Source organism: Buteo buteo, chromosome 9 (genome assembly GCF_964188355.1).
Source record: "Buteo buteo chromosome 9, bButBut1.hap1.1, whole genome shotgun sequence".
In the NCBI taxonomy this organism is placed as follows: Eukaryota; Metazoa; Chordata; class Aves; order Accipitriformes; family Accipitridae; genus Buteo; species Buteo buteo.
This window is the reverse complement of record NC_134179.1, coordinates 39747401-39869296: the sequence shown is the minus strand read 5'-3', so window position 1 is coordinate 39869296 and position 121896 is coordinate 39747401. Positions and strand designations below refer to the sequence as shown.

The 121896-nt window shown below is 44.7% G+C and overlaps 8 protein-coding genes and 1 pseudogene across 9 annotated transcripts in view; 5 read left to right on the top strand and 4 right to left on the bottom strand.

Annotated features, from left to right (window-relative positions):
- Nucleotides 1–202: 202 nt before the first annotated feature.
- On the top strand, nt 203–12686 carry LOC142034879 (von Willebrand factor A domain-containing protein 5A-like). Its single transcript, XM_075036702.1, is given in 17 exon segments — nt 203–262; nt 1659–1906; nt 2019–2241; nt 2641–2783; nt 3027–3141; nt 3307–3434; nt 3579–3667; nt 3925–4069; nt 4488–4570; nt 5049–5163; nt 5359–5523; nt 5814–5917; nt 6185–6366; nt 6531–6737; nt 11901–12124; nt 12430–12621; nt 12624–12686. Coding segments are annotated over 17 exon segments (2469 nt in total). The 5' UTR covers nt 203–219.
- Nucleotides 12687–13881: 1195 nt separating this feature from the next.
- On the bottom strand, nt 13882–39496 carry PLA2G4C (phospholipase A2 group IVC). Its single transcript, XM_075036126.1, is given in 15 exon segments — nt 13882–14235; nt 18381–18535; nt 19516–19611; nt 21192–21254; nt 21419–21544; nt 21668–21790; nt 22377–22442; nt 26134–26187; nt 27239–27379; nt 28873–28990; nt 29263–29461; nt 31155–31297; nt 32482–32598; nt 33611–33651; nt 39321–39496. Coding segments are annotated over 14 exon segments (1767 nt in total). The 5' UTR covers nt 33623–33651; nt 39321–39496.
- Nucleotides 39497–41936: 2440 nt separating this feature from the next.
- Nucleotides 41937–45106, top strand: LOC142034878 (olfactory receptor 10A7-like; annotated as a pseudogene).
- An 11181-nt stretch (nt 45107–56287) lies between these two features.
- LOC142034992 (von Willebrand factor A domain-containing protein 5A-like) lies at nt 56288–63600 on the top strand. The gene is made up of 17 exons (XM_075036832.1): nt 56288–56336; nt 56707–56954; nt 57060–57282; nt 57640–57782; nt 57937–58051; nt 58493–58620; nt 58893–58981; nt 59435–59579; nt 59896–59975; nt 60486–60597; nt 60945–61109; nt 61252–61355; nt 61719–61900; nt 62080–62286; nt 62759–62982; nt 63191–63317; nt 63521–63600. The coding sequence occupies exons 1-17, from the start codon at nt 56288–56290 to the stop codon at nt 63598–63600; spliced, it is 2421 nt and encodes an 806-aa protein (XP_074892933.1).
- Nucleotides 63601–64496: 896 nt separating this feature from the next.
- Nucleotides 64497–81951, bottom strand: SDR39U1 (short chain dehydrogenase/reductase family 39U member 1). 2 transcript variants are annotated; one of them, XM_075036125.1, is made up of 6 exons: nt 81901–81951; nt 81318–81424; nt 80900–80982; nt 80150–80271; nt 78974–79466; nt 64497–65265 (listed from the first exon to the last, which is right to left on the bottom strand). In XM_075036125.1, exons 1-6 carry the CDS (start codon nt 81914–81916, stop codon nt 65250–65252), a joined length of 837 nt encoding a protein of 278 aa, XP_074892226.1. In that variant the 5' UTR covers nt 81917–81951; the 3' UTR covers nt 64497–65249. The 2 variants fall into 2 exon arrangements, with proteins under 2 accessions (XP_074892226.1, XP_074892225.1); XM_075036124.1 differs by lacking the exon at nt 64497–65265 and having other exon boundaries at nt 75772–79123; nt 79323–79466.
- LOC142034578 (olfactory receptor 10A2-like) lies at nt 72166–73116 on the top strand. The gene has a single exon (XM_075036123.1). It carries the CDS (start codon nt 72166–72168, stop codon nt 73114–73116), a length of 951 nt encoding a protein of 316 aa, XP_074892224.1.
- Nucleotides 81952–90283: 8332 nt separating the features above from the next.
- LOC142034875 (olfactory receptor 10C1-like) lies at nt 90284–91222 on the bottom strand. The gene has a single exon (XM_075036698.1). The coding sequence runs from the start codon at nt 91220–91222 to the stop codon at nt 90284–90286; it is 939 nt and encodes a 312-aa protein (XP_074892799.1).
- A 10259-nt stretch (nt 91223–101481) lies between these two features.
- On the top strand, nt 101482–102414 carry LOC142034991 (olfactory receptor 5V1-like). Its single transcript, XM_075036831.1, has one exon. It carries the CDS (start codon nt 101482–101484, stop codon nt 102412–102414), a length of 933 nt encoding a protein of 310 aa, XP_074892932.1.
- Nucleotides 102415–121071: 18657 nt separating this feature from the next.
- The window catches only part of LOC142034874 (olfactory receptor 5J3-like), a 1032-nt gene continuing 207 nt past the window's right edge, over nt 121072–121896 (bottom strand). The window contains exon 1 of the mRNA XM_075036697.1: nt 121072–121896. This exon is cut by the window's right edge and continues 207 nt beyond it. Coding sequence (XP_074892798.1) covers nt 121072–121896 — 825 coding nt within the window.

Sequence of the window (121896 nt, the reverse complement as noted above, 5' to 3'; positions counted from 1 at the left end):
CCTACTAATCTGCTACCAGGCTGGTGAGAGAGGGGCAAAAAGGATCCTGACATGGGATGTGAGGAAGGGAAGATTCATCTTGGCCCATGTATGTGGCGGGGGGAGCTCCATATCTTGGAGGAAGGGAAAATGGAGGTGCCCAGGTTTTTTTCACAAGGTCCTCATAGCTCACTTGATGCTCTTTCCCACACAGAAGCTGTCTTCAACCAAAAAGTCAAGATGAGGAAAAGTGGCATCCTGAGCAAATGCTATATCCGTAGGGGTGAGTTGGGGCCAAAAGGGTGACGTCTGTGAGCAGTGGAGAAGATTTTAGCTGGGAGAGTAATGTGGGAAGGAACTGGTTTCCTGGGTGGTTGACAGGGTGGCACATCTCACCCTGTTCTGGGAACTGAGGGGTATGGCCTATAGTCAGCCTTCACTTTTTTTGTTTGGCATAGCAAAAGATGTTTTTGTAAGTACGATTCATCTCACCCATAGTGCTGAAGGCTTTCCAGGGAAACCATCACAAAGTGGGAGAATCATGCAGAAGAGATGTCTACTATTGTGGGATGGGGGGCAATACTCCTCAGTGCTATGATGTTGCATCACCTAGTCTACTGTGGTGCTAAATCATCCCCTACTGTGTTGTGATACCTAGGTGCATTGCTTGATTGGTGAGTTGCATCATCCCCTCCAGATGAACTATGCCATCTTCTGTATACCATCCCCTTCCAAGACATTATGGCAACCCCTATGAAGGTCTTCGTATACCTTCCTTTGCTAAGTGTCACTCTATTCCTACTGCAGTGTTACACCATTCTTGACCAAGACGCTACTCCAATGCATTTTACCATCAGGTTTGATGCACCACTGATGCCAAACCTTGCCCTAAAATGAGATGCTCTTCCTCTCAAACCAAGGGCAAAGGTATGGAGAAGGTTGCCTTTCCATGGGCTGCTGTCATAGCAGGCAGAGAGGTCACCAAAGCCATCTTCCAGCCAAATTCAGATCTACACATTGTTGGCCTCAGATAAACCATACGCTACAAGTATGACAAGTGAGAAAGGGAGGTCAGTGAGAAATGTCTCTGCTGCTAACAATGAAGAGGAGATGAGGCGACTTCCTGTGACTCTACCTTTGATGCCATGCTAAGGGCCCTTGGTATGGTCCCCCTTCCCTTCCAGTAGTCCAAAATGAGTAGTATATCTGCTTGATTGAAAAGTTGAAAATCAAGCTCAACTCTTTGGAGCATTAGTCTTGGGACCTGCTCCAATCTCTGAGATATGGTCTGGAGGTTTGAGGAGCTGCAGGGCGCCTTCTGCCATTTGCATGAAGCTCAGTTGTAAGACTGTCTTACGCTGTGTACTAGGGGACAGACAGACTCCTCTTAACGCCACGATAGGCCTGAACTATGACGAAGCATGGCACAGTTAGGTGATCTGAGGGCACAGCTGCCATGTGCATTGGATGGAAAGGAACTTAGAGAGATGAGGAACTGTGGTCCAAGGGAAACATGTTGGCAGCCTCAGGGACCTTTCACTGCTATTTGTCGGCTTCTGCAACTGGCATTTCTCTGGCAGGTTTGCACACACAACTGTTTCCCACTACAAGCAGACACCTCAAATCTAAAGTTTCCTATGGGCAGCCAGGGAGCCTGACAGCTGTTGTGTCTTCCTCAGGCTTATTCCAGAGGGGAATATGGTTCTTTCACTCCTATTCTAAAGTGAAGCTGGAAACTGTGACAGTAAATGTAACCATCCAGGACTTGGTGGCTGATGTGGTGTCTGAGCTGTTTTTCCGCAATGTGGAGCCAGTCTCTCTGGAGACCATGTTCATCTTTCCTGTGGACTCTAACACTGTGGTACACAGCTTCTATGCTACCATGGGGGACACTCGTATTGAAGCGATGCTCTGTGAGAAGGAAGAGGTACTGAGATTGCAGTGGGAGGGGGTGGTCCGCGGACTGGGATGAAGGGTAGAGATGAGAGAATAAAATCCTGTGGAGATCTCAGTGACACATTTTTCTCACTTTGTGGCAGGCCCAGCAGCTCTGCAAAGGCACTGCAGGCATGGAGAATTTAAGATACCTGCAGGATCAGTGCGATCTTTGGGGTCCTGTGTTCGCTTGTTTCTTGGGGACCCTGCCTCCTAACAGGGAGGTGACCATCAGCCTGTGCTATGTCCAGGAGCTGCCACTGCAGCCTGATGGAGCTGCCCAGTTTTGCTGGCCACACGAGCTGTTGCCCGAGAGAAACTTCTTCAGTGAGTGATCCCTCAGGTGTTTCCCCCAGGGAGGAACACAGGGCTCCCCAACATCCCTCGGGGGGTGGACGACACACGACACATGACATGGGACACAACCCCCTTTCTGCACATGTGCCTCAGTGAGAGAATCTGAATATTCCCCCTTGCACCTCACAGTCAGGAACCCCACAATTCTCCCCATATGTCCCACAGCAAGAGATCCTCACAGAACCCTGTACAAACCACAGTGTGAGTCTACAGATTCCCCCCCCCCACCACCACTCCACTAAGCACCACAGTGAGGGACATCTCAGATGCCACATTTCCCCTCTACCAATGAGAGACAGTGCCCCACCATAGCTGTCTGCTGTGCGAGGGTCTCTTCCTTCACTTTCTCACACCTCTTTCTCCCTGCAGGCTGGATGTCTTCTGAGAAGGAGATATCTGAAAACCTGCACTTCAACATCTGTCTGAAGTCAGCCCATGGCGTGTCCCACGTAGCCATTAACAGCAGCCACACTCCTCTGCAATACACGGCTCCAGATCAGACATCTGCTGAGGTACGGCCCTGCCAGATGACAAAGTCCCAAAGGCAGACTCACCTTTGTCCCATCTCTAACTGCCCCATCTTTTCCTGTACAGGTGTTTCTGTTTTCCTACTAACAGATGTGACAGCTTCAACCTTTCCCAGGCCATGGTCCTGGAGACAAAAGGTGAAGGCTCTACAGCCTGCTGATGCTCCTTGGGACTCCTCAATCCTTTTATTTGGTTCTCTTTCCTCCCCACACCCTGCTTGTCCTCAGGTCTCCTTGAAATCGTCACCCTGGATGTACAGTGATCTGAACGTGCTGGTGTATTACAGAGGGCCTCACACTCTCAGTGCTGTGGTGGAGAGGAGAGATCCCAAAGCCCCACCTGGTGAGCGAGGAGGGTGGAAGTGGACATTAGGGAGAGGGTGTCAGGGAGTCTGGGGGGATCTGAGGAGCTTTTCAGGCAATATGTCAGAGCTGAGGACAAAAGCAAAGGGACAGGGAAGGGGTCTCCAACCTAAAAAGCCTCCTTGTTTCCCCACACACACTCCAGGCTCTCTGCTGGGAGACCCTGTGGTGATGGTGACACTGATGCCCGACATTCCTGAGGAGGTGCCCAATCCAGGCCAGCCTGGGGAATTCCTCTTTCTCATGGACCGCAGCCTCTTCCAGGATGCACAGGTACCACCAGAGGAGGTCTTCAGGGGGGACTTTCTACACTGGTCGTGCCCAGCTGGTGGGGATAGAGGCAAGCTGCTTCACGTGGGCAGATGTTCTGCCTAGCTTCCCCATCTGAGCTCTACCCATCCCTCCATCTGTCCCCAGAACACACTGCTTTTCCTCCTCAAGAGTTTGCCTCTGGGCTGTTACTTCAACATCTACAGTTTTGGGGCCACTTTCAATGCCTTCTATCCGTGAGTTGGGGGTGATGATGGGGCAAGGCCAAAGGGTAAGTAGAGTATGACTTTTCTAGATGGAACGATGGGATAAGCTCTTGCTGGAAGGCAGTTATAAGGCAGGATCTGTTGGGGACAGTGAGAGGGTAAGTCGTCTTTTCAGGGTGCTTCTGTAGCACTGGTGGTGACGTAGGGCTTTTCTAGGGAGTGGCCATGTGAGGGTAGCCATGGGCCAGGTTCTTCCCGCCTCTGACACCCTGGGTGCCCTCCCACAGGCAGAGTGTGGAATACACGCAGGAAAGCATGGACAATGCAGTGGGGCGCATCTCTTCCATCTGCCCTGATCTGGGGGGCTGTGACCTGTTGGGCCTCCTAAGGTCTATCTACAGCACTCCTCACCTTCATGGCCATGCCCGCCAGGTATCAGGGGGCCAAAGGGTTATGGGGATTGGAATGGGTGTAAACAATAGGGTAAATGTAGACTTCAGGGCTCAGGGTGAGATATTCCGCTGCTGTTTGCACTGGGAGTTGGCATGTGGGGGGCATCCTTATGGCCAAAAGTGACACCATCTTTGGGGAGGGCAGCTTGGGAGGGCTTCTGTGGAATTTGCCCGCACTTGGGGAAGGTGGATCTTCCTTGTGGGGTACCTCTTTGTGCTAAGAGGTGTCCTGGTGTTAATGAAAGGAGACACACAATCTCTTTTCCTGTTTCAAGGCCAGCGGGCGTGAGAGGTTAAGGGAGCAAATTGGGAAGGCTGCCTGCATTTTAGAAGGGTGTCTTTCCTCTATGGGGGTGCTGAGCCCTGGCAATCTTTGTTTCCCCTCCTCTCTCCCTCAGCTTTTCATCTTCATCCAAAGGAAGATCTCCAACGAAGAGGAAGCTGTCATGGCTGAGGTCTACCGTTACCGGGACCACCACCGGTAATGGGGGAGCCCTGTTCCTGTCCCCCAACATGCTAACCCACAACATTCCTCTCCCCCTGACTGTCGGAGTTCTTCAAACATTCTTCCAGATCCTAGTGTGCCCCAGATCTTCCCTTTACCTCGATGGAACTTCAGCAAACCCCCACATACTTTCCTTACCTCACCAAGACTGTCTATACTCTTCATCTAGCAGGCCTTCTCCCCCAGTCTTTCCCTACTCTTCTCAGCACTTTTCCTCTTCACCTTCACCATGCAATACCTCAATGCACTCTGCAGGCCCAAAACCCATTCTCACTGTCTCCCTGCTCATCAGGCAACATCACTCACCCCAGAGTGAATGGGAAAACTGAGTCACAGTTCCATTTCTATGCTCAGAAGCATCCTTACCTCTCCAGACTTTGTCCTTTTACCACTCTTGTCCTTTGTGCCTCTCACCTTTGTCCCATCTGTAACTGCCCCCTCTTTTCCTGTACAGGTGTTTCTGTTTTCCTACGAACAGTTGTGACAGCTTCAAGCTTTCCCAGGCTATGGCCCTGGAGACAAAAGGTGAATGTGTGTGCCTCCACTCTAAGATGGACATGACATCCGAGGTAATGACCCAGGTGCCTGGGCTTCCAGCACCCCTCTTGCTCTATTCAATACCTCCCATGGCTCTCCTAAACATGCAAGGCAATCCAAATGCCACCATCCACTCCAATTCAGAGACCCTCTCCAAATTCCCCCCCTCCCACTCAGAACTGGGAGGGAACCCAAGTGGTCTGTGCTCTCTTCTTCCCCCTCACCAGGCAGTGAAATGCCTGCAGCAGGCTCTGCAACCTGTGGCTAGTGGGATCTCACTACATTGGGACCTTCCACCTGGCCTGGAGGTGTCAATGATCAGAAAAGCTCCTGAGGTGATCTTCCAGGGACATCAGATCTCCATCTATGCCCAGATCCATGGGCAAGCACAGGTGAGAGTGATGCAGGAACCATATGTACTGGGGCAGAGCTTTCTGGAAGGTAAGGGAGCTACTCCTTGCTTCACCTTCCCAGCACTGGAAGTCCTTCACCTCTGTTGGACCTGGGAGGGACCATAATCAGGCCTCTGTGAACCCTCTTCTTGCCCCCAGAGACATCACTGCCTCTGCTCCAACCATGGAAATCTACTACCTTAGTGGAGCAGGGAGGGAATCTAGGTAGCCAGGCTGCCTATGCCCAGCAAATGAACTTTTCTGTCTGACTCTTTCCCTTGTGTCACCAGGATGCAGAGGTGGGCGAGGGATCCGTGACCCTTCAGTACCACGTGGGCAGCCAGTCCTTCGATTACACACTCAGGTTCTCACTGTCCCCATCATCAGACGGCAGGTGAGAGGGTAACACACTTGCCCATGAGGCAGAGTGGCATTGGCAAGGTCTGGAGGAGGGACAGCAGGTTTCCTTCGCATGCATCCTTCCCACTGTAGCCTGAGGTGGGAAGAGAATCTGGGCATCCATGCTCCCTCCTTGTCCCCTCTGCCCTGACCTTGGGAGAGTACCTGGGTGACCATTACTCCCCTGCCCCCTCCTCTTTAATCCATGTATCCCACGGCCCTCCCCGAGGTGGAACCAAGGACTAACTCCCTGCCCCTGCAGGCTGCCTGTGCACCGCATGGCCATGATGCACCTGCTGTGGAAACTGGCCTGCGAGGGGACAAGCAGGGCAGAGAAGGACATCCAACACAGCGCAGTTAAGTCCAGCCTCAGCGTGGGGGTTCCGTCCCCCTTCACATCCAATGTGGCAGTACGCATGAAACAGAGGGATGCCTGGCACTGTGGTAAGGCCAGAAACGGTGGGGAAAGGACTCGGAGGGGAAAGCAGGACTTATTGGTCTGATGCCTCCTCACCATCTGCAGCCCCCTATCCTGTGGGCCTGACCACACTTTTGCCTATCTCTAATACTTATGAGTCTAACCATCATCTCCCTGCCTCCGTCCCCAGATTCTTTGCCTCCAGACTCCTCCATGTTGGTCTCTCCCTCTTGCAACCTGGTTCCCTGCCAGCTGCTCTGGTTGCGAGGCTTCCAGCCTGTGTGGTTCAAGTCCACCAAGTTTTGGGTGGTCCAGAAGTGCCAGTTCTGCCTTGAGATGCTTGGTCACAAAGCCCCTGACACTGAGGCACTCACCCAGCTTTCAGCATCCTGTAAAGGTAAGGAGAAACTTCTTAGGTAAGCATTCTCAAAATGTGTTGGACCAGGGTTGAAATCTCCTTTCAGCACTTATCTTCTCATCAGACTTCCTGATCGTCACTATGCTGGGGATGGATGGAGTGACAGACAAAGCAAACTACATCTCAGCTCTGGGCTGGAAAATAAGAATCATATGCCTTAATACAACCCTGAAGTAACCTTATCCTTGTCTCCAACTATCCTTAGCTCCATACCCAAACGCTAAGTTTGTCACAAAATATCTGCATGAATCTTTAGCTTTACCCTCATACCGTTCAGCAAAAAAAGAGCCAGCTAGCAGAGACATAGCCGTTCACACAGCAGCTTCCAGCCTTTCCTCTCCTTCCAGCCTTGTGCTTGTCCAGGGCTCACCTTCTGATCTCCAAGGATCACCTGCTGGGAACTTCTTGTGAATGCTGTTGATGAGGAGAGTTAACTTCTGTAGACTTGTGCTTCAGCCATCTCTAAGGGTCAGCTTCTCTTGGCTGTTTCCTGATTAGGGAGTGCCTATGCCTGCTGCCTTCTAATGGTGGGAGAAGGCGTCAAGCACTTTTTCAGCTGGTGTTTGGGAAGCCGCTGTGTATCAGGTAGGCAAGAACATAGAGCTAGCTAACAGAGACATAGCAATTGTCTCAGCAGTTAGTGCAGCAGGAGTGCAGAGGGGTCCAGTAACTGTTCAGGCCTGTGTGGGGCTGAGTGAAGGTTGTGCAGTGTGTCACGCAACACCCTCTCCAGCACTAACTGGTGCATTTGCCCTTGGTACATTGGAAGCCTCAGTCCAGACAGAGCATAAAAGGAAGATAGTGCTGTCTAGGTCTTGAGCTGAAGAGAGAGGCTGGTGCTTCACCCTGGGGACAGGGCTGAAAGTGCCCTCCTCTATGGGGAGGTATGTTCTGGTCAAGACTTGGACTTGCTAACTGAAGGAGCTAAAAGGAAGAAGTGAGCACACTGCACACCATCAGGGTGAATGATGAGGAGATTGCCCTGGTCTTTGTGGAAAGTCTGTGGAGAAAAAGCCTGAGTTATGGGAAGCAAGGAGGATGGGACCTCTGGAGGCCAGAGTCAAAATGGGGAAATGTGTGTAGGCCTGCGCCTTCTGACAATAGGGGGAAGGTTCCTGCTCGACCTGCAGACCTGCGACTTCACACTAGGTATAGTGGATGGGCACTGGTGAGGACAAACAAGGCCTGTCAGGGGAGGCATCCAGAGCCAGCTGAGCCTGAACCTAGTGTCCAGGCAGAAGGGAAAGGCATGTGATGGTTTCTGGACACTCTCTCCTGCAGGGGATGGAGGCACCCAGCTGCCAACCCAACCTCATGCTTCAGGAGGAGATGTGTTTCTCATCAGAGGCCAGGACTGAAGAAGCTGCAGAGACTGCCAAGGCTTGACTGGTTCTTGGATTATTACCCATTGCTGCCCTTCCATGTAGACAGCAATGACAGTACCAGGGATAACTTGGAGCATATAATGTGTGATTATGGAGCCCTGGGGGAGAGGCTGAAGGGCATGGGAGCCCACATGGCTCAGTCCTCAGTCCTTCCAGTGAAAGGCAAAGGATTAGTAGAAATGGACTCATCTTGCAGGTCAACAACTGGCTGCATGGCTGGTGTCACAGGCAGGACGTCTACTGCTATGACTGCAGGACTCTCTCTGAGGAACAAGGGTCACTGAAAAGGAATAGGATTCATCTGACCATGTAGGACAAAAGTGCCTTTGCAAACAGGCTTGCAAATCTAGCAAGGAGGGCTGTAAAGTAGGTGTGTAGCCTTGAGGAAAGGCTACAGTAATCTGAAGAAAACTGAGGGCACAAGGAGTTGAGCAGATGTGTGTAGGGGGCAGGATGACAGGGAAGGCTCTCACACTTCCCCTGAAAAAGCTGCATGACTTGGGGCCCATCTTAAATGCCTGCACAGAAATGCATGGAGCATGGGACGCAGAAAGGAGGAAGTGTGCACAGCTGCAGAACTATGATCTCTTTAGGATGATACAGACCTGGTGGGGTAATTCTCAAGCTTGGAGTCCTGCAACGGATGGATACAGGCTTTTCAGGAAAGATAGGGTGGGAAGCTAAGAAGGATGGGTTGTATTTGATGCAAAGGAATGGCTTGAGTGCATGGAGATTTACTGATTCATCCCTTCTCCCAAGGAAGAGAGCTTGTGAGTAAGGATCAGATGACAGGTCAGCATAGGTGGTGTTGATCCACTGGATCAAGAAGAGGAGGTAGATGAAGCCATCTTTAGGCAGCTGGAGAACACCTCACAGTCACAGATCTTGATATTCCTGGCCAGTTTTAACAAACCCCAATATCTGCTTGAAAGGCAATCTGGCTGGTTGCAAGAAATCCAGGAAGTTGCTGTTATGTACTGAAGCCTATTTTGTGATGCAGGTGCTTGATGAACCAGCTAGGAGAGATGTTCTGTTTACCTGCTACTCACAAACAAGGAGGAACTTGTTGAAGGTGTGAAAGTCAAGAGCAGCCTTAGCCGCAGCAATCATGAGAGTGGAGTTTATGATCCTGAGCGGAATGAGCAAGACAAACAGCAGAGTTACAACTCATGGACTTCAGAAGAACAGATTTTGCCTTGTTCAGGATCTTGTGGGAAACTGTTGTGGAGGGCAAAGGGTCCAACATAGCTGGTTGATCTTCCATGACCCAATCCTCTGAGATCAAGGATGGTCCAGTCCAGTGGCAGAAATTCAAGGAAGTGTGCCAGAAGGCTAGCGTAGATGGACATAGAGTTCCTTAGGTCAAACACAAAAAGGAAGTATGCAAAGGTGAAAGTGGAGACAGGCTACTTGAGAACAATACAAAGACATTGCCCAGACATGTAGAAATGGAGTTATGAAAGCCAAAGCTCAGCTGGAGTTGAAATTTGTCAGGGAGTTGAAGGACAACAGGAAAGGCATATCTAAGCACCTTGGCAGCAAAAGGAAGCCTAAGGCGAGTGTGGGCATCTTGGTCAGTGGTGCAGGGGACTCAGTGACAAAGGATGTGGAAAAGGCTGTCACAGTCTCGAACTTTTTGGGCTCAGTGAAACAGTACCCACAGTAGAAGAAGATAGGAATCACGCAGGCCAGTTAGACCTACGCAAGTCCATGGGATTGGGTGCATCCAAGAGCGCCAAAGGAGTTGGCTGAGGCCACTGCAAGGCAGCTCTATCATCTTCAAAAGATCATGGCGACTGAGAGGGGTTCCTGATGACTGGAAAATGGTCAGACATCTCACCCATCTTCAAGAAGGGGAAGAAGAAGAGTTCAGGGACCTACAGGCCAGTCAGCCTCTCCTGAGTCCCTAGGAAGGATACGGAGCAAATCCTCTTAGAAGGGCCATCCCATATGGGTTCATCAAAAGCAAATCATGACTGGCCAACCTCACAGATGAGGTAACTGGCACTGTGGACAAGAGAAGGGCAGTGGATTCTGTATACCCTGACTTTAGCATGGCCTTTGACAATCTCCTAAACTCTCCTTATCATCAGATTGATGAGATATTGGCTGGATTAAGTGAACAATGAGGCTGGTGGAAAACTGGGTAAACTGCTGGGCTCAGAGAGCAGTTATCAGCAGTTCAGAGTCCAGCTGGTGGCCAAAGCCCAGTGCAATTCCGGAGGGATCTCTCATGGTAACAGTACCATTTAACATCTTCATTAATGACCTGGACATCAGTGAAGAGTGCACTCCTAGCAAGTTTATGAACAATACCAAATTGGGAGCAGCAGGTGTGTGACCAGTACAGTGGAAGGCAGGGACAGGCTGGAGAAATGGTCTGACAGGAACTGCAAGACATTCAGTAAAAACAAGTGCAAAGTCTCGCATCAGGAATGGAATAACCCTGTGCAACAACACAAGCCCAGGGCGCACACACTCAAAGAAGCAGCTCTACAGAAAAGGATCTTGGGGTCTTAGTGGACAACTAGCTGAACAGAAGTCAGCATCATGCACTTGCAACAAAGCAAGTCAGCCGCATCCTGGGCTGTATTAGCAAGAGTGCAGCCACTAGGTGCAGGGAGGTTATCCTTCCTCTCTATTCAGCACCGTTTGCTAGCCTGCATGGTGGGGTATTGTGTCCAGCTTCTGTTTCCATTACAAGAAAGGCATTGACATACTGGAACGAATCTAGTGGAGGGCCACTAAACTGACGGGGCTGATCAGGCACATGGCACGTGAAGAGAGGCTGAGAAAGCTGGGTTTGTTCATCTTTAAGAAGAGGATACCTTATTTCTGTCTACAGTTGGCTGACTGGAGGAAAATAGAAGCCAGAGGCAGACTCTTCTTGGAAGTGCACAGTATTAAGATAAGAGGCAACAGACACAAGTTGGAACATGGGAAATGCTGAATGGGTATAAAGAAAATTTATTTTTTTTAAGTCATAAGAATAATCAAAAACTGTTGGAATCTGCGTCCTTAGAGCTATTCAAGACTTGACTACACAGGTATCTGAGCAAGCTGTTCTAACGAGACCTGCTTTGAGTAGGGATTTGGATGAGATGATAACTTCCAGAGGTCCCTTCCAACCTCTGCATACCTTTGGGCCAGCCTTAAATGACTCCTAGTTCTGCCCCAACTACTCTGTGCCCGAGTGCTTCTTTTTCTGCCCATAAAAGCTCTTAAATCTGCTCTGGAACTGAGCCATGCCTGGGACTATAATGGCCATGGGCTGTGCTTGACCCTCCTCACCTTCAATCTCTTGTGATCCAGTGCTGCTGTAGCTTCAAAGAAGTCTTATGTCTTGGAATGTGGAAAGGAAGTGCTCATGCTGAGGCTGGTGGGTTTAAGAGTTGATGATGGAGAAGGACCCCTGTGGGACCCTCAACAGTGAAGATGAGCCATAATGGGGGAAGTGGCAGGAAGGAGTAACATTAGTGATGCTCATGGGCAGAATTAAGGGTGTTCAGATAGAATTACGCTGGGCAAACTAGAGCATATAGGACAGATTTTAGGATACTTATGAGGGACTGCAAAGATCTGAGGATGCTCTGGGAGGTCTGGAAAAAGTTCAGGATGCTTGTGGGGGACTCAGAAAAATTGGAAAATCCAGAGAGGATGGAGGACAGTTAAGTATACCTGGAGAAGGCAGAATTTAAGGTGACTAGCCATTGCCTATCTATCTCATGTGAGATGTGTGAATGTTTCTGTCTTCCAGAGCAGGAGCCTTCTCCTGAAGAGCAAATGATGGAAGAACCACCAGCATTTGACACCAGTTGGGACTGGACAATTTCACCACTGTCAACAAGACTGTGTGACTTCTCCAGGCTCAGGGTAGTGGTGGCACTCCAGAAAGCAAATGGCTCCTGGGCCCTCACCACAGCCCTGGCCTCTGCCTTGGGGCTCAGCAAGGCTGATGTCGAGGGACAAAGGCCCAGTAAGGTAAGCAGATCAGGGGCAGGAGTGAGGCATTGTCATGAGCCGAACCTTCCTCTGCTCCTAGTTTCCAGTCTGAGCTGAACTGAGAGAAAGAAATCAAAGCAGTCAGGATATAGAGCCTTTCCACTTGTGGAAGGAGGGTGTGGGGTGGAATCAGCAGAAGTATCCGGGATCTTTCTGATTTTGAGGATTTCAGAAGCTTAGACACTTTGTATGTATGTGTGGAGGTCTTACGTTTTCCATGTGCTGGTTTAGGTCTGATCTTTCTTTTTATTTCTTCCCCTTGATTGTTCTGTTTTCCCCCACAGGGTGTGCAGCCAACTGTCTGGGCCACAGTTTTGGCCTTAGTCTGGTTGTACCAGTATAAATGGAAGGTATCTTGGTTGGAGCTTCTGGAGGACAAAGCTTGTAGGTGGCTGCACGACCAAGCTGGTAAGAAGATTTTGCTGGGAGGAGTCATGCTCTGGACCTTTCCCACTGAACCCACAGCTGACACCTGTTGACCCATGTTCCTCTTTCCCAGTGCTCCTGTACAGCAGTCTATGAGACTGTCAATACACACTGAGTTGTGGTCCCCTCTACTTTTTCTCTCTGCTTGCAGAGGTCCCGCTGGATGAATGTCTGGAGGCAGCAAATTCCCTGTTAGGCTGCTTTGTGGAGCTCACCGTCTTCAGGATTTGAACTTAGCCCACTACTGGGGGTGGGCAAGAAGCTGGGTGGAAACACAGCCAGGACAGCTGACCCAAACTGGCCAAAGAGATATATCACATACCATTAACATCATGCCATTGTGGGACTGAGTGTGTGAGTGGCTGGGTGGGTGCTTACTTTCTATCCGGGGCCAACGCGCTGCAGCTGGCTTGCTCACACATTTGCGCTTTATTCTCACAAATATGTTTAAAATGTGCCAAATGATTCATTCCCTAAGAGCATCTTTTTTTGGTTCTTTTGACTGTAGAGGAACTTAGAGAGGTAGCTGAGAGGAAATATCTACGTTACAGTTGTCCAGAGCACAGTATGAAGACTAATACCAAATGGCCCAAATGAAAATTGCAGTGGGGTAAAGTATACTATTTAAGGCAACTCATAAATTTGTTATCTTGTACTAAAGGAAAAAAACCCCTAGTATTCAGAATTCCTTTGTATGAGAGGAAGACACAAGCCGTTTTATCTCCTTCAGAATCTTCTCACTATTGTTGGATACATTCAATCCTGCTTTCTCAAGGAGATCTTTGATGTCTCCCTCAGGGAAGGACAAGGAAAAGGTGGGAAATCGTTTTCTGTATTCTTCTATTTTACCTAGAAAAAAAGTAGACAAACTATGTAAGTAAATGCCAAACAGAAAACTACAAGATCATTCAAGAAAAGCATGGACATAAGGAAAACATTAATCCCTGGAGATCTGCAAGTTTCACATACAAGACCTATATCACATTAAGATCCTGCTGTAGCCGGTGAAGAGAGAGGAGGAGATCAGTCAGAGTCTGGAAGTGCCTCTTTCATCACCTGCTTCATCAGTTGTCTGAGAGAGGGGGATAAATCTCACTCTGGATGTGCCTGTTCTTCATCAATAACTATAAAAGGAAGCAGTGGTAAATATCCCAGACTTGGCTACTCTGGCTTCTAAATGTAATGCCTCCCCAACTCCTCTTTAGTAGAATGACCACAGTTTAATTACACTGATTTACAGAACAAACCAAGAAAAGCGTAAAATCCTTACAGCTCAGGACATACATCGCCTGTCTGAGAGGGTGAGTACACTAATGCCCATGCAAGCTTCTATCCATTATACAGAGAGGCTGCCCTGTTCCTTTTCTTCTGTGTCCATTTGTGGCAGCAGCACACAAAAAGAAAAGTAAAGAAGGAGTCTGAAATGCATGGCACTGGGGGTGGAGAATATGAAATGCAAATATACAGAGATGAAGTTGCATAGAATACGTGTTACCAGAACAATTTGCGTTGTTGAAGAGTGGAATGTGCATGACTGTAGGGCATGACTTGTCTCCTTGGAAGATATAGCATTCAGAAGGGTTTTTCTTATCCATTTCCTGATCCTCTATCTTGGGAAATGCGATACCATTTTTCTGGCAGTATGTAGCTGTTTTCTTGATAGTCTGAGACACAGAGAAATTGTACTCATTTTTTAGTTTGTTTGCTTGTTTCTGAACTTCTAGAATAAATCAATCTTATGTCCAGTAATAAAATTAATTGCTACAGAACCATGGTGGTTAGTTTCTTAGACTTTACTTAATTGTAATGTATAATATATTTAAAAGTCTAAGTTTTCCTCAAGCATTCTCTGAGGAACAGACTAAGTCCAGAGCACAAATGAAAATCAAGCACTCACTTCTGGGGTCACTTCCAGCAAGAATCTTTGTTTAACAAATTACAGCTACACCCACAAAGGCAATGTGGCTGACTCTGAAAGATGTCAAAATTAAAGGGATTTGGCATCTATAAAACAGTCTGAAGACATCACCAGGTCCATAGACTTTTAAAACAAATTTTACTTTCCAAAGCTACCCCTCCTGTTGCTCTACCACTCTGACAAAATTCAACACTTGCTGTGTGTCACTTATGTGGATCTGACCATCAAAGGGAGACAATAACCCACGTGATTCAAGACACACATTAACTTTAATGTTGGCTTGATTTCGCATGAAAGCATTGACTGGGGTAGGTGTGTTGGGAGCTTGCACAAACTGAGATTTTCTGTGGTGTCCCTGAGAAATGTTACTCCCAACTGTTTAGGAGTTGAGGAGAAGGAACAACCTTTGAGTCCTTTTCACTCTCTGAATGGGTTTGCAATATTCTGCTCTAGATGGCACAAGGGTGGTGAACAAGAGCCACTTTATGTAAGCTTCCCAGAGTAAAAGGCATCTTATGCAATTCATTCCAACAACCCCTCCACAAAGAATGCACTTCACAACTAAAGATCGGGCCTTAGGCACTAAGAACACTACTGGACTCTCCCATAGACAGGCACTTACTGACACCTTGGTATTTCTGTCACAACACCAAATTGTCTCGGGTGTTAAACTCTACAGATTTATCACTTTTCCTTAACCACTATTGGGAAAAGGTGGAGCTGTAGCTAAAGACATGATGACTCTTGTAGTCACAAAAGACAATCAAACTTCTCACAGCATCTTCCTGGAATGATACCAAATAGTAATAACATTTTGAAAGCCTAACAAGTTCTTTTTTAACTCAAGCCCCCCAGAGTCATCCCCTGGGCTTATATGTTTAAACAGAAGCAATTACAGAAACAGTATTGTACATTTGTACTTGTTTGTAATGAAATTTGTTTATAAAAGGAGAAAGGAAATTGAGTATATTAGGAAGAAAAGGACTACGCAAAGGGAAACTGAGCAAAATTCTTACAGATACTGATACCAGATCTACTCAAAGGCAAAAAATCTGTTTTGCTGTAAATACTGTCAAAAAGTATTCTGCATTTGATAGGGCCTTCTCTGATCTCTAATAAGGGTTTCTGCTCTTCTTCCTTGGAGAACTACATTTTCCAAACCCCTTTTCCTTCATTCTTGTTGAGGTGTGAGTTGATAAGGACCAGATCCTTCCCATGAGCTCCATTTAATCTCAGGCCTTGGTCTTCAACCCCTACATGAGCTATGTCCTAGGTGCACTGGTCTCCTGCTCAGCCACAGTGCGCTGGTTTTGGCTGGGATAGAGTTAATTTTCTTCATAGTAGCTAGTATGGGGCTATGGTTTGGATTTGTGTTGGAAACAGTGTTGATAATTCAGAGATGTTTTTGTTATTGCTGAGCAGTGTTTACACTGAGTCAAGGCGTTTTCTGCTTCTCACACCACCCCACCAGTGAGGAGCCTGAGGGTGCAAGTAGTTGGGAGGGGACACAGCTGGAACAGCTGACACCAACTGACGAAAGGAATATTCCGTACCATATGACCTCATGCTCAGCATATAAAGCTGGGGGAAGAGGAAGGAAGGGAGGGACGTTCAGAGTTCTAGTGTTTGTCTTCCCAAGTAACCATTACGCGTGATGGAGCCCTGCTTTCCTGGAGATGGCTGAACATCTGCCTGCCCATGGGAAGTAGGGAATAAATTCCTTGTTTGCTTTGCTTGCACAGGGCTTTTGCTTTACCTATTAAGCTGGCTTTACCTCAACCCACGAGTTTTCTCACTGTTACTCTTCCAATTCTCTCCCCTATCCCACTGCAGGGGAGTGAGCAAGCGGCTGTGTAGTGCTTAGTTGCCAGCTGGGGTTAATCTATGATACACAGTCATCCCTATGCCTTAGCTTTCTTGATTTGGGCCCTGTCCCAAAGGCTGACTTTCCAGCTTCAACTTGGAATGGTGTCATCACTACGGACTTGCCCAGTGATCACTGGGCTGGTTACCCTCAGCAGACCTGATCCTTGCTGCCACCAACCCTGCTCCATATTGACTTCCCGAATTGACCTTGGACCTGCCTCATCGCAGCAAACTTACTTGATGATTCCAACCGTTGTCTGAACCTGACTGCCTTCTCCAAGCATGGCCTGTTTGACTCACTTGGACCCTGTGAAACTGAGCATTGGCTGGCAAGGCCCTGCCCTACCTGCTCTGTTATCACGCCTTGGTTGCCTTTCCCTCAGGAGCAGCTGGCCTTGCCAGTTAGCTCAGGCCTTCCTGAGTTCGGTGCCAAGCACCATGGGGCCTGGATGACACCTGTGCAGGACCTTGCCACTATGACTCCTCTTGAGGGCTGATCCTGTCCCTGGGCTCTGATATTCTCATGCTGACAACCACCTACCCATTCCCAGGCTCCTGAGCAATGTCCTTCCTCAAGCCTGCCAACCCTCCAAGGCTTGCCAGGGACAGCTCAGAGGACCCCCTGCCCCCCTCTCTTCACTCTCAATCCAGCCTGGACCCTGGCCTGAACACTCTTACCCAACACCAAATCTCTCGTGCTGTGTTCCCTTCCCAATTACTAGTCCCTGCCCTGGCTCTGTGTCCCCTGAAACAGCTCACTGACAACTACAGCGACAAAATCACTCTACAGCAAGGCGCCTCTGAACCGAGACCTCCCAAGCATGAGGAAACACTTTACTGGGATGGAAGGCTATTGCCAGGGTCCTGAATGAACTAATAGGCCTTAATGGTCCTGGGGCCTCCACCCATAGCCTTGCCCTTGGTCCAGGGTCCTCACTGGTGTTGTACAAGTAGCAGTGTTCAGCTCAGGCACAGATGTGCCTGTCCATGGACTCCACTGATCCACACTCTGACCCATGGACTGACTTCCCAGCTTGACCCTGGACCTGCCTTTTCACCATGGCTTTGCCTGATAATCTGGACTCCTGATTGACCCTGTCTGCCATCCTCAGACCTGCCCTGATTGTCTCTCCCAGGCGCTGCAGGGCTGGACCCTGCCTGGTGAGGCCCCTGCCCTGCTTGTCATGTTATTGAGCCTGGCTCCCTGTGCCTTAGGGATGAGCTGGCTCTTGCTCCTCCCTGACAATCTTATCTGTAGTCAAATGGAAATGGGCACTTGAAGAGATCAGTTAATCTGTTTTCAAATCCTACTGTAAGAAGCCCAAAGGAGCCAGAGACTCCAGATGCAGCTGCCTCCACTCTCCCTAAAGTGACCACTCTGAAAATACCCAGAGAAGCAGTAATCTGAGATATACCAGCACATTTTAAATTCTTATGAGGCACTTAACTTCATCAACTTGGAATTTCTTTTGGAGGTTGATTCAAATCAAACACTATGTTTCAAGGAACTACAGCAAAGAAGGGTGATAGTTTTGTATAGTGTCCTTCCCCCACCTAATTCCCCCAACAATATGGAAGAATTTAATGTCAACACCTTGTTTCCTCATCCCGATCAGCAGGATGAGGTTCTCTTTGATGAATGTTATCAACTGCCCTTAAGGAAGGAGTAATATCACTTACAGGCAGAAAAATTCTAGTCAGCCCTAAGGCAAAAGGGAGGATAAGAAATTTGTGAGCTTTCCCCCTGATGCACCCTTGATAGCCTGACAGCTTGATAACCTTTGTAGGTTACCATACAACACCGGTGAGCAAGACAGACAAAATGGCTCATATTCTAAAAGTATCTGTTTCTGCCAACCGCCTAGAAAAGAAGCCCAAACAATGTGACCGTCAGCGTACCAACCTGTCAGAATCTGTTCAGACACTTCTTTGAAAATTGCTTTGACAATGATTGTAATGCATTTCTGCAGTCCCCAACCCAATGACCCCAAAGGAGGGTCTCCAAAGCCATAGCCACATATGTACCTCAAAAGGATCTCCAGAGCTGAAATCAAAGGAAATTATCAGATCTGCTCGCCGCTTTGCTCGAAGGACCAGAGGATAGGCAGAATTTATTGCCAGGCCAGCATCAATCAAAGAGATGAGTTTGGTTTTGACCAGGTAAGAGGACGGAAAGTTAGCTAATCAAATGAAAAAAAGCAATGAGATCTCATAAAGACATATATGAATAAATATATACATGACCAGCCCCAAAAGAGTACATTGGTCTTCACTCACGATGCACCCCAAAAATGTACTGAAATCTACCTCTCTTTGCCTCTCCTGCCCAACCAGATGTCCAGCTGTGTTCTGACAAGAGGAATCCACATTCCTCTGACGCACCTCTCTCTCTGGCTAAGGTCAGTTGCAGACCAGAATTCCTGATGGGCTTTTTGGAGGTCAAGAAATCACACCCCTAGGACTATGCACCCATAGTTTTAAGATTAGAAGATCTTTGAGAGGAGAATGAATGCATGAGCCAGCTAGATATCATGACACCTAACTGCAGTTGTCTAAATGCAGGTTTCCACTTATGCACTAGGTACCAAAGCTTCCGTTATGGTAAGTGAACATCCAGATGGTGCAGGCAATGGAATCTAGAGACCAATGTTACTGCTCATGCATCAGGAGCATAACTCAATTTCATAAACTTAGCTGTCCAGTTCCAACTCCTTAGTTTACTTCTTGTGTCCTCCAGGTTCTCCTCCAAACGGGCACAGGGGTCCTATAGGTCTTCCAACTTAATGCTGTTGTCCCTTGTACACAGGGCAGTTTGTGGGACATTAGATGCCTGTATTCATGTGACAGAAGTGAGCTTATATACCTGCAATGATGTTGCAGATCTGGATTCCCATAGTGTGAAATAATTCTGTTTATGACTAGTTTATTTGCTGCCTATAATGGAATGATGTTAAGAGAGGGTGGATCCTGGAAAGGAAAGCTATCTAACTCGCCATTTTAAGACGGTAAATGACAAAGACAGTTTTCTTGGTTTAACATCACACAAACACAGCATAAAAGCTCTGCTAAACCCCATGCATCCCATAGATCTAGCTGGATAGCATAGCCACTCTGTATTTTCTGAATATAAACAAACCATGATTTCATTGGATTTTCTTACGGCAGTTGTAAAGGAAGTTATTCGTCGTTCCCCATTTCCAGGTCAATGTACATTGGATTGTTTTCAACACCATCTTACTGACACCCCACACTGAGCCTGGGAAGAGAAAATAAATTCAGAACTTAATTGAATCTAGAGAACTTCACTTTTCAACGGGTGCAACAAAATCTGGGGGAGATGTGTGGTGTTAGAAGAACATATGTGCAGATAGTGTATAGACAGCCTGAGGGCCAAGGCCTGAGCGCTTCAGAAGAGGAAGAACTATGCTTTGCACTAGTTCAAATAATTAACTTTAAGCAATGGAATCTTAGTACAGCTGAAACAGATTTGAATAAGCCACTCAAGGCACAAACTATACAGGCCTTGGGCCCTACACCAGCTGGCACATTCACTGTGCTTGAGGCTCACAGGCTCTGGAGTGGACTGGTTACGCCAGTGCTGTTGAAGAGTGAGGCCTGATCTTTTCTGGGCCTCTTACAGCATTCTTGTGGTTCAGAGGGATTGTTGTTCCTCTTCATCTTCTTTCCAGCTGAAAGTACCCTGAATAAAGTGAGAGCCATGCTATAGCCCAGTAGAATGACCTGTATGAGGTGGGGGAATATTAGCAGAGAGCCATGAGGGCATCAAGAGATCATGTGAGAGAACGTGAGAAGATCAGCCCAGTGAAAGAGTTTGGAGAACTGTATTGCACAGACACAGACGATCCAGGCCTTACCTGTGAACACATTCCTTGCAACAGGCATTAGAGAGAAAAAAGACCCGTCTGCAATGTCCAGATTTAATCTCAGAGTACTAGTCAGTTCACTCCAGAAGGAACTGACCAAAAACTGCCCGTACACTGTGGCTGATGGAACTAGCAGAGCCCTGGATCTAAACAGATAATGTACCAGCTAAACAGTGCAAATGTATTTGAGGAATTTCAGCGTGAAATTTTACTCTGCAACTTATTCGTGTCTTGCTTAGCCCTCTTCCTGCTCTCTTTGATGCAAATCCAAACAATCCTCATTTCACCCACAACCAAGTCTATTAAATATTGCAGATATAAGCTAAATGAGTCCAGTTTGTTGTAAACAAGCTTCAGTTTAGGTAAAAGGGCAGAAATGCTGATCAGCTGCCAAAAAAAAAAACAACCCACAGGAAGAATGGAGTTGACTGTTAAGGAAAACCCAGTTTTGCTTTAGGATGTCTTGGTTCATGACTTCTTATTTCAAAATTTCTCTAGTGATCGAAGTTCCAAATGATGCTTGAGATCAGGGCACCTTAGGGGTCCAACAGCTATCTACTCAGTAATCCACTACCTGCAGCTGCCAAGATCCTATACTTCATCAGTTTGGCATGTCTAAGAGGTCTTGCTGACAACACAAGCTCAGTCAGGAGCAAAGATAGGTGAGAAATGGTGACTGTTGAGGATTAGGCCTCTTATTCTATTTACTTAGGTAGGCAGATTCTAAATGCTTTCATGAGACCTGAAAGCTTTGTGAATACTGGAAACTAGTCCCTGGATGAGAATATCACTGGCAAGTATTCTGCAACATGGTTTTCACCAGATCTTCCTACAGTGACTGCACCCAAGATTTACACTGGAATTCAAGTTCACAAAACTCCAAAGATGGAATTTTTCAAAGCACATACAATACAAAGAGTAATAAAAGATACTAAAAAAGAGATAAACTTGCCTAGGAGGATTTCAGTGTGCGGTAGTAACACTTCTTCTAGAGTACCTTCTTCTCCAAGAAACGCTGAGGAAGGTCAAGTGGAAAAAAAGCACAAAAACCAGTCACGTTAAAGAAACAGATACATGGCAACCTACAGGGCAACTTTTTACTACAAATGCAGGTGGGTATTTCTACCTGGGATGGAGAGGGCATCATGCTTTTGATAAGCATTAATGTACAATACTTGCCTCCAAATTCCTTTTCTATCTCTTTGGCCAGTTCAGCACAGCTTTCCATTCTTTCCTTCTTGTTTTTCATTGCCCAAGTATTACATATTTCAATGCACAGCTGGTAGGATGCACTTTTTTCCTTGTCTTCTTAGAAAGAGAGAAAAGAAGAAAATGAAAATATGAGAATGCACAACAAAGGAATCGCCATTTGTAAAACCAGATTACTGAGAACACAAGTGCTTGGAAATCTTAGCATCATTCACTTGCCTGACCATATATTCAACAATTTCTTGAAGACTTCTGTAGGATCGCTCCCACTTACAGCACACAACTGAAGGTCTAGTAGAAGAAAAGAAGCCTCACAAACATTGAAGACACCTAAACTGCTCCCTAAGAAAGATAAGATTAAAGTTACATCTTACCGAATTTATCCTACCAAACATCTGATTAGCCCATAACTGACACGTGAATTAGTGAAGATGTAGTCCCTGCATTCAATGGAATCTGTAGAAAGACTAACTTCATTCCTCTTATAAGTTTAAGCTGGTGAGAGGAACCATGTGCCAAAGCGAGTATTTCTCTCTGTTGACAGTAAAAACACCTAACCCTAAGAATTCACATCTGGGCAGCTGCACAACCATACCAGGATTCAGATTGCCTTTGTGTTCATCTTGGAAGAAAAGTTCCATGAAACAAAGTAGCAGGAGGAGGAGCACAAATATAGTTTGGAGTAAATAGGAATTTTCTAATATGCCTCAAATACTTCATTCCCATTTTGAATTTTTAAATAAATAAATACATACATACATACAGGAATAAGAAATGTAATGATGATTTGAGTGAAGCCTGGTGTGCTTTCTTCCAGTATTACCAAGAATACTGTGGGAATGCATTTTGTATTTTTCTGGGGCAAGCAGAAAAGAATGCTAAATTTAAAAAAATAATTTAAAAACCCCTAAGAAACACAATAACCCACCAAGTCTGTGTGAGAACATATCTTCATTTGAGTAAACTCTTCTTTGTGGGAACAAGGCGAGACTGTCTAGGAAGAAATAAAAGGATAATTAAAATAAGAATACCCTTTGCAATAAAATAGTCATCGTCTGCCAGTGAAAGACATCAGGAAAGCTAGCCATGCATCTAAACATAGATGTACAGTGCTATTTCAGATTCCTTGCAGGATCTCACCTGCCTTGTGGCTGACACTCCAGAAGAGTACTAATCTCCTGCTGGTTCTGTTCATCACTCATAGCTCTGCATTTGATGCCTCAGATACCTGATGGCATCTCAGTCACCTCTATTATTCCCCCAACTCCCTCCTACCTCAGAGTTTAAGATATCATCTCTGATGCTTCCACATCACAAAGAATCTGATGTGAAGATCAGTCCACTTTCACTGACATGATATCTACACTTTCCCCTGTGGTACTGGCAGAGGTTTACCCAACTAAAATTGGACTTCTACAGTCCACACTTATGCTGCCATAGATTTATACTGAATGGAGAGGCATTTCTAGACAAAGTTTCATCACATCTTTATGCAGGTACCTAAATGTATCTGTGAAGAGCACCTGTGAAGTTCTTCTTTCTCACTCACAATGACACCTTAAGGTGAGTAACTCAAATGTTTGTAACAATGATGTAAATGTCTAAAATGATGTGCAAGAAGCAGTGTTTTATTTTGGTCATTTTCAGAGAAATTCAGCTGAGGTTGGAAGGGACCTCTGGACATCACCTAGTCCACCTCCTCTGATCAAAGCAGGGTCAGATACAGCAAGTTGCTCAGGTCCATAACCAGCTGGGTTTTCAAATTGTTCCAAGAATGCAGACTCCACAGTCTCTTTGGGAAACCTGCTCCAGTGTTCAACCATCCTCACAGTAAAAATGGTCTTTCTTACGTTTAAATTGAATTTCTTGTATTTGAATTTATGTTCATTGCCTCTTGTGTTTCAGTAGATATTACTGAGAAGAGTCTGATTCCATCTTCTTTGAATCTCACATCAGGTATTTATACAAATTGACAGGATCCCTCTGAGCCTTCTCTTCTGCAGCTCTATCAGTCTCTCCTCATATGAAAGATGCTCCAGTCCCTGAATCATCTTTGTGGCCCCTTCCTGGACTCCCTCGAGTATGCCCACATCTTTCTCGTACTGGGGAACCCAGAACCAGGCACAGTACTCCAGGTGTGGCATCACCAATGCTGAGTAAATGGGAAGGATCACTTCCCTTGAACTGCTGGTGGTGCTCTTCCTAATGCAGCCCAGGATACCATTAGCCTTCTTTGCCACAAAGGAACACTGCCAGCTTGCATTCAACTTGGTGTTCACCAGGACACCCAGGTCTTGACTGAAAAGCTGCTTTCCAGCTAGCCGGTCCCTAGCCTGTCCTGGTGCCTGGGGTTATTCTTCTCGATGTGCAGGACTTTGCATTTCCCTTTGTTGAACTTCATGAGGTTCCTGTTGGTCCATTTCTCCAACCTGTCAAGACTCCCCTGGATTACCAACCAGTCCTCCCAGTTCCGTATTACCTGCAAACTTGCTGAGGGTGCACTTTGTCCCATCATCTGAGTCATTAATGATGAGGATAAAAGCATCAGACCTAGAATTCAGTCCTGTAATACACCACTAGTGCCTGGCCTCCAACTGAACTTCATGTCACTGAACACAATTCTCTGGGCCCACAACTTCAGGTGGTTTTTAATCCACCGCACTCTCCACTTAGTTAGACCATAATTCCTCAGTTTGTCCATGAGGATGTGATGGGAGACAGTGTCAAAAACCTTACTAAGAGGACAGTAAACAGAATCTGCTGCTCTCTGTTCATCTACCAAGACATCTCATCATAGAAGGCTTTCATGTGGGCTAAGCATGATTTGCCCTTCATAAATCCATGCTGACTAGTCCTCGCTCACTTCTTATCCTTAATGTGTTTGGAAAGGTCCCCCAGGAGGATTTGCTCAATCACTTTCCCAGGGACTGAGGTGTGGCTGGCTGACCTGAGACTTCCCAGATTCTCCTTCCTCCTCTTTCTGAAGACAGGAATGGCATCTTTCTTCCAGTCATGAGAAACCTCCCTCTATTGCCATGACCTTTTAAAAACAATTGAGAGTGGCCTTGCAATGACATCAGCCAGCTCCACCAGCAATTATGGGCATAGCCCATCAGGTCCCGTGAACTTGCATATGTCCAATTTGTTTGCATGCTCCTTGATCTGATGCAATTTGTTTACATGTTCCCAAGGATAAGAAAATTCCTTGCTCCAGACTTCCCCACTAGTGTCAGGGACCAGGGGTTCCTGAAGGCCAGTTGAAACAGTAAAGAGTGAGGCAAAGGTGGCAGTGAGTACCTCAGCCTTTCCCATGTCCCTTGTCACCAGGACTCCTGCTCCATTCAGCAGCAGGACCACATTTTACCTAGTCTTCCTTTTGCTGCTCATGTACCTATGGAAGCCCTTCTTGTTGCCCTTCACATCCCTCACCAAATGTAGTCATGCTTGACACTTCAGGTCTCACTTGACAGTATCCTTGGTGCCCACGTGGAGGAGCAGTGAGGGGTGATAACCTGAGCGCCACACAAGCAACAGCTATATTTCCACAAGGTCTCCCAAATCCAAGCCCCCCATAAGCAGCAAGCCTCCCTAGACAAGAAACCAGATCTGCAGATGGGGGCTGTCTGTCCACTGCAGCATGGAGCCTCTCACTCCTATAATTCATCACTTCCTTCTATTGGTGGTCAGGCTCCTCTGGCTCTCATGCTTCATTTGACAGAGCTCTCAGTCCCTCATGTTTGCAGTCTCTCATCTTTCCTGAGCTTACTAAACATATTCCATAATTGGAAATCTTCAGGTGGAGCAGGAGCCTTCCTCCTGGTGTCAGAAGTCACCAGCTTCCAGTTTTTGCCATCATGACAGTGTCCACTTCTCTCTGATATGCACAGAGCACTTCTCCTTTGATATAGTTGGAATTTTGGCTCTTCAAGCTGCACAGTCTTGGATAAGATCTGGACAATCTCTGCCTTATCATCTCAGATGCTGTGAAGTCTGCTGACCTCCTCCTACAGAACCTTTACTTTGAGACACAGATCCTCAACAAGGAGAATTCTGCAAGCTCCAAGACCACATTCTGCTTCCCCAGCCTCAGCAAGAGGCCACAGGCACTGCCTGCAGCCTGAGACCTGCAGAGCTGCAGCCTTCTTTTGTAGCTCCATTTTGATGGAGGCCTTTGACATTACAGGGAACATTACTCCAACAGCTGCTGGAGACCATACCCTGTAATGTGGAACCATAATTGCTGAGGGTGTGGATGCTGTCCTCAGCAGAGCTGCTGGGCCCCTTCTGTGTGAGCTGCTGTGCAGTCTGCTGCATCTCTAGCCTGCCACTGTTACTTGTGTTCTCGGAAGAGTTCACATGGGGAAATATACACTAGGCTGAATGATTCTCATGTTTTATCTTAACCCTGTTCTTTAAACTGATGAGTATTTCAATCTTTCATCACAGAATCTTCTTTCATTCTTGCCACTCTCCATAAATGTATTTCAAACCACCATCAGCAAACTTTCTTGGCATTCTGCTGAATGCTGGAAGAAGGGCGATTAGAGTACCAGCAGAGCTTCTGTAAGGCATAGCTGTATATCTGTTTGAAACTAGAGGACTGGAGGGATTACTTGAGGGTAATGTGAAGTATGTGCTCAATTTCAGCAGGTACAACAACTGATTTGACAGAAAAAAGGTAGTACCTCATATAAACTTTAGAATTTCTTCTATGCTTCCAAGTGCACTCCCCCATAAGCCTGAAACAAAAAAGAAAATGTGCTTGAAGTGATTGCTTTGTAACAGTCTCACTAAGAATTCAATCCAAGTTTGCCTTTCAGTAGTACACTTCTCTTAACTTTCAAAATCTGTAAGACAGATGTCTAAATCAAAACTCCTTGCCTAGTCTTCCCTTACTGTCTGCTGAAAGGATTATACACCTCCTGAGATTATTTACTCCCTCTTCCTCCTACTGGGTCTACATATTTTTGTGGACCAGCTTTTTAAGTTACTTAAGGCCTGAGTCCCCTGGAAAACATCAGGTACTCTCACACATCAGAACTCTTGGTCAAGCACTTCCCTGGGCCAGGCTCACACATGAGCCTGAAGGCATAAGTAGCCTTCATGGATGTGTTGTGTTTATATTTTTTTGTCCCCTTCTGAGTGAATTAAATAGTAAGAGCTAGAGTGCTTTTTTTTTTTCTCTCTCCTGTTTCCACACCTCCCCCCCACCCCCACCATGATGCCAAGGGGGTGTTTTGAGGAGACTGGGGCATGAAGTCATTAAATGCAAGATATGTTTAAGGATACCAGATACATTTAGTTGTGTCACAGACAAGTGAGATGAGATTTGCAGCTATACTGCTTAGGTAGGGAATGAAAGAATTTTGGACCTGGACTGAAACAGAGTGAAGCAAATCAGCAAAATAGGAGCTACCAGTCCTCACAGTAGGATGTATGTAATCTAATTTGGGAAGCATCTCTCCCTGTAAAGTGAACATGCTGGGATTACAGAATATTTAGAAATCCAGGCTGAGACGAAATATAATTATATTAACTTCAGTAATCTACAGTGTATGTCTCTAACTAACCATAACAACCACAGAAAATTGGTCAATGTAGACAGTGGGGTGTAGACAAGCATTCAGATGTTCCAGTTTGAATGTTCAAAGTGAGAAAAACTGCTCTCCAGAATTCATATACTATTATGCATGCATTCGTACAATAATAGATGTATTCCTGTTACTTACAGAAAGATACAGAATAGCTAACCATGTCTTTTTTCTACAAAGCAGAATTAGGAATATTCACCTTGCATGTAACAAATGTGTTTCTTCTTCCCCCTTTTCTTCAGTTTACCATTCTCAAATTCACTTCCAAAGTGTTTGGTACTCACAAAAGCACCCAAGGCAGTATATCCAACCTCATGTGGCGTGAATTCAAACCAGGTCCCTGAGAAAAATCAAACAGCTTTGTCACTCAATATTTGGAAGCATAGATGACCTCACTGTCCCAACGTGGCATTTTGGCTGTTTTTCTCTTCCTTTCTAAAATCCCCTGATATTAGCTGACAAGCATGAATCGGCATATGGGGAACAAAGTCGTAAGCATGCTACTACCTGCTCTTTGATATGCTCTTGGTATCCTTCCCACCCTGGCCTCCAGCTGCCACACCAGAAAGGTTTTGGTTTCCCACAGATCATATGTCATATTGCACAGCTCTATGCAGACCTCTCAGATATGTTTGATATCTCAAGGGCCTCCAGATGCTTATGCATAGGTGACAAAGTAATCCTGTTCACACAACCTAAACCTGGCCTAAAATTCTTCAGAGTCAACAAAGAGGAAGAGACTGGGCTTGATTCAAGTACCCACAGATATGTAACTCGGAACCCATGGTACCTAGGGACCTGTGGTGAACTGAGTCATCTGCATGAGGCCAACAGTTATGACGCAGGACTGAAATAACACTCATAGTCTTTTAGAAAAGTAGATGAAGTAGGCAGAGTATGGTAAGGCATTTCAAATGGAATCACAAACCTCTGTGTGGACAACTAAATGAAGTCTGTCTGCTCCAGAGAGACATCGATTATTTTAACAGGTATGGAAAATAAAATCTGGTAGCAATGGTGAAACTTTTTGTTGGTTGTGACTATTATCCCGCACCCACCAGCCTAAAGTAGAAAGCCACCTACTCTCCAGTTCATAATCCCTTCCTTGATCACATTTCCTTTCCAAAATGAAGTTCCCAGTTCTCACTCAGGCCTTCCAGGATTATCACAATTCCAGGCCAGTTTGTGCTTTATAAATCAAGTCCCATCACCTTAAATCAAAGCCTACAGTTGCTAAGTGGAAGGAGATGATCTGCCCTCTGTGCACGGAGGGATAGGGGAGACAGTCAGAGTTTTAAATTGCAGTGAGGGAAAAGTCAGTTTAGTGGGACAGGGTAAAAGTAGTTGTTTGAAAGTAAACTTCTCCATGTGAAGGCCTTCTCCCTAACTACTGAAAAAAGATATAGTTGCCTAGTTCAATTTTACAAGCACTGTGTTATTTTGGAGCTCCACATAGGGCTGGCAGGTATTATAGAGCATTTACAAGAGATCTGCACGCTGCTGAATACTCAGGTGGAGGCCAGGACATATATGATGGCACTAAATGCCTAAGTTCAGGCTTCTACATTTTGAAGATCTGTTTGATTGACATTTTATTTAATCTGTTCAGCCCATTCTGTTGTAGGGATGCCTCACCTTATCCTAACACAAAGGCCGCTTTTACGGAATGTGATTCAGCCCCTGGAAGTGCTTGTTTTTCTCCATTATCTATAAACAAAGACATAGGCTGACAAACTGTGATTGGATGTCAGCACAGTTAATGCCTGGCATTAAATTAAAGGAACCTAATGCATGGTATTTAAGATACAGTTAGACTAGGAGCACGTATTTTACCTGGAAAATTTACACCTTCTTCATTCAGTTTTTCCTTATCCACTGCTGCATAAATCGGGTAAGGGTTTATTCCGGTCTCTGAGGCCTCCCTGTGGTCAGCCAGCTCATTCTCATCAAACTGGAAGGTAAGTAAGGGCTTCTGAAGGAACATAAAATGCCCCTCCCCTCTGTTATAGCACCGAGGACACCCCCACTTAGGAGACTGGATTAACCAGGGAGTTGGATTAACCGCTTCTACCTTTCCATATCTGGAGATAAGATGTCATGCTCTGAAATATTGCTTTGATTTATACAAGTCCTCAAAAAACCCCACCCACCAAGGTCAAATTTAGTTGCAATTACTCTGAGATCTTCAAAACACTCCCGAGGTGTTTACAGTTAGCTTCTTACCTGCTGCAGTATTTGGTATACAAGACAGGAGGCCCAGAAGTCTGTGAGTGAGTAATGTTCATCTTTTGATGACTCCTCTAAGGATTTTATTGCCTTTCTGATATGCCAGGAGAAATTACTGAGCTTTTTGCACAGTTCCTTTTCCAAGTACATCAAGTTTTCTGACCATTTCCCATCTCCATACAGGAGGGACATGCACCTTTTAAAAAGAAAGAAAAGTCCTATCTCTAGCAAGACACTTTGCATCATAGAAAAGTGTCATTATTCCTTGATCACTTACTTCCCAGCTGCATACTGATAATGTCATTTAATTAGTTAGATGACCTGAAGCTGGATTTCAGCGGGCTACATGCCATATATTAAGGGTAAATTGCTGCAGGAATACAGGTTTTGCAGAAAGCTTTAGTGGGAAAGATGTCAAATCTGCCAAGACACAGATAATCCATCAAAGAACTCGGAACAAACTTAAACATGTAGAATCATGTCATCATTTTGCACTAGAGACTTGTGACATTTTTTTGTCTGTTATTAGGACCAATAAAGCTGGTACACTTGCAGAGTGACATCATCCCCTACTAAACTTGCAGCTCTCAGCTCATGCTAACTACCTGCAGAGTTGTAAAGGCTCACTCTGTTGCAAGACCAACTCCACAGCCTAGTTCAGGTATAAATTAAGGTGTACAACATTACCTTCTCCACCTAGAGCAGCATGCGTCTTGACTCTGTGCAGGGAAGGAGATGTTCTGGATTACTGCAGACAGCATATATGGTACCTAACCATAGACAGTGACAGTTGAGGTGGCCTAAAGCGTTCAAGACTTCCACCCTCATTTGACAGACAATAACATAAGGTCTGTGGAACACCTGTGTCCTCTTGAACCGGCTACTGAAAACCAGACGGGATTTCTTCCTAGGGCATCTGAACTGTCACTGGAAGTCTGCCTTTAGAGAACATAAACCTATCCCCTTAAGTAAAATAGAAGGAGAGGTGTGTATGTCACATACAGATACACGTACTGACATATCTAAATTTAGGAGTGCTAGATGCAGAGTTCTATCCTTGCAGGGCAGATGTCTATATGTGACCTATAAGCTAGACTCCCTTCACAGTCACTTCATTGTAACGAACAATCCTGGCATGTCATTCACATGCTGCACATGGGCCTTAAGGTAAAATGGCTCATGTTCCTGAATGTCATTTCTTTTCATTGCATAGAAGATAAGACTAAAAAAGTAAATGAGGTATAAACGTTCAAGACCATAATCATGCATATATAATGCCATTTAACCTGCCACAAGGATGAGTGACATCACCACAGATTTGGTAGAGTTGATGCAGTACATACAGGAGACCCAGTGCTCTTCCAAACTGGTAGAGGGCCGGCAAAGTAAGTACTTGAAATGGCTCTAGGTATTTACATTTAGGCACCTGACTCATTCCCATACACTTGAGAGATGTAGCTTAGTGGCATGGGCCTCTCTTAAATATACCTCAGCCTCTATTTAAAGAAGCCCTTGTGCTTCTGAGTAGGATGCTACGTAGAAGTTTTCAACGCTTTCCTGGCTGCTTTTCATGGCCTGTGAACAGGGGGAATTGTCTCCTCCAGAAGGTAAGACTGAATGACGAAGTGAGCTCTTTATTTGAATCACCATTGAGAGACACTAATTTCTTCTTCTCTGGGGATCGAAGGTCAGTCTTGCTGGACTGTAGTTAACGTCACGAATATTCCCTGTGCCTCCCACCATTATACAGGCAAATATCTCACCCACCACTCAGTTCATCTGTTGTGAGTCCAACACAGACTTCTGAACAGTGATGAAAGTGTCAAATTGCTATTGAATCTATGGAGCAGGAAAAACATTCATGATCAGACCAGAAAACAGGCACCTACCAAGTGGATCCCGACACCCCACACAGATACATGACAGCATCCAAGAAATTCTGTTTCTTCAGCTCAACCAAGGTTCCTAGCAGGGCTATCATGGCACGCAGGCCCCCGCCTGATCCCAGAACAACGATATTAGGCACATTATTCTGGGGAGTGGAAGACAGAAAACACATTTCTTTTAGAGCAAAGGCTTAGCAAACACACAGGGATAAAGGCTATTGTAATTCTCAGCTGGCCTGCTTCCTTGCTTTAGGACACATTCCATAATCTGCCTCTTTCCGCCTATTTCACTTTTTCCTTTACATCACAGTCACAGAATGGGTTCTTCTTTGTATTGCACTATCACTTGTCTTCCTGGTACTGAAATTTCTTGTGGCTATGTTTCTGTGCTTTAGCTTCAAAATATAAATAAACCTTGAGCAGTACTCATTGTGTTTCTCTAGATGTCACCTCTATTCCCTTTTTGTCACCAAGGTAGAACTATTACAGCCAACCATGGAAATTTCTCAAGAAACGTGTTGTACTGGATCTGGCTGTAACAGAGTCAACTTTCTTCACAGCAGCCCATGTGGTGCTGTGGTTTGGATTTGTGGCTAAAAAGGTACTGATAACACACCAATGTTCTGACTGTTGCTGAACAGTATTTTCTCCCTGTCCCATGGGAGGGGGGAGTGAGCAAGCAGCTGTGTGGGTGTTTGGCTGTTGGCCAGAGTCAACCCACCATGCATGGCATGAGGATGAAATGAGCATGAAGTCAAACAAAGATGTGTGCAGAGCTATACTCTGTGCCTGTGTTCAGAACATATGAAAACCCATAGGGGCCAGTGTTCCTGTATCATTGTATGTGATGGCATGCATCTGAGGATGAAAGGGTTCAAAGGTAGAGATGAAAGTTTGCACAAGAATGCACAGAGTGATTAGAAAGATATGTGTTTGTGCATGCTTACTAGGATACAAACACATTCAGGTGGTTAACTGTGTCTGTTCCACATGGCATATTCATATATACAAATATCTGCAGATTTATAAAAATATGCATGTATATAATTATATGTAAGGGCAAGTAGATTAACTAATTAATTAGCTGATAGATATGAGAATTGCATCTGGGAATTCCACTGAAAATTCTGTGTCCTGCTCCCTTTTCTGTCCTTGGAAATTCCCAGCCTGAATCCTTTTCCCAGCAGTGGACAGAAAGCCTGCACTGGAAAACTTGTGATGGCAGATGATGCTTCCTAGGGACTGGACCTCACCTCAGGTGGCACTCTGTGTGCCATTCACATCACTGGACTGTTATCCTTCTTTCCTTAATAGGACTGTCAGTGCTTACCTGGTCACAATGAATCCCAAGGTTTTTCAGACACATCAGTACTTTTTCTTTTCTCTTCTGAGTGGCTTTTATCTCACCGTCTGAGAGACTGTCAGACAGACGGACTTCATTGTCATCCTGGCATACAAAGGGGAAGGGCATACATTCAGGGTAAGAACAATTCTCACTGCAAGAAAATCAATACATGGGATCCATACAGATGACCTAGCTTTTTACAGACTAGCCAATGTTCACTCTGGGTCAATACCTAACAGCATCGTAAAGAAGATCAGGGAGCCCATCTTTGTATTACACTTTAAATACAGGACTAAAGAGGCAGTATTTATGAACCTCATAAAGAAAGTGAAGAAGAAGGAACACAAACAAAAATTTCAGTTCTTCCAGATTAAAAAAGCCCTCAAAACTCCTGACTGAACAAAATAGTCCATTTTCTATAAGGAAATGTTGTTTTGCTTGTTAGCATTTTTTCACAATAGTAACTGCAAATCTGAAATATTTTTTCTTGTTGAAGTGATTTATCAAATTCAGTGAAATTCACTAGTTGATATCCTTGAGCCAATGGTGTATTTTTCAGTTAAAAACAAATGTCTAACTTGATCTAATGTTCACACAGCCTGAAGAAATACAGCTTTCCTAGGTTTGTATTGTAGATCAGGTATATGCCTGTGGCAGCATTCATCTCATTTATCATTCAACTTCAGCCTGAAATCTGCAGTCCCCTGAGCATCTTTAAACATCAGTGGAAAGCAAGAAGCACTTCTGGAGTACCACTCCTAAACCATATTTCAGACAACCCAGAGGTGCCTGTTTAACTCCACTATGAAATGCATTCACAACTAGCTCATATGTAGAAATCTATAATGCAGATGTTTAAGGTCAGGTAAGATGAATCCTACCCGTGTTCTGATTCATGTCCTGGAGGATCCTCTTTAGCTATCATCTAGAGAGGAAGTCTCAAAAAATGGAAATTAGTCCTTACAAATACTTTGTAGAGAAATATTAGTATGAAGTGCATAGAACATCCATTTTAAAAAACGATCATGACACAAGTGTCATAGAATGTGGACAATGAAGCAGTCAGAAGTGGGATTAGGAAATAGAGGGGAAACCCAGGGTAGAAAGACCATACCTCAGTAGCCATTGAGATGTCTGCCTGTGCTTCCTGGAGACCTAGTGAAAAGGCAATGCACAGCAATTTCTTAGCTCAGAACATCTTTCAAACTGCAAAGGAGCTGAATTTATTTTCCTACTACACTCTTCCAGGGTCAGCCAAAAAAAACAACAAGCAAGTGTTTAAAAGGTCTGAGTAATTAATATATTGCTTCACATTAGTCATCACCTAGGATTAATGATTCACAGCCTGAGGGCTTTGGCTGCTCCACCATGTCAATATTGCCAATATTGCCACAATTTCCACAGAATGCTAGCATATGAAAATGAGACATTTGATGCCAAAAGAATTAATAAATATTGTGTATATGCAAAGGTAACCAAATGACCATCATTAGCTTAAACAGTTACACTACCATTGGCTGTTACTGCTTACTTGACTCAGTCTGATTTGATAACATATATGAAAAAGCTGTTTCAGGTTTCCAGCATCCTGCTTCGCAAGGGGAGAATGGAAGTTTCCTGATACAGGTTGAATATCCCTTTGGCCTAACACCCATCTGTTAACAACCTAACCTCAAGAATCAGATAAAAAGTAGTCTTATGGGTGTGTGCTTGTGTATATAAAACAAACGGCAATATTCTAGCTCCCTGGAAGTGCTGAATGCTAAGTGCAGTATTAATTATGTGCCTGCCGAGTCCATAATGTCTCCAACAGAATTTAAAAGGTCACTACTGCTATCCAATAGAGGTTTAGTCCCAGTGTGGCCATGTTTCAATATTCATTTTCTTCTTCGTATCATGACTCATTTTCTGAACTGCAAGTATGGGCCCTTCTTAACAGCAAACCTCCTGTGCCAACCAGTATATATCATAGTCTATTGATCACAGACAACTGCTGGGATGGCAGCAGTGTAAAACAACATCCACCTAATTTCTCCTCCCACCATTAGAGATGAGCTTAGGACACAGGTTAACTGCTTCCCAGTTGTACAGTCTAAAGTACTAGACACTTATGCAGGTGTCTCCTGGTTTATGCCCACAGTCTCAGAAAAAGCCTATGCAGACCGAATCCTGAGTGGCCAGCACAGTGCTCAGCATAGTCAGTAACTATAATAAGTGGAAAACAACAGATGCATAATTCAGATAAAGTGAGTTTTCCTTTGCAAGATCTTAAATAAAAACATGCTTCTATCTCTCCTTTGATTATGTAAGGAACATAAATATCACAATGAATGTATGTGAACAAAATAATTTTCTTGGGGCCAGGCACTTAATGAAAAAGTAACCAAAATGGAGATATAGGAAGGACGATTAGATAACAGAGTCAATGTTTCTATGAATTTGTGCCTTCTTGGTGTGTACTAAAACTTGTCCCTAAGAGGAAGTCTACTTCACCTTTACTATTCCTTCAATCTTTGCCAAGTTTTAAATATTATGATACAAACTTTAAACGTTGTGATGAAAATCACCCTCTTTCTCAGTCAGATTCATGTTGGTTTTCAAAGTTTTTCACTATTTCCAGAATCTACAGTGGTGAGAGATAGGTCACATGGACAACACAGATAATTTTCCAGTAGGAGGTGGGAGACTATCCTAGAGCTAGCTAAGAACACAAATATGTGGTATTACCTCTCCTGGCTTTTGTCCACATTCTAGGATGTGGGAAATAATATTTATGCCACCTCAACAGAGTGCCCTTGATGGCCTTAATTGATTGTATGGATTTCAAAGTATGTTGGCTGAATTAGCTAATGAGATTCTCTTGTGACTGTCCCTGTTGAACTGGAAGGAAAGAAATTGAACAGTTATATAGCATTGCTTTTTCCATGATATCATGTATTAAACAGATTTTCCTCATTAACGTGTATATGCATAGCACACTATTAATAGAGAGCTGGTGAACAGAGGTGTATAGCCTACCTTTTAAGTAATTTATTGCTCCTAATTCTTCCACACTGGAGCAGTAATAATTCAACAGAAGGGCTGGTGAGTACTTCAAATTTTGGGGTGGGGGGAGTCCTGGCTACATGAGTTTCTTCAACAAAGTATGTTGCATCTCACAAGAAAAAATTTTCCTCAGAAATCACCCTGAACATTTCCAAAACAGAATTACTGAACAAGGCCTCAGATGTCAGTTGTAAAAAAAGGTGACGTGTCCACTTGTCTATTTCACAAAATTAGATTCTACTGAATAACACAAACCATTTGCACCACTCTAAGGTGGACCTTCGACCTTATGTCAGTTTGTACTAGTTGGGATCTGGTCAGGAAGAGAAGCCCTGCTTCTACCAGGCCATGGAATGGACAGTGCCTGAAGCAAAATCTCTGGCCAACAAGGATTATAACCAGAGAACATCATGTTCAACCTGCCTGCCTTTCAGTAATTCAGTGAGACTTCCGTGTGGGGGCTGAATGACCCCAGGATTTCTCTAGGTCTACCTGGAAGAGGAAGAAACTTTCTTAAGAAGCTCACCGCAATTCCCTCACCAAGTGATAAGGTGCTTATCTCCCTCCATTGAATACTTATTAACCTACCACTCCCAAGCAAGCTGGTGTAATTGTATTGGAGAACCATGTTGCACAGAGGTACTAGGTGGGCCTTATAATCAAGAAAGATACCTCACTGAGACTACTCAAGGACCAGTAGAGAAGAACAAGAATATGGCTTACACCGAAACATAAATGATGATACACTGAGGTACTGTTGCTCTTAAATTGAGTAGTTAAGAGAGAACAATTATAAACTTATTGCAGAAAACATACGGAAACTCATCTGGAAAATACAACAAAAAAACAGAGAAGTCACCACATATCAATTAATATAAAGCTCCCGCCCAGTCTCATTTTTACTTTTGTTAATGAAGAGCAACATCATGACATTGAGTTGAGTTACTACCATTTTATTCATAAGCGACAGCAGCCCTCTGGTGGGTGCCCATTTTCATTATTAGCTGCAAAGCAAGTGACTGCAATGCAGAGAACTGTGAATTGCCAGAGGAGAATGGGGCAAACGAATCCTAACCCCAATGCCCTCACAACATTATCCTGCCATAGCTTGTTGAGCCAGGACTCCTTCATGTGTCCTCCAAGTAGATATCTGCACAAGAGCTGGAAAGGCTCCCCTCCTAGTCAATGGAGAGATTTAGGCATTTTAGTGTAATTAATTGGACCTAATTCCAGTTTCACCTGAGAGTAACCTTTCTGCCACTGCAGTGCTCTTGGAACAACAGGCTTCCAGCTGCAATGCCAGAGAGGAGTGCATTTCATCTATGGCATGTGTCAGCCACACATGAATGGCTCAGATACCTTAGAGTTCTCAGAAGGACGCCGTACACTTGACATGCACCCTTAACATTCAGCCAGAAGAACCTCAACATTTTTGCAAACATCAATAAAGTAAGTGAGAAACAACTGGTTTTGTTTGCATTGCCAGGGAGGTGTTTTAAATGCAGGTTTTTTTCATATGCACTCATCTGCTCATTGCCACTTGTAGGTTGATTACCCGCAAGCCAAACAAAACCACATTCATATAAAGGAAGTCATGCCTTCCTAAGATCAGCAGGGGTTGATTTTTATGGTTCTTACGAAGGCATGAGCTTTTTCCTCTCTTCCATAAGCTTCTGGTTTTTTTCTTATGTGTTAATCTTTCATGCATTCCTCTAAGCAGCACACATTTAATAGATAATATTTTTTTGTCTGTTTTCAGCTATTTCATGCACAAAATTATGAAAAAAAGGTATATATATTCACAAAGGAAAGAAAAATACTCATTCAGTGAAGGATGTTAAATGAGAGAAATTGTGGAGAGAGAAGGGAGGCTGATAAGCTATGGCAGGTTGCGGAATGATTGCTGGAGGTGACTTATTGATATGTCCCCCTCTTAAGGGAAGGAAAACCTCCAGGGTGGAATGCAGTGCATATACACAAAATCTGTTCCATAATTCCCTAAGCAACATAACTTGCAACCTTGGATGTTAGCAACACCAGAGGAGTCTGGTATGCTAACTCTAAGAGAAACGACACGGAGGGTGGAGTGGAGTGGAGACACCGCGGCCAGGCTCTGTGATATCACTGCAGGGATAGGGAACTGGAACTGCTGGAACAAGAATGGAAGGTCCCTGCATTGAATCCACTGAAGCAAGGAGATGAAATAATGGGGGTTCTGTCAATGCTATTGTTTTACTTCTGATTTATATTACAAGTGCCCAGTTCTGGAGTAGTGACATGCTAAATCATGTTCTCTGGGTGAACTTTGCTCATTATAATCTCATTATAATAACAAAACACACCTCCATCCCCCAAACTACCCGCCTCCAAGGTGTGACCACCACTCACTGAGCATGTACTCTGAATATTCTCTAGCATATACCTTTAAAAGCAAAGCAAGAGAACTTTATAGCAATCAAAGTAAAGGTGTGTATGACTAGAGTCACTCAAGCTCCACCTAAAAAATAAGAAAATATAAAAGAGCTCAATAAAGGAGGAATGTTAGGGAAGACACCATCATAGACAAGTTGGGAGGACATAGCTGACTTCTGGGATCAGTCAACGAGCTGAACTTCTCTTCCCCTTATAGAGACACCTTTTGGGCAAGATTCAAACCCTTGGTTATACCCAGTCCTTCCCCAGGAAGCTGAGAAATCTCTGTAAAGTCTTTTCCAAAATTTAATGTGCTTGTATTCAACTGTATTATTATTTGCATGTGCTTTGCAGACAGTGTATTTATCACCGGCAATCCAAAAGAACCTGTACTGTTGCTTTAATAAACTGAGCTGCTCACTAATCTAGACGTGATAGTTTGTTAACACAACCAAACTCCCTAAGTCTGGCGGTTGTATTGTGTCAGTTTTAATAATAGGGTACAGGAGGGCCACTGGGGTGGCACCTGTTACCTCATATGAATCAGACTTAGGTAACTGTGTGGCTGAGGTGGGGGCAAAAGGCCCATTGTCATAATCAATATCAGAATCATCCTCCTCTTCATCAGCTCCCAGTGCACAGACCTTTTGAATAATCTCACTCCCTGAGACTCTGCGGGTATACTCTCTCTCTAGCTTTTGCAAAGCCAGAGGTGTAAGATTAGTTTCTAACCATTGAAGTTGTTGGCTCTTTCTATGACTAAGAGATTCAAAGCTCATGCCTCTGCATCCTTAGCTCACTTTTCAGCATCTTGAACTCACTGCTCAGCACCTTTTAGAAAAAAACCTGTGTCCAATAATGTCTCTGGGAGAAGACCAGTGAGGGGGTCCCTTGCCTTCCTTTGCTTTATGTTTGGAAGTTTCCTGCCACTTCTGAAATTCTGTTCACAGCATCCCCCAGTCAAGGCAATTTTCAATGATCCATTTCCTGTCCCACCACGGTGTTTTCCATCCCCTATTCTCTTGCATTTTAGCTGTTCTTCTAGAGCCTTCTCCATGACCTGTGTATTTACAGAATCCCACTTCTGAAATCAGTTAATGTCACGGTCACAACCTGTGAGGGTTACCTGACCTGTGGGGGTATGAAGTTTGCGAACATTAGTTCATAGGATTCTGTAATACACAAGGACATGGAAGCTTTGTTTCCATTAATTACTTTATTACAAATTACTACTAGTAAAGCAAGTATATATTGTCAGTTACTACAAAATTACCGCTAGTAAAGCAAGTATAAACTTATGATCATTTACCTATATGCACACCTATATATATACATATTGTTTAAGGTGTTACTGGTATGGCACTCACCAAACAACTCCCAGGAGTAGAGCCAATCAACGACAGAAAACTCTCACTTCAAAAATGACCTGTGACACAGAGTCCAGAGTCAGCCAGGCATCCAAGATGAGGGTCTGGTATGTCTGGAAGATCTCATGCAGAGAAGCTCACATTAGGTAGATAGTGAGTTACTTTTATATCTTTGGTGTAGATACATAAATGGGACACCAGCTCCTGGAACAGTTGTTGCTGACTTCTGCTTTCCTAGAAGGTCAGTCTGTTATCATGGTTTCCTGGTTCTGTGCTTATCTCGGACTCCGAGCTGTACATATCAAGGGTGTCCTTGCCTCCCAGCCAAGCAGATACCCTTCTCTGTCAGTATTTTTCCATTATCACTGGGTTGCCTTTATGGCTGCTCCATCACTGTCAGTCCTAAGGAAAGAAGGCTCAAGAGGACCTTATTGCTTTCTACAAGTACCTAACAGAGGAGTATGAAGAAAGTAGAACCAAGTCTTTCGATAAAACCAGGATAACATACAGTAAAGCAAGTTACTGCTTCAAGAACGCTTTCAAACAGTTATCACTGTAAGCTGAAATGACTCCTGGCATGGATTGCAAATCCTTAAACTTGCCTCTTTTATTCTCTTTTCTGTTTCACCCTGCATTGCTGAGCACTCAGACTAGCAATTATATTACTTCTCATTGCTATTGCAATTATATTACTTCTCATTGCTATTGCAATTATCATCTTGATTGTTTTTCTTTTTTTTCTTTTTTGTTTGTCATATCGATCATGCCACAGACCCAGAAGTGTCATTAGAACCCTATGTTTAGTCAAGTGAATCCAGCATAAGAACACCAATGACAATAACAGGTCCTTCAACACCTATCCTACACATAGACACCAACATATGGGTCCTGACGTGCACCCCTTAACCTACAAACTCATTTTTTTTCTCCAGTCTGTTCTTCATTCTATCACATAGATCAGTTTAGCGGTCCAAAGTTACCAGATATGATGATGGAATCTCCATGACTGGAGATAATCAAAGCTTGCTTGGACTAGGCCTTAAGCAATCTGATCTAAGTTGGCCGTGCTGCAAGTGGGAGTGAATCAGAGAAAATCAGAGGTCCTGTTCAATCTGACTTCTCATACATAGGACTTACAGAAGAACCACATCCTTCTGGAGCAGCAGCTGGAAGCCAAAGGATACATCATAGGTCATCTAAAAGGCACCGGGTACGTAAGTTCCTCCCCAAGGTAAAGAGTCAATAAAAGTTGGGGGAAAGAAGAAGGAAGTGGGGGATGTTTGGAGTTAGGGTGTTTGTCTTCCCAAGTAACCATTATGTGTGATGAAGCCCTGCTTTCCTGGAAACGGCTAAACACCTGCCTGCCAATGGGCAGTAGTGAATGAATTCTTTATTTTGCTTTACTTGCATGGGAAGCTTTTGCTTTACCTATTAAACTGTCTTTATCTCAACCCATGAGTTTTCTCACTTTTACCTTCCAATTCTCTCCTCCATTCTTCTGAGCCGGGGAAGTGAATGAGCAGCTGTGTGGTGCTTAGCTGCTTATTCACGTTAGCTGTCTAGATGCTACTTTTAACTTGGTTTTCCATTTGCAGAGGGCTAAATAGCTGCCACTTAAGGAAACACTCACATGGAGAAGAGAACATTTTACTCTCTAATCCTTAACAGTACAGGTCAGATGGGTCTGAGCCATCCTGGACTAGAAAGTGTGGCCTGTTTCCATGTGAGGATCACAAAGAAACCATACGTTTTCTTCTTGTTTAGTTTTGTGGGGTTTGGGGGTTTGGGGTTTTTGTGGGGGTTTTTGTGAGTTTTTTGTGGGTTTTTTTGTGTTTTTTTCATTTCAAAACAAAATGGCTAATTTAAGAAATTCCAAAGTGTTTTCTCAGCAAAGTAGGCTACTCAGGCATGATTTTCCCTTGAGTGATCCATGCTGGCTGTTCCCAATCACTTTCTTGTCATTTCTGTGCCTGGATAGGGCTTCCAGGAAGATTTTCTCCATAGTCTTGATGCAGAATGAATGAGGTAGTTTCCTGTATTCTCCTTCTTGCCCATCTGGAAAATGGGTGCAATTTTTTTCTTTTTCCAGTCATTTGGGAATTCTGCTCATTGCCACTGTCCTTCAAAGATGATATTATCCTTGCAAAGACATCACTTAGTACCCTTGAAAAGAGGGATGAGGGTACTGTGGTATTCTTACAAGCCTATTTTTCTTCGTGATAGTGAGGTCATTGGACTTTGCTGCTGTCACCTTCCCCTAAGACAGGCTGTTGTCCCTGGCTAGTAGTGTAAAAGTGTTGAGTGTAAACAAAGCATGACTGCATAGAACCATCGCTCTTCCCTAGCTGAGTGGTTCAGAACATCCCTAATGCTCCTGGGGGAAAGAAACTGTAACATTCCCAAACTTGTGCCATGGCCATGTCCTTTGCCTGTCTAGACTACAAAACTAAGAAAGAGTAAGGGAGGATGATGATGTGCAGTCATGATTCCCCCTGACATTCCTCCCTATAGCCTTCCATTTACTGCTCTTCCTTTTCTCTTCTCCACCTCTCCTTACCTTCTGTTTCCTGCTTGATCTCAAGGGAGGTCAAATCCTTCTGGTTGTTCTATGGTAGCATGTCTTTACAGGAAGGGTTTGTTAGTCAGGTAATCACCACATTCAGTGAGGTTCCATGTAGCTGTCTGGACCTAGAGAACAGGCTCATCCTCATTTTATCTGTCTTTTGTGGAGTTTTTCTGTTCCTGCAAGAACAGCTTATGCTAACCATGATGACCTGAACCACTCCTCAAGAAGCCTGAGGGAGAATTCTTAGAGCTACATGTACCAGCATAGATATCCATAGTATACAGAAAATAGGTAACATGAGGCATTTTCTATGGAGGTAAATCACACACTGAGACATCTACTTTGATTAGTGCCTATAGGATATATTTGTATGCCTGTTCAGTCAGTCAAGAAACTGAGTCCTATATTGTGACTCTGTTGCCTATAAATAGGATCTAGATAGGTACAGCAAGTTTCATTTTCCTAACAAAGACATCTATTGCCAGTTTAGACACATTAATGACATCTGGGACCTTTGAACAGCTTTGGTGGATAAGACACAGGACCTATATGAGATGTTTACCATTCTGGAATGGCAAATAAGTGACAAAAAAAAGGAAGTTAGATGTGTTTTCTCTCCTTAATATTCTACTCTCAGGATAATTCTTTGGCCTTATACAACTTTCTTATTGTCAAAAAACCCCTCAAGCCTCTTAAGATCCTCCCACAACCGCAATTTTAAATGCCTCTAGGAAAAGTGCTAAGGGAGTTATCATGCAAATGATTAAGAGCAGCTAGATGAAGGAATATAACAGTTTTTTTCCTAAGAGAAATTACATGAAACGTGGGACAATCTAGAGCTTTTCCGGTGTAGTCAGGTTTGTTTACAGAGAAGGCGGAAACACAAGAACAAGGGATGTATAAAAGATGAACAGGGAAATTCTCATACAATTTCATAAAAGTCTTTGAGTATGACGCATTGAAAGTCTGGTGATGTTCTATGCTAGCTACACTCATCCACCAAGAAATGCTAAATGAATTAACATGGTAAGTTCTGTCAAGACCAAAAATGAATGAGGAAAAGCTGTGTTATGTTTTTCTTGGAAAATAGATAGGAGTGTGAAATGTCATTTTACATTTCTGCATTTACAACATTTCTCTACATATTTTTTGCCTTTTCCTAGTTTTCTTCTTTATGAAAACAATGTTTTAAAACATAAAAACATCTTTCATTTTCAACTGTCTTATGAAAAAAAAAAATATCTAATTTTAGTTTTTCCCCTTCTCTCATACAACTTATGAGAAAGAAAAAAAAGAGTAAAAAGACATTAGAAACCATTTACAAGTAACTGAGAAGCCTTTTCTTTCTTCCTTTAAAAATAAGTATTAAAAAAATTTTAAAAAATCCAGTCAAGTTTAATGGCAGTGGAAATTTAGAAAAGGTATCATTATTTTTATGCTAATAAAATGTTGGCGGAAAAAAAAAATTGCAGCAAAGATTAGCATATCCTCACCATGTGGCTTAAATCAGGGTGTCTTTCAAATACCGGGAGTGGAGATATCCATCTCTCTGTCTTTCCTCCTCAACCTCATAGTTCAAAATATCCTTTGATGTCATGGCGTCGTTCAGAACTTTATCTGAAAAACATTATTCAACACTGGCAGCTTCAGCATAACAAAAGATTGGGTGTTGTTTTGTGCTAAAAGTAAAGTGGAAGCAAAAGACAATGTAGAGATATTCTTCCCACATCCTGTATAGATTGCAACAAAGCTATATCTTCATTAGGACTACTTAAGGGGAAAGCTATTGCCCATGCTGAGCAATAGTATTGCTTTGGTTGTTCCTATAGATATGAACATGAAGGGGTTGTGTATTTGCTTCTGCAGCTCTTGAGATGAGTGTGTTGATGCACCTCTAGGTGTAAGCATCAGGGGGATGGAAGGGAGAGTGGGGATTCTGCATCCAGATGCATAAACACACCTGTGTTTCTGTGTGACTGCACGTGCGTACATAAAACTGCATGCCTGTATCTCTGAGTGATTTTTTATGTGAGTGGTTTAAATATGGAAGGGTATTTGGGTGTGTGCTTCTGAATACGTGTATGTGTCAGGTTGCAGATTAATATATAGACCTTCAAATTGAAAAATACTGGTATTTCCCTAAGTCTGTTGAGGTGGCTTATAAAGCTACTTGAACTACAATCAGCCCATCTTATTTTATCATTCCATTGTCAATTTCTGAAGATACTCATCTGCAACATCATCACAGTGGAATAAACTGCTGGATTTATTTTTTCTTCAGATAGAGAATGAGGAAGATCTGAATTTGGGAAACATCACAAGAGTAACTCACTTCATCCTGCTGGGTTTCACTCATCTTGCCCAACTCCAGCTCTTACTCTTTGTGGTAGCTCTCTTGGTCTTCACAGTCACTATGATGGGAAACATTTTCATTGTCCTCATTGCAACTGTTGACCTTGCCCTTCATACACTGAGGTACTATTTTCTTAAGAATTAGTCTTTGACTGAGATCTGCTACAGCTAAGATGTTGTGCCAAAAATGCTGATAAATTTGTTGTCAGAAAGGAAGACCTCTTCTTTCACAGGCTGTGCTTTGCAATTGAACTTGATCATACTCTTTATCACATCTGAGTGTTTCCTGTTAGCAAATCATGGCTTATGACCGATATGTAGCAATTTACCACCCATTACACTATGCTATCATCATGACCAAAAAGACATGTAGGCAAATGTCAGCAGTAGCTTGGCTTTCTGGATTCCGTGTAGCAGTTGGGCTCACTGGTTGGCTATTCCACATGCCTTTCTGTAAGTCAAAGTCAACAATTTCTTCTGTGACATCTCACCTGTACTGAAATTGTTGTGCTTAAATACCTACATATTCTAGCTTCTGGTGTTCATTGCCACTGTGCTTACCATGTTGCTGCCATTTATCCTAATCACTATCTCCTACATCTACATCACCTACACCATTGTGCAGATACCCATGGCTGAAAGCAGGCAAAGGGTGTTCTCCACAGGTGCTGCTCATCTTGTGGCTGTTACTCTCTGTTACTGTACAACCTGTTCAATTCATTTACATCCCAAGTCAAGACTCTCACCAAATAACAAAAAACTTGTGTCTCTTTCCTACACAGTCATTATACTGATGCTCAGTCCCACCTACAGCCTCAGGAAAAGTGACATAAGGGAAGCACTAAGGAGAGCTTTTGGCAGAAATTAGTGAATCTACACCATTTCCTAAGAGGGCAGAAGTGGTGTAGATACAGAAGTGGGTCACCATCTCCTGGAACAGTTGTTGCTGACTTCTGCTTTCCTAGAAGGTCAGTCTGTTATTGTGGTTTCCTGGTTTTGTGCTTATCTCGGGCTCCGAGCTGTGCATATCAAGGGTGTCCTTGCCTCCCAGCCAAGCAGATACCCTTCTCTGTCAGTATTTTTCCATTATCACTGGGTTGCCTTTATGGCTGCTCCATCACTGTCAGTCCTAAGGAAAGAAGGCTCAAGAGGACCTTATTGCTTTCTACAAGTACCTAACAGAGGAGTATGAAGAAAGTAGAACCAAGTCTTTCGATAAAACCAGGATAACATACAGTAAAGCAAGTTACTGCTTCAAGAACGCTTTCAAACAGTTATCACTGTAAGCTGAAATGACTCCTGGCATGGATTGCAAATCCTTAAACTTGCCTCTTTTATTCTCTTTTCTGTTTCACCCTGCATTGCTGAGCACTCAGACTAGCAATTATATTACTTCTCATTGCTATTGCAATTATATTACTTCTCATTGCTATTGCAATTATCATCTTGATTGTTTTTCTTTTTTTTCTTTTTTGTTTGTCATATCGATCATGCCACAGACCCAGAAGTGTCATTAGAACCCTATGTTTAGTCAAGTGAATCCAGCATAAGAACACCAATGACAATAACAGGTCCTTCAACACCTATCCTACACATAGACACCAACATATGGGTCCTGACGTGCACCCCTTAACCTACAAACTCATTTTTTTTCTCCAGTCTGTTCTTCATTCTATCACATAGATCAGTTTAGCGGTCCAAAGTTACCAGATATGATGATGGAATCTCCATGACTGGAGATAATCAAAGCTTGCTTGGACTAGGCCTTAAGCAATCTGATCTAAGTTGGCCGTGCTGCAAGTGGGAGTGAATCAGAGAAAATCAGAGGTCCTGTTCAATCTGACTTCTCATACATAGGACTTACAGAAGAACCACATCCTTCTGGAGCAGCAGCTGGAAGCCAAAGGATACATCATAGGTCATCTAAAAGGCACCAGGCACTCAAGGTACGTAAGTTCCTCCCCAAGGTAAAGAGTCAACAGAGTCTAGAAGGTTACTGAAATGACCATATACAGACTTTCCTGGGGTGATTCCTTGCCTTTACATGCCGTTATCTTCCTATGTACAACCAGAAAAACAATCCTCTTGTAGCACATTATTCACTGTCATCATACACACTGTTAACATGATGGATCTCACTTTGTCTCTTATGCAGATTCAATAAAATCTCTCTCAAAGCAAAGGAGTTCTCCGAACTTGCCTGAACTGCCAATTGTTTTGTTTGAGGGCACTGCTCCTCTGTTCGTCTGCACTGTTATCTTGGTTTTGGCTGGGAAAGAGTTAATTTTCTTCATAATGGCTCATTTGGTGCTCGGTTTTGGATTTGTGACCAAAGCAGTGTTGATAACGCAGTGATGTTTTAGTGTTTGCTGAGCAGTGCTTACGCAGCCTCAAGGCCTTCTCTGCTTCTCACGCTGCCTTGCCAGCAAGTAGGCTGGGGATGCACAAGGAGCTGTGAGGGGACAGGGCCAGGACAGCTGACCCCAGCTGACCAAAGAGATATTCCAGACCATATGACATCTTGCTCAGCAATAAAAGTTGGGGGAAAGAAGAAGGAAGTGGGGGATGTTTGGAGTTAGGGTGTTTGTCTTCCCAAGTAACCATTATGTGTGATGAAGCATGTTTGTAGAGTAGATCATGCCAGGAATCCCTTTCAAGAGGTAACATGAATAAGATTGGAACAGGTTTTGTTCTTTCTGCTCTACACAGTCATCCAACACTACCCAGGTAAGCTCTGCAGTGTCAAACACCTGCAATGGCTTTCAAGAAATAGCCCACAATGCAGACCCTTAGATCTATGCTTTAGAAGTTTGGGGATTGGTTGGTTTTCTAAAAATGGAAAATGGAAAATACAACGTCCCTGGTTCTCTCCCAACAATCGACAAGAGGCATTTCGGCATAAAGGAAGAAGTTTCAAATTATTTTGTGCAATATACCATCTGCCTTCCTCTTCTGAAGTGCACACTGCTGGGACAGGTTCAACATCTTGTTCACCGGGCCTCCAGTCTGTCCTCTGGAGGGAGCTTATTTTGTTCCACATGCAGGACTGCGAATGACTAGCTATACTGCAATTACAGCAGGCTCTCCTATTACGTAAACACTGTAGGAAAGGCTTTTGGTGGAGTTCAGCTAAATCCACTAAGTTCACTCAGAATAGACCCTCAAGTCCAAGCTGCCTATGTAGGCTCTCTCGAAAGTCAGTCTGCTGAGAACATCAACCGAAGTCTTGTGCAGTTTTCTAGAAAGGTCAGAACATGCAAGGCTTGGAGAAGAAAGCTACTTTAGTCCATCCCTGAACTAAGTACTGATACACAAAAGTGAAATGTTATGAGTGCTTTAATAATAAAAGCAAGAAACAAGCAATAAACTTCAGAAGGAAATACTACCTTACTTCACCAAAAGATTATTTTTTACAATCCGTATATTTTCAACTGTAAGAAATATTGCTATTTACCTCTTTGCTATCTGTCTATTGTTTTGCTCGTGTTTGTATTTTTCTTTTGTTTTGCTGACAATGGTTCTTAGCATTCTTTTGGCTATAAACAGTATATGAATTTTAAATGAACAGTTCCAACAATTACTTTGACATTTCCAAAAAAATTCATCCCTCTATTCCAGCCGAATCCACTGTTCATATTTGAAATTTCTTTTGTTATAACTTCCCACGTTCCCATCATGGAAATGTTGAAAAATGGTGTTAACTTCAGAGAAGAAAAGCCATCCCAAGCAAATGTTCCTATCTGTAGCTCTATCTCATTAACTCTGTAACTCCTGAACCAGCCAATCAGGTTGGTTACCAGTTGTCCTGTCCATCTGCTAAGTTATCTGGCAAGCCAATGACATTCTCTTCTGCATGTGCATTCAGTTTTCTCAATTTGTTTCTGTTCATTCTATTGTTTAAACTTTACTTAGTCGAATTGCCTCTGAAATTTTCTATCACCTGTCCATCTCTCCATTGAGCCAGCTCTTTTCAGGGTTCATATCCTGAGGAAACTGGAGTTCAAGGGGACCAGAGTAAAAGATATGACTTTTTTTAAAGTAAGATTTTTTTCTCTCTTTCATTAAAAAAGGCCTTGCAATTCTTTTGCAATGGTGATGAATATTCCTCCTGTTTCTGCACATAGTGAGTACAACAGTTAAAGACAGTGCTGATTAGAGCAGACAAAGGCGTTGTAAATGAAGCCTTTGACACCACTGTGGGCTGCAGTGACAAGAGAATAGACTGTAATAAGAACTGTCTTATTCCCAGTACGTGAATCAAAGTTTGACTCTGGCCACTCGTTGCTTGATCACAAAGATACTTTTCCCCTCTCTGCCTGATTCCCACCAGGCTATAAGCCAGGCTAATTTCCTTTCAAACTTTCTCCATTTCCATTCTTCTTGTCATACATAATTAAAACAAATGACAAATGAAACCTATGCTGCATGTATCCATTGAAACACACCTGGGAGCTCCCTAATTAGCTACACAATGCTTACAGCTCTCCTGGGAGTGGCAGAAAACCAAACACAGAGCTCATTACGGCTGTCCGCAGTTTAATGAGCCCCTTGAGGAATGTGGTACTACCTCCCTATTACTTTGTAGCTGTGGCAAAATCTGGCAAGCTGCCTTGAAGGAATGACAGGCAGAAGCAGCAAGAAAAGTTACTTGGAGTTTTAATGGAGCCCAGTGTGAGATGCGAGACCAGAAACGTGCTTGGACAGTGTGTTCCCACCAGGGCTCATTAGCGCAGAAATTCACAGACCTTGATTACAGGCAGCACAGAAAGCCATAGACTTCTCCTGTACCACACTGCCCTTACAGAAGTCAAACAGCAATCCCCAGGTGCCAGGAAGGTGGTCCTTTCGGTCAGCAATCCCCGCACACTGCATGTGGCAAGGAAATGCCGTGGACCCCGCTCTCTAAACCTGCTCTTCCAAGACACTGGCAGATGCACAGGTCCTGCTCTCCAGGCTTCAGTTCTAATGATCAGCCAAGACACTGTGACTGCAACATGTCCTGCTGACACATTCGTGAGCCACAAGCCTGCTGACAGGCTCCATCCTAACAACTCCCTCCTTCCACCTCAGTCTGGGCCATCTCTGGGTTCAAACACGTACAGGCTTAAATGTTGCACCTCAGCCCCCATCCTCTGCTACCTTAAACCTTGAACATCACCTTCTCTGCTCCATGAGCTCAAAACCGTGAGCTTAGTGGCTTCTCTTGATGCCCATATATCCCACTAACTCTTGCCAAAACTCTGACCGTGCTTCAAGTAAGGAACTACAACAGTCCACCTTATGACTGATGTGAGAACACATTCCAGCAATGTTCATTCTTACAAAGGACATAAAACAGACTGAACAAAGGACTCCTTGGCACTGCCCCTCTGCTTCCCAAGTTCTGCTCTCTGCCACTCACGGCGAACACTCGCACCTGATCCCGTCACCATCGCTGATTCAGCATTTGTTCACGCCTTTGGAGCAAAACCTCAAGTCTACCTCATAACAAAAGCAGAATATGGACTTGCAAATAGTTTGAGATGCCCTGGAGTACCCCACCTGGCATCCAACTGCCTATTCAGAAGCATGTGGTTTTCTTATAGTTTCTACATCATTTTTAGTGGCCTTGTTATCAATTAATACGTATAATAAGATTGAAATAACCAGGGAGCTGCTAAAGTCCTGTGTACGGCCCCCATCAGTTAATATTCAAAATAGAGAAACAATAACTAGACATGATTCAGGGTTTAGGAACTAACTACTAGACAATGGGGCTCTGTAAATAAGTAGGATGCTTATGTCAGAAAAGGTAAGGGATTGTGGTCTGATCAGCAAACCTTGAAGAACGGCTTGGAACTGCCAAGACAGAGTAAGAAACAGGTAAAAGGTCATTAGGTAGGACCCACCCAATGCTCATTTCTTAGGGCCTGCACTGATGTCTTTGACAGGCACAATTAGGAGGTAAAAGGTAATATAAAAAAGGGGGAGATCATGACCATGGACTCATTGACCACCTACTCAAAAGATACCACTTATTCAAATGATACTGCCTACTCAAAAGACGACAAAGAAGGAAGAAGATAGAGTCTGTGCACTAATATACATGACAGGTGGAGAAGAAAGAACCAATCATTTAGGGAAATAACAATGAATATGTATTCCTTAAGTATATAAATGTGGGAATTTTTGAGACAAGTGTGTGCTGCCTTGAGACAAGCACCCATTCATGTGCATCAATGAAATTAATTTGAAAATACCTCGACTCTGTGTGTTATTGGCTTGCACACCGGGTAAACGAATCTGCTTTTAGGACAGCAGCCTGATGAGAATGCTCAGGTACCCCAGGGCACCTCCAATGTTTGGGCATGTGAAATGAGCTCTGTACAGCTGTACTAGGCAACCCAGAGGTGTGCATAATGATTTGCATGAATTCCAGAAGCTAAACAGAGTTAATTCCATTCTGGCTGTGTAGTGCTCTAGTCACAACTAGACCACAAGAACCGGCCTGAGAATTATCTTTTCAATCTATAGTACAACAAAGGTGATATGTAAGTCTGAAGTAGTCATGTTGGCTCTAGCTGTAGTCCTGGATAGAGAGGACCACCTCCAGAAGACAGCTCTTTCCACACGCCCGTGAGACATTCCTTGCCACACCACTCATCAGGCACCCTTTTCTCTGCTACATGTCTAGATTTGCAGCAATAATATTTCAGCTGTACTGTGGCTGACATTTACTTGGACATTCCAGAGTCCCTCTAGATGCATGGGGTGCAACCAGGGTGTGAATCATGTAGGTTTTCACTCCATTCCTGAATTCAAAGTTCCGACTGTCCACAACGAGGCAATCTTCATTCGCACCTGGGCTCCAGTAAATCCACCAACTCCCTCTGTGTTGTGGTGGGACTCGGGCTTCTTTGTTTCAGGGACCCCAACCCCAGACAAGAGGAACGAGACCGCATCTTTGGCTCCCTCTGCAGTTCTCCATCAGTACCGCAGAAAGTCTTGCAAATTCAGACGCTGCTGGTCGCCTTTACGCACACAGTAATTGTTGAAACAGTTTCCCACATTTTCCTTGTTCATCCTTTTACAACTGATGCAGCAATAGACGTTCTTCTTGTGCCCTCGACATCCCTTGCAAAGCTGAACGAGAGGTGAGCTTTCCTGGCTTTCCTAACACCTTCCCTACATGCCCTGGCAGTGTCTCCAATCCTTAGTTTGTAGCCTGTGTGTCACCTTTTTGCATTGGAGCTCTGTCACGAGCTCCCTGCATAGGCAAGCCAATCTCCTGCTAGGCATACTCGTTTTCCAGAGTGTCAGGATGAACTGTTGATGCACTGGGGAGGATGCTCTTCTCAAAGACCTCCCAGGTTTCCTGAGCTCCACCAGTACCACCTCTCTGTTACGTATCAGAACGTACATATCTCTAGCTGGACCAGCTGTCTGGAAAGACACTGGAGGTTCATATTTCTCCCCAGTTTAAACAGTGAGTTCAGGTGAGACAGTCAGGGAACCATTCAGGTGTCAAAACGTAAGGGTCTAGTATAGATTTAGGCAGCCTAAGGTGTCTCAAGCATGTGTATGGAGCTTTCAGTTATGGTGCAAGGCCTCCAGAAGTCACCTTCTGGACAAGTGGCTGGCGGTCACATAGGGAGGACAAACTTGAACTACGCTAGACTTCTGTGCTTAAGAATGTGGATTGCTTCTCCACCTTAGTCAGCACCAAGGGATGCACTTTCAGCCATCACTGTGCTAAATTGCTTCAGCTATATATTTTTTAAAGTAAATTCTATGTGCTAGGGCCTGGTTTCTGGCCCAGAGGTCAACTGACATGGAATGGGAGTGCTGCGGGGCCCAAGCTCAGGAGCCACCTTTGGGCAGCAGAGTTGGGCTGCGGGATGGACCCATGGCTGGGCTGAGGTGCCCCATGCAACCGCTCAGAGGATTGGTGCTGGTGCGAGTGTATACAAGGAATCTGCTTGTGATGCATCTTGGCAGACTCCATGTAGAACTGCGTATTGCGGTAGGACTCTGCCCAATGCATGGTTCATTAAATTTTTCTTTTATATTTAAGTACAAACATGTGTTTAATTTGCCTTGAAGGGTACCATAAAAATTCCTCAATATGATGCACCCCCCACCTGAAGTGCTTTTGCTCTGTACCTGAATCAGGTTGTCCAGTGCATAAACTTTCTCCAGATGGCTGTGGCTCTGCTCTGCCTGTCTGTGTACTGCTGAAACATGAACCTCCATCTGGAACTGATATGGCATGGGTCAGTCGTCCCACTGCTTGTTTTTTCCTGCTGGAATAACAAGTGTCCCTTGGCATTACTGCATTTGGGAATTTACCATTAACAACCCACAGTATCTCATATGTTTTGCAGATTTATCAGGCTATGACACAACTAGAACAGGGCGGAAACAAAACATTCACCTGAAATAAGATCTTTACAAGTAATTTTCCTATTTGTCTTTATAATTTGTTTTCTCTGTTACTTTGTTTCCCATTATCAGTCAAAATGGCCAGAAGCTGCTTATTTTTGTGTGACTATTAGCTCTGGAACTCTGCAGACATTCTGGTTAAAGTTTCAAAGCCCACTTGTTAACTCCAGAGATAGTCTGAGGCTTTTCTTTGGCCTGTGATTACTAGCAAATCATGTTTCAGGCTTGACATGTCTGTAAAAAGTTTACATCCCTTATTTACAAGCTGAACAAGGTTCATCAGACTCCATACAGTCTTTTGATCTAAACCCAGAAGTTAATCCTGCCTGCCGAGAGCAACTCTCTGGGCATCGATGGCCACGCATTCACACTGATGACATACTTTGGAGAGCACTGGCAATACCCATACATGTAGGGCTTGTCCAGAGATCTCTTCTCAGATCCGCATGGCATCTCTTTGGTTCAGATACACACTAGTGCCCCAAATAATGGAAAGGTCTTTTCAAATGATATAATGAAAAGAACTTGAAAATTTGCCTTCCTGTTTGTTCTCATCTTTACACAGATCTGATAATAAAGACCAGCGTAGAGTGAAATGTGTTTATCTCTGCATGCTGTCTCTGGTTAGAAACTCCAGAGACCTCAACTCATAACGACATCCCTCTTTATTTTCTCTTGCTGGGTAGTTTATTCTGCTTGCCATACAGGCTCCTTGACAACTCTCAACCCTTTACTTCACATAGTCAGGGTGATTCAGTTGCCTGTGCAATGGGACCCAGAGACATCTGAGATATCCTTAGGTGTCCCAGCTGGCCTCCAGCCCCTGTCACAAAGGGTACAAGATGCCTGCAGCTGCATACATCAGTCCTATGCAGGTGACTTGAATATTCTGCAGCACCAAAAGTCACCAGATAAGCAAGATTAAGCAACCAGTTTGTGTCCCTGAGCTCATGTAGAGCTGAGTGCTACAGTTTCTTTCCATTGTTGGGCTGAGTCCTGTACACGTTCACTAGACCGCAGTGGAAGTGACGTGAATGGGGATGAAAGGGCTGCAAGAAGCAGGCTGTAGTAACGAAGAGGTGCCACAGGGCAAGGTGTAAGAGGCCCAAAGGGAGATGTGATCTGGGGGTGTTTGGAGAGAAGCTCTCTTCCGTAACACAAACCCTGTAATTGATAAACCTCTATGTCTGCAGGCTGGAGTCCTTGAACAAGCGATGGGGAGCATGAAGGAGCAGGGAAGAGGGCCATCCCTAAGATACAGTGCAGCAATGCACTGCTGTGAGCCACTTACTCCTCACCTCTGGTGAGGAAAGGAAGATCCAAGAGGCAGGAAAGTGTTCCTTAGCTACTCAAATGCAGCATGTAGCATCTACACCTGGGACTCGTTTGCTCTCTCACAAGCATCAGGACTATTGGAGACAACATGGGGTGTTCCACCAGGTCTTGACGGTAGTCATGGGCCACATGGACCAGCAGCACATGAATGTCAGTTCACCTGCTTCCTCAAAGAACTTGATCTCCATGGGTGTAATGAGGCTGGACTCACTGGGGCAGAATTTGAACGGAGGCAGCTAGAATTGTCTGCGCTGATCGAGGCTGTCACACGGTCAGCACAGCCCTTGGAGTGGTCTTGTCCGAGACTCATACCAACCCTGAGAGGCTGGTCAAAGGAAGCTGCCCAGGTTTGCTGGAGAAGCGAGCCCAGTGCGACTCACACTCCCAGTGAAAGACAGCCAGGGTGTGCTCTGGGAGCAACACATCCGAAGACAAATGCCATTTGGCCCCTTGAGTGTCTAGAGACCACCAATGAAGTGGGTTGTCTCAACCAGGAGCCAGCTGGCTGCCAGGGAGGCATGAGCATGTGGCCGGCTCACGCAAGGAAGGTGGAGACGGAGCATCCCAATGCAGCAGATGAGAGGAAACACCCGTGTCAAAAGTAGGTATAGAAGTACAAGCTCGCCTGCCAACCCTTCCCATTCCGCAGCTGGCCAGCGTGGTGCTTTTGCTTCTTTGCAGTCCACCACCCCATTAACAGCCTGGCGCTAATCACTGCATGGACCCGAGCCCAGCCTCCAAGCCTGCAGGCAGTGCTGCAGGCCTGGCAGGGGGACAGGTCCGTGGAGGGATGAGTGCCACCTCCTCAGGGACACGGAACCCACCGCCCCGCTCGCAGGGAGCCCTCGGCAGCTGCCGCCCGTTGCATCAGGTGCGAGGCCGGAGCGGGAGAGCTCGGGCGGCGGGGACAGGTTTGGCAGACTCCGCTTGGCCGGGAGCGGTCCCACTGAGGGATTTGCCGTCCCTTCCGTGGCTGTGCCCCGAGCGTTGTCCCACCGTTATTGTTGTGCCCACGGACGCTCCCGTGGCCGCAGCAGCTCCTGCGGTGCCGCTTGCGAGGTGGGGAAGGGGGGGTCCAGGGACTCCGGCCAGATAGATCCCCTCCGCCCGGGGTATCCCCTCTGCCCTCCCCATCCCACAGGCTTCCAGGCATCCCGGATCCCCGCTGCCCCCCACCGCCCCCAGGGAACCGGGCGCCCGGGAGGAGGTTTGCAGCCACCCCCGGGGGGGTGGGGGGGTGTCTCCGCCCCCCCCCGGCCCTTCCTCCCCGCCTTCCCGTCCGTCTGTCCGCCTCGCCCTCTCTCCATCGCAGCCATCCCTCTGCTGACGCAGCCCTGCATCTTCCCGGCTGCCCGAACACCTCTTGCTCTCTCGCTCTCCATCCCTCCCTCTTCTGCCCCCGTACCTCACCCGTCTGCCTCTTACTCCCTCTCCCCCTTCCTCTTCCATCTCTCCCTCCGGCCATCTGATTGTCAGTTCGTCCCTGCTGACTCTGGCCTCGATTCCGGTGAGTGTCTGCTTGTTTGTGCTTCGCTTTGTTATTCTCTCCTTATGCTCTGTTCGCTGTCCCTGTTCACTGGGGAGAGCTTGTCCCTACCCAGTCCATCCCCCTGTCCATCCCTCACCCCTACTCCCCTGAGGACTTACACCTTATTTGCTCTGCCTGCCCACCCTGTCAGCGTGATGATGGGGTGGGGATTTTTCCGGTGCTTCCCACCCTGTCACCCCAGAGCGGGAACTGGGGAATTTGAGGTAAATGTGTCTGAACCAGAGAGATTTCTGTGGATGGATCTGGGGTGAAGGGCAGTCCCTTTCATCTGCTGGCACTTGGCCAGAAGATGGCCAGATATCGCTTGAACTATACCCTCCGCCCAGTGCCTTTCCGGGATTTGCTCTGCCAATCTATCCAGCCAGCCATGGGTGGATAGCCACGTATTGTTCATCCCAATACAGCCCCATCCATCCATCCGTTCATCCATCCACTCTTGCTTTCACACCTTCTTCTCTCCATCTTCCCTCGCTGTCCCTCAGTTCTCTTCAAGATTCTCCCATGGTGGGGATGTGGTGCAGACCTCCTCAATGCAGAGATACTCCTGACGACATCCCAGTGCTCATGGATAGGGATTTCTGAATCCCTGGGTTTGCTCTGGCTGTACATGGTGGGTTGGGCCTTCCAACTGTGTGTGTAGGACTGGGGAAATGGCAAGGAATCATCACCAAATAGGGGCTGCCTCGTGGTTTCTGTGCTTCACTCCTCTTACAGGAGACCCTTCTTGTCTGCAGGTCTCCAGAAATGTGGCGTCAGACCTTTGGACTTCTAAAAAAATCCTACACCCATGACAGTGAGCTTGGGATTGGACAGCTGAGGGACATTTGGGGGGTGGGGGATACGCCCAAAGGGGGACAAGAAAGGAGGAGGATAGGCAGCTGTAGAGGGAAATATCTGGACTGTGTCTTCCCAGAGTGAAACAAGGATGGGAATGGTCAAGAGCTCTACAGAAAATGGGTGGGGAACAGAGGTATGGGGCAAAAGGGAAGCTGGGGGCTGGGGGTCAGACACTGTTCTATGGCAGGCTCACACTAGACCCTCAGTAACATTGGTCAGCTAGTCTTGGTTTCCAGGGTGGGAACAGCCACATACTTGAAGCAGCCCCAATCACCTCCTTGCGTCGTTCATGTGTGCTGATGGGCAGGTTGCCTCTCTCTCAACAGCAACAGGATCCTTTTCTCTGGGGAAGTGGCTCAACGTACCCCTGTCCACAGTGCCTCTGTGTAGTGCTGTGGTGGATGTTGCTATCCAGGATTATGTGGCTGACGTGGCCTCCGAACTCATCTACCAGAACAAAAGTCAGGTCTCCAGAGAAGTCCTCTTCGTCTTCCCCCTGGGCCCCCACATGGCCGTCTACTCCTTCCAGGCCTGCAGTGAGGATGCCAAGGTCCAGGCCATGCTGCGGGATGAGGTACCAGCATCCAGGGACAAATGGGTGAACCACCACATGGGCATGGGATGAGCAGCCCACGGCCTGCCTGGTGATCACCTCTCTGTTCCTCCCCTTCCCACCTAGGCCCAGCAGCTGCATGAGGCTACAGGGCGCTGGGAGGATCTGGAATACCTTCAGGATCAGACTCACCAGCCGGGCGAGGTATTTGCCTGCTTTCTGGGCACCCTGCCCCCTGGCAGGGAGATGGTCGTGACTTTGCGCTATGTCCAAGAGCTGCCACGGGATCCAGATGGAGCAGCCCATTTTGTGCTGCCAGGCACACTGCATCCCCACACAATACACTATGGTGAGTGACCCCACAAGGAACCTGCCCTCCCAGCCACACACCCCATAGAAGGGCCGCAGACTCCCCATGTACTTTACAAACAGGCCCGATGCAACTTCCCTTTGCACCCACAGGGGCACCCACATTTTTCCCCCATGCAGTCCCTGGACAGACCCACATATCCTTCCTTGTGCCCCATGAGGGCATCCACAACTCCCACAAACATTTCCCATAAACAGACTCATGGACCCCTCCATACGCCTCATTGACAGCCCCCAGTTCTCTCCATATGTCTTATATATGGATGCCAAATCCTGCCCCCCCCGACCCCTGCAGGCAGAGCCTTTGCCCTCCCCAGTGCCATATTTCTCCTTGCAGCCTGGAATTGTGTCACCAGCAAGCTGCCCTACAGCCTGCTGCTCACTGCTAGCCTGCAGTCACCCCGTGGAGTGGCCAATGTCCAGGCCAACTTCACCCTCACCCCTTTGATCTACACTGCCCGGGACCGCAGCACTGCACAGGTATGCCCTCCTGAGTGCCAGGATCCTGGGGGAAGCAGGGGAGGGGTGTCATCACTGAGAAAAAGGGGATACACCGGGATCAGTGCCTGTGCTCCTGGCCCAATGTTGGGTCTGGTCCCCTCCTCCCGTGCATGACCACGCACCCCTTCTCCAGGTCTCACTGGCTGGCAGCCCCCCAGGTGGGGATGATTTGGAGCTGCTGGTGTATTTTGGAGAACCCACTGCAGTCAGTGCTGTGGTGGAGAAGGGAGACCCTGGAGCCCCTCCAGGTGAGTGCAGCTGGGGAGGGAACGTGGAGGCACCTCTGGGTTGCAGGAGGCGTTGGGGCACAGGGAGACACCGGGGATTCTGGGGGGCGAGATATCATTGGACACTGGGATGGGAAAGGGAGGCATTCAGATGGGATAGTCTGGGCCCTGGGACGCCAGGGTGGGGTGCTGGGGACACTGTTGTGAGGTATCAGCTATAGCAGGATGCATACGGGGAGTTCTATTTGAGGGCTCACTGGGTAGCTCTTCTGGAGGCAGTGGGCTGGAATACATGGGGCATTGGGCTGTGTAATTAGTGGGCAGTACAGTAGGGTATTGAGGTACCAACGCAGGGCATCAGAGGCTCTGGGATGGTGAAAGCTGAAAGCACGATGAGAATCAGAACCAGGAAGAGGAGAGGGGTCCCTATCTGGCCTTCATCCCACCCCGTACCTCCTCCAGGCTCCCTGCTTGGTGACCCCATGGTGTTGGTGATGCTGGCACCCAATATCCCTGAGGCAGTGCCTGGGCAGCACCTGTCTGGAGAGTTCATCTTCCTCCTGGACACCACTTTTCTTGAGCATGCACAGGTATCCCTGCAGAGCCGGGACCAGGATGGGTTGGAGGAGCAGGTTGAAGGGGAGCAGGCCAGGGCAGGCATTTATGGAGAGACAGAGAGGTGAGGGGGGACTGGTGGGGCCTGAAATGGTCCTGAAATATCTCAAGTGCCATGGTGAGTTCAGGGCACTGGCTTGCGTCATCCAGGGGAGCCCAGAGGCTTTAGGAGGACCAGACTATTGGCAAAGGCCTCTGTACCCCCCACAAGTGCCTCCCCAGACCTGCCTGCTGTGTCTTTCCACAGGACTCCCTGCTCTTCCTTCTCAAAAGCCTGCCCCTGGGCTGCTACTTCAACATCTACTGCTATGGAGAAAGCTCTGTGGGCATCTACCCGTGAGCAAACATGGGGAAGGCCGGGTACTAGGGGGCTGGATTAGGTGCGGGTGGGTAGGGCTGGATATTGTGGGGCATGGCTGGGCGCTGTGAGGCTGGAATGGGTGCTGTGAGGCAGGATTAGATGCTGGAGGGCAGGTGTGCATGCTCTGAAATCGGCTGGTTGGTATGGGGCAAGGCTGGGTGCTGGAGGGTGCAACTGGGTGCTGGAGGGCAAGGCTAGATTCTGGAGACGGGATCTTCATGGCGTTATGGGACAGCATCTTTTGGGGTTCTGTTGAGCAGAGTCTTGTAGGAACTATGTAGCAAGGTCTCTTCAAGAACTAGAATGGGGCAGGGTCTTGGAGAGCACCCTAGGGCACAGCTTTGGGAAATGCTATGGGGCAGGGTCTTCGGGTGCACTAGGGCCGGCATAGAGCAATGTGCTCTCCAAACATGCTGTGCCTCCTGCAGGCAAAGTGTTGAATATACTCAGGACAACCTGACCGAGGCCATGCGTCGCATCCCCTCCACCGGCTCCAGTCTGGGTGACACCAACCTGCTGGGAACCCTCCGCTCCGTCTACAATACCTCCCGCCCCCGCGGACATACGCGCCAGGTCTGGGTGCAGGGGCATGGAGGGGTGGAGGGACAGGTGTCCCAGGGGGAGAGAGGACACAGGAGTGTGGGTGGAAGGAGCCACCCAAGGTATGTGGTGGTCACAAGCGAACAAGAAGGACGCCGTGAGGTCTGGGGGAATGGAGAAGTGGGTCTATACCTTTGGGCGTTTCTGTCCCTGAGTGGATATCTCTCCCTGGGGTAGTCTCTCTGCAGGGGGTCTCTCTCCTGGGCCCCTCTCTCCATTTCAGGGGCCTGCTCTCCCCATTTTGGGGTCCCTGTGCAGGGCCCCACCGCTCATGTTCCCTGTCTCCCAGCTCTTCATCTTCATGGCCGGGCCACCCCCCGACAAGGAAGCCGTCGTAGCTGAGGTCTGCCGCCACCGCAACAGCCACCGGTAATGGGGACGCTCTGCCCCCAGTCCTCCAGTCCCCCTTTGATTGTCCAGTCATTTCCACCCCTGATGAGGGCCCCTGCTCACCCGTGCCTGTCCCAGTCCTTGGGTCCCTCCAGTGTCCCAAAGATCCTTCCCACCCTGCACAGCTCTCCTGTGCCAAGCCCCCATGTGGAAGTCTTTGCTTACTACTGCCACAACCAAGGCACCCTTCACAGAGTGAGCAGGGAGACTGAGGCACAGGGCTTGCACACCCAAGCTCTGCCCCAGCCCCCCTAGACTGACCCCAGCTCTGCCCCAAGTCCCAGCTCTCCTCCGCCAGCTCCCCATCTAACCCCAGCTCCAACCCCAGTCCCTCACTCTACTCCCTGCTCTTCCTCCTGCGCCCTTGTCCTGCACCCCAGCTTTGTTCTCCCAGCTTTAACTCCAGCCTGTGTTCTCCAGCTCTATCCCAGCATCCTTGCACCCACCTCCGGCTCTTATTTCTGACACCTTTCCCTGCTTCCCCCATAGGTGTCACTCCTTCTTCTTCTCTGAGGACAGCGTTGCCTTAGCTAAAACCCTGGCCAGGGAGACGGGAGGTGAAGCTAAGTACATCTCTTCTGACAAAAGCATGATATTTGAGGTAGGAACCCAGGAGCCCTGGCAGATCCCCCTCTATTCCACAGACGCACTGACTTCCAAGCACCCCACCATCTGGGCTGCCCACACACAGTAGTCGAGACTCGGCTGCCCCAGGAACCCAGGCACTCCGGCTTCCCCTGACTCTACCCCACCGCCCCACCCCACTGAGAACCCAGGTGCCCGGGCTTCTGCCCCACTATAACCCACAGACCTGACTGTGCCCAGGGAACATAGCGAGTGCAGGCTACCCCACGCATTCCACTGTCTCCCAGGGAACCCCGACACCAGGGGCCATGGGCTGAGCCCTGATGGAGCTGTGAACTGCGGTGTCCTACCCTCTGTCCCCAGGTGTTGAAGTGCCTGAAGCAGGCCCTCAAGCCAGCAGCTGAGGAAGTCTCTCTGAGCTGGACCCTGCCCTGTGGCCTGGAGGTTGAGGTGCTGGGGGGCACCCCTCAGTCCATCTTTCAGGGTCAACACAGCCTTCTCTATGCCCAGATCCGCGGACAGGCACAGGTGAGAGCTGGGACTAGTCACCCCCAGCTACCTCCCAATAGCCTCCCAGTAACCACCAGTAATCTTCCAGCAGCTTCTCCAAATCCCCCAGTAACCATCTTGTGTCCCCAGCAACCTTCAGTAGCTTCCCATGTGTTCCCAGGATACAACAGTGGCCAAGGGGGTCATGACCTTGAAGTACAGCCTGGACGGCCAGGATGTCAGCCACACGATTGAATTCCCACTGTGCCCACAGGGAGATGGCCGGTGAGAGCCTGTCCCAAGGGAAGATGCATGCATCCCCCTCATTTCGAACATGGACTCCAGCTGAGAGGGGGCCCAGATAGCTTATGCGTTCCCACCTTCCACACACAATCCCAAACTGGCAGAGAACTCAGGTGTCCAAGCATGCCCTCCTTCCCTGCTTTGACCCCACAGTGGCAGGACCCAAGCGCCTGGGCACCACTTCCCTCCAGACAGACAAGGACCCTGTCCATCCTCTGTCCATTCCCTCTGCCCATCCTCACCCCTGAAGGGAGAGAACCCAGATGTCCAGGCTCTCTCTCTGTCCACCTTTCTCCAGCATGGAGGCAAGCCGGGTGGTCAGGCCTCACCCCACTCTGTCCCCAGGCTGGCTGGGCATCGCCTGGCCGCGAAATGCTTGCTGGAGAGGTTGTTGCCAGAGGCTGTGAGCGGGTCAGGGGATGAACCCAGGCGTCGTGCAGTCGAGATCAGCCTTGCTTCGGGGATCATCTGCCCCTTTACCAGCTATGTGGGGGTTCGCACATCACAGAGGGTCACCTGGTACCGAGGTAAGGGAAGACACTCACAGGAAAGAGCTGGTGGGGCAGCTCCATGGGCTGTCCTCATTCCACTGGAGCTGGAACCCCAGCCACAGGGCACCCCCAGTCTCACTGGGTAAGCCCCATCACCACCAGGTGCTTCTTTCCCATGTGCTTAATCCAGCCCCTTTCCCTGTTTGCTCTCAAAGGGCCCCTGGCACTGTTGCCACCCCGCCAGTCACTCACCCTCTGCCAGACCATTGAGATTCGTGGCTCCATTATGAGCAGTTCCTGCCGTCAAAAGGCAATCTGGGTCCCACATGGCTGGCTGACAGCAGTGCGTGCATCATGGCTTGCCCTCCGTCGACTCACCCATGGCATTGCTCACCTGTCCCAGCAGGGGGCTTGCTCAAAAGGTATGAGATAATCTAACACCTTACAGGAGAATTATGCTGCCATGTCTTGCCCATGGCATGGAAACGAATGAATTTTGCCTTTAACCCTTCCCTTAGTTACCCTTAAGCCTGAAAGTTCTTCAGTGAATATGAGACCCAGCTCAGGGACACCCAGGGAGGGGACAGGGGTGGTGCTGGATCATAAGGACACATTTGGATAAGAAGTACTGGGGGGTTGTCAAGAGAGGTCTTGGGACATGGCTGAGCAGGAATGCCAGGAGAAGAGGCAATGGCCAAAGTTGGGGTTGAGTTAGGGGTGTCCAGAAAGGACTGTGGATGGGACTGCTTGGGGACATGCAGGAAGGAGCTTAGATTGCAGGTGGCTGCCTAGGGGAAGAACAGAGACAAAGTTCTGGGGCATCGCACAGGGGAGTAGAGAAGGGTCATCCTTCTGTGATTGACCCAACCCTCCTGCTCGTGTGTTCTCCCACAGCATGTAAACCACCACCACCACCTATTTCTTCTCTCAAGCATGTGAATCCCATGGAACTTGTTCTGTGTTCTCAAGATACTGTGTTTTGGCCCACCAAAGGCATTGCTGAGTGCCAGGAGCTGGTGGCACTGCAGAATGTAGATGGCTCCTGGGCCCTCAGCTCAGGCCTGGCCTCTGTGCTGGAAGTCGATGAGGCTGAAATCAAGGGAAAGATGCCTGCTGAGGTAAGGGAAGAACCTCTTACGGTAGCAGTGTGTCATCCTGGGGCAGTGGGAACCCCTTGACTGGTGGCAACACTGGCATCCCAAGGGCAGCCAGAGAGGAATGAACAGATCAGAAACCAGAAGCCACAAAGGAAAGGGTGGGAAGCAGTGATGGGGCAGGGAGGATGCTCAGCACTACGTGCTGGTCTGAGTCATTGTTCTCCTACAGGTCCTGGAGCCAAGCATCTGGGCCACAGTGCTGGCTGTGACTTGGCTGAACAGAAATGGCATGTGTTACCGAGACCTCTGTGGGCTGCTGGAGGCCAAGGCTGTGACCTGGCTATGCAGCCAAGCTGGTGAGTCTTGAGGATCCTTTTCCAGCTGATCCCCACAGCACAGCCTCCTCCCTTCTCTCTCCAGTGGGCTCTGCCTCACCCCTTTGCAGGACCACAATTTCCTGGGGACAGATGAAGGAGTCCTGTGTCCCCTTTCTCCTTTCCATCTGTGGACCCTCCCTCCTGCTTGACTCCCTAGTGCCCCTGTCTCTTACCAATTGCAGTGTCCCAGCTGGACAAGTGCCTGGAGGCAGCCAACACTCTCCTTGGGAGCACCGTGGAGCCAAGTGTCTTCAGGCTCTGAGCTCAACACATGCCCTGTGCTACAGACCGGCAGCACCTGCAGAGCTAAGAAGGGCCAGAAAGTATAGCCTAAATTCACCTACTGTGCTGGGATACCACTGTTGCTACCGGCTGGGGTCTTACATTAGAGATGAATTCTCACTGCTTATGTCTTATACTAGCTGGGCTGAACCTGTATCATGCTGAACTAACTCCTCAAGAGAAAACCTCTAGTTCAGAGCCTCCAGTGCGTTTGGTTTGGGCGGAGATGGGAGTGGGAAGAAAGCATCACATTCCCCAGTGGTTGCCCTTCCTGTATTTAGCTTTGCCAAAATGGGCTACTGGCCTCCACAAAGATGGCGCTTAGAGACATGGTTTAGTAGTGGACTTGGTAGTGTTAGGTTAACGGTGGAACTCGATAATCTTAAGGGTCTTTTCCAACCTAAACGATTCTATGATTCTATGAGTCTATAGTTTCTCACTTGACAAGAGGGCGCTGCGTACACCAGAAAAGATGAGCGTTTAGAGGTGTCGACAGCAGGCACAATGGCAGTGGATCCCAATGAAGGACTCCTGCTGCACCCCACTTGCTGACCTCCTTGCTTTACCCCAAAAGACGAGGCTGTGTCAAGAACTCCCACATCTGCATTGCCATGCAAATCAATTATTTCGGAAGTAAAACTCTCATCTACATCAGACCCAGCCCATCATAAAGTCCAAGAGAACTCGTGTGGGACAAGACTGTTTTGAGAACTATCAGCGTGTTGGAGGTGGAACTGCAGGAGCTTTTAATTAGCAAATCAGTCATGCAGTGTACTCCCTCCTGGCCCAGGACCCTGAATTCATGGGTCTCAGTCCATGTTGGCAAAGTCTCCAATTCATTTCCCAATAAACAGTGAAGCTTCTGTAAGCCAAAAGGTGTGTGTCATAGCCTTTATTTCCATTGGGCCTAGGATCCTTCCTTCCAGGGGACATCTATGAGTCACCAGGAGGGGCATGAAAGGACGCCGCTTCCCAGAGAGCTGTGTATTGTAATACACTAAATAAGGTGATGCCATTGCTCTTGGAAGAGCACAGACCTGTTCTAGGTTAGCAAGACAAGAGCCGAGGACTTGCCAGGCTTTTTCTAGACTTCTTTTAGCTTGAATGTATTTCAGCTTGATCTTAGCAGTAGCGGCTGTAGCAACACTTTGCCCAGCAGATAGATGACTGATGTCTAACTTATCCTAGCTGTAACAGAAGAGTTGTCAGGTGATTAATGTCCAACTTGGTTTTGCCTTTAACTTTTTAAATCCATTGGAGCATGCGGCTCTGAAAATAAATGCTGTTCTCCCTTTAAGCTTCACCTCTGCTGTCTGGAGCAGACACACCACAAATGGCTGTGTCCACTGGCAACTCCCTCCTGCTCTGGAGGTCAGTGGGGAGACAGAGGAGTCACCTTCCCCGAGATGCAAATGGGACGGGAAATGTGCCCTCCCACACTCCCTGGGGTGTAGAAGGAGGAAAGAAGGGCATTGGGGACCTCACATTTTAGAGAGGTGAATCATGACTGTGAGGAAATACTGGTGCTGCAATAAATGAAGTGCCTGTTTCTTAACTTCACATTGGTGTTAAGGAGTTTTATTCCGGATTTCAGTAACAACCTTGACTGCCAAATCACTCTGTGCTGGATCAATGGCTCATTTTCCTGCCAAGAGGGACATATCATTAATTAGGAAAGAACAGAAAGGATCAGAATGATCTTGGCTACTTCTGTAGGCATTATTAAAATTGTTTGAAGTTAAAAAAAATGTTTAAATAACTTCATCTACAACAGGATTTTCTATCTCTGACATCAATACCATGGGATAATTCACGCATGGGCCTCTTTGCTTCCACTTCAGACAGGACAAACCAGATTTCAGATCATATTCCTGTTGAAAAAACGAATGCCTTAAGGGCCCAGAGAAATGTGACAGGGTCACCTTCCAGGAGATCAGGGTCTTCTGTGGTGCACCGAAAAAAACTGATACCCAGGGCAACAACAATGTCCCTCTGAGCTGGCTCGCAGGAAGAGAAAGCTGGAGACAGAATTGGTGATGGGTCTTGTCAAATGCCAACTCCCTGTCCATCTTGTTGTACTTGCAGGAGCACCAAGTACTGGAAGAGCACGTATGTCATCTGCCTACAGATAAGGCAGTGCTGTTAAAGGTCCTTGAGGTGGGAAGGGGATGCTGCAATTTTCACTGTTCTGCTGTGTCGCACACTCCTTGTTTTACTGACGTGTTCCTATGGGTGGGAAAATTGCTGATAACAGATCTCTTTCAGTCTGAGACCTGACCAAAACTACACCATGAGTGGGAGCAACAGGGAGGAACAAAAAAAGCTGATTAATCCTCCCAGAGTGCTTATGTGTTCTGTTGGCAATCCAAATATCAGACGGTCATTTCTCCTGGTACTAATAATGATACTTGTAAAAAATGTCTGTTAGGCTATGATTGCCTTTATGCATCTTGCATATCAGGAAGAGAGGAAAAAGCAGCATTCTTAACATAAATACAGCTGGTAGGAGTAGGGGTTCATCATCCAACCCTTTGTCTGGGTCTGAGGTAATTGTTGAGTCTCTGTTGGTGTTTCTGAGGGCTGTGGTCAGAGCTGGGGGCTTTCTCTAAAGAAGAAATGGGGGCCGCTTTAAATCCCTGGGTGTTTGGGATAGAAAAAAAGGATTTCAAGCACGTGACCCAGGGGTAGTGAGACAAATACCTGAGAAAAACCTGACTAATGGTTTGTGAAACTCCTTGACAAAATTAATGGGAGCAGGGTTGGTGGTGGGAAGGAAAAACTTGCAGGAGCCAAAACTCTTTGGAGTTCTGTTCTTGCAGATGGAAGTGTTTGGAACTTTAGATCGAAGCTGTTGTGGCTGAGCTAGAGCAAAACCTAAATGAGAAAAACTTCTCCATGAAAGCTGTTAGTTCAGCTGAACTAGCATCATTCTGCTGTAACAAAAAATCCTAGTCCTATGCTGAATCACAACAAGCTGCTGCTTTTTGTTGTGAGCATGGGTGGTTTGCTTAATAAGCACCAGAAGGCTAATTCAATCTTTATCGAATCATTAATGGTTGCCTCCTTTGCATATGTGTATATCCAGATATCACCCTTTGTTTCTGCATATCTGTGCAGTTATGTAGACAAAATACACTCCTGGCCCATCCTGTCTGCTCCTCAGCTGTGTCGTCTGTTCTTAATCACCCATCAACATCCACTTTTCCCCAATGAAAATAATTTCATTATTTTCTTTCTGTTAGCAGTTAAGGAATGTATTTTTTTAACTCCCAGTGGTAGCTTTCAACTTTGGTGTCAAACAAATTTCAGAACATTTGCAGAGCCTGTCACCCATGCCCTCCCATTCAGATCAAGTGGATGTGCTCCTTCTTCCTTTGTGAGATAGAGGCATGTGGGACAGAGAGCTTCATTTGTGATAATAACAACCTACAGTTTGTTGCGTTAATTCAGGAATGAAGCTGCCATTATTGTATGGCAGTATACTTCAGAAAGAGTTCTCAGAACAGACAGTTTTGGGTATTCTGTTCCCACAAGTCTTTTGCACTCGCTCTACTATCTTATCAGCCATCTTACCCAGAGGAGGCTGTGTAGATTTGCTCACAACTTTTAATCATCATTACCACCCAAAATGAAAAGAAACACAGGGAAATGAAAGATAGATCCTTATACTCATTGAATCCATAGAGCTGACATACTCTGCAACAGCTGATTCATCAGGTCTGTCTGAGAATTTGGGGCTCTTTACATGATTTTAATTTTTGTTACCAGTCAAGTAACTTGTTTTCTTTGCTGATTTATCAGTTAGGCTTCTTTAAAGTTCTGCAGACCCCTTATGCCTTTTAAGTGATCCATTTTTCCCCTAAAGATTTCAGGTTGGATGAGCTAATTGCTCATTCCCAGCTACTTGTCTTTGCACAGTAATGGGCTTTATTAAATGCCTGTGAATGTGCAATGGAGCTACCTGAATATCTCCCCTCAGTCTGGAGCCACCCCTTAACAATAGCACACAGAGAGGTTTAATTAAATGATGATTATAGACATTGCTGACAAATATTTATCTCCCTTCCCTCCCCAGAATATATTTGTTATTTGGGATGATGATTTTAACATTGATGGCTTGTTCACAAATGTGAATATATTCTTTCCATTTTTGACTTTTCATTTTTCAGAGAACCAATGGTGGCTACTGAACATAATCCAGGCCCTAAAGAGACCAAGACATGTGAGTATTACACTCTAAGTGGTTTTGATAGCATATTTCCATGCATTCTGTATGGTATGTCTAAATATTTTGATGGTTTTAATATTTTGTACTAGCTGTGGAAACTGGTTTGCTGCTAGATGACTGTAAAAGTGAGATTTGGTAAATAATTATTAGAAATCTTATACTAACACTATGATGTTCCTGTATGCTAGATGAGAACAATGTTGAAACTGAGCACATGTGATTGAAACTGCATTAAGCTTTAAGATCAAAGAACAAGGACAGCCAACAGAATCTCAAATGGGTCGGTGGTTGCAAAAGCAGCCCTTCGACTCAAATGATTTCTTCATTGCACATGATCAGATGTGCATTTAAGGATGGTCAGTGGCAGGATTTTATATCACAGATGTATGAAGTCATTCAGGTGCATGTTAGGTCAGTCACATTCATGGAAATAAATTGGAAATAAGTTGGAAATAAGTTCCAACTCAGTTATAAAATTCTGGTCCAAAGTCATGCTTCTGAGAACTGTCAAAAGCATGAGGCTTACAGTAGAGAGAACCATGATACCAATTACCTGTTAGTGTTAAGACGATAGCTGTTTGGTATCCATATGGAGTGTAAGAATGTTTATTTTTCAATCAGATTTTCTGATTAAGGACCTTGCCAAATTGGAATGATAATAAAAGGGAGAGAGTCAAAAACACAGAGACATAAAAGCCTACCAATTAGCACTAACAGAAACAATAACCAGGAATAAACATCCCCAGTTGATGAGCTCTCAAGAAATTACAGGTGACTGGGACTTTGCAACTAGTAAGGATGCAAACCAGAGAGTCAAGAATGTTGGACAGGGTCAGTGGGACCATGGCAGGTGATGAGGGCATGTTCAGGTGAAGGGCAGCCAGGAGGAACAAAGAACAGAAAAGGAGTCTAAAATGGGCTAGTTGAGCGTAAACTGGGGCTGGTCAGGATGAGCCCTGCGCCTGTCTGTCCTATCTTAAATCTTTTCATAACTCTCTGTCTGCATATTCTTGCTCCATGCCATGTGTACATGTGCTGCAAGGACCAAGTTCTAGCTACTGGGGGGATCAGTGTGAGTGGGTTTGGTGCCAGCTACTGAAGTCAGACTGGGGGTGTGGGCACCTTTGGCCTCTGGTGTGAGCTATGGGAGCTGGTGAAGTCCCAGTGCAGTTACTGGAGCCAGTAGGTTCTCAGCCTACAGCCACTGCGGTGAGAACAGCATGTGTCCCCAAAACCTGTTACTGAGGGGACTGGCACGAGTGAGGTGAGTGAGAGGCTTAGCACTGGCAGCTGGAGCAGGACCATGGGTCGCAGCTCTTGTGCCTTGTGCTGCTGGGGGCAGGGGGGAGTGTCTATATCTCCCCCAAACTAGGTGTTGGTGGGGTGTGCATGTATATTCACCAGCAAACTTCAAACTGGACCAGGTGGTGAGGAGGAGGTCTAAGCAAGGGCATCAGGTGGGCAGAAAGTCTGTGCTGATGCCCAGGGAGAACCTGCAAGAGTGGGGTGCCTGTGGGACAAGGGTGTGACTGCTGCATGTTTGGTGCATCAAGCTGGACCAGCCAGTGAGCAGGGGGGACCTGTGAGGTGGGTCAGAGGGCCAGGATCTGGGTGGAGGTACCAGACAGAGAGAGGGGCCATGCTGATGCTCAGGGGACCCACGAACGTGCATGTGCTTGTGAATCCTGGGGATGTTATATGTGTGCCTGCACTAGTGACCTCCTGTCTTTGCCAGTCCCAGAGGAGGAGGAGACGTGGCTGGCTGCATTCATGTGTGATGTGAGTCCTGTACGTATTTTCTGTGACAGTTTGTGTGGCTGGCCATGTCAATGTCCTTTGTCTCTGTGTGTATGTGTGTGTGTGTCTGTGTCCTGTGAGTCTCAGGGATATGTGCTTAACTTTACCACTGGCTGAACCTGCAAACGGGATAGCAGCAGCTGTGTCCCTGAGATCCCAAGTCCCTAGGAACCGGGCTGGGCTCCAGTGGCTGGGTAGGAGGGTCACGGGTCAGCGCTGCTGGAGCCTGCAGCTGCTCTTGACATTTTTTAATAATGCTAAAGGTGTTTGAGACTCCAAGGCACCGTGGGATAGCACTAAAGCCCAGCTTGCAGCTCTCTACGTTGTCAATGATTAGAGTAATTTCTGAAGAAAACAATTTTCTTTTTTTTCTCCTGTGATTGTCTTTAAAAGGCACTACATAATTATGCTGCAGAAGCATTCTAATGATTAAACTAGCATGCAGATGCTCATGTAGGTTCTCATGTACTTGCAAGTCAAAATGCATGTGCATGATGTAGTTTCATTGTCCCCATTCCATGAAACTACCTGATTCTGCTACTATTTCAACTAAATTGAAACAACTTTATTCTTTTTCTTCTTCTCTGTGAGGCTAGTCTTGGGCAACTGGCATATACGATATCTGTGTGAAGGGCAAGTAAATTCCATTTATGGTGCTTCAGAGAAAACATGCCTCGTGTTCCATGGAATATATCATGTGCTAATGTCACAGATTACTCAAGCTGTGGCAGGAGAGCATCTGCATTTAAAATACAATTTAAAATCTGCAATGCAAGCTGGCTGTAGGAGTCGTCAGCCCAACACTGTCCCTAATGTAAGAAAACAAAGGGAATTCTTCTAGTGAAATTTGCATGATCCATTTTGGAGGCACTGGATGGCAGAACTGCTGAAGGTAGGACACTTACTTCAAAATGCTTATTTGTGAATACATAAATCAAATTCAAGGAAGAACTCAGACCAAAACTTAAAGGTCCTCATAGCCACTAAACAAGAATTACACAAAATGAGAGCTTTTTCTGAGAGGTGTTCTGCATTAGGAAATAAAACACTAACCTATCAGTAATACAATGACTGTTGTGAGTTTTATTGACTTTAATTCACAGCTAATGACCACAGCAATAGTCTAAAATTTTCATAAGGGATCAAAGAGCAGAATTAGGTAGATTCTACTTCAGCTGCAAGGACCTAACAAGTTAAGAAAACTAGTGTGAATGTGTGTACTACAAACTGCATTTTGTCATTCTCTATTCTGTTATGCATAGGTTGTATTGAGGTCTCTCTCAAAATCTGGAGCTTCAAATAACACAGTGTTCTTTCATTTCTTTGTTAATGGAAACAGTCAAACCCAGAAAGATTCCTTTTAAATACATCAGATCTGTAAATGCCTGAGAATGTTAGGAGTTTCTTTATTGTGCTTCTAAGTTAAAATAATCTGTGGCTCCCAGATCCACAGCTTTCATTTTCATGTTCATCCTAGAAAACCCACAGACAAAAGGTGTATTGTGTGCATAAAGTTATAGCAGAAAGAGAAATTAGATGGAGTCAGTATGAGGAGTGACTGAATCATGATAGAGTTGTATGCACTGCTCTTGCTTTGATGATGTGTCCCTCTCTATGTCCTCTGGTCTGTTGAAGAGGTCCATGTGTGTTCAGTGGGAAAGGTGGTTCCTCCCTCTGTCCCCACACATGGATACATTTCTGCTGCCAAAATGCATTCTGTGCCTTGAGATTTACCAGTGTAGTCCAGTGGTTGGTTGCCCCTTTAGTAAGAGATGACAAGTCTGAAGAACACTGAATTAATGACCACTTTCTCCTCTGTGGCAGGCTAATTTCTTCTCTCTTTCTGTGCATCAGTTTCACATTCTGGGCAGTAAGAAAACACAAAGCTGTCTGGCATAGCTCTGCATGACTATCCCATGGCATCGCACACATGGTGGCACTCACCAGGGTAACAAGGCAATGTGACTAATGAAGCAGACAGTACTGAGCTTCACCCTCTGCACTTCATGAATGTTCTGTATGGGTATCTTTCCCTGTAATTATTTCTTCTTCCTTTGCTTGTCTATAGACAAAGGGTATTTGGGTTTCCTTTGTTTTATTTTTGCTTTCTTTGGACTGTGGGTATTTTGGTTGTCAGCTGGGCTTTCCCTTCAATGCAGAATGCACCTATGGAACCAGCTGGGACCATAGACCTGACATTTGGGGGGGAGTACATGTTCTTGGCAATTAACCCTACACCCACAATGGAGCCAACCCCTAAATGCCAACTCCTCATAGTTGTGTGCTTGGTCACTATCCCAAACTACAAAACTTATAGAGCACTAACATCATGCACTTTCAGCATGCACAGCCATTACCTTCTTACTTTGTTCAGCTAAGCCAGCTCTAGAGTTGCACCCTTTGATCCAGGGGCTCTCCGGGAATTCCCAAGAGACTCCTCACTTCAGTAACTGGCTGAAGCACAGTGATGTTGGTGCAGTGACTAGTCATCTGACAGTCTGTCCATTTGATTCCTCCCAGATGAAGACAACAAAGGGACCAGAACCAGAAAACGACACTCTGCTGACTGAATTTATCCTCTCTGGATTGTCCAGCCACCCAGAACTGCAGCACTTGCTGTTCTTCACATTCTGCTTGATTTACACCATTGCCATCATTGGGAACCTTCTCATCTTCATAGTCACAGTGCACCCCACCCTCCGCATGCCCATGTACTTCTTCCTCCGGGTCCTGTCCTTCCTGGATATTTCCACAGCATCAATCGTTGTTCCCAAGATGCTGGTAAACTTCCTGTCAAAGGACAGGAGCATTTCCTACATGGGCTGTGCCACACAGCTCTACTGTGTGATTTTCTTAGGAGCCACTGAATGCTACATTTTGGCAGCCATGGCCTATGACCGTTACATGGCCATATGCAACCCTCTTAGATATGCAATCATCATGAACAGCAGAGTTTGTCATTCCTTGGTCCTGCTGTCATGCTGCAGTGGTAATATTGTGTCTGTGGTGCAGACAGCTTGGGTGTTCACATTGCCATTTTGTGGGCCCAAGAAGATTAACTACTTCTTCTGTGATATTCCCCCCCTCATCATGCTCTCCTGCACTGACACCTCTTCATATGAAAAGCAGATCATCACAGGCACAGTGCTGGTCATCTTTACACCATTTTGTCTCATCCTGGTATCCTATGCCTGCATCATCTCCAGCATCCTGAAAATTTCCCCTGCAGAGGGCAAACACAAGACCTTCTCCACCTGTTCCTCACATCTTACTGTTGTAACACTGTATTATGCAAGTGGGACCTTGATTTACTTACGGCCAAAATCCAGTAATTCACCAGACACTAAGAAAGTCCTAGCTCTCATATACACAACCGTAATTCCCACATTAAACCCTCTGATTTACAGCCTGAGAAATAAAGAAGTGAAAGCAGTACTAACCAAAATTATAGCTGAGCTGAGGAAGATATAAACTTATTCTGCTTGAAAGGAATCTTTCTTCTCCTCTGCATACTTGGATTTTTTGTTTCTTTTAACAGGGAATTTTCCTAATATCCAATCTAAACCTCCTGTGGTGCAACTTGACACCATTTCCTCTCTTCCCATCACTTGTTACTTGGTAAAAGAGACTGACACCCACCCCGCTGCAACCTCCTTCCAGGTACTGGTAGAAAGCTATAAGGTCTCCCCTCAGCCTCCTTTTCTCCAAGCAAAACAATCCCAGTTCCCTCAGCTGCTCCTTGTAAGACTTGTTCTCTAGAACCTTCACCAGCTTCATTGCTCTTCTTTGGACACGCTCCAGCACCTAAATGTCTTTCTTGTAGTGAGGGGCCCAAACCTAAACACATTATTCAAGGTGTAGTCTCACCAGTGCTAAGTATAGGGGGATGATCACTTCCATAGTTCTGCTGGCCACAATATTCCTGATACAAGCCAGAATGCTATTGGCCTTCTTGGCCACCTGGGCGCACTGCTGGCTCATATTCAACTGGCTGTTGAGCAACACCCCCAGGTCCTTTTCTGCTGGGCAACTTTCCAGCCACTCTCCCCAAGCCTGTAGTGTTGCATGGGGTTGTTTTGACCCAAATGCAGGACCCAGCACTGAGCCTTGCTGAAACTCATACAATTGGCCTCAGCCCATCGATCCAGCCTGTCCAGATCCCTCTGTAGAACCCTTCTATCCTCAAGCAGATCAACACCCTCGCCCAACTTGGTGTTGCCTGCAAACTTACTGAGGGTGCACTCAATCCCCTCCTCCAGATCATTGATAAAGATATTAAACAGAACTGGCCCCACTACTGAGCCCTGGGGAACACCACTTGTGACTGGCCACCAACTGGATTTAAGTCCATTCACCACAATCCTCTGGGCTCATCCATCCAGCCAGTTTTTTACCCAACAAAGAGTACACTCATCCACCCCATGAGCAGCCAGTTTCTCCAGGAGAGTGCTGTGTGAAACAGTGTCAAAGGCTTTACTGAAGTCCAGGTAGACTGTAGTCCACAGAGTTTCCCTCATCCATCAAGTGGGTCATCTTGTTGTAGAAGGATATCAGGTTTGTCAAGCGGGACCTGCCTTTCATAAACCCACACTGACTGGGCCTGATCACCTGGTTGTCCTGCATGTGCCATGTGATGGCACTCAAGCTGATCTGCTCCATAACATCCCTCAGCGCTGAGGTCAGACTGACAGGCCTGTAGTTCCCCAGATCCTCCTTTCAGCCCTTCTCATAGATGGGTGTCACATTTATTAACCTCCAGTCAACTGGGGCCTCTCTGGTTAGGGGTATAAAAGGGGCCGGTCAGGAGTAAATTTCAAGTAAGATGGCTTTGGGAGTACAGAAAGAGGAAAAACATATATACCTGTCCAACCTTCACCAAATACCCATGAACCACAAGGGCATATTAGCATGTTACCAAGTATAAAAAAACCAGTATCCTGAAATATCATAACTAATGGCTTTGTTGGGTCCTTTTGATTTGTATTACAAGTAATCCATTGAAGAACCAGATCGAATAATTGGATTGAATGATAGCTGTCCTTGACAGTAGCTTTTCTTTCCCTCCCCTCCCCATGCTCTCCGAGTATGTAGTCTGCCAATTTCAGCTGGGCATAATGTGCACATCTCTGTCCCTGTGTTTCTATGAGTGTGCCTGTGTGGGGAGGGGTTGAACCAATGCATGTTCCCTACACGCAGGTCTGGGGGAGGAGGGTGTGCATATGTAGTTGGACACTACATTGGGGAATTTGGGAGGTACATGCTTGTCTTGGATTCCAGCTTCTGATTTACAATCCTTTAAGCTGGGAGAAGGGACATTTGGGTTAGACTGGGAATTTTACAGGAGGGGTAGTCATGACATGCCCCTAAAATCTCAGAAAATTGTCCCAGGCAAGTCTGAGCCATGGTTCACTGGAAATGAAGGGGTACAGGAAGGGAAATGCCAACCTTAATTAGGAAAACCGCAATGTCTTACAATTTGTGAGAATGTGTAACACGGACTAACATTACAAATGGCACAGAACTACCATTGGCTCCAAAAACAAAGAATTAAGTGATACTGCAGTGTGACTCAGCAGTCGGCACAGAGCTAACCCCAAAGAAGGTCACCAGTGCAGATCACTCGACTCTGCGGGAATGAGACCAAAACTGCAGGATCTACTCGGCCACAGACATCCCATGACCCAGTGCATGGAGAGATGCAGCTATCAAAGCCAAAGAACTGGACTTGCCTATATGAACTGTTATAGTTACAGAGGTGTTACTGATCTTAAGTGCCTCAATACATTCATGTCTATTGTCTCTGATGGGTTGGCCAGCAACCACAGCCCTTGCACATGCTCCCCTCCATGGTTAATGCCCAGAGGAATCGGGCTCCTGCCTCGATGTGTGCAGCCCATAGGGGGGCCCCATTCAGGCTCTATGGGAGTGAGGAGTGGTGCAGCTGCTTCTGATATTACCGGTCAATGGAGGAGTGTCATGGGATGCTGAAGGAGCACGTCTGCTCTTTTAAGAATATCTGGTCACAGGAGCCATAAACAAGAACATACAGAGATAATCCTGACACATGATAAGGGATGTGATGAGAGCAAACCTGATCAGTCACCCTAATTGGTAAGGATGCGTGGCGCAAGTCTGAAAACATTTATTTTTACAGTTGGGAAGTTAAGGAAAGGGAGACAAACACACAGAGTCATAAAATCTGACCAATTAGCATTAACAAAGACAATAACCAGAAGCAAACATCATTAGTCACACTAATCGATAAGCTCTCAAGAAGCTATAGGCAACCAGGGCTTTGCAACTGGTAAGGATGCAAACCCAAGTGTCCAGGATGTTGGATGGAGTCATGGGACCATGTCAGCTGTTGAGAGAATGTACAGGGGAGGGGAAGCTGGGAGTAACAAAGAGGGGGGGTAGACAGAAAAGGGGTATAAAAGAAGCTGGTTGGATATAAACCTGGGTCAGTCAGAGCTGGTCTGGATGGGCTCTACACTTGACCACCACAGCCTGTCCTGTCTTCTTATTAAATCTTTTCATAACTCTCTCTGTGTAATCCCACTCTACCCCATGTAGGTGTACTGCAAGGACTAAGTGCCAGCTACTGGAGGATCAGCATGAGTGGATTTGGTGCCAGCTACTGAAGTCAGATGGGGGAGCAGGCACCCCGGCCTGTGGTGTCAGCTGCTGGAGCCAGTGGGGCCTCACCCTACCACCACTGCAGCAATAACTCTGTGTGTCCACAAAACCAGTTACTGGGAAGACCAGCATGAGTGAGGGGCTCTGTGCCAGCAGCTAGAGTGGGACAGCAGCTCACAGCTTGTGTGCCTGGTTGCTGGAGGAGGTAACTGTCTGTTATCTCCCACAAACCAGGCGTGCATGTGTATCTACCAGCAAACTTCAAGCTGGACCAGCTGGGCAAGTAGGAGGCCTTGGGTCCAGGCAGGGGCATTGATGTATCAGGCATCAATTTCAGAACCCATACTGGGATTGAGGTGTCAGAAGCTCATCTAAGTCCTGTGACATGTGCTTAAGCCAAATGTCATGCAGAGGCAACCCTTCAAAATCCTGAGTTACACATCCAGGCAAGGAGTCCAAGGCCTAGGAACTCTGCTTAGTCGTAGTCTTTCATGGGATATGCAACTCTCTTTCAGAAGAGCTGCAGGTTGCCAGTTCTTCTCCAGCCATACTTGTCTTTATTTCCAATCACAACTCAAGGCTGTTGCAATGATGAAGGTACATACAGGTACAGAAACAACCTAATTGGGCTAGCTAACCAGCTTGCCTGACAGAAGGATGCTGTAGTCCACTACATCTGGGGAAGCAGACTGAAGTCTGAGGCTCTAAAAAGGTAGCTGGAGTAACTACACTGCTGATCATCTGCATTGTATTGCCCCACAATGAACTGGGTCTGCAACTCAGAGCAGGTCAGCCTGCTCTCAAGGACAGGAAACTGAGGCACATGGAAAGATAAAGGAATCTGCACCTAACTTACAGGCAGCACAGACACAATCCAAGCAAGCCACATTTATCTCAGGTGATGTTGCTTTCATAGTTATTCCCAAAGTCATAGCTCACCTGGCTGTGCTCGCACTGACTGCAAGGACTATCTCTAGCTGGACAGTCCCGCTCTAATTTTCCCGCCCAGAAAGTCAGCAGATTGCCATTCTGTCTCCAGTATGGACTGAGCAAAGAGGTAGGCGAGTGGGGAGTCTAGACTCCACCAAGACTGACCCTTCAGCTGCTGTGACCACATTAACCTGGCATAAGCCAGGTTCTTGTTCTGGAAGGTTTCTTATTTCAGGAACAGAGCAGGTCTTTTTAACTTCCCAAAGTGCTTTTAAATATATTTTTCTAGCCCAAAATTACATCACAGGAGGAATATTTCTCCAGAAGCAGTGCTATAATGAACTTAGCTGCTCTGTACATTTCACATCCTGCAACCCACTTTGGCATGTGAAAATGGGTTAAGGGAAGCATGTGGATACATTTCCTTACAGTATGAGATGATGAAATTGCAATGTTCTCCATAAGAGAAGAGGTACTGCTTCCCAAGGCAGCCCAGGCAGCCTGGATATTCTCATTGTCCAATCAGTGGGAATGCCCTTAATACAAGTACCACCTCATGGGATGAATAAAGGAAAACCACCCTGCCAGGGACCAGATAACTACAACAGTCAACAGCTGAAGTGCTCCCTTTAGACTAAGGCAGTGCCTTGCACTACCTCACACCACCTCACACCAAGATGAACCACCCAGATTCTCCTCAGCACAAGCTCAGATATAGTCGACACTTAGCCAAGGCCTCAAGAGCAGTCCAGGTGCAACAGACTGCCACCCTTGTCCCTACAGGCTGGCAAAGCAGCATTCTCCTTCATGCCCACCACAGCATCAAGGTTATGCAACCTTGGAGGGTTGCAACTTTTGGGCCTAGGCTCAGCTGGAGGTTCCGACACAGCAACTTGGTACCAGCATAGAGGCACCACAAGAACAGAGATGGCAGTCTCCAAGCCATCTGTATCGAGCACCCTTTGTGATCCCTCAAGGTGGATCTTGTCCCACAACTGCAACTCCATTTCCTATGAGACTGAGAAAGGCAAAGCAGAAGAGCATAACTAGGTCTCTATGTGACCATGGGTGAAAGACATGGGGAAAAACAGGAAGAGGGACTTCCAGTAAGATGAAGGAGAATTACAACACCTGAACACCTTTCCTGTTGTCACCCCTGTCTCTCAGGGGAGGAGACATTACAACCCCTAGCTGCTCTGCAAGCAGCTCACATGCACACTGGAAAAGGGAAGATGGCAGATTCAGCACTCACAATCCTTCGAGAGGCTTGTGCCCTTCCCCAAAAGCAGGTAATGTGGAGACTGCAGATGGCAATAAGAGGGATGACTCCTAAACTGGGGATGCACAAAGGGAGACAGAAGGGAAAAAGATTGCTCACCCTCTCTGTATGGGGAATTGTCAAGAAGGGGCAGGGCTACCCTCTTTCACCCAGGGGAAGGCATGCGAGCCAGGGATCTCATAAAAACAGGGCCCAACACAGCCCAAATGAGGAGCCCTCAAGCCACAATGTCCTTCAGAGCTCCAGACAGGTCAGGGAAAATGAAATGGTAGCCGCTCTCCAGGGTGTGTTTTGGCACCACCCTCTGGCCCTCCAACAGCATGACGGCCCGCTCTGCCCCAAAGATAGCCCGCACAGCCCAAGCAGGCACTGGCAGTAGGGCTGGGCGTCCCAAGGCTGCAGCAAGCTCCTGAGCAAAGGTGCCATTGGAGGTGGCAGGGGAGGATGGGGAGACACCATTGAGGACACCTTGCAGGCACTCACTCTCCAGGGCATGACACACGATCCCAGCCAGATCCCGAATGTGGATCCATGGGAAGGGCTGGAGCCCAGAGCCCAAGGGGCCTCCTAGTCCCAGACGGAAAGGCCAGAGCATTTGAGAGATGGCACCACCATCTCGGCCCAGCACCACCCCTGTGGAGAGAACAGAGTGAGAACAGGACCTTCCCCACCCTCAGAACTACAACCAGGAGAGAATCCTTAAGAGGGCTGGACTGGAACAGCACCCCAACAAGGAGAGGCACAAGACCTGATGTCCTTCTCCCTCCTCTTCCCCCTCTTGCCCCAGCACCAAAGCAGAGCCACCCTGAACAGGCACGATGCCCCATCTCACCAGATCTCACCACAACACCACGAGCTGGGCTCCCAGGGATGAGAGCTGCAGCCTCCCAGGAGCTCACCAGGCGTGAGAAGAAGTCAAAATCCCCCCCAGGACTGTCCTCAGTATACTCAGCTGTGGGGCTAGGGCGGTAATAGCCTGTGGGTGTAACAGCAGAGAGGGGGAAAGAGGGTCAGGGTTCAATTGTGACACCAGCCACTCCCCCACCTCCCCTCGCAAAACAGACCCTCTTCCCTGCCTTAGAACTCAATCACTCCATCAGGGACATCCTCATAGGAACAGCACAAGGTCTCTCTGATGGCAATGCTGACAAGTTTTTGAACTACCAATGTGCTCTGCAAGTTCAGCAGGATGCACTAATACTCAAGTTGAGCTGGCAGCCCCAAGAACCAAATATACCAGCAAGCAACACACTGAGCTGGCTGCATAGAAAGGCGCTTGCTCTAAAATTGGGCATCACAGATGCTAAACTGTGGCAGCTTTAAAGACTGTAGCAAGCAGAAATGCAAAGTTGGAGATATGCAGGGGGATTCAGCTGAGGCCCTGCTTAGACAAACTGGTTCTACAGGATGCTTAAAGGCTTTCACGGGAAAACAGAGAAAAGTTCCTGTCCTAATGACACCAAGAGAAAGCACAGGGACCCAAATTCCTTTTCAGCAGTACCAAAAAGCTGATCGAGGCTTGCCTAAACCCAGCGACATTGATGGCAATAAAGTTGGCATTTCAAGGCAAGACATGTGTCCCCCCAGAAGTGTGTTTCTGTCTGGAGGTATACCTCTCCACGTCAGCATGAGTCATGCCTTGCTGGGCCCAATCAATACCTACGCCAGTGACGAGGACCCAAGCACGGGGTGGCTGTTCAGCATCAGCAATGGCTTTGGCCAAGGTCTTGGTGGTCTCAACCCGGCTGCTGATGACTTCCCTGCAGAAGGCATCACTCCATCTGTGAAAGAGAGAGCCAGTGATTATACTCCCCACAAGGACGTCCCAGGAAACAACAGTAGGAAGGGGGGCCCCAGCAGACACCCGTTCACAAGCACAGAAGAGGTCACGTGAATACCCCCTACCCCAGAGCAGAGGGAGGACATGGGAGTTTACTATCTAACTGCATGGGGACTTTGTGAGATGGTGGCTTGCCACTCACCACAAAAGGCTGTGGGTTTTAGACTGCCTTAGAACACATGTAGCAGAGGAGCTGGATATCAAAGCTGGGTGTGGTAAATTCTTCCGAAGCGTCTGGCAGAGGCATTTCCAAAAACACACTCACAGAAGTAAAAGTTTGCTTCTGATTTTGCATTATTTAAATGTAGTGTCATTTTGGAAATGTGGAACTACTTTGCCTGGCCTCCAACTGTCAGTTCAGAGGGGAACCTGTCTTCCAAAGGTCTCCCAGAACTTAACAGGCCCACAGAAATGTTTTGGATACTTGAGGACCCAGTTGTCAACAGGTAGGTAACCCAAGTGCTCCCTGGACACGCTGTTTCCTCCCCAGATCCCTTCCACATTCTTGGACAACACTGGGTGACCTTGCCTTCACCTTGTCCCAACAGCATTATGGGAGACCAAGTTACCTGCGGAAAGGGTTGAGGACATTTTCACCAGCCAAGTTCACCACGGCATCGCACAGGGGCAGTCCAGACTGGGACAACTCTTCCTAGGCAAGGGAAAACAAGACATCACACACACAGCCTCCCCTCTGCTCAAGCCTTCCCAACAACCAAGCAGGGCGGGCTCCTAAGAACTCCAGCCAATTCCTTCCCGACACTGCCTGGAGCACAAGCATGAATGGAGAAGGCTTTGCTCCTTGGAGCTACAGCAGTACTCATCCCAATGACTATGACCCATGGAGCACCCAGCAGCCCAAGAATACATCCACAGGAGCCAGATCCCCCACTGCGGATTCCCTGTACGCCATGGCAGGCCAGGGCAAGTCGGCTTGTTCCTCACCCCTGACACATTCTCCCTCTTGTGAAGGCTCTCATCTCATACCCAGCTGATCCGATCCTTGCCTCCTTGTCGAGAGACGTGGGTGACTTCATGCCCACGGCTCCGCAGCAACTGGGTCAGGGCTCTGCCCACAAAGCCAGTCCCACCACCTAGGAGAAAGACAGGACGTTACAGATTTGGTAACCCGGACTGCCATCCCCAGGCCTGCACAGGTGCCCCCATTACCACGGTCAGCTCCCCACGGTACATTACTCTGGGCCCAGACTCCCCTGCCCCCAGCTCCCCCGCACAGCACCCCAGCCCTGAGGGCCTCCACTCCCCGTGCCCGGGTGCCACGCACCACGTCCTACCCCCTAGCGCCGGGGGGAAGGGGAGAGGGGGGCTGACTCCAACCTCTGCCCCCAGCACCCTCAGTCGAGGCCTGCCCCCCACCCCTTCCAAAACTACGTCCCCCTCACAAGAACCCCCGCACTCGCCTGCCGTGTGCAGCCTCCCACGGCGACCCGGTCCCCACTCAGGACTAGCTCCCTCCGCCGGGGGATCTCCCGCCCCCACCCCACACCAGCGCCCCTGAGGGACAACGCGCCCCGCCGCGGCCTGCGCGCCCCACCGGCCCCGCACTCACCCACCAGCACCCGCATGGCCGGGCCGACTGCGCATGCGCCAAGCCGGCTGCGCCTGGCCGGGCCGACTGCGCATGCGCCAAGCCGGCCGCGCATGCGCCTTCCCATCCCTGCTGCGGGGAGGGGGGGGCGCTTAAAGGGCCAGCGCGCCCCGGCGCATTAACCCCTCCAGCGCCAGCGCGCAGGCGGGCGGCAGGGGGTGGCTGCGGCAGGGGTGGGCGGCCGCTTAGAAAGGTGCTGGAAAAACAGCCTGAAACGGGTCAGGAGAAACGGGGGAATGAAGAAAGCCCGAGGAGTTGACCAGCGGAGCCGGAACCCGCTGCGTGAACGCAGTAAAACGCGAGGGTGGGCGACTGAGGAGCAGGGAAATGAAACACTGAATGCGGCACGGGTTGTGCCAGCTGCACGGAGAGGTGAGGAGGCAACGCGGAGGAGTTTAAGTCAGTCAGTCAACCAGTTCGTTAGAACAGCTGAAATGCCAGTGAAGTGGTTTTTAATATTTCTAATCGAGGGTGAAGAATTTTGCAGTTGGGCATTAGGCTGGGATTGTTCTCGTGGACCCTATGGACACCTTCTTGCTCATCTCCTCAGGATCATGGGAAAAGAAATTACTTCAAGGGTATAACTCTGCCACTGTATTTTAGATGTCTCCTCTGAGATGTGATGAAACGCACGTGAGAAGCCAAGACTTCCCACCTGCAGGCAGCTGGGGCAGCCTTTGCTTCGAAGGAAGCTGCCTGTGTTGTCAGCTGCTGTTACCTTGTGTCCTGTGAAGAGGGGAGGGTGATAGCAGCCTGCAGGCAGGACCTTGCTGGCTGTTCCGAAGTGGGGACAAATGCTGGAGTGTCGTGGTTTAACCCCAGCAACTCAGCACCACGCAGCCGCTCCCCTCACTCCCCCCCCCCCAGTGCAATGGGGGAGAGAATTGGAAAAAAAAAAGTAAAACTCGTGACAAAGGAAAAAGGAAGAAACTTATAATGATAGTAATAACAATACTAAAATGACAGTACTAATTAAAGGATTGGAATATACAAAACAAGTGATGCACAATGCATTTGCTCACCACTCGCAGACTGATGCCCAGTTAGTTCCTGAGTAGTGACAACCCCCAGGCCAACTGCCCCCAGTTTATATACTGGGCATGACCTCACATGGTATGGAATACGCCTTTGGCATGTTTGGGTCAGCTGTCCTGGCTGTGTCCCTTCCCAACTGCTTGTGCCCCTCCAGCCTTCTTGCTGGCTGGGCAGGAGAAGCTGAAAAATCCTTGACTTAGTCTAAACACTACTTAGCAATATACTTTGCAAGAAACCCTAATATAACATTGTTTAAATTCCTTTATTCCAGGATCTAACCTTTGTATTCAATGCTGGAAGCTGTGGCCTTATATTGGTGTAAGCAGTCACTCCAGGAACACATAGAGAGAATCAACTGGCCCACACTTCCATACACAAGCATAATTACAGTCCTTCACCCCACTCCCCCCTCCTCACTCCCCACCCTGCCAGGAATCCATTGGAATGGAACATGGTTGCTTTTCATTTGAGACCTACCCACAGGGTTTCTGATATCTCTGAGGTATATTATTACTACTTTTTTGGCATGAGTGGGGTAAGATCTCACTGGTATAATCCGGCATACCTCAATGAGTGACAAAGTTGCTGGTTCCTGTAAGAGGAAAATAAATGTTTTCACTTGAGTGAATGAGAGCCAGGCACCCGTGTTCATATGTTAGGAGGTTCTTATTAATTCTTGGATTCAGATAATATGGATAATCTACTGCTATAACAACATTCTTTCTTTTGTTCTCCATCCACACTAAAGCTTGCTCTACTTGTTTTCTTGAAGAGTGAATAGGAACTGAGCATGGATAAATCAGCCCAGAGGAGACTGTATTTTGTTTTGTGGGGGCTGGAGGATGGCAGTGAAACAACAGGTTTGAACCAGATTGAGGCAGTGGGTGTAAAATGGACAGAACAAACTAAACTAATTAACTAACAGTGATGGATCCGGGCAAGAAATGAGCAGGATAGTTGACTGACACATAAAAATAGTGGATTAGGCTCAGATGTTCAAACTTGGAACTAACCCTAATAGGTTAAAATTGAGTACAAACAGTAACAAATAGGACCAGGCCAGAGCAGAAAGATAAAATTTATAGATGAGGCCAGGGCATAGTTTTAAGCTAATCTCACAGTTCTTGCTTCCATCAGGATTCAAATAAGAAATAATTTTGATCTCAAGGCAGAGGATGGGCGCCAGATATCCAGATTCCATTAACTGTCTTTACGCTAATGAGGGAAAATGTCAGGTTAATGTAATCAAGATAGTTCCACTACTTTCTCTGCACTCCTATCTATTACTGACGTAAAATAACAGTGATTTTCAGCCTGCCTATAATTAGACTGATATAGGGCTAGAATATCTTGACTAAAACTCCTTCTTAGAAAACCTTTGTTCCAGGTCACCAATGATTAGCTCGGAAGACTTTCAATCATGACTAGACAGATTAGTCCTTAGGAGTGGATCCAAGTTCTGTCTGTCTTAGAGCCAACAAGCTATCCCCATTTCTGGAAAGGCAAGGGTAAAATTTCACATCAAAGAAGTCCCAGATTATAATAATGGACATCATCTTGTCGCCACACTATTCTCCACTGCCAATTGATATCCCAGCCGTACACCAAGCCATCTTCAGAAATAACTCCAGCACTGCTTGTGGCACAGTTCTGCAAGTCTGATGAACTGCCCCCCACCCTCCTCCAACTCTCCCTTCTGCAGTAGCAGCTCTAGCAGTTGGTGCTCTTGTCTCTGGCAGCACAAACTCAGGCTACTGCTTCCATCTATCGCCCATCAGCTTTCATTGCAAGCTACTAACAGCCTGTGAGCCATCAAACAGCAGAAAGCAGCAGCCTGAAGTAATCTTCGCCTGCTGCACCAGGGTTACCCAGCAGAAAGACGAACTTAAGCAGCTGATAGTCACTATGGATGTACTCCATTAAAGGAGATGTTGCACTGTTGTCAGGCATCTGGAAACTATTGGTGACAGAATGTGACTGAATGAACCTGAGGGATGGGCTTGGCATGAATGTAGCACACCAGGGGTCTGGGTGAGGAGGGGAGGTCCAGGTCAGGCAACCAGTTACATGCTCACATGGTTCAAACGTGGAATGATCAGGACCAACAGTAGCTTAGCAAGTAAAGACCATACCAGAAAGCAGGTGGCAGGAAGGTGCTCGATCAGTCAGTGAGTTAGATGCTGCTACTCTATTGAGTGGTGTAATGTGGAATGTGCAGGCTGAAACAGTAATGGAGCAAACTAAGGAAAGGTTGTGATTTACCTTCAGGAGATCAGACCAGAACATAATACACAACTGAGGAATGAGGCAAGGCTTATGACAAAACACATGGGGAGGAGAGCAAACAGCAGCACATAGTGGGCAATCCAGAAGAGAGCAGAGTGTTGATATTGATAAATGTGATCAGGGAAGTCAGTTACATCTAAAAGGCCAGCCTGGGACAATGGCTTAATGTAGGTACTCTGAATATGCCAAAGTAAATCTTACAGCCTTGTATAATCAAATTCATCAAAGATCCTTTGCTGCAACTGTCTTACTAGGCAAATCTGGAGACATTTTCAAATGTGATTAGTTCATAAAGCTATAATAGGCTGTGTTCTGCAAGTCAGATACTGCTGGGTTTCAGCAGGAACACTCTCCCACACACCCACTTCTTCCTGCTGTGCACTTATGCTTCCATTTGCCCCAAACCATCAATTCAGGCAACTAGTACCTCTTTCATCTTCCTGGTAACCTCTTACATGTGATTATGTTCACGGCCATTTTCCTAATCTGTGTCTACAGAGTTTGGTAACAGTTTGCACAACAAAACATCAGGAGGATCACACTGTAGATGCACACTGAAAATTGTGGATGAAGAAAAGAACTCCAAAGGGATTTGCATGTGTGGTTAACAATAGAGAAGAGCACAGCTGATGCTGACTGTCATAGCTCTATTTGCTGAACAGGACCTTGATTTCAGTCAGTTGTAATCAAGTGTGATTTTCTAAGGGGTAGGCGTAAATGGAGGAATCGAGGCATGGAAAAGGTATTTCAGTCCACCACGGAACTATGATGGACTCAGCTGGAGTAGTGGGTAGCAAAAATGGACGTGGCTTGGGGGACAAGTCTAGTAGGGATGTACAACACAAGGGCTTGATGGTTGAGATGTCTTTGAAGGCTGCAGGTCTCATTCAAAAGGCCATGAAGTAGCAGCTGTCACTGGTGTGGTAAATGTAGTTGGAGCAGGATAAAAGTATACCTTAAAGTGGATAGGCCAAGTCAGGACAGCAGAATAACATATGGGCACTTTTGCAATAGTGATTTAGGGTCGAAGGTTAGGTACGACACAGGAATCAAATGTGGTTGCTAGACAAAAAACTGTTTTGACAGGGGTAAAAAAAGCCACGTCAATAGGTTAACTCAGATGTGCTGAACTGAGGTCGTGAAGGAATGAAAAATGGATAAGGCCAGAGCAGGGTTAGTGTGGACAGTACAAAGACAGAAGGATGAGGAATATGTCCAAAGCCAATGGACAGAGCATAATGGTCAGGCCATGATGGGGCAGTAGGATAAAATAACATGAAATGAATAGAGTGGGCTAGGGAAATGGTTAGAGTCAATGGGGGATGCATTAGTTCAGACTAAGTCATTGGCAGTGGGCCATAGTGAATAGACCAGGCAAGGGTACTACATTAATTCAGACAGCAACTGGAGCAGGTGACACCAAAGTTAGATAACACAAGTCAAATAACTAAGAACTGTATTTGGTACAACAGACCAAGTGAGGGAGTGGGATGTCATGAGGAGTTGGAGACAGCAGTGAGGTAACATCAGGCTGGAGTGTGGATAACATGGTTAAGACAATGGTTAGCATGGATAAAGGATAGAATAGATAATCCAAGACAGAACAATAGTTTAATATGTATGAAATGTGCTGTGACAAGTAGTGCGATGAATAGGGCACTCAAGCAAAAGGTTCAGGGCTTGAATAACAAGCTGAGTTACTAGGGTACAAGTGTGCGTCAGACTAGCATGGCTGAGTCCAAGACTCTGGGCTCCTGTTTGCTTGGAACACAGTTGAAGTTTACCAGTATATGCCATGCAAGGTCACTAATTGCTTTCAGATGGAAGTCTCCTTTAACCACTTTAATGGGGCCTAGACTGAAAGTTATAGCCTAGAAAACGGGCTGTTCCTGACCTGGTCCTGCTATGCCATGCATTGGGTATACTTTGACAGTGCAGTGCTTTGGGACTGGAAAGGGTAAGTAGTCTGTAACTCAGAATGGTGTGGCCCCATTCCCCTCTCTCTCTGAGGCACTCTCCTAATATTTACTTGTAGATTCTGGTGTAAAAAGGGGAACCAGCACATTTATAGGAAAGGAGCAATTTTTAATATACCTCCTTAGGTACTGGTAATGGTGAGAAAGAGTTCATTTTAGTGGAGATATTTTTGTTTTACACTGGAGCATGTGGCTTTGAACTTTTGAGCCTGATTCAGTAGGAGTGCATTAGCTTTGGTTAAAGCAATTTACACCAGCCAGGAATATTATGTATGATCTCTGACTCTTGCAGAAATGCAATCTTTGCTGCCTTTGGTCCTTGCTCCCGGGAGTTATTAAATAATGTTACGCTTTCTCTGACCAGGGTTAAGCAAGGCCCTATTTACATGCAGGTGCACATTGGCCCAGTGACCCCAATGCAATGTCCTGACAGCCTCTGGAGTTGGTCAGAAGTTTTTGAAAAACCCTAACTCTCTCCAGCTCTGATGTTACAAGGGTGTAACAGAGACACCAGTGTTCCCACTCATGTAGTTTTGATTGATGTGATCCTGCCTTTCCTTCAGACAATGAAATATTCGTCTTCAGTAAAAAACTAAGAGCAATTAACTGGAGCTAACAAGGACTTCTGGGATTAGACTCACTCCTGAGGTTAAAAACTTTCCTAGATGGTGATTGACCCTCTTCCCAATTCTCTACAGCCTAGTGCCTCCCCTGGGAGGGACTCAGCTAAACACAAAGGCCTAGTTAAAAGTTCGTGAAACTCTAGTGCCTTGGGATAAATGCACTCAGCATCTTCAAAAGAAACTTAATTGTCTTGGGAAGAGGGGACAAGAAGCAAGGGATGTGAGCAAAAGCAGAGGGCAAGAGCTGGAGAAACTGAGAGACAGAGGCAAATTCAAGATATTTTTAATATCAATGGGAAAACCTGCAGTGCAAACCCTGCTGTTATTTGCCCTGTGTCTAAAACATAATATAATGAAGGGGGAATGTGTCAAGGAATAGATGGAATTCATAGAAAATACATGAATGCCAAAAATGTCTTGAGGCAATAGATAAAGGTACAATTCGGGAACAAGGATTGTATTCTTGTGAATCTAAAACCAGTTTGCATTTTAGATGATTTTGGCTTTGTTTTCATTTATGTCACTCATTTAATATTTGTATCACAGTTAATGTTTTCTTCACAAAAAAAATAGAACAATAGAACAATAAAATCATGTCTATGTGGGACTGCTATACAGTTATGGAGGAAGAAACATAAACAATGGTTTATAGTCCTTGCTTTAAAAGCTATAGAATCACTCACTTGAACTTATATATTAGGATGAGATGTACAATGCCTTACCACTACACCTTATAGAGCATTTATTTATCTTTGTTGATTAGGTAGGAAATACAGATAGGCAGCTGATATAATACCATGAAGATGGAAAAAAATATTTAGGTTTTGTTTATCCACTGTGAAGATTATTAAAAGCATGAGAACTTTATAATAGTAAGAACAATTTGTTAAGATAGACAGTTCTTAAAAGTGAATTCTAACACTAAGCTTTACAGTTTTTCAGGAAAGATTTGGAATGCATTCCATTTAAAGTTAAGCCAGTTAATGTATGCATCTGAATATAGGAATCAATATATGAGCTAGATTTCTGAACCCTGAACAGTGTCTGAACTGTAGATTCAGTCAATGCAGTCTGGACTTAATTCACAGTCATCCATTTTGAGATATCTCAGAATATCCGAAAACTTCCACACATATGTGGCAAACACAGTGCAGAATGTATGGAAGACCTGTGTTATTTTGGAGGGGGGGGAAAGACAGCTAGGCAGAGTACTTATATGGAACTAGAACCCTGCTTAGGGGCATTTCAATCCTGCCCTCAGTGAAGTAACTCAGTTACTCTAAAGCAAAAACCTCCTGGCTGGATAGCTAAGTAGTTCTCTAGACTCCATAGACCATATTAAGAAGATCTCCATTAATTATAATGGAAGTACAGAAGTGTAGCAGACATGGAAACTCTTATATTTAATTATCTAAATTTATCAACTGTAATCTTGAGCTTAATCTCATCATTGGTGGGGACTACCAGGTTTAAAATTATAGATTTTGTACAAAAAGTACAGATGGAGTTTATTATGCCAGATAAAAACTATTGATGCCCAATTCATGGAGTAAGATCTCAATAGTTATATGCTATATGCTTTTTATTTTTCTTTAAATCTAGCCTGATATTGTTTCTTAACATATTTTAGTCTTCTAAATGCTGTGTGGAATTTTTGTTTTATTAAATACAAGTGCATTTTACTTGCCTTTTTTACTAATACATTTATAGATTAAATAGATTTTTTTTGTTTTTATTCATTCTTCTCACCTACTCTATTGTTACAAGTGTGTGCTGTGTGCTGTCTATCTATTTTATATATACAAATATATATTTATATGAATGACAAGAATAAAAAAGCAAAAGCAGATTCATAAGAACCTGATTTTCAGACTTCTTCAGGTATTACTGACACTTTCAAATTAAAAAGCTACATCACATGTGTGAGCAAAACATGCTGGAGTTGACAGAAAGTCTATTTAGAAATACTCTTCTAAGAAAACAATTCCTTTTTTTTTCAAATCTGTGAGGTCTGTGAAATATGACACAAAACCTACTGCAAACCTTTGCTCTTCCATAGGAACAGTTTGAGTCCATAGGAGATACACTGAAGCATCCCAGCTGAATCTAGATATCTACCATTAGCTAACTAACTCACATTCTCTTTAAATATATGGAAGACACCTCCTTTTTTCCTTGTTATTACTAATAGCTTCTCTAATTCATTTGTGGACTTCTGTATTTGGGGTGGAATTCATCTGCTTTCGCTGGGCATATCTGAACAGGACTCCAGGTTTAATTTATTGTAAGAATACACAGCTTAAAAAAAACACTACTTAGGTACATTTTAGATGTTTTAGAATTCCCTTACTGTCTTCTGCTTGTTCACTGCAGAAGGGGTATAAACTTTAATTGTACCACCTGAAACAATGGAAATATTCTATTTCATTTCCGCACAAAATGAATTTTCCTCCATCTTTTTCTCAGGGCTCCTTTCATCTCCTCATTCCTCAAACTGTAGATAATAGGATTCAATAAAGGAGTCACTACAGTATAAGAAAGTGAGAGCAACTTATCAACAGATGCAGAGTAGCTGGATTTGGGCCGCAAATACATGGAGCTTGCTGTACCATAGAAAAGAGTCACAACTAAAAGGTGTGAAGAACAAGTGGAAAATGCTTTTTGCTGGCTTTCAGCTGACGACATCTTAAGAATTGTGGAAATGATGCAAATATATGAATAAATGATCAGTAAGAAGGGACCCACAATAGCAAAGACAGCCACCACAATGACCTGAATTTCACTTGGGGAAGTGTTACCACAAAGCAGCTCCAAGAGGGGTTGAATCTCACAAAAGAAGTGGTTGATGGCAAGACCACAGAATGGTAAGCTGAATGTTATGCTGGTGTGTACTAAGCCTACAGTAGTCCCGCAAATGTAAGTTCCAGCAACCAGGCTTTTGCAGACTCTACTGTTCATAATGATAGTGTAATGCAAGGGGTAGCATATTGCCACATAACGGTCAAATGACATGGCAGACAAGAGAAAACATTCTGCAACTCCAAAGAAAAGGAAGAAAAACATTTGCATTGCACATCCTGTCTTGGAAATACTTATTGTTCCCACCATTAAATTCTCAAGAATCTTTGGGACAATGACTGACAAATAGCAGATATCCAAACAGGACAGCTGAGTGAGGAAGAAATACATGGGGGTGTGAAGGGTGTTATCACTATTTATTATCAGAGCAATCACTGTGTTAGCCATCAAGGTGAGGATATAAAGAGAAAATAAGACTACAAAGAGCAAAGGACTCAAGTGAGACACTTCAGAAAAACCCAGGAGTCTGAATTCACTCACTTCACTGAGGTTCACAGGAATCATCCCTCTTTAGTACCTAGTAAAACTATTCTTTTCATTTTAGGGCTCAGTAGTTGATAAGGTTGTAAACAGCCAGGCAAATTGTCAATCAAAATACAACTGACCAATTGAAAAGACAAATGGATGAGTAGAATTTAGAAATCATGCAGATTTTGAAAAGAACTTCTGAACAGGTTATAAAAGTTTCTAAAGAAAATCAAGCAGCCTTAGGCATATAATTTTGCCTCTTTTTTTGGTTGATTTTTCTTCTTTCATAGCATTGCCTTATAAGTTTGCACATTTACTACAGTCTTCAAACTCTCAGCTACAGTTTTCACCCTGTAGAACAAGAAAAAAAAATGTTTATAGCAGATATCTTTTTATGGACTAAGCACTTCAAGTTCCAACAGCATCAGTACATCAGTAGCGGCATTTGAATATTACAAAGATAATTTCTCTGTTATTTAAGTGTTCTGCTCCAACGGATGATTGCTGCTCCCAAGGTCAATTGGTCCAAAGTATCTTGTGACTACATTCATGGCTAGGCTACACGGCATGAGAAGGGTTAAAGGGCCATTAAAGACAGTTTTGCATGCACAAGGAGTTACTTGTAGGATCCACAGCTGATGGCAGTCATGTATTATGAGGTTACCTTGTGGGAAGGGTGGTGGAACAAGAGGAAGAAAGAGAAACTAAATGATGGGATCTCCAGAAAAGCATTGTTCTGAGCACCCTTTCCAGTGAAACAGGAGAGATGATTTTCCACAGAACTATATACTGTCCACTGAGGCTCACTAGTGCTAATTGGAGCAATAAGGAATAGTTGTTACTCACAGGTTGGTTGCTAAGCATGGTGTACGTATATTAGTTGGACTCACAGACACTCCTTCTGGTCTCTCCAGTTTTAGATAACTTGCAGTACACCTCCATATAAACCCAGATGTCCTACTGGAACAGTGAGAGCTGTCTTTGGCTTTGAAGTAATTATTATTACTTCATAATGTATCTAAACTGATGAGAGAGTTGTCACACAGGCTTATCATATTTATGCTTTTTCAACAAAATTTGAAGGAGAAGCTCTAGAGGGAGGGGTACAGTCCACATTCATTTGGGGTTGATCCTGCTGAGATACGGATAGAAGCCTGGGCCAAAAACAGAGTGAAAACTAGCGAGGTCCCATTCATACTGCCAAAAAGAACAGTTCTTGAACTAATATAAACACTAAATTGTTCCAGCTTCAGTGTCAAAATAAATGATCCCAGAAGCAATCTAATACACATGTTGTAGACCAGCAGAACTCAGGATACAGTTGCTACTGGTGCTTTTCCCATGTTAAAATTTAGAACTAATCTCAAACCCATCACACAGTGAACAATCAGTTCCCATGGGCAAGAGTAAAAAAATGTATTTTGTAGTTCAGTAGCTCTCAAAGATCAGTGAAGAAGAAAAAGGCTGATTTAAGTAGCTTATCTTGCAGGACTTTAATACGTGAATACCAAATAACTATGCTCTTAACATCTCTTAGCAACAACAAATCTGTACTGTGGTTATATCTGCTATAAGTCTTATGCTTTTGACAATCCTCAGAAGCATGACTTCAGGGCCAAAATTACATAACTGAGTTGGAATTTATTTCCAGGAATGTGACTGACCTAATACGCAGATGAAAAACTTCACATATCCGTGACATAAAAACCTACCACTGACTGTCCTTAATTGCTCCATGGAAAAATTGTAGAATATGTTTAAATCATGACTTTCATGAGATTAATAATTTCATTTCATCACATATTTCCAGGGCTACAGACATATCACAGTATAAGTTTCCTAATGCTCTAGCTTTTGAACTCCAGATTCAAGATAACCAAAAGAATAACTGTAGCAAATTCATTCCTCTGAGCTTCCTTGAAATGCACTTATTATTGCTGAGGGAAGTAACCTACTTTTTAACTGCTAAAGATACGTAAGATGAATACCACATCTATCTATGATCTTTTCTAAAGGTTTCTTAATATTCTCAGAACTAAGAAATGATGCTTTTAAGACTTCTTTTGAAGACTAGATTAATTCACCTGCCTTTAGATATCTAAAATGTAGACACCTGTTTTTGAGGTATTTCTCTAGATTCTTTTTAGGCTGGACGGCAAGGTCTTCTACAAGGTGTTAAAGATCATCCTCAGGTAGATGAGACTAATCATGGTTTAAATGCTAAAGCAATTGGCCCAGATACATACCTTTTTATTATAGATAGCTAAGTTAGCACCTGATTATTCTCATTCTATTTTGCGGCACAGTTGATTTGGTCACAATGTTTTCCACTTTTTTGTTACGACTGTATTTTGGGAACCAGGGGAGCTGGGGGAAGGTAGCAGAATATCAAAATTATTATTTCTGTTTTCTCATCAAGAAGTGAGGGGCTCTTTGGAAAGCAAATCAGCGACAATTGCATAGTTTTGTTTGGGCAGATCCACCCTGCAAATGTAGTTTGTGGACCCTCAATTTTGACTAGTCCTCTAGATGTAGCTGCCCTGTGTTTCAGATCAAAATCCTCTTTATGCCTGGGTTTTAACTATGCAACAGTGGCAGAGCCTTAGAATAAAGTCACTACACTCAGGTGGGAGGAACACCTGGATTTTCCTTGTGGAAGACAACATCTTCCAAACCACCCTGATGATTCTAGGGTAATGATCAATAAAAAGAGGTGACTGCAATTGTGAGGATGATGATTGTACTGGCTCTGGCTGGGATGGCATTAATTTTCTTCATAACATCTGCTGTGGTGCCGTGTTTTGGATTTGTGACTAAAACAGTGTTGATAACACGCTGACATTTTATTTATTGCTGAACAATGTTTAATTATGATTAATCTAATTAAATCCACAGAAAAGCAAAGAAAACATATCTATCTTACTTGGGCTGGGATGATAATCACCTATGGTCTGGCTACCAGTTTAATGCAGAGCTCTCTGTTCATGACCAGTTTGTACTGCAGCGGGCCACAGATGGCCACATGAAGATCATAAGTCAGGGCAGTCAGAAGGAGACATCCTGCAGTACCAAGCAAAACCATGGGCTTGACAACCAATGAAAGAGGTACTTCTGTCTTCCATTAGCAAGCTGACCAACACCTTTGGCAGGGTAACAGATCTCCAGTATAAGGAAGGTTCCTGAAAAAAGAAATACCTATACCAGGTGTTTTTCTTCCTACCCAGTGGACAACACAATCTCACTTCTCTACACTGTTATCATACCTGTCTTGAACTTCATCATCTGCACACTAAGGAGCAAGGATATAAAGGTGTTCTTGAGGAAACTTTGGTGACTTTAACCGCAATATTGGGCTGGAGAGAGCACCAAATGGAAGGAATGAGGACAGTCCTGCTGTTTTGAGATCCTGTAATTTTGTTAGGGTGAAGAAGAAGGGCTATAGATGCCCCACAATGGAGAGATTAGAACCATTTCTAGGCATTTTCACTCTAAGCATTTGACAGTGCCTTGGTTAGCTCTTTTTTTTTTTTTTTCTTTTTAATTTGGTGTTCCTTCACCTTTCTGGGGGCAGGGTAGGGGGACCTGTGTCATGTTTGAATGTAGGTCCCTGTGCATAGAGTCAAGTCTTCTCTCCTATATTACAGGACTCAGAGATTCACAGTTGCAGCCTATTTCTCATGACAAAAATGGAAATGACAAACATGGCAATACTCATATATGACTAGTAGGCTGTCAAGCACAACAGACACCACAGAATCCATGCAGATGCTCACACGTGGAAAGATCTGAGAATGGAAAAGTCCTCCTATCTGTCCTGTCCCCCTGACTCTCTTCACATGTATCCTGCATACTGCCAACTCACCTCAGTGACAGCAGATGGTAAATCCTCTTCTTTTGAAGTCTCACCAAAATTCTTTGTTCCCAGTAGGGTCACTCCACAGTTGATCTTGAAGACCCTCTTTTGCAACTACCTTTCTCACGGCATGTTTGCCAAAGTCCTCATAGACCTGACCTTCTCTGTCATCAGAGACACATGTTGAGTCAGGCCTGGACTTAGCAGGTATAATGCTTCAGGTCCCACAGCAAATCAGAGGCTGAAACTCTAAGCTGCAGTGGTGGGCAAAATGTATTAAAACAGTGCCTTGGAAGAATCCTAAAGAGGTTTTTCCTCTGTGTGGAAAAGAAGCTGGCAATTGCTGTACAGTGACAGAATAGTATCATTTAACTTATAACTTACAGGATTTGAAGATAAGGGGTTTCTACCTGATTGTGAACCCTCAACTGAAGAGGAACAGAAAAGTTTTCAGGGAAAAACTGTTAGATTTGGAGTAAATAGGAGATTTCTCAAAGTCCTAAATTATGTATTTAACTATTCCATTTGTATGCAGTGGTGGTGGTGAGCCCTGAACTTCAAAACACTGAGTGAATAAGGACTTCTTACCACCCTTATTTTAGGTCAGTTTATTTGGAAATCTTTAGTCTGGCACAGAGACTCTTCAACTAGGAGACACAGAGATTGAAAGTATGAAGTAATTATGTATTGGCTAATGCAGATAATAAATAATATGAAAGAGGCTACTAATTAAGCAATAGTCTGCTCACCACCCTGCTAGGGCACTTCAGGAGTCTTGTCTGCCCAGCCAAATATCAGTCAGGAGAAGAGTCAACCTCCACAGCTATCTATCTATTTATAGGATAGAAACCATAGGAATAGATTCTTAGAGTTGCTTTGTCTACACTGCTAACTGATTAGATTGATACATCCATGTGGTCATACAAAACGTGCTTGCATTATGCATTTTTTCTCTCCACAGCAACACAACTAGCTTCCATGGAGACATCAGAATTGAGGTTGTCTAAATCTAGGGAAGACAACTGTCAGTGCTGATGTGCCATCTGTCTCCACACCACCCAGAAGAGAAGGTCATTTCACACCCTTGGAGAAACATGCACAGTTAAGCCTAGAGCTAATTCGACATCTTATCTCTGGTCTGCTTAGTGCATAAGGTGTGGTTGGGACTGGCAAGACCTCCTTCCCTTCCATGTGCATAGTTACTCCATTATTCAACTACAGACCAGTTGAGGAATGTTTCTCTGAAGAGCCAAACAGATGGCTGGAGAGATATCAGACCCTTTTTCCTCACATTGGTTCTGTAAATGGGTCAATCTGTTCCCAGTTTACAATTAAGATCCAATTATCAATGGAACTGGTCTGTCACCTTATCTGTGTGCTCCGCTCTTTGCGATAAGGTCACCACTCTTGCCATACTTGCTATCACACTTAGCTCCTGGCTAGTTTTCTCTTTTGAAAGCCCCATTGCTTTCCTTTGCATAAATGTCTGTCTTGTACAATGTCTTGTAACAGTAAGATGCCATAATTGTACAGCAATTCCTTTCAAATAGTCTAAAAGCACTTTACCAATACTGGTGAGTACCGCTTGCAGCATTTGTAGAAGCTGAGACATAAAGCAATAAGACAATAAGCTCCTCCTTCCATTTCATAGTAAAGAATGTTAATTTTGATTGATTTTTGGAAGACCTTCTCTTTGTTTAAAAATCTGGTTACCTTGCTTATTTTAGTAGTGTTGAAGAAGAGTGGAATGTACCTCACTCAAGAGAAACAGTAGTATGTTTTACTGAGGTAAAATAATAATTTGACAGGGTTCAATAAGTTTGATGCAATTTAACAAAGTTTTAATAGTGGTTTCACACTGCAAGTTTCACCTTATTAACTACTGCATGGAAGAAACATACAAAGAAAAACAGAGTTAAAATTATTCACACAGAGTCTGGAGGTGCAAAGAGTAAAGAGGACCCTCCCACTGAGTCACAAGGCTCAGAGTGAATCCTCTTGCTTTCTAAACTTCTTTTTGGAGCCTAGGTGTGGCTGGATCCAACCTTAGTCTCAGACTTGGTCAACAGTCTATGTCTAATGGAATTATCCATACAACTTTTATAATAGCTGACTAGCTACATGGATTAGTAATTGGTTTTGTAGTATTAATTCAGCATGCTATCAGTTACTTACCAAGGATCTGTCATGGGTAAGGTATCCCTCCACCTAGTGTAAGGATCTCTTAGTCTCAGGTAAGAAATCCCTCACCTGGAGAGGTGTCCCTGCTGAAGGGGAGAGTCACCTGGCATGCAGTCCAGCTGCAGTACAGGGAGAGCTCAAATTGGACCCATCCTGATAGTAACATTTATAGAGTGAAGTAGCTGGCTGCTAGTCAATAGTATAGACAAGCTAGATGTCTTCAGTTTAGCTATGACATCTTGTTCTGTACTTTGCTTATCGCTCACTTTTGGGTTTCAAAACCGCCTTTTGAAATATTTTTCGAGACACCGTCACTCCCTTGTACATGAGCCAGGGGCTTTCCGGCTCACAAGTTCACCCTAAGGACGTGAGGCCTGTTGCTTCTTGGTCAGCCTGAACTAAAGTATGGCTGGGTGTCAAGTGTATCCATCACAAGTACCAAGGCTTTTTTGAGTTTCTTTGTCTTTAGGGAGAGAGAGAAAAAATGGAGTAAACTAAATGGAAGAATTTTTTAAATTCTCAGTCAAGTGGCACTTTTCCACCTAAACATTTTAGTTCAAAGAGGAACAAGGGAGAAACATTAATGCTATTTCTCCTGAAAGTAACTCCATCTAAGTAAGCAATTTGCTTACCCAGTTAAACTTTCCTTAACCCATAGTCATCTGTCAGACTATAGTTACAAAGCCTCTGCAACAGGATGAATGATTAGTAGTCGCTTCCTTGGTCTCACAAGGCAGAAAACACATCACTCCAGAGGGTTCAATGGAATAGTCTTCTAATAAAAGACGAGAGGATGAACAGAAACTGAGAAAGCTATGTCACCTCATTTCACAGCAATTCTTTCTCGTAGGATTTGCTTGTTCCTATTTGGATAGCTGGGCTTTGGATAACAACAGTTCAGGTAGTTATTCCAATTGTTTTTATACTCAGTATGAAGAAAAAGAATGTACAAATGTATGGTTCCCTGACAGGGCAGAAAATCACTCTCTACACATGCTTTTTTTCCTATTCTTCTTCTATTCTTCTTCTATGCTATTCTTAATGTAAGGACATTAGCCATCTAGCTCAGCTGCTGTTATTGACATGGTAGCTACTTAATATTAGGAGAACAAAAACCATCTCGTAGATCAGAGACCAGTCATAAACAGTCATAAATGAATTCTCAATTTTGTGTTCATCTCAAAAGTTGTAGCAAATAAAATAATTTAGTTTCAATTTTAGTGACTTTAAAACAACATCTTACTTTAATTTCAGCTGAAGTATCAGTGGATACTTTCAGCATGAGTTAATAAAAATTTCCTTTTTTCAGCATCCCTGAAGTTATTCCTTGGGCATCACATGAAAGTTCGGGGGATGCAGCATTCTTCAAGGTCAGAGTGTGTGAAAGGCACCCTCAGATAAGGCACAGTTCTCTGGGGACAGAAGAAACAACATAGCAACCTGTTATCCTATCTTTTGCAAAATGCTCATTATTTCCTGTTCCATAATATTCTTAGTTTCTTTCACATTCTACAGAGATAGTAAGAATATATTTAGGTTCTAGAATTAAGTCTGAGTTAGGAATATGAAAGGAGATGAGCAATAAGGAGAGAGGTGTGTGTTGACCTCCTCCCCAGAAAACCACCAGCAACATGGAGAAGCTTTTTTTCCTGGTGGTAAACTGCACATTTTTGTGTACAATTCTTGTCTTAAAGATGAACTGAGAGGAAGGATAGAAAAAAATAGTGACATAGCTTGGAGCAGGAGAAAACTGGAGAGAGCTTTAAATATTATAGTGTTATAACTTTGGAAACATTTACTAATTTTTTTGTCTAAACAAAATAATTAAGGCAAGAAGACAGGAGGTATTGCAGGGTTCAAACTTGGATATCTATCATGAATTAATTTCCTTATTTATCTATCAATATATCTGTTGCTATATTTAACCAACCTATCTGCAATTCAATTATAACCTGTTCTAGATATGCATGTTGGAGGTAGATGAATTCAACTGTTATTTTATTCTTATTTATAGGTAATTTTGGAGTATATATATATGCATGCACATTTGTTATCTCATTATGCTATGTTTTCTACTAATAAACTCACTTAACACTTTCCAATATGCATTTGTAGAGAAAAGGATGAATAGCAAATACTTAATGACAACTTACTTAAGAAAAAGAAGAAACTATTCTTTCCTTGGTGAGTATACAACTTCTAAACAAAATAACTAACTCAGTGAATGTACATTTTGCAAGAACTATAAGTTAGTGTGGATTTCTGGGGGGCAGGACGAGACAGTGCAGAATCATGCTTGTACATAAATAGAAAAAAGCAAATGAGCAGGCTCTGGCACTGTATATGTAGCCAAATACCTTTCCATTTAACTCTGCAGTACTTTAAAAATACACACCAGCATATTTCCATAGCTAAGACTAGGGTATTTCCATAGCTCTTTTTTGGTTTATAAGAGTTAAACCAAATATATTATCTTTTTGCCAGACTACTTTTCTTTGTGGATGGGATCCTTCATATTTTCTTTAAATTTAATGGAATAACTTCATCTAGTTTAAAAAAACAAACAAACAAACAAAAAAACCCACAACAGAAAAAAGCCCTTAAGAACACAATTTAATGGAAAAACAAAACAAAACAACTTTACCCAGAAATTAAAAGATGGATGGATTCAACTTCAGCTAAGTTTAAATGTAACTATATTGTAAATTGAGACAGAAAAACACTTCCAGAAGCTTATTCCTTTCCAGTATCTTAAATGGTAACTGACATGAACCATCTTCTGGAGGTGACCATTTTTCCTTAAATCTAGATTTTTATGACTAACTTTTTAAAAAGTCAAAATAGGAAAAACTGCTTATAACTAAGAACATGTAGGTAACAAGACTTCCTGAAAACCAATGATTTTCCCATTTGCAGACTACTGTGCTGGAAGCAGAAGAACCCAATTAACTAGATACTGAATAAAATTTTTAAAAATCCGTGCTCTGTTGTAGGATATCATATCTCAGCCTGTGGTAGCCTTCACTTTTTGTAGTCCCCTGATTCCTTTCAGATCAAGTCCATACTTACTCCTACTTGCCTTGCATGCCCATACATGTGAGATGCTGGATCTGATTCTGCCTGACCTATGGAGTTAGTTAGCTAGCTTTTCAGAGTGGGAAACTCATGCCAAATGTGGAAGTGGTAAAAATGGGGAACTGACTCAAACTGCAGTTCTGCATCCTGAGACACTATACTTTATCAGTACATGGAGACACATTGCGACGATACTCTATGTCTTTTCATAACGGAGATAATTTAGTTCTGCATTCAGAACTATGAACACCTATGTTTTTAAGATGCATCACATCTGTGTTAGACACCACCCAGGTTAAGTGACAATAATCATGCAGGCTGGGAGAATATTACGCCTGGGATTCTTACTGCTTTTTCCCTACATAAGTTTCTTCATTTTACTGAAAAATTTAATAAGGGACCTAGTTCAGAAGAGCATGTTTGTACAGAAAACATCCCATGAGTGTTCTCTGCTTTAAAATATAACTATCTGATATTTGAGCAGAATCATCATAAAAGGAACACAAAGTAAAAAAAAAACCCCTAACACACCAACCCCAAACATTTTAGCCCCAAACTTCCACTTGCTATTGTTCGACATGCAGGATCTGAACACTTTAATATAGATCTCACAGACCTCTGTGTCCACAGGGGTTATACTGAAGCCATATGCTGTGGGAATTTGGGGTCTTCAGCAGAATAAGAAAAATGCTAAATAGTAGAATTCCTGAGCACTGGAGCAACCTTTAACTCATAGGTTGTTCAGGACTGAGGTTATAAGTGAGGAAGCAAAGTCTAGGACCAGGTGCACAGACTTACTGGAATTCCTAGGTTCTCATCACAATTAGTGAGAGGTAGCCTAATTTGTAATTCTGCATTGTCAGGAGGAAGACAAACCACAAATCAGAGGAGGACACCGTCAGTCTCAGGCTCAGCTTTCAAGACTTCACTCCTGTGTGGAATCTGAAAGGTCCTAGTAAGAGGATAAAATTAATAGGAACAGGAAGGGCCAGTTGGGCTCAATGGGGAAAAGGCCTGTTTCAAACACTTTCTGCATACCTCTTCCAAAACCCCTGCTTCCTAACATGCACTGAAATCTCCTTTCTTAACCCCACATTGACCTGCTACCTGGGAGTCAATTCATGGGATTTTGTGTGTTCTGATTCCAGTGCTAGCATTTCTCTCCCCTTTAGGTCACGTAGAGTAAATGGAAAACCAAACAAATGGAACTGAGTTTGTTCTCTTGGGACTTACAAGAGATCCGTTCCTTCAAAGCCTCCTGTTCACTGTGGGTTTAATTATTTACCTAATTATTTTATTAGGAAATATGGTAATCATGATGGTCATAAGGATTGATTGCCACCTTCACTCTCCTATGTACTTCTTCCTTTTTCATTTAGCCCTTGTTGACATCTGTTATGCCACCACTGTTGTTCCAAAGATGCTGGTGAATTTCCTTGTGAAAGGAAGCATAACCATTGCTGTCAATGCTTGTATAACTCAGATGTTCTTCATCTTCCTCTCAGCTGGATGTGAAGTTTTTATGCTTTCAGTAATGGCATATGACCGATATGTGGCCATCTGTAATCCACTGAAGTATCAAGAGGCTATGAGCAAACATTTCTGTTATCAGCTGGTAGGAAGTTCATGGGCAATGGGTCTCTTATATTCAGCTCTAAACACAATTCCTGTGTTAAATATTCAATTCTGCGGGCATGCAGAAATCAAACATTTCAGCTGTGAGCTGCCCCCTCTCCTGTCTGCTGCTTGCAGTGGGACCTATCTCAGTAAAGTCATTCTTCTTTTTTCTGCTGTGATCTTTGGGTCCAGCTCCTTTTTGCTCACACTCATCTCCTACATCTATATCATCACCACTGTCTTGAAGATACAGTCTGCAGAAGGGAGGCACAAAGCTTTCTCCACTTGCAGCTCCCACTTCATTGTAGTGGGGTTACTCTACATAACTGCTCTGTTCCAGTACACAAAACCCAAATCAGTCTCATCAATCATTCTAGACCAAGTGCTGTCCACCCAATACAGCATCTTAACCCCCATGCTGAATCCCATCATCTATAGCCTGAAAAATAAAGATGTGAAAGCAGCCTTAGGCAGAATTCTAAAGAAACTGCAATTTGTGTAACCTCTGAGCTGTATATTTCAAATACATGTTCTTTACAACACAGCCTTATGAACAAATGGGATTTGCTGGTTGCGTTTTCTAGGTTATGTGATAAAAACCACATCCACATATCCACAAAGGAGCACAATGGCAGGAGGGGGACGCCAAATAATACTCTGCCCCAGCAGCTCCCAGGCCTATCAGAGGGAGAGCTATCAGCCCATCACTGGTGCATCTCCACAAGGATAGAGGAGCAGAGAGGTGAAGTGGAAGGCAGGGGAACCCAAATTACAGGCTCAGAAGAGGGAACACCCTATCCAGGCTCTTTCTAGGGCTGTCACAGGAGACTTAACAGACCCCTTCCAGGTGTGAAACCCATCAAAATGAGTGAAGGGGAGTCAAGGCTGTAGCACCTTTTGGATCAATGGGAGTTACTGCCTAAGGGTATGGGAGACATTATGGGGTGCAGGGGACCAGCATTTGGGGAATGCACAGGACTTATTCTGGGTTCTGTAAGGGAGGAACCAAAGACAGAGAAAATGGTGGACCTAGGTGATTTGGGGAGGAACATATATGTGAAAATAGAGTCATAAGAGGATAAAAAGGGACAGTTGCATGTAAACAAGGACTGGTCAGCATGCTGATGTGGTCACGCCCTGCAGCTGATCAGTGCAGTCTGTTCTATCTTCTTACTAAATTCCATTTCTAACTCTTTTCCTGGTTGGGGGAGTCTATTCTCTGTGTAAGTGTGTGTATTTTGGTCTGAGTGCCAACAAATGGAGTTAGACCACAGGTCAGAGGGCCCATATGTCTGGGTGCCAGCAACTGGCCAGACAGAAATTAGTAAAATCAAGTGCCAGCCACTGGAGTGGGACACAGGCCAGAGGCCTTTGTGCCCACGGTGCCAGCAACCGCAGCGAGTGGTGGTCTGGATGCCAGCAACTGGAGTGGGACCAGGGGTCAGACCCATGTGTTTATAGTGCTAGCACCTGGAGTGAATGGGGGTGTGCAAGTGAGCACCATATCTGAGGCCAAATTCTATACAACATGTAGGAAAAGTTAGACTGCAATGTATTTGTTCCTTTTTAAATTCATTTCTGAAGGGCAGTGCTACAGTCAGTAGTGGGAAACAAGTATCTTAAAAAAAGCTATTATAGCTCAGATTAATCATGCCCCAAAAGTACCTTTTCTTCTTGTGAGTAAAAAGAGAACCCAATGTTAACAACTGGTGTAATTGGTTTTGCTTCATATAGCTACGATAAGGTGAGACAAATCTTGTCAAGAGTGTATAAAAGTTGTAGGCAATTGGCATACAAATTTAAACAGCATTAAAACCGATTGAGTTTTGCCCTATACATACACCTAGAAAACATAGCAGAGTATTCACAATAGCTGGTAGATTTTTATGTTGATGATTGATTTCTCTTTCAATAAATGTAGTTCAATGTGGTTGGCTTGTTCTCTTGAGTCCTATATACAGACAATAAACAATTCAGTTTGAGTCATCCCTTAATAATTACTTTCTTAGAGACAAATTGCAAGAACCATATGTTGGACAAAATGTCTGACCCTCACAGGACATGGGAATTATGGCTTAAGTAATTCTTTCACCTGATTCCTTGAGGCAGTTCACCCTGCTCCTTCCCCCATGATACTGGGGTTGTGAAGAAAAAAGAAAAAAAAAGTCAAAAAATGGAATTCACACCATTTTTTGTCTGATGAGGTCAAACAGTGTGACTCTTCCTCTCTCTGCACCAGCTATTAATTTTAAAATGGCAAGATGGAGAAGCACCTTGAAAGAAAGCAGGAGACAGTTAAAAAGAAGAGAGGAACAAGTAAAATAATGGGGAGAACTGGGAAGACATGAATCATTGAACAGTCTGAATGGCATGAATTTCCATCTTCCACCCTTGGAAAATGATAGAGCTTACATGGAGGCAAACTAACTAAACCAGTGAAATGTGACAAATTGAATCATTACTGTTTCATGACAGCATGCCAGACACACTGTGCTCAGTGTTACATGGAGAGATGCAAGATAAACACACAAGGCAGGTGATCTCCTTGCCCAGGTGATGGCCTGGGGCAGTGGAGACAATCTTGCCACATTAGTCTGTGGCAGACACATACACCAGCAATGCTTGGTTGGGAATCCAGGTGAGACTGTTGCCCCTAGTTTTCTCCATTAAAAAGGCAAACACCTTTAAACATCTTTAACATACCCTTTAAAGCTGCCATCCAAAGTAATGGAGGTTTAGAAGTACCTCCAAGGATAATGTATTTTATCCTGAGATAGGTGTCTTAGGTAGGTATATCCTGTGGATAGATGACCAATCATCAATAATTTTGCATTCCACTATAATGGAAGTGAAGAAACCATTCTCCATCTTCTATAAACCATGGAAATTGACCTCTTGTCTCCAAAAGAATGGCTCACATTCAAGACCTGAGTCTACTTCCTTAATGAAACTAATTAATGAGAGCTTGCATGAAACAGCAGCAGACTGAGTCTGGCTGGTATTTCTCACCCTTGAGATTAAACACCCTTCCCGTGGTTTAGGTGCTGAGTACCAAGTAGTTCTTGTGCAGCTGTCAGTCTGAATGAGTCTGACACCACAAACTCATCTTAGTTATACATGAAGTTGTACTGTTTTGTTGTCATGGATATTCTTAAGCAACAGTCTAAGACCAAACTGCTAAGGGTAGGTCCCTGAATAATGGCATCTTATACTACAGAGGTGCATTTAGAGCAAAGCATCCCTAGAATGAAGCTCTCCCTAGCTTGACAATAATCAAGGCAGTTGTGTGCGTATGGCCAATTTCTAACCAGCAGGAGGGGAAAATGTTTGATCTGTTTTCCTTTTTTGGTATTTTTTCCTTCCTCCCTTCTTCTCACCATGTCTCAAAAAGTATGGCAAAAAGCATTAGACAGAGTGCATTGGCAAAGATACCACCTAGGAATTTCTCAGCTTTTTGTGGGTTCCTCAGAATTTCAGTGACTGATTTGCAGCTGTCTGGGATGGATCTGCTGGGTTAGAGTGTCACCTGAATTCATAGAATCACGGAAGTATAGAATGGTTTGGGTTGGAAGGGACCTTTAAAGAACATCTAGTCCAACCTCCCTGCCTTGGGCAGGGACATCTTTCACTAGAGCAGGTTGCTCAAAGCCCCGTCTAACTCGAACACTTCCAATCATGGGGCATCCACAGCTTCTCTGGGCAACATCTTCCAGTGTCTCACCACACTCATTGTAAAAAAAGTTCTTCCTTATATCCAGTCGAGATCTACTCTCTTTCAGTTTAAACCTGTTGCCCCTTGTCCTGTCACTACAGCCCTTGGTAAAAAGTATCTCTCCATCTTTCTTATAAGCCCCCTTAAAGTATTGAAAGGCTGCAGTATGGTCTCCTCAGAGCCTTCTCTTCTCTAGGCTGAACAACTCCAACTCTCAAAAGCCTGTCCTCACAGGAGACATGTTCCAGCCCTTGGATCATTTCCATGACCTACTCTGGACTGCTCTTTCAGGTCGATGTCTTTCTTGTACTGGGGACCCCAGAACAGGATGCAGTACTCCAAGGGGGGTGGTCTCATGAGAGCAGACTAGAGGAGGAGAATCACCTTCCTTGAACTGCTGGCCACATTTCTTTTGATGCAGCCCAGTGTACAATTGGCTTTCTGGGCTGTAAGCAGACACTGCAGGCTCATGTCCTATTTTTCATCCACAGGGCTGCTCTCAATCCATTCATCCCCCCAGTCTGTACTGTCACATGCTGCTGGAAGCAATCACACCAAGAAGGCCCCTTTCTGCTTGCAATAAATGCCTTTTTATGAGAATCACATTGTGGTATTTTGAATCCATGGGTTAGCAATTAAAATACTAATACTTGGTGCTAGTTGGGTCATTTGCTGATGCAAGTAACAGGAGGGGAAGCTTCTCCCCTTCCAATTCTCATGAACCAGCTCCTTTCTGCAGTACTTCAGTTATTACTGACACCATCTTTCCAACCATCCCTTCTATCCTTCAGCTTTGCTTCAGATGTTTATTTTAGTGTTTACACTAATACAGAATCTCAGATCCTGTGAAATACACATTGCTTACTGCAGAGAATGAAGTACCCACTAAGGAACACATTTAGAGGCACAATTTCATGCATCAAAGGGACAAAAAAAAGAGTTGCTCAGGGATCATTCAGGTGGGCACATTTACACACCCACGCAAGGAAGGAAGCACATTGTCCACAGGAACAACTGGAACACCTACTCCTGCAGGAGGGAAGAGAAGAAATATGAGGATGAAAGACCAAATCAGCACAGTACCAGTCAAAGCTGTCACAGGGTGATGAGCTAGAGTAGCTCAGGATCTCCACCAGAACAAAGGAGCTAGGAGGTATGAGACCCTGACTCCTACTTTGCCAGCAGAAACCCAGCAAATCAGCTGAGTGCAGGAAGAAGAAACCTGCCTAGTGCCATTTAAAAGCAACTGAAGCACTTTCCATTTTATTTCTTCACTTATGTTCCTTCTAAATGGCTACACCTGTGTTACACCTCAACATGGCTTAAGTAAGATTCAGCGTTACAAGGTGCTCCCAGCCCAAGGTTGGGCTTGTATTAATATTTATTTATATATTTAATCTTTTAGGGTCTAACTTCTAAATGCTGGGTGCTGCCAGGCAACAACTGGACCATAGTTTATAGAAGGTGTTGCTGGAAACAACATTAGGTTCCTCTACATCTTAGCAAGAATTCTTATAAAAGCTTAATACTTAGACTAAAAAATGGCTCCTGTGTTTTGCATTGTCTGAGTAAAAATATCTGGTAAGCAGTGAGGACCAACCAAAAACCTTTCTAAAGTTTTGAAATAATTACCCATTTTATTTCTTGTTTCAAAGTTCTACAGACAAGATGTCTAAGGGATAACAGTCTATAGCACAGTTATGATATTTACTTATGCAGCCAACTTGCAATAGCAAGAACAAACTAAGAAATAAGAATGCTTATGAGAAATTTTAGCTTAGGACAGAAATCAAAATTTATATAAATGTCCTGTGTAAGAGACATCTTTATTCCAAGAATGTTTGATTGCAAAGGTAAGCTGAATAAAAAATTTGCAAATGGCTAACTGTGATGTTAATTTGAAACATAAATGCTTCCAGAAGAAACACACAGCCATTCGTAAATAAAGTCAGCCAGCCAACAAGCAAATCCACACACAATGTAACAAAGTCTAGATGACCATGCTCCAGCATCACCCTTCAGCAACAACCCTAAAAGCCATCAATTTTTAGCTCCTCATTAGTGATTTCTAACAAAGAAATCTTCATATGCCTCTGGGATCTCATTACTGCAGATAGTCTTGTGATTTTGCTGTGTGATTTACTTTAAATATTTCTGCCACCACTTCGCCATCTTGTAAGAGAGAGTTATTCTTGCAGATGCTCTTGGAAGTTATTTTTTGCAGAATAAAAAATAGAAGTAGACTCAGGTTGTCCATTTCAGCCTCTTCAGTTTTCAGAATGAGTAGACATGCATATTGCTCTCATGACATCTAAGTAACAACTTGCAGCTGAGACATATTAATGAAACCCCCTAACATGGTCAGAGGAAGTCATCAGAGGAGCAAGCGAACTCTTGGAGTCTGGCAAATATAAACTTTGTAAGTTTTTTTAATTTGCTCCTTTGCATTGTTCAAGCATGACTGTGAAATCCTGCCTTTGAAAATAGGGATTTATGTTTAGTGACTTTTGTAAGGTCCATTTTATGAATTGGAAAAAAGTCAACTACAGTTTTTTCAAACTTTATTTTAGTTGGTGTTTTAGGGTTTTTTTTCCCCCAGTTATATGCTGTTTCCAGAAAGATCTGTCAAAAGGATGTTGTCAGTGTTACAGAGAGAAGGACTCAAGAACTGGTGACAGCACTTCCCACACACTTAGTCTTATGTTGTCCCCTCAGCTGTACACACAGGCAACAATGGTCTCAACACACTCACTTTGGTCACCCCCAAAGTGCTTTCTGTCTGCGTATGGAGGAGCGCGGAGACAGAGACGGAGACACAGAAGAGTGTTTCTTCTGCTGCCCAAGTTGGGGATTATCCAGGGGGTGAGACAGAGACCTCAAAGTGAAAGAACTGAGTGACCTGTGATTGTTGCACAGGATTCAGACCCCAAAGGACTTGCCAGTATCACAGACAAGGTTATACCTCTTCTTTCTTCATGTACAAATTGTACATTAGTGATACCTTTGTACTGGGTAATGGGTACGCTGCAAAGGTGAATTCATGGGTGTTTGTGAGTAAAGGAGAGTCACCAGCGGTGCGACACTACAGATTTATTTATGAGGGGTTCCACTCTTAGCCCAGGACTTGGGTGAGATATACAACCCCCTACTAACACATCAGTAACACACATTAGCTCCAGATTTGCTCATCCACATACCGCCAGAAAGGTGATCCAAGGAAATACTGGACAGCTCTTTCTGTGACTGAGCTTGTTCAGGTCTAACCCAGTCAGAGAAATAATGAGAAGTAATTCTGTTCATTCCCTTAGAGGGCTTAAAAGGAAAATACATTCACTGATGATGAGGGACCTTCCTTAGGCTGTGAATAAAGTGTTGAGACTTGAATTAGAGCTGCACTGTTCCTTTTGGTCAACTTTTTATTTCCAAATAAACATTGTAGAGTAAAAGTGGATCTTAAGGGGACCTTGCAATTAGTCATCTTTTTCAGAAGAGACAAAGGTGAGAACTAGGATTCTGGAGGATATTTCTACCACACTCCTCAAATAAAGAAACTGAGCTTGCTATTATACACTTCAATATTAATTTTTGAGTTGGATAACAGCTATTATTCCTTGAGGGTAGCATTATGTTTTAATGAAAATAGTCTCAAAAAGACATGAAAGAAAATTTTCTTAATATTTAATATAACAGTGATCAATATGTATGTGTATTGATAACATCCTTTTTCTAATGGCATAGCAGATGGCTTTTTTCCTATGCTTCAGGTCCTCTCTACATGGCATCTGTGGAGAACAAAAAGAATGTGACAGAGTTCATCCTCCATGGACTCATGCAAGATGAGACAGTAGCAAAAGTGTGTTTCTCTCTATTCTTAGTCTTCTATGCCACTACCATACTGGGAAATCTGCTTATCATTATCACTATAAAGACCAGTGAACAGCTGGAATTCCCCATGTACTCCTTCCCGAGCTACTTGTCCTTTGTAGCCATCAGTTACTCTACTGTTACAGCTCCCAAGCTCATTTAGAATCATAGAATCATTTAGGTTGGAAAAGACCTTTAAGACCATTGAGTCCAACCATCAACGATGCCCACTAGACGGTGTCCTGAAGTGCCTTGTCTATGCACTTTTTTAATACCTCCAGGGATGGTGACTCAACCACTTCCCTGGGCAGCCTGTTCCAATGCCTGACAACCCTTTCAGTAAAGAAATTTTTCCTAATATCCAATCTAAACCTTCCCTGCCACAACTTGAGGCCATAGTATGACCTTCTGGTTGAGAATCCCAACCCTTTTGTGGGTTGCATAGTTGTCCTGGTTTCAGCTGGGATAGAGTTAGTTGTTTTCTTAGTAGCTGGAACAGTGCTATGTTTTGAGTTCAGTATGAGAAGAATGTTGATAACACACTGATGTTTTCAGTTGTTGCTAAGTAATGTTTAATCTAAAGTCAAGGATTTTTCAGCTTCTCATGCCCAGCCAGCAAGAAAGCTGGAGGGGCACAAGAAGTTGGCACAGGACACAGCCAGGACAGCTGACCCAAACTGGCCAACGGGGTATTCCATACTATGTGACGTCACATCTAGTATATAAACCCGGGGGGAGGGGGGGCAGAGGGAATCGCCACTCGAGGACTAACTGGACGTCGATCAGCGGGTGGTGAGCAATTGCATTGTGCATCACTTGCATATTCCAATCCTTTTATTATTAGTATTGTCATTTTATTACTGTTATTATCATTATTAGTTTCTTCTTTTCTGTTCTATCAAACTATTCTTATCTCAACCCACAAGTTTTACTTCTTTTCCCGATTTTCTCCCCCATTGCACTGGGGGGGGGGGGGGAGTGAGGGAGCAGCTGCGTGGTGCTTAGTTGCTGGCTGGGGTTAAACCACGACAATAGTGCAACTGTTTCCATAGTCATATGTTTGAGTTACAGCCTAGCCTTGGTGATACTGCTCAATTCAGAGTTAAACACGTTGCACTGTCCTTTAAGGAGGACCAGTACTCCATAGCTTCACTATGCAAGCCTGATTACTTTGTATAAACTATGCATGCTTTGCTAACATCTATGCCCTTGAAGAAGGAACTAAAGACTGATAAAAGGAAACATCCTGCCCCAAAAGGCACAGAAGGCTGGATGACTGCCAAAGAAGCATGAAAGGGAAAGGTAAAAGCAGCAGGGGAAGATTGTGACCACGAACTCAATTCAAGACTGGAAGGACTTGCCCCCTCACACCTGCAAGGAGCATACGTGCTAATTTACATAGCAAGCAAGGCTAATTTAAATATAACTGACCAATAGTAGACAAGAGACTGACTACTAACCAATGAATGTAAATTCTGAGATTATATTTACACTTAGTTGGATCGCCCAATTTGAAGGTCAAGGTGTGTGGTTTTGCTTTCTACACATATGCTGTATGTGATGTAATACAATTTCGGAAGGAATCAACTTCACCTGAGTTTTTCATCTGATCTTCTTTTTAGTTAACAAAGAAGATTTGTGGACCCTAGGGTATGAACATATCTGTTCTAAGAGAAGATGTACAGTGCCTGGGAAGAGCTTATTTTGACCATAAATGAAGCTTAGAATGATGAGGTTAGATGGACTCACTTCTGGTGCTGATTTGGGTGAGATAAATCAATGTGCTCATCTATACTTGGAATACCTTGTGACAGCCCATTGCTGAAGCTCATAGCTAGACTCACGCTCAACTATCTGAACAGATTATGTCTGGGTTTTTTGTCACCACATTAAAGGTACAATGCATTGCAATGGTATAATGTTGTTCAGTACTATATAACACAAGATAATATATTATAAAAACATAGCAGCAGAAAACAAATATTTAGAAAATATAAACTTTTCAAATGATGGATATATATAACTGATCAGATTAAAAATAAATTTTGAAAGACTGAAACTTTCTAAACAGTTTTGCCTGTGTGGAGTCACGATTTTCAAATAAATCTGATACAATTTCTCAGCTCTGACGTGCTATTACTGCTCATTGCCACCAGATGTCAGAGGCAATTAAGCTAAGTGTATCTAAACGCATATACCCCCATGCGGATGTTTATTGTTATGTTAAAGACGATGGAGATATCATTTGTTGGATTTTATTCAGACATACCAGGATGTGGGGTTTTTAACTTTTCTGCAAATAACAATGATTCTCTCACACAAGTAAATTATTAAAATCATATGAAGAACACATATGTAAAGGAAGAAGTGACACTATACAACATTGTATCTGGGGAGATAGTGACAGAGTAAAGAAAAGACAATAGGATTTTCATCAAAATTCATCAAAATCTCAGAGTGTCCTGACAAAAGAATACAGTAAGTTGCATCATCTTTCTGTGTTAGAGTGAATGACTCTTGGGATTGGATTCATCCCACATAAATTTATGCATCCCACTGAAGAATCTTATTCCAGTGCCTAGGTGAGTTGAGGTCTCAACAGAGAAAAAGATACCATTAGAAGGAAAACATTAGATAGGGTTGAGGGTGAAAAAAATGGTGCTGTTTACCAATAAGTATGTACAGGTTTTGTCTGAACATAATCTAGTCATCTAAGTTCCCTCTGTTTTCAGCGGAGAGAGTCAGGCAGTTCCTGGAGATGATTCATCCCATCCTCAGGAAAAACCACTCCTTGAAGATGCTAATTTCTTTCTCTGTGAAGAATACAGAGACAGCCTGATTAAAGAGGTTGCCTATATACAGCTAAAGTCCAGTGACAAAATCTTCCTGTATGTTTTCCCCATGAATTTGACATGGACATACACTTGAAGGTTCATTATGATGAGGGGACTCAAGTATTGATTTGGTATGGAAAATGGCACTATGGCATGGTACAAAACTGCAGGGTTGGGAAGGTGAGGCATGTAGGCTTCCAGGGCAGGCATTTTCACGCTTGCATGTGCCTTTTCAAACATGCCTTGTCCACATCCGTCAAGGTCAGTGCATCTCAAATACAGCTGGTTTATTGTGCACATAAAGATTGTCAGAGCAACACATGGTGCTGCTTTGTTTGATATTTCCCAGAGCAGCAATGCCTCTCCTGGGTACAGCTGTGCAGTAGACCCAGACAAATCAGGCTTACTGAGCATATGCAACATGTCTATACAATAGATGAGATTCATCTCCCTGAAATTAAGCTATTTAAATATTAGGTGACTTTATCTAATATAGTTGTCTAGGCTGCCTTTATAATAGAGATAGGACCTTCCAGAAGATAACTCAAAGATAACTCATCATATCCCTTCTACAAACTCACATTAGGGGTCATAAATCATTCTCATGGCTTAACCCCAGCTGGCAACTAAGCACTACACAGCTCCTTACTCACTCCCCACCCAGTGGGATGGGGGAGAGAATTGGAAGAGTAAACTCATGGGTTGAGATGAAGACAGTTTAATAGCTAAAGCAAAAGCCATGCATGCAAGCAAAGCAAAACAGGAATTCATTCACTACTTCCCATGGGCAGGCAGGGGTTCAGCCATCTCCAGGAAAGCAGGGCTCCATCACGTGTAACGGTTACTTGGGAAGACAAACGCCATCACTCCAAACATCCCCCTACCTTCTTCATCCCCCAGCTTTTTATGCTAAGCATGACATCATATGGTCTGGAATATCCCTTGGGTCAGTTGGGGTCAGCTGTCCCAGCTGTGTCCCCTCCCAAATTCTTGTCCCCCCCCAGCCTACTCACCGGTGGAGTGGTGTGAGAAGCAGAAAAGGCCTTGACTCTGTGTAAGCACTGCTCAGCAATAATGAAAACCATCCTGGTATTATCAACACTGTTTTCAACACAAATCCAAAACATAGCCCCATACTAGCTACTATGAAGAAAATTAACTCTATCCCAGCCAAAACCTGCACAATCATCCTCTGAACCTGCTTGTGTCTAGTTTTTCACTATAGAGAGAGCTGACACCATTAAACTAAGCTAGCTACTGTTAGATGAGATTCTTTGCATCCCACATCTCCATCTTATTTGCATCAAAACTCTTTGCACGTGCTGCAGCAGTGACCGGAGCCATGTCACCTGCCCAGGACACAGGGATGACTGGAAACTCAGTATGGGAAGAGCTGCGTGGATGAAGCAACATCTATGTTTCTGCCTTTTGCACCCATCACTGCAGTACCTAATTCCAGTTTAAGACTTGGACAATGACAAAGCTGAGGACTATAACAGTTTTTCTTTGCAGATTGTCCAGACTTTCAGCCCTGTCATAAAGGAGCACCTGGATACCTGTCCACTTTTTGTGTCCCTGGGACAGATATGTGGAGAAGACTAGATTGGGCATAAACTTATGTCTTGATCCCAATCTTGTTTTCTGGGCTGGTAAATTACCACAAGGAAATAGGATGCTTTCCATTTTCAATAACTCTTCTCTGGTAGGGTGCTATCTTAAATTAGCCCTCACACCTACACCAGCACAAAGAGGAAGAAGATTAGAAGCAGAAATCACTGATCTTCTTCATGGAGACTGCTTTCCAAATATCTCCTATCCCTGTGCAGATACTATTTCTGTTTAATGATGAATTCCTACTTCTGTAATGTTCCTTCTGGATTAGAGAGAAATGTTGAAATATTGAAATATTCTCTGGGTCAATTATGGTAAATTTCAACTGGGAAAAATAAAAATGTATAATATTGTTCATTTTGAACAATTTTATTTCAAAAAATATTTTATTTGACTTTTCAGAATGTATATTGTAGAAATCATCATGCAATCATATAATATTTTATAACATGCTGTATTTTAAATTAAATGAAACTAGATAGGAAAATAGGCATGAAACATGTTTTATCTTACTGAGGCAAATGTTTCACTATTATAAGATACCAGCTCCCCAAACTTACCTGACATTTTGAAACTGGAAGCACTTCTCTGTCTAAAATGTAACAATAGATCAAAGCCAAACTATGCCAGCTGACCAGCTGGCTTAAAAGGATGCAAAACTAGCTTCCAGTATTCATAGATCAGGACCACTTATGTAACTGGGAGAAAAATCTCATCTGGTGCAAAATGGTATATCTAAACTGAGGACAAACAACCAGATCCACAGTTGATATGATTGAATATAGTTCCAGCAAAGACCAAGTAGCCAAGGCAAAAGTTAAAGTAAATAATCCCTTAACTGGCCAACCAGTCTTATGGTAAATGTATTGTATTCCGCTAGCATTTCCCAGCTCTAGTGAATCTTTAAAACCTCTCATAAAACTATGGTAGGTACACCCGCCCCAACAGGAAATGAAACTTCTCCGGGCAGGGAGGAGAGGAAAAAAACCCCAAACCCTAGAGGCCACAGGTTGAAAGCCAAACCGACCAATCCGACACCCATCAGGTACACAGAAGTGTTAACCTTTTGGCCAATGGGGATTAAAATGACCACAGATCAGATTCAACAAGGGTATAAATGGGACCCTGCTGAAGGACATTTTGAGTCAGTCCTCCTTGAAGCAGTGGGTCTGCAGTCAGGGACTCTCCCCTTGGGTTGGGACACCGCCCTAGGTAACTCCTGGAGGCTGAGAGCCCTCTTCTTTTAGGTGAGTGATATGTGCATTTTGAGTCATCATTTTTAAACCTTAAGAATTCTTAAGTTGGCTGTGTAGTACTAATTCCCCTTACATCATGGAGCCTGTGGTTCACTAATGTTATTGGAGTTTTAACTAACTTTTTTACTGAAGAATAAATCTTATTTTTAACACCTGTTGGATTTGATTGTGTGAGCCTCAGTAACAAAAATTCCTGGGCTCAATAGTACTCTGTTATAGTAAATTGCCCAGAACTTCTTGATGTTGTAGTGTGTTAACACCTCCACACTTAAGATACTGGGTCAAAACATTTGCTGTAAACATATTTTTTGCCCCGCTGAAGCCTATAGACCAAATCCTCAGAACAGTGTAAATTATGGGAAGCAGGTGGAGGTCTTCAGCTGTTGTAAATCAGTGCAAGTCTACTCAGTGCCAGTGGCCCAGTTATTTAGCTGATGTTAATTAGTTTTGCTTCATTAGTTCAGCAGGTATAAATCAGGTGTAACAGCAGCTCAGACCATATACAAACTGCTGGTGTAAGTTTATGTCTGAGATAACTAAAAGCTGTCTCCATGAAAAGGGCAGGACTTCTGCTAGCAGAGGGTTACTGCAAGAGTATAGTAAGTAACATCACCTTGACAGCCTTTGGCTAAGTATCACAAAGGTTGGGGTTAGCCTCTGTAGCCGAGGTACTATGCTGCAGCTGCTGGTATACAGCTAATGCAAACTGGCAATGACTTTTATGTCCCATCCTTCTAAGTGGGCCTTCATGTCCTGAATTAAAGTTGTTCTGATGTTAAATGGCTGTTAGGAATATGTTCTTTATCCCACTAGCTGGATTCTAACAAGCATATAAGTTAAGATGCACCATATAACCCCAACCCTCTGCTATACTGCTAAGACCATAGCTGCGTGGTTGCTTGCTTATGTCTTTGTTACTTTTGTATTTCTGACTAGTGATGCTGTGTTGACTTCTCAGGATTCCTGAGTTGGAGGGAAGACATAGGGAGCTTGGCAGCAGACTGTGTTGGAGTTCTTGCAGTGGCACCTATGCCATGTAAGAGCAAGTAATTGCTTTTTTAGCTGGTTAGGATGTGGTTCCTTCACCACAAAGTTCAGGCAATGTTCCTTTGATGCCATGCAGGGGCAAGAGGTCGCTATAAACTTATTAGCCTTTTTACACACAATGAGCACATTCTGCTGATCTACGGATGCTTTAATCAGAGCAATTCCAGACAAGAGAGCTTGAAGTTTAAGGTTAGTTTGTATGCATCTATAATAAGTAACACATCCTGCACATTGCCTGTATGAGGTTGTTTTACAGAAGCTGCATGAGCACCTGCACCTCAGCCTGTCGGAGGGATCTTAACCACTAGCAGCACTGCTTGACGTCTCCTCCAATACCATCCCTCTAATCACTGTTTATCTTTGTATATATTTTGCAGGTTATCAAAAGCCTATGGTAGGACTTATGTTTTTGTTTGAGTGGGCCATTATCTGTACTGTTTGTTTGACCTTGCAATATTTTTGTGGTACAACAGGGAAAGATGGTTTGGAACTCCTTCTTCCTTGCCTTTCTTACCTTTGGTGCATCTGGACAAGGAGAAAGGACCTCCAGTTTAGCTTAGGAAGTGATACAAGGATTCATACATGTCTGGAATAGAATGGATCAGAGGATCTGTATTCGGATTCCTACTTCTGCCAAGCAGGGGATTAGATTCAGTTTGATACCCATGAGGCTCAATATTGGAAAATATAATATGAGCAATGACGTTATAGGGTTAGTAGATGTTCCATTTGAGTACCAATATCAAAGTGATTATACCTCTTCTGGCAGATGGTGGTGAGATGAAGCAGCCTTCTACAAGATCCCTCAGGACACGGGGTGGCCTGACTTAATGAACAAAACTTGTAAGTGATGGAGATTGGAGGTCAGTCGTGAAATCGGTATTAGTCATAATACTGCCGTGTCCTTCAGGATTCAAGGAAGCCTATTCCAGATGATTCCCACCTTCTCCAGCCTGGTGGAGAATAGCAGGCTGCCCTTCCTATCACAATATACCTTGTAATCTAGTGCCTTCTTGGCCTGCTTCCCCAGAAATTACCACTTTTTGAATTACAATATAATGTAAGATGGGATTTGGCTTGGTGTGTTCACATACCTGACATGAAGGAACGATATCTTTTAGCGAATAATGCCTATGATGCTTGGGGATGGTCAGTGAAACACATGTTAAAAAACCATCCTCTTCACTTATTAAAGAAAGAATTTGTCGCACACCCAACCCCAATGATGCCCATTTGTTAAACTGTACCCACATTATATAAACTGTACCACAGGTGCTGGCAACCCCACTGAAACATGGGTCAGTTTGGAAGTTAGAATGCTAATTTGAGATATATGCACCTGTTGAGGATATCCTAATTTTGGATACTGAAACCAAGATAGCCAATGTAATCAGATCACCAATAATGTTAATATCTGCTTAATATCTGAAAGCTGCTTTCAGTTAATTTCATGTTTTAACCATATCATTCAGTTCATAGTATTTTCCTGTACTAGCACTGTGAAAAGTAAGCCATAATGAGCATACCACAGTGTTGGTTTTGCTCTAGACCCTTTATGCTAGGCACACATGGTATTTGTAGGGCATGCAACTCTGCATAATTTCTGGAAGCCTGGGCTGGTTTGTTTTGGCAATTGGTTGTATATTGGTTTGTCAGACTTCTCTCTGATCCTGGCACTGAGAACTAGCTGCAGACACTGGAGCCAGGGCACCCTTCTGGTGCCTGTAGTAGGTTATATTTGTTCCTGGGACATCATAAAACAGCATCTCTCATCTCATCCTTTTTTCTGGAGTCTGGCTTCAACATTAGTACTCTACAACTTTATCCTTAAGCTAAGCAGTGTGAATAATTCCTTTTCGACACGAGCATCCCTCCACATAGCTCGGGAATTTCATGGGTCAATTTCAACACTACCTATAACATACCCATACGCGAACTCTTCTAGTGACTTCAAGGTCTCTGAGTAAAAATCTTGTGCTACTTCTTAACAGTAAGAAGATGTCTCTATCCTGCAAGATCCTATGGAGGGAGCATATATGCTTCCCTGTATCAGATGGCAGAAACTGAGTCGTCTCCCCCTTGATTGAGAGGTGGAAATGGGACATAAATCCTACACTTTCTTTTTAAATGGAAAAACAAAGATACTAAATTGTGGTTTAGGGGTTCATCATCAAATCTCTCTCCTCTCCATGCATGTTGGATGTATATTGTTTGGGATGCTGCTAGAGTCTTACATCCCCATTAGAGTGATCCCTCATTGATTTTAGGGAAAACATGGATGGTTTGACTGCAGAAGAAACTTTGACACATGTGGTATGGTCAGAAATACAAGTCTATTGTCCTGCTCCAGGCCATGCTGATCAACAGGCAGCCTCAGCCACTGGGTGGGTCAAAGCATGATTCTAAAATCTGTTAAGGTGGTATTCAGCAGCACTGGAGCTTCTGACTGTTTGCCACTTCATTTTTGCTTTTTTTTCCCCCATTTTTATTCTGTTTGCTACATGATAACATTCTTTAGTGGTACCTATAGTCAAGATAAATTATTTCCCCTGTTGATGTCCAGATCATCACAATTAAAAATTAGTTGACCTTGATCTATCTCCTTGTATCCTAGTCGCCCTTGTGTTTGTAGGACCCCTTTTATGGTATCATTAAGTAGTATGCAGACTCTAGGCATTGCTGAGGCACTAATGTTCAGTAAAGGCCAATCATCTATGTAACCAACCCTTGTTTTTTTGGTCTTCTGCTGCTAGCTGCTATGTACTTTCCCCACCTTGCTGTAATGCTCCCATTTTAAACCACATTAGTGTCTATACCCATATTTCATTTTCTGGTGTTTCACCACACAATATACTGAGGTGTATTCCTGAGATTATATACCCTTTCATCTTAGAGTTGGACTATCCCAATGGAGTGCATGGGGAGCTTGGTAGGGGTTGGGTGCAGAAGAATGGCCATTCCTGGATGGGTTGTTCAGGAGCCCTGGACAAAGGTGTGTGCCTTGATCCAGTCCCCACAAGTCCTTTGGGTAAAGTTGCTCAAAAGGCTCATTCTCACCCATAAGCTAACCTGTAGGTACCTCCTTGCCACCCAGGTACCCATCTCTGTTTTTACCAAGGTCTGTTCTTGCCTCTTTGGTTATGTGTGTTAGGTCTGTTGCCTGGCAGTACTTTTCTTCTTCTTAAGGTTCGTCTTAAGACGAACGTCTTAAGACCCCTCTATATCATGTAATTAATCAGAAAGATCCCCATCACCAGTACAGCAAGCACCTTCTTTGCCACATCTCCTGCAGTAAATAAAGATTAAGCATTCAACTGATTTCTTTGGGCAAGGTTATTTGAGAGATGTGCCTGCCAAGTGGTCTGGCCATCTTTCACAGCACAGACCAACTGGCTCAGTTTTATCCACTACCAGGAGGGACCTTCCCATTGTATTTGGGGGAAGGCTCAATAACCCAGGGCATGCATATGTGCTGGTCTCGTTGGTCTCTGGCCTTAAACTTAGTACCAGGATTTCACTTTATGAAATCCTAATGGAAAGAGAGATTGAGTGATCTGAGGTGATGCTCTTTCCTGCAGCCCATCCTTCCTTTCACCACTGTTTTGAGTGGTACCTGAGTAGCTGAAATACAGGAGTTGCTGGAGTATATCTAGAAACCAGCAGCACATAACTATCATGTAGGCAATCCTGCTTGAAGTTGTGGTATCTAATGCAAGCCTAGTGGAGCTGCCTGCTAGAAATTAAGCTCAACTGGCATAAAGGGACCCCAAAAAACTAATTCAGTTTTAGACTTTTACACAGCAAATACCTAAAATTGAGAGAGATATTCTACTACCTTCATCTTCTAGATAGAAAAATCCCTCAACAAAAATGCCCGTAAGTATTCTCAAAGGACTTGTCTGACACTATCTACAGTTGCAGAGGCCACAACCTGAGATTAGATGTGGGGCACTAGTATGTTAAAAAGATGTCGTGGTTTAACCCCAGACAGCAACTAAGCAACACACAGCTGCTCACTCACTCCGCCCCACCCAGTGGGGTGGGGGAGACAATCAGAAAAAAAGTAAAACTCATGGGTTGAGATAAAGACAGTTTAATAGGACAGAAAGGAAGAAAATAATAATGATAATCATAATGATAATGATGTTGATAATTATAATAATATCAATAATAAGTCAATAACAGTAATAATAAAAGAATTGGAATATACATAACAAGTGATGCACAATGCAACGGCTCACCGCTTGCCGACTGATGCCCTGTTAGTTCCCAAGCAGCAATCCACCCCCACCCCTGGCCAACTCCCACCAGTTTATAAACTAAGCATAATGTCACATGGTATGGAATACCCCTTTGGCCAGTTTGGGTCAGCTGTCCTGGCTGTGTCCCCTCCCAACTTCTTGTGTCCCTCCAGCGTTCTTGCTGGCTGGGCAGGAGAAGCTGAAAAATCCTTGACTGAGTGTAAACACTACTTAGCAACAACTGAAAACATCAGTGTGTTATCAACATTATTCTCCTACTACATCAAAACCATAACCCTATATCAGCTACTAGAAAGAGAATTAACTCTATCCAAGCCAAAACCAGGACAAAAGCATATTGCCACTGAAACAGTGACTGTCAGCATCTGAAAAGTTAGTTCCTAAGGACTACTCAGTGACACATCCCTGTTTTAGAGGGTGAGGTAAAATAGGGAGCCCTGCAACAGGAAGGGGGCTGCCTACCCTTTTTCACAACAGACAGATGCACCAACATGCAGTCTGAGATATTGCTCCCTTTTACTTTCTGTTTGTCAGGGGGAACCAACCTACTTGCATATTCTTTTTCAACAGTTCTCAGGTTCTCTCAGTCCTGCTTGGACACCTGAACCTCTGTGGTATACATGGGGAGTAATGTAGCTTTGCTACTGTCCTTCGAAGGGCTTCTTTTACTTCCTTGTTCCTCAGGCTATAAATCATAGGGTTGAGCATGGGAATTGCCAGAGTATAAAACACAGAGATGATCTTGTCATGCTCCACAGAGTATTTTGAACTGGGTCTTAAGTACATGAAGGAGCCTGTCCCATAGAACATGGTAACAGCAGTCAGGTGGGAAGCACAGGTGGAGAAGGCTTTGCGTCTCCCTTTGGCGGATTTAATCTTGTGGATGGTAACCCCAATGCAGATGTAAGAGATGAGAATGAGGACCATGGTTGAGATGACGAGCACAGTAGCACACGTGAAATGGACCACGTCAGTGATGTAAGTGTCAGAGCAGGAGAGCTTCAGGATGGGAGGCACATCGCAGAAGAAATGATTGATGATGTTGGAATTGCAGAAGGACAGGTGGAATATAAATAATGTCTGGATAGTTGCATTCATGCAGCTCATGAAGTAGGAGCCACACACAAGGAGCACACAGAACCTCTTGGACATAATGACAGGGTAAAGCAAGGGGTTGCAGATAGCTATAAACCGGTCATATGCCATCACAGCCAGAAGGTAGCACTCTCCTGTCACTGCAATGCAGAATAGGAAAAGCTGAGCTGCGCATGCTGTGTAGGATATGACTTTTGTCTCAGCCACAAAGGTCATGAGTGTGCTAGGTATAATGATGGTGGAGTAGCTGATATCTAAGAAGGAAAGGCTGCTGATAAAGAAGTACATGGGGGTGTGGAGCTT

Excerpts from the sequence above, each read along its gene's own strand:
- LOC142034992 (XM_075036832.1), top strand. The coding sequence starts at position 56,288 with ATGTGGCGTCAGACCTTTGGACTTCTAAAAAAATCCTACACCCATGAC. Across the intron at positions 57,283-57,639 it reads TCCCCACACAATACACTATG|CCTGGAATTGTGTCACCAGC; the intron begins GTGAGTGACCCC and ends TTCTCCTTGCAG. Across the intron at positions 61,356-61,718 it reads TGCCCACAGGGAGATGGCCG|GCTGGCTGGGCATCGCCTGG; the intron begins GTGAGAGCCTGT and ends CTCTGTCCCCAG.
- LOC142034578 (XM_075036123.1), top strand. The coding sequence starts at position 72,166 with ATGAAGACAACAAAGGGACCAGAACCAGAAAACGACACTCTGCTGACT.
- LOC142034991 (XM_075036831.1), top strand. The coding sequence starts at position 101,482 with ATGGAAAACCAAACAAATGGAACTGAGTTTGTTCTCTTGGGACTTACA.
- LOC142034875 (XM_075036698.1), bottom strand. The coding sequence starts at position 91,222 with ATGATTCCTGTGAACCTCAGTGAAGTGAGTGAATTCAGACTCCTGGGT.
- SDR39U1 (XM_075036124.1), bottom strand. Across the intron at positions 80,983-81,317 it reads GCAAGGATCGGATCAGCTGG|GAAGAGTTGTCCCAGTCTGG; the intron begins GTATGAGATGAG and ends TCCCTTGCCTAG. Across the intron at positions 79,124-79,322 it reads TGGTGTTGTGGTGAGATCTG|GGGTGGTGCTGGGCCGAGAT; the intron begins GTGAGATGGGGC and ends TTCTCTCCACAG.